We start from the raw sequence: 144,179 nt of genomic DNA on the forward strand, positions 1-144,179 counted from the left end.
GACGGTTTCTTCACTAAAGGTGGACACTGGGAGCTGGATCTTTGTTTGTCCTCCTTCTCATCCTCTTCCTTTTTTACCCCCTCCTCTTGATGTCGACTACTGTTCTCTTGTTCAGCCCCCTCACCCAGCTGACCTGATTTACTTCCTGCTTTCTCCTCTCCCCGCTCTCCTCCCTCCTCTCTCTCAGTTTTCTTTGCAGGATTTTGTCCCTTCTCTCTCTCCCTCCCCTCCCCTACCTCTCGGTCAGAGCTTTTCCTGGAGGGGGTGCGACGGAGAGGAGCAGGAGGCAGAGGGGGAGCGGCTCGGCTCTGCAGGGGGACAGGAGGCCTTGACGGAGGAGGTGATGTTGACATTGACTTCCTCTCTTCTCTCTCCCCTACTCCTCCCCTTCCTTCCTCTTTTCTCTCAGCCACGAGGGTTACAGAAGTGTGAAGCGATGAGGGAGAGGAGAAGAGGAGGCCCATCCCAGACCCCGAGCCCAGGCTGGGGGGTCGGGGTGGAGGGCGCTTGTATTTAATCTCCTGGTTGGGTGTGGTCTGACCTTTGACCTCTGGGCTAACCTGCTGTGGGGCTTCTCCATTCTGCAGGGAGGAGGTGACGTTTTGATTGGTGACGATATCAGGCTTCGGGATAGAGGTGTGGTTCAGGTCTTTGCTGGGCCTCTCCTCCACAGTAACTGGGTTGACGTACAAGTACAGCCCGCTGTGGTTCTCGTCCGAAACCAGGTCCTGGTTCTTTGCCTGCTGGTTCAGATCGGACGTCCAAAAATCTGCAACACATGCAGTCAGTGTTAAAAAAAAGCAGTTCTGTACTCGTTTATCTTATTTACTTCCCTTATTTTGATCATGTGGCGTATTTTTTTGTTTCCCTGTAATTGCCTGTCTCACATTATATGAAAACACTCTCTGACTTGGTTACTGTCCTTGGAAGGAGCTGCTCTTAGCACAATCCACTTAATGGATTTGTTTTCATGACAACTGCTTGTCTTCAGTCAGCTTCGCCTGAGAAAGGTATTTATCGATCTTGGCGAGGTTTTTTTTAAATTTTTTTTAATCTTAACTCTCGGCTTGATAAGATTTATCTCCAAAATGGCGGGCTGTTCCTTTGAGAAAGTTAAAATGTAATACAGCCTAAGCAGACATGCATATCAATACTTTCACAGTGCACCTAGGCACCTGTTTGCCTCCACGAGGTCCCGTAAATGTGATGTAACGCACACATTATACATCTTCCGTGCAGACTTCCATTGCTTGTCTCGACGCGTTTCATATTCCCAGTGTTCTTCAAAGTCTGTATGTTTTCATACATGGTGTCTTTTTAAATTCTATATTTTCAGTGAAGCACTTCTGCTAAGTAGTGTAGTTTCATGCACAGATGAAAGATGCATTCCTTTTATCTCCTGCCTTCCGTTGGTGCATCCCGCTCTTTGCCACAGCAACGACGCCACAAAACTTCAATGCACTAGCGATGTGGATTTTACCCACCTGCACCCATAGCAGAGATGACCTCCAGCTCCTCACTCTTAGTTGCAGTGGTAACGGCCTGGGGTAACCTCAGTGGGATGGCCAGGATGTCCCTGATTGGTGGATTCAATTACAAAAAAACAGCGTTCAGAGTGAGCAGGGAGACATAACGTGTGTGTGTGTGTGTGTGTGTATTTATTGTCAGTACATATATGCGTGGTTATGATTGTTTAGTTTATATGCATGACATATGTCTGCGCATGTGAATAGATGTACACAAATGATGCTTTTAATTAGTGCACACATGGTATAACATGATTTTGTGTGGACATGCATACTTTATGTATGTGCACATATATGTATACACTATGTGCATGTGTGTGTGTGTGTGTGCACGTGTTACCTGCTGGTACAGTAGAAGGAGATCAGTTTGAAGATGTCATCAAAGACCAGAGAGGAACCATCTAAGTGGACAACTGAGACAAAAAACAGTTTAAGAACGGATGACTGACTGCTCCGAACTGCGAATCTCCCCGTTTGTATTCTCACTATCTGAAGCTTTAGTAGTAGCTTCATGAAGCAGAGGCTGCACTTGTGTGTAACACGTACATGTCTTGTGTTGTCTGACCATCAGGTTGTGTACAAGCGGCACCCCCCGTTCACCGGGCAGGCACACTGAGAGTGTCATGCCCTTGTCCTCGGTGCTGCGGACCAGGAACGCCTGCAAAGTGTCAGCATGAGCGGTTACGACTTTGAGGTAAGACCGGAAAACGTGCACGGTCAAATTGCCAAATCTAGAAATACAGTATGTGCACACAAACCGCACAAATGCAAATCTATTATTTAGTTACAACAATTATATTGTATCAGATGTTCGTATACCACAGGTTGAGCAACAGCAAATACAACGCGCCAACTGTATTAAAGTTCAACCAATGTGGGAACGTTGAAGAGAGGAGGGCTAGCTTCCTGTATTTATGCTAAGCGAAGCTAAATATGTCCTTGCTCTACATGTGTTATTCCGGAAAACCTCCACAGACGTTATTAGGAAATAATGGTAGCATAAATATCTGGCAACACTTCATTTATCAGGTCACGTGGTTTCCTGTTAGTATTAGTATATTATTTACTGCTTATTTAGCGGTGTTGTTGGGTATATTTCTGAATGCTGAAGAGAGGAGGGCTAGCTTCCTGTATTTATGCTAAGCGAAGCTAAACGTGTCCTTGCTCTACGTGCGTTGTTCCGGAAAACCTCCACAGACGTGATTAGGAAATAATGGAAGCATAAATATCTGGCAACACTTCATTTATCAGGTCACATGGTTTCCTGTTAGTATTAGTATATTATTTACTGCTTATTTAGCGGTGTTGTTGGGTGTATTTCTGAACGTTGAAGAGAGGAGGGCTAGCTTCCTGTATTTATGCTAAGCGAAGCTAAACGTGTCCTTGCTCTACGTGTGTTATTCTGGAAAACCTCCACAGACGTTATGAGGAAATAATGGAAGCATAAATATCTGGCAACACTTCATTTATCAGGTCACATGGTTTCCTATTAGTATTAGTATATTATTTACTGTTTATTTAGCGGTGTTGTTGGGTGTATTTCTGAACGCTGAAGAGAGGAGGGCTAGCTTCCTGTATTTATGCTAAGCAAAGCTAAACGTGTCCTTGCTCTACGTGCGTTGTTCCGGAAAACCTCCACAGACGTTATTAGGAAATAATGGAAGCATAAATATCTGGCAACACTTCATTTATCAGGTCACATGGTTTCCTATTAGTATTAGTATATTATTTACTGTTTATTTAGCGGTGTTGTTGGGCGTATTTCTGAACGCTGAAGAGAGGAGGGCTAGCTTCCTGTATTTATGCTAAGCGAAGCTAAATATGTCCTTGCTCTACATGTGTTATTCCGGAAAACCTCCACAGACGTTATTAGGAAATAATGGAAGCATAAATATCTGGCAACACTTCATTTATCAGGTCACATGGTTTCCTGTTAGTATTAGTATATTATTTACTGCTTATTTAGCGGTGTTGTTGGGTATATTTCTGAACGTTGAAGAGAGGAGGGCTAGCTTCCTGTATTTATGCTAAGCGAAGCTAAACGTATCCTTGCTCTACGTGCGCTGTTCCGGAAAACCTCCACAGACGTTATTAGGAAATAATGGAAGCATAAATATCTGGCAACACTTCATTTATCAGGTCACATGGTTTCCTATTAGTATTAGTATATTATCTACTGCTTATTTAGCGGTGTTGTTGGGTATATTTCTGAACGTTGAAGAGAGGAGGGCTAGCTTCCTGTATTTATGCTAAGCGAAGCTAAACGTATCCTTGCTCTATGTGCGCTGTTCCGGAAAACCTCCACAGACGTTATTAGGAAATAATGTAATATAAAGTGTTACCCAATAAGTTTTATTTTGACAATTTTAACAAAAAGACCACAAATATTTGAAATACTCATTTCACATAAGTTGGCTGTGTCATTGTATAACAAAGCGTCATAGAAAGCTTTTAGAGCACTGTAGGACATGAAGTGTCTGCTACTGGTGTTATTGAGAGGCATTAAGTCTAAGTCTAGACTCACCCCAGCCGCCTCTTTCTCCATTATACTTGTGGTTTGGTCTTGGCTGAGTCCTTTGGGCTGCCATACCGAGGTGCTCCCAACCAGCCGATCTATTGAACTCAGCAGTGTAGGAGTTGGAGAGGATGGTGGGATGACAATGGGAGGTGGTGATGAGGACGAGGAGGGCACTGTTGGAGATAAAGGAGGAGGAAGAGGAGGAGGAGTAAAAGAGGGAGTAAGATCAGAGGAGACAGTTGGCTGGAGAGAAAGCAGGGGAGAGGGAGAAACCGGTGTAGGGGAGAGAGGAGGAGGAAGGGATCGGGGAGGAGGGTTGGAGGAGAGAGGGGGAGGGACAGATGTAGGAGGAAGAGGAGGAGGAGGGTTGGAGGAGAGAGGGGGAGGGGCAGATGTAGGAGGAAGAGGAGGAGGGAGGGACGGAGGATTGGACGGAGGCAGAGGAGGACAAGAGGGGAGCTGGGAGGACTTCGCCGCGGGAGGCGGCGGCTTGGGTCGGCACGGCCGGGCCGGAGGGTAGGAGGAGGGTGGGGAAGGTGGAGAGAGGGCAGGAGATGGAGGGATGGATGGGGTGTCAAGTGCTCCCGTCAGAGAGCTTGTGTGGCTGTAAAGAAGAGAAAGGCCAGAGGTCAGGGGTGGGAATAACATGCAGAGGATTTGTCTTTATCTTGTCTCTGTTTGGAGTTGCCTCCAGACACGAGCATCTGGTCACCGGGACGTGACTCATTTTCTGTGACTGCAGAAGCACCGGCTGGAGTTAAAGTTCACCCTGTGTGCTGCGTGTAACACACCATGTGTTTCAGGGGCCCATCGGGTTGCTTTAAGGAATCTGCCGGATTGTTTTGCACAGAAGATGCTTTATGGCGCAAAACAGAAAAGACGCTCAGCTGTTGCAGTGAAAAGTCTAAAGGCTAAAGCTGGCGTTATGCCCCTACCCTGTCTGTGGCACACAGCCCCTTGCCCACTGCTTAAGACAGAACTATTTAAAGCTGCATTAAAAAATGGCGAGCATGTTAGCAAAAAGTTGCCTATTTACACATCCACAGAGCAACATTATCATTTATTTGGAGTCGCAGACTCTGGCTCCAAATGACGTCACCAGTGCAAGATGGCAGCGTCCGTATCCGGGATATTTTGGCTTCATTTTTGCACAGTGGGGACGCGTCGGCCATCTTTATATAAATGTCTATGGTGGAGACACATGTTAATACAATGTGTGAACAGGGCAATTTAGATAAAAATGACTTGCTTTAAAATTGGGTCACAATTATATCATCTCATTTTTAGAAAAGGCTACGTAATTCCTACAACAGCTGAGCGCTGTAGTGTTAGCTAACATTAGTCAAATGCAGAAATAGTGCGTTTGTTGGGGACTGCGGAGTGTCCTTATTCTTATCCTTTAACCGGTCACAATGCATATTAGCTGCTAGCTAATATCGCTAGCCGCTAAGCTAGCTGGGCTAGTGGCTGTTTTTTTTGTCTCTTCTCCTAATTTCTTTTTTATTTTTATTTTTTTTGCTCTTTCAACGCCAGGAAGGGAGAAGAGACTCAAGTGCAGCACTGTCATTATAAGAGGAAGCAGTGTGGTTATGTGAATATGATAACACGTTGAGGTTTAAAGTGCTCCATGTTAACCGGCCAACATGCTAGGTTGCAGCATTTCCCACCTTTTGCTGCGGTGTGTGGCCACAATTCAGTCCAATTTTAGATTTAACGCAGCGGCTTCCAGCGGTGTTCAGACTGCTTGCTTCCCCCTTTGTAAGCTCAGGTTAGCTGGCTAGCACGAATCACAGTAGATTCTCCTGTAAGTTGTTTGCAATCTTGTGTTCGAGCAGCAGAAAGAAGGTCACTCCCTTATTGCGTCATTCCCGCGATTCATCTCGGGCTCTAACAACCAGCAGCGAATCACTTGCATGAAAGTAGTGAAGTAAATATGCAGCAAATGTTGGCTTCATAGCATCATAGGTCTTTTAGATGTATTACATGAGACAGTTCGCTCCCCCCCCCCCAAAAAAAACAATAGACAACAACAGGAAAAACACTTTCATGTGTCTTTAGTAGTCTGGCCATGCAGAAAATGTTGTTTTTTATGGCCCCAGTTTTGATATATCCATCTCTTAGATTTCTGCCTCCAATCCAATACCCCCAGTTTTCCTTGGAACTACTTTCTCGCAGGCCCTTTAAAAAACTGAGGTCTGTAGAGTACTCATATCAACATGGGCACTGTTTCTTGAAAGGGTAGCTTCAACAATTTTCTTAAAATTGTAATTTTCCAATCCGGTGAGCAGTAAAAACAGATATACTACTGAATCTCTTTTTAAGCCACTCAGAGCCCATTTGTTTGGGGGGAGGTCACTCCTCTCCACGAGTTTAAAGGGAGTACCCTGCAAACCTGAGGAAATCACATGACTGCAGAACACACACACACACACACACACACACGTCATGCTCGCTTGAACTATAATTCAAAGAGAAATAGTATCCTTGTCACTCCACTCCATTTATTTAGTTGTTAGTTACTTTAGAGATTAAGGTTAAAACACAGGGTGAGTTTATAAAATATGATGCCTTGTTATAGATTAATCTATACCAACAGTATATAAAAAAGCTACAATTACGCATTGATGGGTCATTCCTAATAAAAGTATAACACTCATAGGGGCCATCTTCCTGCTTTACTTTTACTTTTGATACTTTAAGTACATTTTGCTGATAATACTTCAGTACTTTTACTTAAGTGGCCTTTTCAATGCAGGACTTACACTTGAAATAGAGTTGTGTCTTCTTTTATATTGCAGTATTGATATTTTTACTTCAGTAAAGGATCTGAATACTCCAGCCACCCCTGAGCCTGCTTGTCCTAACGCAACCCTCAGGATGATCACGTCCTCACGAAAGTATAAGAAAAAAAAAAGAAAAAAGGGAAAAGCAACATATTCCTGGCACTGCGGCTCCTCCACAGAATAAACGGACAGAGCAAACAGTTCGTGACCACCCCGTCGCACTGTAGACTCAGTGTCCAGCCTCGACACGGTGACTGACACAAAGTTCAGCAAAGTCCAGCAAGCACGGCTCTGAGTTGAAAAAAAGAAAGAAAAAAAAAAGGATCCTGAGTCGCGTTCGGGCCTCTGCAGGCATCATCACCAAAAGCGTGGTTTAAAGTTGAGCTGGTGGCTTTCAAACTCTCGGCTGTGTGCATTTCAGATCAGACATGCTTGCAAATCCCCACACTGCCTTGCAACGGTCTGATCTGCCTTTTTTTTTTTTGACTCAGACCAGTGGGAGACAGACACACGTCCAAATGTCAGCTTTTCTACAACAGCAAAAAGTTTGCCGCACTCTTGGTGCAGTTCATGTGTCATAAATATGATTTGGTGTGGGGCAGCATGAATTCAGGATCTGGCTTTTGAAAAACTCTATTGAGAAGCTATTGACCTATTTATTAGTCAGTGAGTCATCACCTCTGTTTTTCCTGCTCTGGCTGCCTGACTTTCGACCCCGACTCCTCCTCCCCATACCGTAAGAGTTCCAACATCTCCCTGCTCCGACAGAGTACAGTTCCCCCTGGGCACTGCATTTACACCCAGCTGCATTATCAGAGACCCCCCCCCCCCCCCCCCCCCTTCCCTCAAACTCACCATGTGTCCTTGGAAACGACGCTGGCCTCCATCATATTTCCACAGATTGGGTGTTCGGCTGCTCTCTGTCACTGCTCTCTGTCACTCTGTCTTTCTCTCAGCTCCATCCAAAACTCCGCCTCCTGTCTGCCCCCCCCCCCTCACCCACCCACCCACCCACCCCCTCCCTCCTCTTTTGTCTTCCTCCTGTTGAGCACTGAATAAGGAAAAACTGAAAGGCAAAGGGAAAATATGTTTCTCGGTGTCAGCCCTCCCCTCCCGTTTCGGCCTCAACTTCCTGAGCTGATCGTCAGGCAGGAAGAGGCTGAGCCCTTTGGTCAGACTTCCCCTGCTCTCCCTTCTGTCAATGCCATACTGTTTTACAACTTCTGTCTCGTGCTTTCTTTTTCTCTCCTGTTGGTGGCCCCCGTCTAGTGTCTTTTCTTTTCTTTTTTTAAGTTAACAAATCACCCAAAGGATGCTCTCTCTTTTTTCTTTTTTTTTTTTTTGCACATTCAAGCTCCTTTTCAATCTCAAAAAAAGAAAACTCTTACAGGAAATTCGACCCCGCCCACATTCCGTGTATGTGGCATGAATATTCAACAAGATGCTCTTTTAGCCTCCTCCTCTCCTTCCTTCTTCCCTCCCCTCTCCTTTAAAGATTTCCAGATGCTGCCCCCGTTTCAAACTGTGGAATGTACAACTTCATGTTTCCCACAAGCCCCCCCCCCTTCCTTTCCCCCCCCTTTTCTCTCTCTGCCTCCTCACACCTCCCCCCTTTTTACGTTCACAATTAAAACTCACTGCTTCCCACCTCCCATCTTTTTTTTCTTTTTTAACCTTCTTGCTGTTTTTTTGTTTTTTCTGCTGACATTGGACTGATTTACTGGAGCGCCGCTTTTCAGTGTAAAGCCTTAGTGTCCATGCACGCTGAGGGTTGTTTTCTACACTGAGAAGAATTAAAACCAGGAGGAAATGGTTGTCAGTTTGGGGGCATGAAATTACTCAAAAGACAGAATCTGAATATTGGCACAAAATGTTGCATGGTCTAAAGGTCAGTGTCTCCCTTTGGTTCATTTACATCCCTGTGTCATCAGTTCACCACATATTTTATTTTTTTTGCATTTTATTTTGAAACTAAAGCTCACAAGCCAAATATAGAATGAAATATAATGCTGCTCAGATCTATAGGTCCCAGAGCTCTCAGGCCACATTTACTGTCACACCTACAGGTGCTAAGGTGCATGGACATGCATATGTGGTCAAAGACACACACACACACACACACACACACACACACACACACACACGCTGTCACAGGGCAGCCAAGCATGCTGACTGTGCAGCTGCTTCCTGTGCAAACATAGGTGGCCTGCACGCGTCTTCATTCTGCCGCCCCTCTGCTCAGCTGAACGTGACGAGACGGTTGTCATCTGCGGCGAGCAAACCACCGGAGGGAGCTGTGGTACAGAGCATCACACACCACAGTGACAGAAGTAGTAGTAGCCATGGTGACGGACCATCATTATTATTATTATTGTGGATCAGCAAAGCCCATCACACAAGGCTCTGCTTCGTCGTTGACTAACAGCGTGTCCCCGTGGTCACTACTGTGCACAGACACGCTCACCTAGACTGCCTTGTCATACCATGGTGGGTTATAACGGTGCAGCCGAAACAGATCTGACCGACCAAAGCCACTAGGGCTGTCAGTGCCGCCTTTAAAGCTGCATCCATTTATTTGGCCAACTGGGGGCAGCAGAACAACGTGTAAACACGACAGTGTGGTGTGGCAATATTGAAATGTTATCACATTATTCATTTTTATTAGGTTTTTCTGGCGAACATGCTAGCAAGCACTTTCCAATTTACACATCCAGCAGACACAGAAGCAACATCACAATGCTACACATTCATTATAAGTCCAGTATTCACTCCTTGTTTGGTCTCCGCCAACTCCTTTTCAGGACACGTCTGGCTCTTTAGCTTCTAAATGCTAGAGTGAGTGAGCATTTATCCGCGGCATTGCTTGTCGCGTTGCATTTCCTTGCGTTGATGCGGCTGTCAGCCGTCGTGCACGCTAGCCTGTGGCCCTCGGCTCACCGGACCCAGACTGAAATCTATCATCATGTCAAGTCATGTCAAGTTCAAAGCATGTTCACACATTTATTACCTGTTGTCGAAATACTACTGGGACGCCTGTGCACGTATTACTGCAACGGGAGGAAGTACTCAGCATGTCGACCGTCTCTCAGCTTTTTTTTTATTTCACACTGGGGAGGATTCGGCCCTCAGCTGTGTCCTGGCCGACACACCGGGGTGAACCTAGCGGCAAACGCTGAACCAGCGCCCGGACTGGGCATATTCTCATTAGCTCCACGGCAACAGCGCAGCTTTAAAGATCCACTACATAGAACGACATGACCATGTTTTATTATCCAGGTCAGCAGGTGTGTTGATCCATACCAGTCACTAACAAGATTTATTATCGTTCCCGTGTGGCCAAGTAGTCTATATGTCACTAGACTACTTCTGCCGGACCTCTGCCCTCCTTGGCGAGCTCACTGCACCCACTGTGAAAAGGCGGTATGTGTGTCCGTTACAGGCCACCAGGCGCCCAGTGCGCTGCGTCTGAGTGCATTTCTAACCACTACTCTGTCTTTCATCATGCTTTGCGAACACAGCCACTCCGCCTTTCCGATGTAGCTGAAAGGGGACACTGAGCATTTGGTTTCGGTGATTCATTTGTTTACCAGCGGCTGGCTGCGGGATTTGACTGTCTTTCAAAATTCCTCACCGATGACAATAAAGGAGGAGCAGTGACTGAGCGGAGCAGCTGTCGGTTCATACAGCACAGAGTTTTTGTTGGGTTTTTTTTTTCCGGGTGGAGATAGACACGACTGAAGCTGAGGCCATATACATATATATATATATACATATACGTACACTTACACACTGAAATGTTTAACACTCAAAACACAACTGAAACACAAACACAGAGAAATGAATCTCATATGCACTAATGAGATGCTCAGGTTACAATTTATACAGAGAGAGGAAAAATACATTTCATAAATCTTTTTTTGTCCCGGTTGTCCCCTTCCCCTCCGTCCCTCCATTCAGTCCCCTCTCTCTTTCCCCATGGCGATGCGTTCCATTGCCGTTCTCCTTCCATCCACCAGATGCCCTCAGACTTGTCATCTTTCATTCCAGTTCCTGCCACTCCCACCTCCCCTTGCAGCCCCCCCCTGCCCCCCCGCCCCACCTGCACCGCGACTACCTCTGCTTCAAAACTTGCTCTCGACTGCGCGTTCACAAACATCGCTACATCCGAGATCAGGGGTCAAGATTATTGTAACATGGAGTTAGGGGGAGTTGGTTATATAAAAATGTCGGTATTCGATTAAGATCTTCTAAGATGTTACTTCCTTTGCATTTATTATCCTCAGATGGACCAAAAATAAACGGGAAGGAAAGGGTGGGGGAGTTGCTCAGTGTGGGAGGAGTCAAACGCTTGACTCCCTGAGTTGCACACCGCAGTAAGGGGCGCTTGGGCTAACGCTCTGGCAGCCATGTTGCTAACCTGCCAAAAAACTCGGGTTCTTGGTTACAGGCGGAGGGGGGCATACATCGCATACATTTAGTCTCGTCTGGGTTTTTTTGTACTTTTTTTGGCCTGGCTTAGTAGTTTGTGAACAGTACAGCAATGCAGTATAATAAAGAAGTACGTGGTCATGGGTCACGGTTAGCATTACTGTACCTCGGTATGAGTGAAAAAAGGTTGCATCGACCTCGATTTATCACTGGCTGAATGCACCGATTCGATAAGTTACCCAAATCGAGCACACCCGCGGCTAACGCGGCAAATGCTGAAATGCTCACGGCGGAGGCCTCCAGCCGTGACCTCTTGAGTTCACCGAGGAAGAGAGGCCGGGCTGACTGGCTATATTATGCTTTGACACAGGTGAGTACAGCAACGAACTCCCTGTGATGGATGTAACTCTCTCTCTCTCTCTCTCTCTCTCTCTCCGGAGGAGGAGGAGAACCTCAACGTTGCCAGGCAACGTAGTGTTGTGTGCACTACATGTAACTGTGCAGCACTCTTTTTGCTTTGATATGTTGGTTTGTGGCTGCAGCCGCTGTGGAGTGGATTCTGCCGATAGCTCCGTAAGACGAGGCAGGCCATTTCATTTCTGTGGCCTAATAAAAGCTTGTTGCTCCCGTCGCGCTGTCCCCAGCTCTTTTTATTTGAGCTTTGTCCTCTTTTCGGGTTCATTCCAGTTAGGCTATATTCACGAAGGCGGTTGTGTAATTGATAATCGGTTGTGTGCACAGGCTGCAAAGCGCCGCCTACAGAAAAGGAATATATTGTTGGTTTGGACATGGGGGCTCCGTGGTGTCATGTGTATAGGTTGGCATGTTAAAGCGCTTCATCGTCATAGATCGCCATGTCTCTCTTAAGAAAGTAGTGGCTAAAGCTGTCAAATACATTTATTGGAGTAAATAGTACATTATTTCCTTCTTCCATTATGAAGTAAAGGTCAAATTGGAAATACTCCAGTGAAGGGCAAGTACCTCAAGTTTGCGCTGCAGAGCTTGGGGCCTTACGTTGAGGTTTTACCCTCAGTGGCCAGCAAGACCTCAGGGAACAGGAGGAGACATAAATATGAGCTTCAACTCAATTACTGTCAGGCTTCAGGTTCTCACAGCTGTCGGCCTCATCAGACGCAACGTGCTCAACTGCCCAGTGTGGATGGACGCACCAGGCTGTGCAGTCTGAGGAGAGAAAAAAAAAGCCACGGATTTTTAGGTTTTTGCTTTTTTTTTCCCCAGACAATGTATTTTTTTTTTTTTTCACTCTGTTGACTGAGATCTTTCTCCCTGTCTGATTGCCTCTCTATCTCCTGTCTGCCTTTCTCTCCAACACACACACACACACACACACACACACACTCACTCACAGAGTCAACACCACTTGAGCTCACGTAGCGAACAAGCATAATAAAGGGGAGTGTGAGTCAGTCTTTGTCTCTGTCAATCTCACAAAACATCATGGAAACGACCGGCCCAGTTCGAACAAGACTGAGGTGAATGGTGCAGCTTGCAGTTTTCATACACTTTTCATGACATTTCCCTGTATATGTATATACATATGACATACAACTGCCTTGGCATGGAGTGAACCAGGGATGTTTGATTCGACAGGACGCTCTGTTCCACTGATGAATAAAAGTCAAAACGTCCTTCGCATAGCATCCCGATTGGCCCTGAAAAAGGAGGATTCCCTTGTGCACAAGTGATAGCGTTGAGCCCGGGTGTTCGGCTGTGTGTCACATCATCATCATCATCCACCATCATCATCATCATCCATCAAGGACTGCTTAAAAAAAAGTTGTGTTTGTACCGTAGTAGCCCAAGCAGGAAGGGATTCGTTTAGATAATGTGGCCGTCATGAGGCCACGTGGAAACAAACTCCACGCCCATTTCCACCGATCGAACAAACTTTTTGCAAAAGCCACTCCACCTATGAATTTCTTCCAGTCTACACCTAATTTTTTTTTTTTTTTTTTAAATGACATATGGATTCCCCATCAGGATGATCCTGAGGGGGGGGAAAACAAAACATGGTTTCCACTTTCTCATGGCCTCTTTGAAATCACCTGCTGTAACTCTAACCCGCATTTAGAATACGCCTACACATATCCTGCAAATAAATGAATGAACAAATAATCGAAAACGCTGAATGTAAATATGTCGTAAACCAGTGTGATGCCGACCAAACTCACTCTCACAAGGCCTGTTCCTATTGCTGCATAGGATTTTGACGTGATCAAAAGTCACGGCCACCATCAGCCAACAGATATGGTTGTTTGCTTGTCACAGATATATATCGGTGTCAGGGTATATGTCAGCCGATACGCAACAACAACAACAACAAATTGCAGTAAAGAAATGCCACCAAGTAGCTGTTCTGGAGCTCATAGCACACCATTGTGCTCAGCAGATGGACAACCTCCCAGCTGCCATGGAAATGTGGATGGGACTGAAATGATGATGATTTCAATCTCAACAACATTTTGAGGGAACTTCGAAACAGTGCGTCCATGACATAGTTTGTCCGCCAGAGGGCACTGACAAGTTTGTTTTCTCAGCTGCAAAATGTCCCACTCATGGCCACACTGAAGAGATCCTTGTCACATCATTGATGCTGTGTGTTTATGTGGAGGAAAGAGATCTCATCACAACCTCATTTTAAGCCTCATTAATTCAGTTTCCGGCTGGGCTCCAATTTTTTGACGTTCACTCCGGATTCCGGTGCAGATTGTAACTATTATCGAAATGAACACGTGTGCAGGATATTGCAGCCTCTGCAGAGGTATACGATCTCCTGTGCAGTGTTTGCTGCTTTGCGTTTCACTGGATCCCCAAGAGATCAATCTCTCGATGTGTCAATCACACAATGTGGGCAGCATGGTGACATCTTCTTCCTTTTTTTTTTTTTTTTTTTTTTTGATTTGGATGAAGTTTGTGTTTCTGTAGGTGGCACTGGTTTTTTTTTTTTTCTTCTTTTTTCTTTGCCCAAACATGGTGGCTGCTGCTTCTTCCTTTTCCCTTTACTCCACACAATAAACCGACATCACTGTCTGCGCACCAGAGGATCTCCTTTTAGGAGCGTTTGGTACAGCAAATGCAAAAGCTAGCTGTGGCATCATTCGGACGGGGGAAGGAGCGATCCTACCGATGATTACATTAACATCTCTCGATGATAAAAAAACAAATAGATCCCGTTATGCCACGCAGCTGCTAATGGTCAAATGATGTTGCTGATGACGGCGCTTGTAAATGGCACTGTACAGTATGTGAGTATCCATTGTTGCTCTTTCTTTTCCTGTCTCTCTCTCACTCTCTCTGCCGCCTCCACAGTGATGCGTGTTGCATTAACGCTGAGGTGAAGAGTGGGAGGTAGAGGGCAAACTGAGAGGGCTACAAGAGGGATGGAGAGAGAGAGAGAGAGCCAGAGAAGAAAAGAGTGTGTGGGAGACTGAAACATAGATATGTGGGATAGATAGATGGATGGATAGATCTATCCTTCCTTCATTACCTCATTTCTAAAATGTCTGACGGTGATGATTTCCCAAGGGTAACCCACTCAGGTCAAACTAAATCTAGGAGGGAATGAGAGGGAGAAAGATAGCGATGCAGAGTGAGATGAAAAGTGAGAGATGAGGAGGAGAGAGAGAGAGAGAGAGAGAGACACACAGAGAGATGAGATGGAGAAAGAGAGAAGCAGCTGGAAAGGAGAAGTTGGTGTCTTTGCAGCTCCAAAGCTCTTAAAGCCCCGAAGCTGTGTGGAGTGTAAATGGGAGGGAGAGAGAGAGAAAGAGAGGGAGGGAGAGGGGAGAGAAGGACAGATCGAGAGGTAAAGGGAGGCTGAATTGTGGAGAAGAGAAGCCAGGAGGGAGAGAGAGAGAGAGAGAGAGAGGAGGAGGAGGAGGAGGAGGAGGAGGAGGGTTTGCGTTGGTGTGTTGGTTGGCAGAGAGAGTGCTTGTCAAAAAAACCTTCCTCTGACAGAAGGCATGATTCACAGCAGAGAGAGAGAGAGATGGGGGGGGAGAAGAGAGAGAGAGGAAGACAAGCAACAGAAAAAGAGAAAAACGGCAGAGATAAAGAGAGAGAGAGAGAGAGAGAGAGAGAGAGAGAGAAACGACAGGGGCAGAGATGCCGGTAAGAAACACAAATGAGGACGCTGATTTGAGGCAGAATGACAAGACTTCACCGGGATGGGATTGAGATCGACGGACCGGATTGATTGAAGCCTTTTAATGGCTGTGACCATGTTGATAAGGTTCTGGCTTTTCTATTGATTGGGGGGGGGGGGGGGGGGGGGGGGGGGTAGAGCAGATGGCAGCAGCAGTGTTGAAAGATAGAGAGAGGGAGAGAAGATGCTAAAGAACGAAGGCACAGAGGAAGAGATGGAGAGACGATGGGAATGATTCTGAACTATCAATAGGCTCCATTGATGGAGCTGAACGAATTTGTGAGGAAGGCATCACTAACACGTGCAAATGATGACAGTTCTGACTCCTTAATATGACATTTGAGACGGATATTAGTGTTGATAGTACTGTGGGAAGCTTTCTGAAGACGATTTTTTTTTTTGTTGATGCGTGAATGTCAAGAAGAAGTCTAAATGGAGTTTTCAAAAGTAGATGATTGTTAATTCTCCTTTTAACTTTTTTCTTCCCCCCCCCCCCTCCCCCTCCCCTGACTGAACTGGTCCCAAGTGCAGCGAGATGAGTCGGTGTCGTCCCGAGGCTGCCTGCATCTCTCAGTATGTGCGGCGGACGCGGTCAAGATTTGTGTTGAATGCCTTTTTTTTTTTTTTTTTTTTTCTTTCTCCGTTTGATGTTGGTGACTTCCTGTAAGCTAACGTTTTAGAGCTAATCCTCATTCCAAGCACTGTTGTTGGTCTCCCACAAAACTGGGGTCAGCGGGCTCGCTGCTGTAGATGAGCCGGTTTGGTACACTCAGCGCGGGAGCGTCAACGTCAAACTAAATTTCCATAATGTCATACCACGGCATGTTGAAAAATTCAGCTTCTGGTTTCCCGTATTGGTGGAGGGAACAGCTTTGATGGAATATTGACGTCATCTTATTTTTTGGCACCAAATTTGCACGGGGCTTTGAGGCTGCTCGGCTGGTCTGCGAACAGTTTTCCACACTATATTCCAGAACTGTTGGTATGTTATATGTTCTAAGATACAACTTCAGCAAAACTGAAAAAAGACATTAGCCAACTAGGGCTCGAGAATTGACCTTCGTGTTTAGCCCGTCCTTGGTAGAAAAACATAAAGTTCTACGTCAAGAGCAATGGCTGTTTTTCACCCTTTAGGTTGGTAAGACTGTTAGTGTATGTCCTACTATATAACGTATACTGTATATATAACCAAAGGGGTTATTCCAATGAGGGATTCAGCTTAATGTTTAGCCCATTCTAGGGAGAAAAACATGACCTGCAAAAAAGTACATTTTAAGGTTTTCATCTTTTGTTGACTTGCCTCCCTTTAAGCTATGAAGACTGTTGGTATATATTCCAAGATTTCATGAAATTAGCCAACTATGGCTACAGTTCCTAGCTCAGCCTGTCCTTGGAAGAGAAACACAAAGGGTTTTGTACAATACATTTGTACTAACATGGTTTTCAAGTGTTGGCTTAACTTACAATTTACCAAAAAGTGAATACCTTTTGAAAACCCAGCGTCAAAGAAGGTTTAAAACCAATCATTTTGAAATCCACCTGGTTCTGCCCTAATCCCAGCACAGGGCTTCTCCCCTCAGCATTGCTGGTAACCCGCTGATGGATGGAGGTCATTGGGTTGGCGCTGTTTGACCTAAGTGATTCATTTAACATAAGTGATTCTAATATTGGAATCAATAGGCTGAGGAAATGGTTTGCTATGTTTTAGACAGCTGTGGGCTACTTTTCCTCTCAATAGTTTGTAAAGTGCTCTGCAGGCACTGTTGGATTGAAAGTGAAGAGGCACTCCAGCAATTTAGCATTGCACTTTTATTGTGGGACTCACAGATGTGGGCCAGTTTAAAAAAAAAAAATCAATGATCAGAATAAAAGCAGCAGAGGCCGAGATACCCTGACTTTTACTCCCTAGCATGGGTCGAGCTCTAAACAACGCTGGATCCTGCAATTCCCATAATGCAACTTAGTAGCATCTTTCTTTAGACAATCCCTGCTTGGGTTGAGTTTTCAACCAGCAATAATCGCAGAACTGCAGAACTTCATAGACTATGAAATTGCCTCTGCAAAAGGATCCCTGCTTGGTCCAACCCTACATTTCAAGTTTGTAACACAGGCTTTCTGTAAAAATCCAAGATCACTCTGGTGACATCATCAGGGTTATTTTTCTCAGATTTCAGAAAGGTCCATTCAGAGCCACAGAGGACATTAAACGACCGTTTTCACCTGTTGAGTAGTACTTCTTGTGACAAGTAAACTGAGCATCGTGTTCAAAATTGATGCCACTTTAGTTGGCCGAGCATATCAGTGTTTATCAACTAATATCTTAATACTGAAAATGCTTTGATATTGAAACGTTGATATTTGTGAAGAGACTTTTTCAAGCTGTCTTCATTTCAAACCTTGTGTCGTTTGCTCTGTTTTCCACAGACCAGATGACGGTAATCAACAAACGCAGCCAGAATGTGAGGCGAAGCTTTGACTGGATTCAAACCTCCATCCGCTGCGCTCGGTCTTTCTGTCGCTCTTTGTCTGACTGACTAAGGCTCCACTGGATAAAGACTTAATTGGCTGTGAACAGACAGCCAGAACAATAAACAACCAGAATAAATACAAATGCAGTCATGCTGGGAAGAGAGTGGGAGAGAAGATGAGCTAAGAACAGGAACCCTGTGGACATAAAAACTGGACATATTTTGTCTTGTATTTTCATGTTTTTCTTCAAAATCTGGTTGGAATATTTCTTGAAGTAGGATCCCATCTCCAAATTTCATTTGGACATTATTTTATTTACATTGTTTTTATGTCATAGAGCTTTTGCCAAGCAGATTCCTCTCAGCAAAGCCACACTTTGATCAAAACATTGTCCTGACTTCTCATTAAAACAGAAGGAATATGCTTCAGTACCAGAAAAGAAAAAGCAAAAATGTTGAATTTTACATTTCTCCAGTTCTTTTATTTTGCCATGGCCCCCTCAAAGCCAGCTGCCATGCATCTTGCACATTCTGAAATTTATTTTGCAAACAAGATTTTTCAGAATTAGTAAAATTAACAAATTCACAATTCACTCTTCAAACTTCACACGTGCCTCCCACCAACCCCTCCCACCGTCAGCCATCCAACCAATCATGGGCAAGCCTCTTAGCCGTCCTGGGTGTTTCAGGAAGAGCTCCTGCTGCCTGGAGAAACATGGAGCTGGGGATGGGGGAGTGGGAGGGCGAGCTAGGGCAATGGAAGGGGGATACGGAGACGGCTACGTACCCCAACGGTCCATCTATGATACCATGTGCATCAATCAACAGATTGACAGCCATCCCCATCACCCTGGAGGGTCCATAAGGCGAGACTGTGGAGGTGAGGGGAGTTTTAGCTACTCTGCCAGCGGCTCTCTGAGGGTTAGCAGGTCTCCAGCTGACATGTTCGATTCACAGCCCCGCTCTTTAACTCCCAACCCCTCGTTTGTGCGGCGGCTGGACGAAAGAGCCATCTATGATTCATTGAAGCTTGGGGTTCAGGATGTTGATGGTAGCGGCTGCCATTCACCAGGACGTTTCACCCGATCAGTTTCTCCCTCTGTGTCCTCGTTCTCAGCGCCAGGAGTGTCCTCCTCATCTAAGAAGCACCACCATCACCACCACCATCACCATGGAGATAGCGCAAAGAGCAGAGATGGCAGACATTCCTGGAAGGTCTTGACACCTCCGAAACACCTGGAGTGTCTGGAGCTTACTACAACCGAAATGATGGACAGAGGAGGGGGGTATCTGAACCCAGGGCACTACCCTCCCCCTGGGGGCCAGTCCTCCTCTCTTACCTCCCCCCTCATTTCCCCCTTCTCTGGCTCACCTCTCTCTTCGGGTTACCATACTCCGGTCTTTTTCTCCCCTGCCAAACCTCGCCCCAGTCAGACTCAGAGTTTGCGCTGTTCCCCTCCCCAGGTCATCCAGCCAAGGCATTACTCCCAAACCCAGAGCCTCAGGCTGTCACCACCCCATGAGCTGAGACGATCCCCCTATCGTTCCCCGCTGGTCCAACTGTCTGCTCATGACCTCGAGCAGGACCTGAGGGAGCGAGGAGGAGGATGGGGCCGGAGTGAGCGAGAAAGGGAGTGGGAGAGAGAGAGAGAAAGGGAAATGGAGAGAGGGTGGGCCCAGCGCGAGTGGGAAAGAGAGAGGGAGAGGGGGAGACTGGAGAGGGAGAGGGCGAGGGAGAGGGAGAGGAGGGAAACGTCTACTTTTGGGACCTTCGGGTATGGTCGACCAGTTCCTCTGCGTTCAGACAGAGACTCTGTGTTTTTAGAGCCTGACCAGGTTCTAGACACTACACCCCTGTTGCTCCCCCAGCCCTCACCTTCACCCTCCCCCAGTGCTGCCCCCAGAATGGGCACTGGCGCTGTGGGTAGAAATAGAGCTGGGTCAAAGGTTGGCCCTGAAAATGTAGGTGGGGGTATGGTTTCCAAGTTTGACAATGGGAGTATAGGTTTGGTGTTAGTTGACAGCAAATCTGGGTGTGGGCCAAGGTTAGTAAGTGAAGTTGGGGCTGTAAACATGTCACAGGTTGAAATTAGGGCTGGAATACAAGAACACCATAGAGCTGAAAGTTGGAACAAGTATGACAACGGATCCAGGGCTTGCATTAAAAATGGGTCTGAAACAAGAATGGGCTCTCAGGTGAAAACAAGACCAGGGGCACGGGACTTGGAAGGAAAAGTGCAATCTGGGGTGGAGATAGAAAATATGGCTCCAGCTGTAAATAAGGAGGGACACAAGGGAGGTACAAGGAGTGTAGAAAAAACGGGAAGGGGTGTGGCTAAACCAGATCCTATTGCTGAGGCTATACCTTCAATTGTGACTGACATTGAGAACAGGGTTGTGCCTGGAGATAAAGTTGAGATTGGGGCTGGATCTGGTCCGGGGACGAAGGACGAAGAGATTGAGGCAAAAGTTAGTTCAAGGCAGGTGGAGACTAGGACTGGAATAGAAGCTGGAGGTGTTGCTAAAGTTAGCAATGAGGTTATTTCAGAGTCCAGAGTAGAAGCTAAAACTGAAACAGAAGTTAAGATTGCTCCTACATCTGAGCCTGAGGCAGTACTAGAAGGTGGGGTTAGTGATGAGACAGGGACTAAGAGTAACACTGAGACTGGGGTTGTCAGAGAAACCCAGTACAGCAACAAGACTACAGATAAAGCTCAGATAAGTGTTGTGGCTGTGGATAAAACTGATACTGCCCCTGCAGGTCAGGCTGAGAAAAAGCCTTTGGACATCAATAAAATTGAATCTAGCCATGTAGAGAAAGGTTCCAGATCCCAGAAGTCCAAATCATCCAAGTCCAGCTCCAGGACTCGACCTGGCACAGCCACAGGACTCCGACCAGGTGTGGTCAGTCCACGATTAAGCAGAGGGCTTGGAGACCTTGAGTCAACAGGCCCCGCTGAGGGCATCGAGTCCACTTGGCCTCGCCGAATCATTGTCAGAAAGAGGACTGTTCGGCAGGGTGGGGCACTCCACAACCTCCCTATTCTCCCCCCACTCCCCTCTGTCCTCTCAGCATTGGAGAAGAGGCGCCCGCATTCCCAACTCCACCCCCGTCCAGGCCACTTGTCAGAGAACCCACTAACAAACGTAATGAATATTACAAGTATCGTGGGACGATGCTCACTTAAAGAGCCCTCCCATCCAGAACCAGGACAGGGAGCCAATTTGGTGGGTAGGGCTTCCCTGAAGGAGCAGAACTTAGAGCACTGGAGGGTATGCAGAGAGCAAGAAGAACCCAGGACATCCAGGAGCAAGGAGAAACAAGGAGAACAGAGTAAGGAGAAGACAGATAGGGAGGAGAAGAAGGGGAAAGAAGAGAAGAGAGACAAGGAGAGGAGAGAAGAGAAAGTGGGTAAGGAGAAAGAAAGGGATACTGTCAGTGAGGGACTGGTGGAGGAAACCAAACAAGAAAAGTCAGAGAGAAGGGTTGAAGGGAAAGTGCAAGAGGATGGAAACATAAAGGAAGATGTGGAAAAGGTTGTAGAAATAAACTGTGAAAAGGTGGAGGATAGAGGAATAAAGATTATGGATGGAATACAAGAGTGGCAAGGACAAGAGTTGGAGGAGGTGGTGGCTAAATTAAAGAAAGAAGAAGGTTTGGTGGAGGGAGGAGAAAGAGGGACATTTGGAGAGGAAGGGGGGATGGAGAGTTGGGACACTGTCCTTGAGATGGTCACCACATTGTGGGATGACGGCTGGGAGAAAGGGGGAGCGGGAGGAGGCGGTGATACCGATTCCTTCTCGGGCTCCCTGCAACGCTGGCCTCTTCTCCGCCCCCCAGTTGGCTTCGGGGGCTCCCACCCCCCCTCCTCTGCAGCCTCGGAGCTCAGCCTGACAGAGTTAGAAAGGAGAGCCAGGGAGCTGGACTCTGACCTAGAGCACCTAGACCTGTCTCAGCCCCATAGGGACACCCAGGATTTATACCAAACCCTGCTGGAGCCACAGAGGGAACGAGCTGACATGTACCAAACACACCCCGGGCCGCAGAGAGAGAAAGCTGCACTCTTGACCGGTAGGTATTAGCTGGTTTGTTTTCGTTCATGTGCTGCAATAACATACCGGATTTGGGAGTTCAATAAACAATTTATTTTGTTTAAGACTACAAGGACTAAGACTAAGACTAGGACTATTACTAACTGCATGAGTGTAGCTTTGGAAGAGAGATTTGTCGTGTTTGGAAAAAAAAAGCCCCCTGATTATGTCCTAGTGATGTCATCAGGGTTATCTCGGCTTGGGCTTGGAGACTTCAGATTTATAACAGAAAGCTTGCCTTTTTAAAATGGATATGCCATTTTGCAGTGAAACCCATTAATTCACATTTTGGAGCTCATTGTTTGTTTATTACATAATGTGACCAGTCACAGCTATATTATTATTACACTGCGTACACTGAGCACTTTCGTGATGTCAGCAGCCGCGCTGTATTGTTTGTGTCTGTCTGAGAGTTTGGCTGGGATATTCACTGTGAATTATTTCATTTCTACATGAACCAAAATAACAGGTGGTGAGTTAGTGCCAGCACAGTGGAACGGTCCATTGTTCTGAACTGATGTATTCATCAGTTGCCAGGCATAGACATAGTTTTCCAGCATTTTTTTCCTCATTAATATCAGGACAGTGCTTTAATGACCTAAGAAAGGAATGATGAGGAAGGTAACGGAGAACCTCTGACAGAATCACAGGAACCTGAATCTCTGAAACTTGCTAAATATAGTGTTCTATTACTGTTTCGTCCATTTAAAAAAAAAAAAAAAAAAAGATTTAGTGCGAACAAGTCACTCTCCAGGTGAGCTTAACTTTGGAACATGTCAATCCAGTTTGTGTTTTGTCTCGCCTTTTCTGGTTCTTTCTAACTATAATTTTATATTTCAGAGTTCCCACCTCCCAGGACGCACAGCTTATCTCACTATGCACATCATTTTATGCAGTGATAAGGGAAAATGTACGTCTAATAAAGACACAATACCCTTGATATATAAATTACATAATATCAAATGGGTATATGAAAATGCATTTCAGTAAGACATTGGCTTTCTCATATAGTTCATAGATCATCTCAGCCGTAAGATACGTTCAAAAATAAGGCCCAGGACAACAATGAGACCAGTTTGCCAAAATAGGCAATAATGCTTATGGCTCAAATACTACAAATAGATCTGTCTGTGAGAAAAAGTAAAAAGTACAAAGCACCAAGGTTAAATCGCTTGAATTGTTTGTAGTGAGGTTGCAAAAAAAAGGTACCAAACGGTGGAGTGGATTGTTATGTGAACACTGAATGTTGATGTTTGGCATCCAGGCTCCGACAATAACTTGCTCCCTAGGGGAAGGTAGACTCAGAGCCTATAGATGGATGTGTGGGTGAAGGTTGGGATTTTGAAATGCTTGTGAACAATAGCAGCAGCAGCAGCAGCAGCAGCAGGACCATTGGTTATATATCCTGTTCCTCTTGCTTAAATGGGTTGAATCTGTGCTCTATTTCCCAGGATCAGGGAGCAGATCCCAGGTCAGTTTGGAGCTCAGCGCTATGGCCTCACCAGCTACAGACACAGACAGACCTCCTGTTGACTGGTCAACCAAATCTGCTGGGACTTCCACCGCTGGCACAAGGTAATTGCTCGAAAATGGTTCTTGTCTGGACTGACTCTGAAGCATTCTCCACCAGATGTTGACGTACGTCCTGGGTGACTGGGAGTTCTCTGTACAGGCTTTTACTGGCAGGGCACATAATGCAGCATATGTGGATTTAATAAGTTTAATATCATTTGACATAATTATCTCTATCTAATTCTCTCATTAAAATGTAGCTTTGTATGTTCCTTCTTCTTTTTACAGTATTTAACAACCTGGTGGTCCTGAGGGTCAAAACACAACACTTCACAAAATACATTTCACAAAGTCAATGGAGCCAGTCAATTTCCTGCTCCCGCTTCTTCTCTGCAGTGTGTGGTTCAGTGCTGTATGGGAAGCCGATAAGGGGGGTGAAAACACTGAAATATGCGTACATGCACATTGACAACATGAATTAACTTTTGCTCCTCACCTTCGTTTATTTCATGCTCTTAATCTCTTTGTCGGCTTATTCACATGAAACCTACTATACTCTACAGTGTGCAGTGATTTGCTGACTGATTTCAGTGCGTGTGGGCAATGTTTTCCCCCTATTCGGCCTCCCATACAGTGACACCAAACCACACACACTGCAGAGAAGAAGCAGGAGCAGGAAATTGACTTGTCAAGGCGTAGCTTTTTCAATAAAGCCGAAGGCCTAAACAATTGGCCAGTAAACCATCTAAGGGACGTCCGTGTAGCTGACCATTCTAGTTAACTTTAGCACATGTCCAGTGCGCCATCAGTTACCTGACAGTGAAACAACCAATCCAATCTGGCACCAACCAATATTAACACATCCGCTGAAAAAAACTCTGAATTGCCTTGCTTCTGTCCAATCACAAAAAAAGAAGTGTTGTCCCACCCTTTCCGTAATCAGAAATGTCGCGGTGTTTTGTGAAATGTTGTTGTGTTTTGACCCTCAGGGCCACCTTACATTTGTGGTCTGGACCATTCTAAAACTCTATAATAATAAAAAACTATTCAAAAGTGAACAGAGGTGTCAGGTGCACATTAGACAGCACATCACACATGTCAGAGAGAACTGTAGAAGTTAAGTTTCTTTGATTTGCATTTAATGAATTAGATGTGAAAGCAACCAAAGTGAAGGTTTACTGAATCTGGCTTCTGCAGATCAATCAACTCTCCAAGAATGTGTGTTCTCGGCAAAGAAATGAAGACATTAACCAAACCATACCATGGCCTCGGCCAAATTTGCGAGCAAATATATTCGTAATGACGTGTCCATCACCCGAGACATCTGTGCAAGCATTCAGATCATAGCCACAAAGAATGTGCTCTCCGGGGCTGAGAGACAAAAAACAAATCAATGGCCTTGATCTGAAAAAGTGGGTTATGACAACTTTAATGGCATCTGTGGTTACCAGTGGTAGAGAGAGCATTAGAAGTCACAGGAGCTTAGCAGACACACAGGGGTGTAGCAGTCATTTGACTGCCTTGTCCTTTTTCTAGCTCCACTAAGGAGGACAGCTCTCCAGACTCCAACGTTACGCTGGAGTCCGACTCCAGTGGCGTCTTCCTCTCCTTATCCAATCAGAGCCAGGAGGAGGCCGGCTCTGACAGCGACCAGCCAATCAGTGGCTCCGACCTAGGCAGCAGCAGCACATCACTGGAGAAAGACGGGGACGATGTAGGGTTAAAGGAATGGGGGAGGGAGGAGAGTACAGAGCTACAGTGGTGCTACCCATCACTCCTCAACACTTCCTTGCATGGAGACACAGAGGGAGATGGCGACAGAGAGGAAGCAGGGTGTGGAAAGATGGGGGGAGACGAAGAGAGCATTGATAAGATAGGACTGGTTTCAATTAAGACCCCACTCGACCATACAGACATTGAGGGCTCCACGCAAAGTGAAGAAATACCACACAGGAAAACAGTGACCCTCATGGAAAGTCCCCCTCTTCCTCTATCTCCCTCAAAACAACAAATCAAACACCTTCTAGATCCTAATCAGAAGCCAATCAGAAGCTCAGGACTGGACTGTGGTGACTTAGATCCCTTTGTCCAATCGGACAGCTTTGTTTACCTTGCCGTGTCTGCAAGACCTGTCTCCCGGGGTGAAGTTCCCACCCATGACACAAAACAAGACAGTGTATGGCAACATTCAGGTAGCATGAAAACACACTTGGACCAGTCAAGTACAGAACGGGACGCCAAGCTGACTCACCTTGCCCCACAAAAACCAGAGGAAGGAGACTTTCTGTGCACTGACAGCTTTGTCTATCTGGCTGCTCCAGCCTGCCTCCTACTGGGCCCTGCAGGATCCACACCCTACAGTGGCAGGTATGTGCATTTTTTGTGTTCACTGTAACCCTAGTGAATTTCATTGTTTGAAATTCAGCGTGGGGTCCCCAACAATAACTAAAATCAGCATTCCAAAGCAATTTGGTTAATTTAGCTATAGATCCATCCATCCATCCATTTTCTGCTCCGCTTATCTCGGTCTGGGTAGCAGTGGCAGTCGACCAAATAAAATATCCCAGACATCTTTCTCCCTAGCCATGTCTTCCATCTTTGTCTGAAGGATATCCAGAAGGTTCCAACCCAGATGGGGAATGTGATCCATCCAGTGTGTTTTGAGTCTTCCACAGGGTGTGCTTGGAATACCTTCACAGGGAGGCCTCCAGGAGGCATCCTGATCAGATGCCCAAACCACCTCAATTGGCTCCTTTCGCAGCCATGAAGCAGCAGTTCTTACTTGTCTTGCCTCCTCACCCCGTGCTACCCTTTGGCAGTCTGATCATTTGCTTTGTTTGGTCATTACCCAAAGCTCATGACCACAGGTGAGGGTTGCAATGTAGATCGACCAGTAGATTGAGTGTCGCCTTCATGCTCAGCTCCCTCTTCAACATGGCAGTCCGGTACAGCGTCCATATTACTGCTGATGCAATCCATCTCTCGATCTATCATTCCATTTTCTATTCCGGGAAAGTCTGGTTGAGGCCCCGCAATGACTGCAACTCCCACCTCCAGAGGAGTTTTTCCCCAGATCCCATGGAAAGTTAAGCATGTTCAAAGCCTCCATTACGGAGGTAGAGTTGTGGTCGGAAAATTATTTCCAATGATACACAGATTTCATGTGTCAGAGTTCAGTTTTCTGCTGCATATTTAAAAGTAGTGCATTAGCAGTAATGAAGATACTTCAGAAACATTTGGAATTGTTTAATAACGATTGGTGATGTGTTGCAGATGCCAGTGATTACTTTGGTCAAAGCAATTCAATATTACTGTAGTACAATATTTTACTCGGATTCTTTCTGTTGTGTTTTTCCAGGGAGTCAGACTCGGAGAGTTCAGGATCTGGCCCCGTTGATCTGTCGGTACTGGGTTGTGGCTCAGTGGCAGGGGACAGCGACTGGGACTCGGACCTGTCCGATTCTGATCCCAGTCGCTCCTCCAGAACCTCTGGTGCCGGTAACAAATCTGCCGGCGTAGCGCGGCCAAAGCGGCTGCCTGCCGAACCGGGCTGGGACTTGTTCGGAGACACCACTGAACCCGAAGTGCTGAGTGAGCTTTTCACTGAACAGGACAAAAACACCAACGGCAAAGCAAGGAAGGTCACCGGGGTCACCACCAGCATGGCAACGACACCAGCCATTCCCATGGCAACTCAGCCTGTCACTGCGCCAATGAGGCAGGCGACAACGGTGGAGCAGTCGTCAACGACGAAGAAGGTGACGTGGCAGTTCAAACCCGCCCAGAGGTCAGTCTGCACAGGAAGCAGAAAGGAGAAAGAGAAGGAGGTGACATCATCATCATCATCATCATCATTGGTAAGGTTCATGGAACTGGGAGCGGGCGAGAGCCACAGACCCTCCCCTTCATCTTCGTCGTCTTCATCATCGTCACCGTCGTCATCCTCCTCTGGTTGATTTGTGAAGAGGATTCCTCTTTGTTTGAACATTTAGAAGGAGCTTTCATTGCCTGAAGCTGAATCGGTTGCAGAGAGGTAGAAAAGATCTTTCAACTCGTTCTGTAGAAACCGGTGGCTGCAACAACTACAGCTTTTTTTGCCTGTAAAATTTTGAATTCTGCATCTAGCTGCTGCCTTTGCCTTCTTGTGACCTTATAAAGGCTGCAAAAAAAAAAAAAAAAAAAGACCAGTTAATTGTTGCATTTTCTTAGATTAGCTTACATAATATCGTATATAGTCAATTTAAGTTTGAGACAGCGTGAGACTCAGGCTAAACAGAAACCTTCAGGTTGAGGCGACGGGGAAACACGGCCACTGATGGAATACTTAAGTCACTCCTAATGGGTTTTATCAACCGTCAAATTTTGAAACACGGGGTTGATTTATTAGGTTCACAGTCGCATTATTCTCTATTGAAGTAATAAATATGAATAGTTCTGTGGCTTTTTTTTTTTTTTTTTATTCTATTGAATGTACTGTACAGGATATACTCCACTACAAGGAAAATCCATCCTAAAACAAAATTGACATCTCCTCAGTGATTTGGCCTGGTCGCCTGTATTTAAACATTATTACAATGCTATAACACATAAATATGATAACAGCTGGAGGAAAATATCCAACAGTGTGTTACTGGTTCATAAAGATCTAACGGTGTTAATGTGTCTCAGGCCTCATATGAAATTACACTTCCTTCCCCAACTGACGCCTGCTCTTACTACTTCATGTACTTTAAAAGCTGACTTTTAAAAGCCGACCGAGGTTGAATTTTACAGTGTACAATGTATTTTATAGTCACATCCAACTTTACAGTGTATTTAATAGTGTGTCAATAATATATTTTGAACATTGAGATAATTATAGAGTGAAATATATATATATATATATATATATATATATGTGATGAATGTGCAAACATGAACAAATAATGGAAGGATTTAGTAATAACATTGGATTTAAATGTTTTATTTATCAATTAGATTTTAAATTGTGAATGTAATAATTGAGCAATATGCTTACCTATTCACGCTATATTCCTATGTTTCATATGTGGAAAGTGTTGCCTGAGTGATGTGTGTAACAATGGCTGAGTTTCATTTTTATTTATACAGCCAAATGCTAATTGTAAATGCAGTCTTACCGTCGCTTAGAGGTTCTACGTGTAACATTTCTAATCATCGATTTATCATCAGGTAGCTTGGTGTGATCGCCATAAGCAACAAGGCCGTGGCCGGGATGACTTGATAGCCCCCGTCTCACACCGGTGGTATTTTTAGTGCTCGTCCCGAGACTTCGTCTCCCATAAGCCCCTTTGGCTCCGTGGCATTTTTGGCTTTGCTGAGGAGGGCAAACACGATTCCACCATTTGTCACTGTTTGCGCTGAAAGTAAAGCGAGAGCTCCCTCCAAATCCAAGTCGGCGGCGCACACAATGTGAAACGCAGTGTGGAGGCTGGTAGAGCTGCCAATCATCCCAGCAGCGGTCTTGTTGCTGACTAATTACACTAATGTCTCAAGAGGAACGTGGTAATCATTTACTGATGTTAAAAAAATGATACGCGTAGCGACCTTTAAAAGGAGGGCACAGTGCTATCTGATTTGTTCTGCTGCAACGGGAAAAGTGGCAGGTTAACAAAGTACTGTCAGTTACACAATGGTGATGCTTGTTACAACATGACGTGGTTATGAAAGGCTGTGTGGGAAGTCATGGCCTGACAGGCAAATTGCTTCCCTAAGCAGGTTTAGTTGTGCTATTTCCAATTTGTGCTTGGAATTTCAAATTGGCCAGTGAGAGGTAAACGTTTGAATTTTGACAGCTTCCAAGTCAGCTGAATGTGTCTTCGTGTTGAGAGTGAAGGTGATGGCGCTAGGATTTGAAAGGGGGGGGGGATCTGTTGTGGGCATGCCGTAGCCATATTTCTTGATTGAGACTGATGGCGTAAGATGGGTGATTTGTTTTCTTCTTTTTTAATTTTTTAAAAATTTTTTTTTTTTACGCAAAATGAAAACGATTGCCCTGTGCAGCTTTAACTGCCTTTATGAACACTGAAATGCTCCCGCCAGCCCTTATTCTTGATGGCGGTCCTCGGTGTAAACCAACAGGATCTGGTCAGGTTCAGTGATTGATTTATTTCCAGTGCTTTTGAGCGCACACACAGGTGGCGTGAAGTGCTTCGTTTGCTGCATTTCTTTTAAAAGCTGTCTTGAATGTTGATCGGGACTGAACTGATGGCTGGCAAGGGTTTAAAATGGCCGCAGCCTCTGGCTACTTGTGAAGCGTGTAAAAATGCATTTAATGTACATTCTTTGATAGTGTTATAAAATCCAATGGCACCCCAAGTCCCTGCCGAAAGTCAGCAGCTTCAAAGCGTGAAAAGTGGGGTGTGAGGACATTTTGGCACGGCCCGGATCAGCCTGTTATGGTGGCCCCCCCCCCCCCCCCGGGCACAAATTTGCTGTTGGGCGCCTGTTGACCTGGAATAATACTGCTTGGCCCCAGGTTTTTTTTTCGTGTGTGCCAGTTTATGGTAATTTGATTACACGCAGATTTATGTAGGAATATGTACCATAAAAAAACACAATAGGGCGCGTTAGCCTCCGCGAACTCATTGAAAAAGTAACTACATTACTAATTACTTTACTTTCACTTTTAATGTCACTACTTTTACTTAACGTCCGCACAGCTCCGTCAAAGGCGCCTTTGAAACGATTCCTCCGCCATTCAGGTGTCGCGCCCTCGGTATCTAACGCGTGCAGGGATTTAAAAGAAGACATTGTGGTTCACCAAGAAGGCAGGCCTACAACTTAGAGGGATTTACTGACCATCCAGCAACTAGCTTAGCCTTGGTGACCGCACGTCCATAAAGTCCTGACCTCAGCAGTTCATAATAACTGACACTACATGTGATCAAATTAAAAATACATGTTCATTAGTTTACATAATTCAATTTTGACCTTGCTTTTTTTTTTTTGGGGGGGGGGGGGGGGGGGTTTGTTTGAAATATCATGAAATATAGTCCCAGTACATGCCATTCGTGTTGCTAGGCAACGTCTAGTTAAACAAGGCGGACCGCGCTTCACAAGATCACAAGCTTTGAAATTCGGAGTCAGTCTTAAACACACTCAACCTACAAGAATATGTGACGTAGCTCTCTCTCCCTCTCCCTCACACAGGCTGCCCCCCCCCCCCCTCTGTCACACACACACATACATTGCATTGCATGCATTTGCTCCCTATCATTGCCTCGTACCCTCTCCACATCTCTTCATTTAAAAAAAAAAAAACTCCCTCAGACGCCTGCACAGGCCCCCGGCTCCACCAAAAGTCCTCTCCTCCCTCCACCTTCAGTACTCGGCATTCCAGACTCACATTTAAGCACATTTAAGATTCCATTTTCATGGGTTATTTAGCTATTTTATGTTTTGGTTACACAAATGACACTAACTCCAAGCTCTCCAGCGAAGCCTCACTGTTGTGGTCTGTTTCTACCTAGACTAGACAATAAAGGTGCTTTATTCTAGGCTTTTTTTTTTTTTTTCTAGGTTTAAACTAGATTTGGGTTCATAAAGCAGGACCGACCTTATTTGATATTCTACTTTAGCGGTGCCGACAAATCTGCCGTCAATCAAATTACCAAGAAACCTCTGACACACAGTGAGCCCGGAACTTTTGGGGCCTGTGCGAGCTTCGCTAGTGATCCAGCTTTTGCATCTTTGGGTTATCCGTGAGTGCAATATTAAAAAATCAGGGAGCGCACCTTTTCGAAACATGACAGGATTGGGCTCTTATCTAGACGTGGGCCAAGCTTACATTGTGATATTCCGCGGAGTTCGGACACATCCCGCCCACATTTCACATATGAGCAATATAAAGACACGGAGCGGGCGTACGTGTTGTGAGAGCCATAATCTTTTGCTAATGCAATCTCACATCTTCCTCCTGTCTTCTTCTGTATGAAAGATTGCATCAGAACATGGCCGTAGATCAAGTTTAGCCGAGCCAGTCCCCCCCCCCCCCCCCCTGCAGCTCCACAGCTCCTTGGCTCCAGGCGGTTCCTTGGTGACTCTCTGCCAGCTCTTGGCACCTCGACGTGATCGTGCGCGGAGAGAGCCGTGCGGTTTATTTGAATCGGACTGTTTCTTGTCGCGGAAGTGGGGCAGGGCCTTGGCATTTATGCCAACTACCTGGATAAACTGTCCGGTGGTCCGCGCTGCCTGTTCCACCCACCGACCTTACGTTCTGGCTGGGGTCTCATTTTTTATAAAAGGCTGTTCATGTGACACTGTTCATTTAATGTAACCCGTGTGGGAGTTTCTCTAATATATTAAACAATTGGCACGATGAGGTGTAGCACTTGGAAACCTGCTTTCTGTCGGAATAATGAGATATTTTCTAACCCCTGCTGCTTTACATGTCTGCTGGAAGGATTTTTTTTTTTTTGTCAGAGTAACTTAACTTTAAAGCTCACTAATTGGACCAAATGAGAGGATGAGCAAGATAGTTGTACATACTATTTTTTATCAATGAAATAATCTTTTGGTTTTCTCTCGCGTTAAGAGTGTGGCAAGACATCTAGTTTCACTGTGACATATTAAGGATAAATTACTTTTACTCATCCTTTCACTGACTTTTTGTACAAAATCCAGTAATATCGGGCCATGCGCGTAATACTTTGCTGTTCATGTAAACGCTGATCACTGTTACAGCTTAAGAACTTAAGACCTGAGAGGAATTCTTAGGGGCAAAAGACGATTCATGTGAAATCTTATTGTGTGCCGTATTCCCAAGCCTTGTTGAACTGCATTAATGTGCAAATAAAGCCTAAACTTGATGGTGGAACGGTGCTCACTTTGGCCTGTTTGGTGTGTGTGTGTGTGTGTGTGTGTGTGTGTGTGTGTGTCTCGGCCCTGTACGTCCCTGAGTAACATGCCCACTATCATAGGCTGACCCTATGCCATAACACAGTTTCTGCCGAGTGTGTGTAAACGAGGCAACTATGTTCTAACATGTCAGCAATAACAACTTCATGAGATAATAATAATAATAATAATAATAATAATAATAATGTTTCATTACGACTCGGGCTCCTGCTGGTAATAAAAAGTAGTAAGATTACTATCTGCATCCATCAGTTTACAGATCGACTTCGCGGTTTAACTTGTGACCTCGAGCTCGCAAGGCTTTCCGTGCAATGACAGGTGATCAGGGGCATTTGGGTTTGACCTCCGTGGACAAAGTGGTCCCGACCATCAGGCTGAACTGTTGCCTGGTCCACAACCTGCCTGACCGCCCCCCCGCCCTGTTGGAGTTTTTGCTCCCGGATCTCCGCAATTTATCGGGATAGACGATAGAACGTCGTGGCAAAAGTGCAAATGTAACAGACTGGAATTGTCTATCGAACTATCAAAGCCGAACGGGCAAGGAATCCAAAACCTGCTTGTCACTTGGAAAATTAAACTCCAATTACATTGTTTGCTAATGACTTTAAAGGTACTGGGGTTTCCCTGATGTTGAAGCCAAATGGTCACTCATAACTGGGAAATTACAATAATTGTAAGTATTACTACAACTTCTCCATAATGCCTTTGTATGTATGTATTTTCATGACACACACACACACACACCAGTACATACAGCCCGCGGTGTCTGTGTATTTAATATTACATGGTGTACGAGGAGCTGTGTCAGTAATGTAGGTCTGTCCATCTATTTAAGGCTGATTAATTAGAGCACTTTGAATAAGGCCAGAGAGGAGGAAGACAGAGAGAAGGGTGGGGGGGGGGGGGGGGGGGAGGGGGAGGGAGGGAGAGACTACCATTATGAATAGTTAATCTATGTGCCAGTTCCGCGGCTTTATTGGGCCAGATGACACAGTCTGTTTGTCACACAGTCTGTAAAAATATGTGACCAGATTTACTATAATTCTCGAACCAATTTGAGCAAACTTTTCAGGATCAGAGCGCTCTGAGGGGGACGGGAGCCTGGTTTTAAAGAACTTTTCTGGTTCAATATCAATGTGCGGGCTGTTAGGTTTGTCACTCTCCTCACACTGGGGCAGCGACGAGTCTATATCCCAAAGCAGGGGCCTGACGTGGAGGTCATTATCTTTAAGGTGGCACGATGCGTGTCCCCATGGAAACGCGGTCAACGCGCTGTTTTGAGCGGGTGCCCGCGAGGAGCCACTACAGTTATACATCTTGACGTCTATGTCACTCACCTTTCTAAGAACGCGTTTAGCCAGTTGGGTTCCTCGGCTCCTTGTTTCTCAGCGTCATGACATAAAGAACAGTGCGGACCGGATCCAGAAGCGAAAGGCCTCCTTCGACAGCAGACTTACAGTCGCTACAAGTGAGTGGGACATCTCGAATAAAAAGGAACTGAAGTGACCATGCTCTGCCATGCTGCTTCGGTCCCCGCACAACCTCTGTCTGACGTAGGAACATAACCTGAAGAACCAAACGGAGCCACCGAGAGAGGTTGCGGTCATTTCTGCAGACTTAAAGTTCAAGGTGTCCCCCAGTGGTTTAGCTGTAGGACGCACAAGAAAGAGGTTTGAAAAAGGGATGGTTGAAACCGTCGCGGAGGCGGAGATACCCTTGCCCTTCCTTTTATTGTGTAATTTCCACCCCCGGGGAATCAATAAAGCATTATCTCCACTGTGGGTCAAGCTCCAAAGATGCCAGATTCTACACTTCCCGGCTTGACAGCCTCTCTTCATTAGACCCCCCCCCCCCCGCCCTTGCCTGGTTAAATGTCCATGTCTTCCAAACTGACATCCCTACAATCTGTAATTCAGATTTTCTGACCTTGATGAATAAAATTGGTTTAGTCGATATGATCCACTAACATCAACAAGTTCTCACACCTTCGCAAAATACATCACTTTTGTCATTTTGTTCCAAACTGACCCATTCGAGCCTTTTCTGACCCGGGCACTGCTACCTGCAAGGCGGCTTGCCCAAACTCGTTCCTCAGTACCCAAGTGGTGGAAGAGGTTGTGCGTCAGTTAAACTCACGAAACTAAAACTACTTGGTCGAGTTGAGCTTGAGGCTTCATTCCTGACCTCGGAAACAGCAGTTTGGCAAAAAGCCCGTCAACACGAGGTTCAACTTACTTCTACTGTTCGGCCGCATCTCGTGGCCCTCCTCAGCGGACGGAGTTGCTCGGTTCTAACGGGGACGGTCGAAGCCCAAGTCTTAATTTCTGCTGTCGTGTGACTGAAATCCCATACTTAGGTCACATGATGGCAACTGGGGCTTGTGGAGCTTATTGTCGTCCGGCACCTGCAAAACAACTATGGCAGATGTGAATAAAAATGTGCGCGTGCCTCTCGATGATCTCCGAAAGCTGGTCTCCGTGACAACTGAGCCAACTGGATCCACCGAGGACGGTCTCGAGATTGCAGCTCAAAGCTTCGGAAAAACTGGACCTTGTGTTGAGAAATCTGTCGAACCCGAGGGCATAGCTTTGGTTTCAGAGGTGGCACGTACGTATAACTCGTGTGTGTGTGTGTGTGTGTGTGTGTGTGTGTGTGTAGCTGGTGAGATCTGTCCATGTTCTGCTCAACAAACTAGAACAGAACCGCTCTCAGCTTCACACCAGGTGCTTCTGGACTTGGTCTGAGCAGGTGGGTGGCTGCGCTACGCTTCCTGATTATTATTATTATTATCATTATTATGTTTGTTTTGTTCATATGTAGTCATATTCATGGTGATTCGTCTAAAGACCAAGTGGGGACAGATGAGAGTGAACGCACGTGCCAAATGATAATGCCACAGCACACTGTGCAGCGTCATAAAAACTCTGCTCTTTATCTTCCCACGTCTTTCGGTATGGGCAGCGGTCGCTAACGCGGTGCCCACGTTTAAACTTGCCCACTGCGGGGCGCTTTGGGGTGACTTCAGCCCAGCGCTCGGCTCTTTCAACTGCAGCCTCGTGCCTTCATCCCTCCGGTGATCGCCGTACGTGCAGCATCTCTCTCTCTCTCTCTGTCTGTTAGGTGTCTATCCTTCACATCGTTGTGTGCTTGACTGTGCGTGGGCGTGTGTGTGTGTGTGTGTGTGTGTGTGTGTGTGTGTGGGTGGGTGGCTGCTGGCTTCTTTGTTGTCTGTGTGTGCGTGCGTGTGTGTGTGTGTGTGTGTGTGTGTTCTGTGTGGGTGCTGGTTGTTTGTATGCACTGCATGTGTGAAGAGAGGAGGACGAAAGGAGCTGCTGAATCTCAGCAGACATTCACACACACACACACACACACACACACAAGAATGCAAGAATATAAAGTGGAAGGCATCAGGATGCAAGGTTTTGTCTCAGGCTGTACTTACTGTAGAGCCGCACACACTGTCCGCTTATACTCTTGGCTAATAATCACGATCAACATTACATTCATTCAGCTGACTTCAGCGGGGTTTACCTGGAAATGTGTCGTGCTGAGACGAAAAGAGCAAATGCAACATGCCAGTGTGCAAGATGCTCCTCTGGTTGGCCTGCAGTTGCCAGGAGGAGAAGACGGGAATGAGAAAATGGAACCAAACTGATACATTTTGGTCACGGATGCCGGATTGATGCTAGCTGATCACCGTAAAAAGTGTCTCTCGACCTTTTCCGAAAGCTAACAGCAGAAAGCTGACAGCATTTTAACTTCTGACCCCCCCCCTCCCCGCCTGCTTCCTGCCTGAATCAACAATGCTTGAGTCTTGATAGCATAGCACCTCGCTAGCACCAGAGCGCCCTTGTTCCCAGATGAATCGGACTCACGCAGTCCCAGGTGATGCATCTCCATAATGTTGTTAATATTATTATTATTATTATTATTAGCACCAAATGTCCAAAGTGAAAAAGGTTTATTCAACTGCTCAAATTGCTCATGGCTCATGAACGACGGCTTCATCCCATTTAGCTGCTTCAGGTATCGTCCATGCGTGGTCGCCGTCATGGCTTACTGGGACACTTAAATAGAACAGAGCCGCTGTTAAGGGGTACTGTACTGTGGCCAAAATACAGCAGGGCAAAGCAAACTGGGATGGATGTTTCCAGTGGACGGTTTGGGACATAACTGAGGCTAACCTGGTCTGATAGCCCGACTGCTGCGTGTTTCTTGCCCCAACGGGGGGAAGACTCAAAGCTAAGACACATCAGCAGCTGGCAGGGGATGAAGGTGAAGTGGAATGAACGGGCTCTTTGGTACATGTAGGATGAATGAAATCCAGGACCACCATCGTCCTTAACATTTTCGTTCCTCAGTTTACCACATGGCAAAAGCTGAAAATAGGAGGACTTCAGTGTTTGCCAGTCTGTCTGGGCCGGAGCAGACCGGCTACCTTTGCCATGAAAATCACTCTGACACTGTTTCCTCCGTCGAAGCTGCTGAAACGCGGGGAGGGAGGGAGCGGGAGGCACACGATACGAGGCTAGGCAGAACGGGACACAAGCACTAGGATGAAGAGGAAGAGAAGATCAGGAGGTGCCGATTATGTAAGACCATCACAAATATCATGGTAAAGACCTGAGAGGGAGCAGAGCTATTTTAAACCTGGGCTAGAGCTCAGAGAAAGAAGCGGTGTGGGCTGATATGTTGGCCATCACGGCAAACTGTGCGTGTGTGTGTGTGTGTGTGTTCCCCTCCCTGCAGAAACCTGGCAGATAAGCGGACTGGGACTTTAAAAGGCATGTTACATAACGCAGACTGGGCTTTTATCACGGTGAAGCACCTCCAAATGTGTGTCCTGGTCATCCAATCATTCCAAAAAAAAAAACAACAAAAAAAAAACCCCCCACCTGACTGTTGTTTCAGGATTTTGCAGAAAATGGACTGTGGCGAACAAAATCCAGACTGGACCGCGCAGGTTCACAGAGACACGTGTACGTTGTCGTGGGTGGATGTATGTGAAGTTGGTGTGTTGTTGGATGTTGGATCTTGCGTGTTGAGTCATTTGCTTTAGTGCGGCTCAGTGGCCAGATGTCATTGGCCTGTTTTCAGTGCTGTTCTATTCTAATACCGCGTGTGAAATGGGTGACTTAAAGAGATGAAACTAAATAACTATACAATATACAATAAATGCTCATAACGTGACGGGGTCCAGAGGCGATATTCTGCTAGTAAACCTAAACTGGAAAGCAGTAGGGGAAACAAATTCCCCCAGACGAACAGAGGAAGATCCTCTGGTATGTTTGAACCCAGTGCCCTCTCGAGAGCTGAAGACGTCCTGTCGCTTTTCATGAAAAAACATTTTTGGAACGTTACTTTACGGGCTTTCTGCACGCCATCAAAGATTAGCTTGCCGGGTGAAGCGCACCGGGGCCCGTCGCAGATGTTGCGACGGGTAAGCCAAAGTGAAGAATTATGTTCTAAATTTTCAAAGTTTTGAGGGTGCTTAGGGACACCGCAAGAACAGGAAAAAGTATGTTTTTAGATTTACCCCAGAGGATATAGTGATAATCTAATCTGTGACGCGCCTGGGGACCCGGCTCTCTTTCCATCGGCTCACGGAGCAGGGGTTGGGGCTCTGCTCTTGGGACCTCCTCGTAGACTTGGGTCCTAAGGTGGTCTGCAGTAGGGCCCTCCTGGCTGTCGCTTTCTGTTTGACCGCTTCCACCCCGTCTTTCTGGCCAATTAGGGATTCATGTTTTCGTTATAACGCTGTCACATTATGAATATTCCACTTGAATGAAAGCTGATGCACAAGTTGCTCTAATGTAGCGGTGAAAACCCCTTGAATTACTGCACACGTTCTTTACATATTTCTAATTTAGGGTGAAAAATGATCACGGGAACACTGGCTGACGTCATTCAGCATGTGCTTCATGGCAAAAAAAAAAAGAACCAAATAAATCCCTCCAGCCCTGTGAGTTAAATGGGCTTACATGTACTCTTCTGGGCTGTTCTCTGGTCTGTTCAAGCCTGCAAACCAGTAAGCGGTGCCAGCTGATATGACACATCCTCGTGACGCCTTACCGTTTTGCATCGAAACAAAGGACGGGGAGCCTCCTTGGGTTATTTAAGACATGTACAACAACACATTCCTGCACTTGATGTTCAACCTTTGTGTGGTTTATTCGATATGAGTCAGTGTCAGAGTGTCCGAATCCTGCTTGATTGAAAACACCCTCCAGGTGAAGCCAAGTGGAGCACAGTCTGTCTCTTGGTAAAGTGTGGCGCCCTCTGGTGGTTTTCAACCGCCACAATTCTGCGTTCATATGCAGCCTGAAAACTGAAAATAAAATAGTCTCTCAACATAATAACCTCCCAAATATATTAAATATGAGTAAAACTTCAGAAATGCTCAGAACAAACATGATGTTCACCCGCTCCTGCTGACTTATTATGTTGCTTGCCTTGATTGCATTATTCTCCTCAGTTAATCTTCAATTAATTATCATAACAACAACAACAACAACAACAACAACAACAACAACAACAACACAAGACTGCCGTTACACAAACTATATATTAACAGCGCCGTCCCGATGTTGGACACATGTCGGCGCTGTGGAGCGCGTTGAGCCACGGACGAGGTGGCCGAGTGGTTAAGGCGATGGACTGCTAATCCATTGTGCTCTGCACGCGTGGGTTCGAATCCCATCCTCGTCGACATCGTAGTTTTCATGCCAGCGGCCGCGTCCGAAAAAATGAATTACATTACAGGGACACGGTGACAACTCTCGGAAGAACGCAAACCAAACGGAAAAAGCTTTTCAACTTATTTGTCCAATGCACAACACACACACACACATACATATATATATAAATATATATATATATATATATATATATATATGACATTTCTTTTACTTTTATTTTTCACTTAAATAATGTAAAACATAAGTAGAAATAATCACCATAGATACTGCACTGTTGTTTGCATAGTACTGACACTTGTGATAAATAATAATCATGTGATGAGTAATGTATTAAACGTGTTATTATTTGCACGAGTCCCACTGAAATAGGGATGAGTTGTAGTTCCTCACTGTGAACACTGGAGAGCAGTATTCACCCGTGACTGTGAGCGCACACATCACTGCAGTCAACGCCACCCAGTGTAAACGTCAGAACTGCAATAGCACCTGAGACTTCCGGTGGCAACTTTCAAAGTAAAACCAAAAAAACAGAAAAAACACTATACAAATAGAACAGTAACAAAAGAGCCAAGGGCGTATCACACCTGACCATTATAAAACACAGATATTAAGTGTCTTGATAGCCTTTTTGTCCGTCGAATTAGACAGTAGTTTCAAACATTGTTCAACATCCTTCAGGAAAATGGCTAAGTTTACATTTCTTTTTATTGCTAAATTTACATTTATGAATGGGAAAAAAAGCATCATCATTATCAGATATATTTTATTTAAACCGAACACCACATTTTCCCATAATAATGACTTCGGCGTTTCTTTTCACGCTCAAATTGGTGTGAAAATAATCACTTTTAAGATTAAAATAATTGTCAAGTTTTGAAAATCAAAAAAATATTGACATTTATGCACGTATTGCACAGAAATACACTTGCAGAAACGTTGTTTCAGTGAAATACGGCCACTAGAGGGCGAAAACATTAGCCAAAAGGAAGAGAGAGAAGGAAGGAAGACAAGAAGAAGAAGAAAAACAGCCAATCGTAACAGACTCTGCCGGAGGGGCCGCAGGCGGAGGCGGAGGCCGGACCGTCCTCACCGGAGCCAGCTGACTTGCGGCTCGCGTCGGGCACAAGTGGTCCATCCGCGGGTGAGCTCCAGCATGGGTCTCGACGCTTGGTACATGGACGGCTCCGGCGAAGACCAGAGGAAGCCGCACAGACTGAGCCCAAATCAGCCCGTCTCCCCGGACGAGTTGAAGAAGCTCGGGGTGTTTCACTGGAAGGTAAACTTAGAGCCGCGCCAGCCGCCGTCACCGTGCGCACAGCAGCCTAAGCTAGCTAGCTAGCTGTGTGATAGAAGCACGGTGAGCATCGGGGTTGCACTCCGAGCAGCTAAAGTCCAAGGTTTGGGATTTATGTGACGTTATATGTGTTTTCATGAACGGCAAAGCTTCTGGAAACACTAATTCGGTCTCGACAACCTCTGGGACCCTAAATAACTTCACAATTCTAGCAAATACGTCGACATTTTTTGTTGTTGCTCTTATATAAGCGTATAAACTGTTGAAAAAAACAATGTTACGGATAATAACCGGTGGACAAACATTAGGTCTTGTGGAAATAAACACACATTTAAATGGAGTTAAAATTGTCTTTAAAGTTCTGGCAGTGACTATTGGCTACCATGTGTGTAATCATTACATAACAAACACACAGACTAGGCTAGTTGCTAGCATGGGTTTTTTTCTGTTGTGATGTGGAACACGTTCATTACATGAACTAAGTGGTTCCATTACTGATTAGAGTTGTTGTCCTTTGGTTGCAGCTGAATGCTGATATCTATGAGACGGACCCAGAGCTGGAGCAGATCCGCAAAGACCAGGGCTACTCCTACATGGACATCATCACCATTCACAAGGACAAACTCCCGAACTATGAGGAAAAGGTAACCGAAGCACTTCACTCTGCAAAAGCTGTACATTTTAAGATCAGATGGTGTGTTTTTATTGGGAGAAGCTGTCACTCTCGGCTGTCAGTCAGTAGTACCACTGTGGACTGTCCACCATCATTCGGTCCCTTCTTTGTCTTTTTCGTGTCTGGCCCCCTCAGCTGAAGACGTTCTTCGAGGAGCACCTGCACTTGGATGATGAGATCCGCTACATCCTGGACGGCCAGGCCTACTTCGACGTCCGGGACAAGGAGGAGCGGTGGATCCGCATCGCCATGAGCAAGGGGGACCTGATCACCCTGCCGGCCGGCATCTACCACCGCTTCACTCTGGACGAGACCGTACGTAAGCAAACGTGAAAGTCACAGATACAGAGCCACGTTCCTTTGAAAGAAAACATGGCCGTAGGTGGCTGTCTTGGTAAGTGTAGATGTCCAGAGCTGACGGCGTTAGCAATACACCTCAGTAGACGGGGTTAGATGGGATGACGCCTGAGGAGAAACTGGGTCGTTGCTGGAGGAAAGAATAATATTTGACTTGAGCCAATATTGAGAGCACAACCCAACTGGTGTTCCTGTACAGCAGAATACAAACAAAACAAAGAATATGCAGGTGTGCTTTGGAATTTCAGTTACAACATTACTATTTGCGCAAAGTGTGATGTGCTGCTACTGTTAGCGTTGTCGTAACTGTTGCCACCGGCATGTGAAGCTTCGTTTGTTTTTGCACTTATGCAACTTATATGTTTACTTACGGTGGCCTGAAGTCCTTTTCTCTCATTCAAACTGCTTAACAGCAGCTAAGTTAGTAGCTTCCGACGAGCTAAACAACTTGGTTTCTGCAAGGAGAGCTGACTGGCTGTTTTTACGAATTCTTTTTTTTTTTTTTTTTTGGAAACACTGCAGAACTACACCAAAGCCATGAGGCTGTTTGTCGGGGAGCCGGTGTGGAAAGCCTACAACCGGCCCGCGGATGACTTTGACGTCCGCTTGAAGTATGTGGTCTCCCTGCAGGGATCCTGAGCACGCGCTGCTACGTTTCACAGGAGGATACCGAACGTTTCACTTTCACTACATTTGACAGCCGTTGTTGCCAGTTAAGATTTTCGATTCTACATACAAAAACATATGATCAGAGAGCAAAATGCTCTGCATTTTCATAAACCACCCAACGGAATATGAAGTGGTTAGAATTAGCTTCACGCCAAACAGCTATCGGTAAAATGTTGCTTATAGGTTAATGCTTCATTTTTAAAAGAGTACTTTTACTTTTGATACTTAAGCGTACTTCATGTGTACTTAAGTAAAAGTGTGAATGCTGGAGTTTGAATCGTAATGGAGCATCACTTACTTTAGTTTAGGGTCTGAATACGTCTTTCACCACTGAATATTCTGTAGTGCCTTATTCTCCAGCCAGACGTGCCCTCAGCAGCGGGGTATAAAAAATGTATGTAATGATCTAATTTCATATTCAAATCAAATCTGCTGTTTTCACTCTGTGCTCTCCCCCCCCCCCCCCCCCTCCTTCTTATCTCTCCATTAAACCGGACAAGTTGATCGAAAAGAACAGCTTTATTTAGGATCAAACAAAATGTGTGTGTGTTTTTTTCTGTTTTGTTTTGAATACACATAAATATGATCAACATAATATGTCAACATTGATGATTAAAGATTAAACGTTTATTTTTACAGAAGATCCACCAGGACAAATCAATAAAAGGTTTAACGAGACAATTATTTATCATATAATCATTTAAACAGAAAAAAAAAAAAAAATCAGCTTCTTTGATATGTACAATTTTGGATATCTAATATTTTACATTTTTTTTTGTGTAGTGGGCAGGAGACAGTGCAATCTGAAGGGCTTATTTATTTTCACTGCATGAGTTAATAGACCTGGCAGCTGACGTTGAGTGGCCTTGGACTGTTAGTCCAGTATTACAGGTGTCTGCTGAGGGGGGAAGCTTTGCACCTCCGCGGTAGTCCATTAGTCTTTAAGCACACCGAGGCCCAGGATAATGCCCGCGTCAAGTCTCACATTATGAGCCTGCGACTCCCTTAAAGCCCGCTACCAGCAGCACACATCCGTGTTCTGAGATATCTCTTTTGTTCCAATGTCAACGATGCTTCATTTGAGGATTCCTCTGTAGTGGTGTGGCTGGAATTTCTTTGATTAAAAGAAAAAATAATATAAGTATTTAGAGGTGTAGTTTGACATTTTTGGGAGGACTTTATTCACTTTGCAGGGGTGTAGGTGAGAAGATCAATACCACTCTCATGCCTGCGCACCAAAGGTTTCCTGTTTATTTTTGACAAAGCAGTTCTTTATCACTGTGAGAGAAAGACTTAGGCCAACCAGATAATAAAGAGGAAATAGCTCAATGTAGCAGAGAGACAAAAACACTAGATACTGTATAGATTGTAACATTAAAAAAAAACACAGCCAGTGTGCTATTTAAGATAACATTGTAGTAACAGCTGGCAGTAAACATGCTAGCAGATTAGCTCATAGTGATGTACCCCCGTCGGTCATGTGACCCTCGCCATGAGACCTTCTAGAGTAGGTGAATATATATATATATATATATATATATTTTTTTTTTAATCTTTGGACAGAGCCAGGCTAGCCGTTTCCCCATTTCCAGTCTTTATGCCATGCTAAGCCAACTGCCTGCTAGCTCTAGCTTAATATTCACGGTACAGACGTGACAGTGGTATCGATTCTCTCATCTGACACACGGCAAGAGAGCAAATGAGTGAATTCCCCAAAATGTCAAACTATGTCTTTAATCTGGAAAATGGGCCATTTCCCTTCCAGAATGTCCCTCCGCCAGCATGTGTGAGCTGGCCACTGTTTCTGTTGCTGTAAGTGAACGTGTGGATCTTTACGTGGGTCGCCCTTCAGAAGGATAAGAACGCCGTGCCCCCCCCCCCCCCCCCCCCCGTGGGCTGACACAAAGTAAAATGAGTACCTGGGCTTGGCTTCCCGCATGCGTTTTGCCAGAACAGAACCAGCTCTGACAGATCTCGTATCAGCTTGCTTTTGGGAAACCAAACCAAGCGCTAAACAGTCACTTTTCTGTCACCTCACCCTCGTAGGAGTGAGAGCTTTGTACTCCTCTGCAGATTCTACTCTCGGGGGTTTAACCCCCTGCCACACTGGAGGAGAACGCAGCTGTGCGTGTCCTCTCCCAGCTCGCGCTCTCGCCCCTAGACCAGTTTGAGGCACTGCGTGTTGAAGCTGTCCCCCTCCCGGCAGGCCACAGCCTCCAGCAGAGCCTGCTTCTTCTGGGTGCTGCGAGACGACTCCAGCTCATACATAGTGGTCAGGTTGAAGAGGACGCTCTCGTGGAGATAGAGTGCGGGGTCCTGCTGCACCAGGCCCTCCAGCTGGCCCAGGGACTCCTTCAGGCGGCCGAGATAGAGCAGGCACACCGCTGCATTGTTGTTGGCCTGGCAACGTACAGAGGGAAGGAATGGGTGAGGACGCGAGAGTCCAAAGGACAAGCGGATTATAAAGCTGTTGTGGACTAAAAGACACGTGCGTCTTACAGTGGATGTGGTAACACTTACAACAGGGTTTTTCGGGTCAATTTTCAAGACCTGAATGAAGGATGCATGGGCTTCAGCGTAGTTGTTCTGGCTGAGGTAGACAAAGGCCCTGGAAAACAAACACAGTCATTACATCCACAAACTGACAACAGTTACTGACAACATTACTCCATGAAAGGAAAGTTGTGGTGACTTTCAATCATGCCCGTCCTGGCCTATGTTCAGGTCACACCAGAAGCCGTATTGGACACACAACAGAGAGGCAAAGTCCCACCTATGGGGGACCTTATTTCAGGAAAAAACATGTACGGTAGATTAATCATTTCTCAATCCCATTTGAACTGTGCCACGAAGATGTCATTTCAAAACCATGGGCATTATATAACAACCTCCACTCTTCTGGTAGAAACCATGGATGGAGGGATTTACTCCCATTCAGTCTTAAGAGCATTAATGAGCTCCAACACTGATGTTGGGAAGGCCGGGCTCGCAGTTGGCATTCCAGTTCATCCCAAAAGGTGTTCGGAATGGGGTTGAGGTCAAGGTTCTGTGGAGGCCAGTCCAGTTCTTCCGCGCCGAACTGGGAGAACCATTTCTTGATGGAGCTGGCTTTGTCATGTTGAAACACCAAAGGGACAAACGCAAAATTGGACAACAACACTACTAGACCAAAACCAAATGGTGAAAAACTGTCCCAGACGAACAGCAGAGAGACACGGACCGTGGTGATGACGCCACCCGGAGACACATGGTGGAGCTGCTGCATAGACAGGAAAGATAAGACGAGCCTTTATTGATCCTCAGAGGGGCAATCCGGTAGCGAGTGATGCAACGGATCCCAGGGTGCTATGAAAGCAGCCACGCTAGTTTCGGTGGGATGTGGGTGCATTTTATGATCCAAAGAAACCAAGCTCATTTGGTTGGAGTGCCTTAAACATCCGAGTCTACAGTTTGGACAGACCTTCCCATTCACTTCAATGAGAGAGCACACATTTACACATCCAGCAGACGTGCTCATTCGGGACAAACTGCCTCCTGATGAGAGCGTCGAGTGCGGAGCAAAGTAATAGTGAACAGGATGCTGCGATTTCCCAGTTTCCTTGCAGACTTTTTTTTTGGTTTCTGAGGACAGGATTGCGTGTTTTTTTTCTCCAATAAAAAGAACCTGCCTAAGTGCTCTTATTCCGAGTATAACGAAAAACAACAAAAGAATGCTGCACAACAACATGGCTGCACGGTGATATCAATCCCCTGCCTCTGCGAAGTGAGCATCAGTGCAGCCTGTGCGAGTGAGGCGGGCCGTCACCGGAGCTTTGCCTCGTTCTCCCACGTCTCCTCGGGCCAGAGCGGGCACAGGTGTGACCTCCTGTGCTAAATCACGCGCCAGGAGGAGGCACGAACCTGCAAGCAAAAAGCCCCGAAGGAAGCGGCGCTGCCGTGGAGCGAAAATGATACCGAGCAGCATAAAGCGCACACCGTGCCGTACGGAGGTGCTAAATGCACCACACACACACACACACACACACACACACACACACACCTGTTCATCAGCATGCACGTGGTGTGACTGGGCTGGCTCCCTTTCATCTGGCAGGTTTTCTCCACATCCTGGAAGTACCTCTCTGCCGTTTTAACGTCTCCGATCTGGCCAAGAAGGAAAGGAGCAGCAACACATTAGCTGCTGATCCGCGTGTGTGTATATTGTAAAACGGGGCAAGCACAAATAAATTAGACGAGATTTCATAACCCCACCCCACCCCCCCCATCACCCCCAGGGAAAGCTGGCTCATTGCATCAGCAACGAATACATAAACTGAACACCACAAGAGAGATACAATAATGATGACAAAACAAACATCTCTTATTATTCCATCCCAAAAAGTCCGGTTCATTTTCTGCATAGGCAATATTATTAAGTGGCCGGCAGTTGGAGTGCGTCAGGGCGTGGTTAGCCTAGCTTAGCATGGAGGCTGAAAGTAGAGGGAAATAGCCGGCCCTGTGGATATCGCAACGCATCAGACGATTCTTCCTTCTATTTCAGGAACACGATTGTGTGTCCGTATTATGATTTTCTGCTCATTTCACTATCATACACACGTTTTGATAGTCCAAGCAGCCTGGTGTTGTAATAAATAAATAAAAATATTCTAAAATAACCCTTACATTTAGTTGTCTTCTTCACAGAAATGAATTAAATGCATATAAGAGCTTTGGCGACCCCTGATGGGGGTCGGGATGCTACACGGACGTTCTGGCGGATAGACATAGTCTGTTATTTGTAAAGAAATAGCTGGAGCTCATAGCCTCCCCATGCTTACGTCTCTATCTATGTACAGATTAAACTAACAAGGCGCAAAGGAGGAGCTGGGGAATGCGTTTTTGAACAAGCCGCTTCACCCTCTGCCTCCAGCTTTTATGCTAAGCTAGGCTAATTGAGCTCTGATACTTAAAAACACACAGACTTGGGAGCAGTATTGATCTTCTCATCTCACAAAAAATAAGGCAAAATGTTTATTTTCCAAAATGCTGTATTCCTTTAATATTGAGCATGTGTCCATATTGAGTCTGATTATATGATGACAATCTTACGATATATATATATATATATATATATATATATACCCGGAGGAGAGTCAGACATTTTGGCATACTGGTTCTTCTGTAAGTATCTCTCCCCATAAAATCTCTGCTGGTGTTGGACCATTGCAAACCACTGAGCAGGACTGGACTCAATATTTATATAGATTTTTGCATCAATTTGATGAAGTACCTTGACGTATCAGGTATTTGATCTGCTGGATTAGCCAAACTGGGGGGGGGGGTTACTAGGAGATGGTGCTGCGGGAATAAGTGTCTAATCTATCCATGGTGTGGAGGTGTGTGTGTGTGTGTTAACCTGCAAGAAGATGCGTCCTATGCCACTGAGCAGCTGCACTCTCTGCTGGGGTTCATACTGGATGATGGAGTGATAGGTCTCCACAGCCAGAACATAGTCCTGAGAGAGAGAGAGAGAGAGAGAGAGAGCAGTAAATGGAAGTAAAGGAGGAAGTTAGAAGCGAGTAAGGTAAAACGAGGTTAACAGCAGGCGGTGGAGGCAGGTGGAGGGCAAGCGAGGTAAGGGAGGAGCAGAGTTGAGGCGCGGGGGGGAGAGAGAGAGAGAGAGAGGGAGAGGGCATTAATCAAACGTGGAGTATTAGCGGGGCGATGTGACCCTCCTCCCACCTCCATGCTGCACTGCTCCACATCGCTCACATGATGACTGGACTGCTGAGCGTGGTGATGGAGAGGTCAGTGAGGTGTGTGTGTGTGTATATGTGTGTTTTTATGATCGCTGTGGCTCAACTTTCACAAGTTTACACAACTCTTAACAAAACTAGACTTCAAATCTCATGCAGCATAAAAAAAAAACCCCACAATACAATGAACTGACTCAATCCCACATACACCGTCCTGCACCAAATGTGGGTTAGTCCGCTGCAGAAAATAGTCCTCAACAAACATATTACTTCCTACTTTGCTAAAAACTACAGTGCTCAAGAAATTACTGTGTTTTTAAAAAAATTCTATCAAACGAAACAGACAAACATTGTTGGTTTTCGGTATTTTAAAAGGGACTAGAACAACACACGGCGTAAAAAAAATAAATGAGCGGACTCTTGAGACTCGCCTGAGTTGTGTTCCATCCCGCTGAGCATCTGCCTGAGTTCCAATACAGTGATGTGAAAAGTGCGCGCGACGTTTCCCCCCGTAGGTGATAAAACTGTGGGGTTTTAACATTCACAGTGGCGGACTACACAACCCGAGCACGTTCCGGAGGAATCAGCCATGTCATTTTCATACCATAGAGTAATGAATAGAAAATGAATGGTATCTATATAAAAAAATCTGAGAAGCTTGAGCATGGCTTTCGAAACAGTCAATAGTGATAAAAAGTATTTAAGATTTGTAGTAAATGTGCTACAACATGTAAAATCACTGGTACGGTCCTTTAAATGTGAGGCTATTGAAACTGAAATTAAGCCAGAGCGATTGAAAAAACACTGTAATCTCAAGTCTCACCAATAGATGGCACTGTGGTTCTCTCTAGAGTCTGATCCAGATCTACACCCCAACCCCTCTCCCCCCCCTCTCTCGCTCCCTCTCTCTCTCACTGACCAAGAATCCAATTAGTGGTCAGTCTGGGGGGATTTCACTGTGAATCCTCCACCAGCCTGGCATCAGAGATCTCTGAGTCTCACACACACACACACACACACACACACACACACACTCTTGCAGACACGCAGTCAGGCAGATTCAAGACACGCATATACAGGGACACATTCACTCCAACACACCGTGACACACAAACCTGAGCAGGCATACACACACACACACACACACACACACACACACACACACACAGACATACCTTCATCAGCAGCAGACAGTTGGCCATGGAGTACATGACCCGGCTGAGGCGAGACCTCCACAGCTTCAGAGACACTAAAAACAGGGAGAGAAGAAGAAGAAGACAGACAGAGGGTTTATTTCCTAAAGGGTGACTTCCTATTTTCATTCCACCTGCTTTTTCTTTTTGGACCCACACACACACCCCCACACCCAACTCTTCCATCCTTATTCCTCCATCCCTCTCATTACATTACACCTCCCCTCTCACCCCACCCCCCACACCACACCAGGGTTTATTTTAAGGCGAGGTGGTGAGGAAGAGACTGCGGCACACTCCGCTTTCCTCTTCTCCCTCCGACAGGGAAAGAGCTTGTGTGCAGGCCCATTAGTATTCATCGCTGCACACGTGTGTGTGTGTGTGTGTGTGTGTGTGTGTGTGCGTGTGCGTGTGTGTGTTGGAGAGAGAGCTAATCACTCAGTAGGGGTCTGATGTGTGAAGGCAAGGCCCTGCGTTATTGACTTGACTGTCGACTGTCTGCGTGGGCAGAGAGAGGAGAGACAGAGGGCACAGCTATTACACTGCTTTTAGAGAGAGAGGGGGGGTGGGGGGGGCTGGCAGAAGCGGCGCAGCCTCACACATACATTCGTCCACGCGTCACCCTGCCAATTTTCCCAATTATAAGCAAGTGTCGTGGTTCATTTAGCTCAACTTCACCAAGTGGCTTGTTGTTGTTCATCGCCCTGAATTAGCTGATTAAAATGGCTTCTAGTCGCTTTTAACAACAAAAAAATAAAAAAATAAATAAAAAAGCCTGACAGCCTTCGGAAAAGTTGCTAAATTAGTGGACTTGCCAACATAGGACTAGGACTGTATAGCTGTGCTGAGAAAGTCTGAGGAAGAAGAGAGGACTCGGCGCCAGGTTGTGTGGCGGTGCACAGCCTTCAGGCTGGTGAAGGCACTTGTGTATTTCCCCGGCACACCTGTGCAGATGTGAGTGGATTGGATAGGATTGATCTGTATTGATCCGCTTGGCGTGAAGGGCTGGAGAGACCATTTGATATTCAGCGCGAGTACCGAGGCAGCGAGGTGCTAAACACTTTGAGAGCACTGCATTGGTGTGTTTGTGTGGTTGAACGCGCTTGTGTGTGTGTGTGTGGCCGAGGTATGCTGCAGTCCTGCACCAGGTGTGCCTCTGCCTCAGTGGTTGTGTGTGTGTGTGTGTGTGTGTGTGTGTGTGTGTGTGTGTTACCCACTGGGGCCCATGACCACACTCTCCTCCCACAGTGTGATGCAGTCTGGTACTGGGGCCAGGTCTGTAGCCAAACATGTGTGTGTGTGTGTGTCTGTGTGTGTGTGTGTGTGTGTGTGTGTGTGTGTGTGTGTGTGTGTGTGTGTGTGTGTGTGTGTGTGTGCTTACCTTGCCTGTTGTCCTGTGTTAGGGTGATCATGCTGCCATCCTCAGCCAAGCCTTTCTCCAAGTTCTCCAGGATCTGTGAACAGATGACAGAGGGGGAAGTTGCATCACTGCCAGAGCTGAAGGCTCTTTACGTGTGTGTGTGTGTGTGTGTGTGTATTAGAATCTGCATATTCACTCTAAAATCCAACCATATTTGGCTGTTTACACAGGTGGGCTTAAGGATTTGTGTGGCTAATGTGCTTTTCTGTGGGTGTGTAGTTTTATTGTGTGAATTCTACCGAGTATGCATATCTTTATGTTCATCCAGAGGCTGTGTGTGTGTGTGTGTGTGTGTGTGTGTGTGTGTGTGTGTGTTACTAACAGCGAGGCAGACAGTTTTGAGATTGTGCAGGCGGTCCAGAGCCTCCTGGGGCTTGGCCAGGTACTGGGGAAGCTCGGCATGCAGCAGCCGCATGGAGAACGGCACCATGGAGCCTGGACAGGAGGGAAGGGGAGCGAGGACAAGAAGAAAAGCGGGAGAAAATGAGGGAGAGGGGGGTGGGGGGGGTGGGGGTGGGGGTAAGAAACAGGGTGGGATGAGGACATAGCAGGAGAGAGCAAGAGAGAAAAGGAAAACAGAGAGGGAAGGCGGAGTGAGACAGAAAGACACAGAGTGCGAGATGAGAATATAAACCCATCCGCCCACACACAGACTGCACACAGCCCTGGAGGCAGGAACCTACAGATGGCATTGAGCTACGTATGGCTGCTTATTAAACCCTCTCATCTCTCTCTCACTGTGTGTGTGTGTGTGCTGCACAGCTCCATCACTCATCTCTCTCTGCCTCATCCCTCTGTGTCTCTGCCTCTACATCGTTCACACCGTCTCGCACACACACACACACACACACACACACATATCCCCGAGGAAGAGCCTATATTCAGGTGAGTCCCCGGGCTTTGATCAGGGTCTCTTTGATATTGTCATCAGATCTGAAGCTCAGCTAGCTGGTCCATCTTCGGCTGCCGCTTGCGTCTATGTATCTCAGTTTCTATCTCTCATCTGTCCGCGTGTGCTTTCTATCTAACCCATCTACAGTACAAAATACACCCCCCCCCCCCCCCCCCATTTACCCCAGTGTCTCCATTACTGCCCCCCCCCCCCCACTACATTGTTTTAATCTTCACGCTGACTGGATGGCGCTCTCTCTTGGGTTGATGCTTTGGTTTTAAAATCACTTAATTGGATCCCAGTCCATCTCGGAATAGATTTTAAAATTTGAATGATCACCTTTAAGGCTCGTAGGGGTGTTAGCTCCAGAATATACAGCTGACCTCCTGACCCCCTTACGAGCCTAAAGGCAACCTGAGATCCTCTGGTCTCGTCTGTTCGGGCCCCTCAGTTGCCGCCACATTGTCTTCTTTGAAGGCACTTTTAAAAACTCGTGTCACTATTTTTCATTGTATTTTATCATAATATCTTTTTTACTGTTCTGCTTGTCTTTTTTTTAACTGTATATAAAGTTGAACAGTTTTAACTCATAAATACAATTTTAGTGTTCTAAGAAAAGAGTCTTTGTCCGGTTTGGTTGGTGGCTGATCAAATATGTCTTGAGTGGGTGGGGTTCTGCTGGGGGAATCTGGACATATGAACTCAGGATTTCCAAAATCCTGGCTCAACGTCACCAAGCTTCCCGCCACACTTTTTTTTTTTTTTTTTGTCGCATGTAGATGTGTGAAACTTGCTGTGTCACTTTCCGGTCCGACCAGAAACTCACGCCATTGAAACGTCAGTTGGTGGCAGATGGGCGCCACGAAAAAAAAAAAAAAAAAAAAAAAAACGTAGCAAAGTGCCAACAAAAGGAGGGAAGAAGAGGGCTGCTAGCTCGCAATAGCAAATGTAACAATGCTGGTTCCAAAATATCTGTTATGGGCCCGGAAACGCTTCCTGCACATTTGGTAGACCTTAAGGACACACATATTTCGGTGAGAAACGCTGAATGTAAACAGAAACTTAAGTTTCAATTTCAAACACTTCAAACACTCTCAGGACTTGCACTAACCGCCTGCCTCAGGATATTAATACATTTCCCCGGTCTCGCCTGCATGTCCGTCTTTTAAACCAGCTAGAAACTGACTTTCGAGTGCAGGGGGCCGACACTCTTTCGACCTGGCCGACAAATAAAAGACGCCGGGGAGGTTAGCTTTTGACCACCAAGTTCATTTCATTCAACCTGTGAGAGGCCCGGCGCGTCTCTCCCTTACTTTATTGACTGAAACGTGAACGGCGCGGAGACTGGAAGCATAATGGACATGAACGAATGCTGCTTGTCAAGACGCGTGGCGTTCAAGGTCTTAACCGGCTGAATAACTGACAAGCACTCGCTCTCTAGCGCTCAAGTCGATCCTAATCCTTCGGAGAGCGATGCACGGGCAGCCGCCTCTGTAAGGCGTTCAGAGAGCGTGATCATGGGTAATAGATAGTCGATTCAAGCGCTGGGCCGGTGAAATGTTCAACTTCTGATGCCAGGCTACACAACTCGTGCCAGTTTGTTTGCGAGCACCTAGCAGGGCACAAAGTGTTTAAATTGAGCAATGGAAAGTCAATCGGTGCTCTCTGTAGAAGGCTGTGCGGTGTAGCCTCAAGTGTGCTTTTTTTTCCTTTTGTACGAGTGTGTGTGTGTGTGTGTGTGTGTGTGTGTGTGTGTGTGTGTGTGTGTGTGTGTGTGTGTGTGTGTGTGTGTGTGCGCGCGCAGCTGTGTCTCTGCTACTGCCTTCACCGTGGTAGCCCGAGGGGCGAAGCAGATCCAAAGTAATGGGAATACATTAGAGAGCAATTCATGCAGTGTAAAAAGAGGAAAAACAAAACCAAAGAACTGCTGGAGACAAGTCGAGTTGTTGGAGCTTCTCGACGATACAGTCTGATATCAAGCTCCTGGCAGAAACTTTCCTTTGAATATTTAATAGGACAGTGGTGGTATGCTTGTGTATCCCAAAAAAACGTGGGTAAAATGCAAAATCCTTTTGGAGAGCGGGGCTAATAACGCGTTCCAAAAAAAAAAAAAACCTCACAGATAAAGAGTTCTCAGAGCAGCTTTTCAGCACTATCATGAATGCTACTATTCAACCTGCCTTCAGCTTTCAGAGAGAATTCGTAGAGCCGCTTTTGGACACACGGAATATGAAAAGAAATATTAAATGATGCAAGATTTTACAATGCACGAGTCTCCACATGAAAGTGTCTGTGATCAATACCGAAAGTGCTCCTCTTACACAAAATGTGAATAGGATTGGCCTCAGAGGACAGAGGATGGTACGGTTTTATACAAGCTGTGTGTGTGTGTGTGTGTGTGTGTGTGTGCGTGTGTGTGTGTGCATATACCTCTCCTCCCAGGGTAAACAGTGGGGTAGTACTCATAGTAGAGGTCCGGTTGATCCAAGTTGCCAAATGGCTCAATCTCCAGCTCAGCGTTTTGGAAGAGGTTCAGCTTGGTCAGGAGGGCCAGCCGCACAAACCAGAGCTGGAACGGACACACACACACACACACACACACACACACACACCTCCCTCTGTTTGTTGAATGTATAAAACCTTAATCAAATACTTCAAGCTCAGACGAAACATAAAAAGGACTCGGTGTCAATGTGGTTTCGTGTGTCTACGTCTTTTGACTCAAACGACCTTATTTAGTCCCGTAAATATATATATATATACGGTACGATATATATCAATACGTCATTATACGATTGGCTTTCACATTGGAGCAGTATTCATTAAATAATCTGTGGTTATTACATTATTCAAGACGTTACGGGGGTTGCAATCCTGATCGAGCCAAATCTAACTGACTGGTGGTTGGATTTCTGAGGCCAATTACTGATACTATTGATCTTAAAGAGTGTTCAATAATCCTTTTTTTTTTACCATAAAGAATCGGTCATTAAAGAATTGCGACCAAGACTTGTACGGAGCGGCACGTTTTACAGCTCAATTGTTAAAATGAATGCAATAGTCAGATATAACAATGCGCCGTTGAGCTTCTTCGGCTTCGGTTGTATAATCCACCGTGCGTGCCATCTAGTTTTGTTTTATTTATTTTTTTTTTATGACCATAAACGCAAAAAGACTAAAAAGAGTCGAGTCTATCTGTGCATGTATTACGTGTTCATATTTGTGCAGCTCTCTACAGCACCGGCAGCCTGTGAGAGTGCAGCGCTAATGTCCTGTGGGTGGAACAGTGGGCGGCAAAAGGTTAACAGAGTTGCAGTCATCGTCTTGTTATGATGCATATTGCTTTGATACTTTTGTTGACCTTCTGGCTACAGTTTGGGCAAGCCAGTTGAGGGGGAAAAAAGAATAGCCATTAATTATATGAAGAGGAACAAAAAAAAAAAAAACCTCGACTTTAAAACTGTGCCCGGATGTTTAAGAAAGCAAGACAAACGTAATGCGTGGCAAAAGGAAGCGACGTGGTGGATTCATTTTAGGTCCCCTGCCTTCTTAATGAGCTCACGCAGCCATCCGTCTTCCGGACAGAGGCCCACAAACACAGGCAGAAGAATGTGCTCGCAGCACCAAAAAGGACCGCTGCGAACAAGGAAAAAGGATCTTGGACTGTCCTCTCTTACAGACGTCCGTGTTAGCGGTCACGTCCAGCATGATGGAGCAAACTGTCCCACTGAAGTGAAAGTCAACATAGTATCGCTCACAATGCAAGTACATTATTGGTGCTTTTTTGGAAACGATTGCATTGCGTAGAAGGAGACGTGTGTTTTCGGCTACTCCCCGTCTCCATCCGCCCACAAACACACAGACACTGGCGTCTTACCTGCAGTGAGTCGGCGGTGTGGGAGGCTGGCTGGCCGGCCTTTCCGTATCCCTGACCATGCGCCGTCAGCAGCCGGCCCGTCAGATCCACCGCGGCCCGCCAGTTCTTACTGCTCTGCAGGGCGGAAAAGTCACAACACATTGGATCTGAGACACGCGCCATGGCTGACTGACTGACTGACTGGCCGACTGACGGAAGCTCCAAAGCCGCCCCGGGGCTAAAACACATCAATGTGGCTCCGGTTACCATGATCACAAAGCATACTCAAGAGGACACATCGCTAACAAGGTGTCACTCGGGTGTCAACCACCTTGTTTTCAAACGTATTGAACCGCCAACGTTTGTCGAGGTGCTCGTCTCCAGCGTTCTCACACTGCTCTGGGGATCGTGGCAATGCCGGTTAGAAATGCGAAAATTACAGTTGTGAGACACTACAGCCGTCAGCGACGGCGCAAAATGATGACGATTCACGAGTGAAATCTCAACGTACGGCTCACCGGAGAGCGCTCAGAATGGCGGGAAGTTCCCCCGACAACTGAGATGCGGTCGAAGGCCCCCGGAACAAGCGAGTTAGCCTACAACCCGTTTGCAACCGGTCAGACCATCTTCATTAAACTTCATCGGGCCGCTTGAACCGCGTTATGAGGTAAACCCAAACGTGGAAGCTGTGTGCACGGCTGCTGTGTGATGCTGTGTGAACTGCGGCACATTGCAGTTGGTCAAAGTTGAACCTGACGGGTGGAACTGTTGGTCCTGATGGTTGATGGAGGTTTACAACGGGGCAGTGTGGGTAATATTTTTACTGTTTGCCCTTGTTCTCTCTGACCTTGGACTGCTCATGCAGAGCTGCAACTAGCAATTATTTCCATTATAATCCATTCTTTTTGATCGATGCGATTCATTTTGAATGATGATGTTGTCCAAAACCGCAAGATTTGTTTTTCAATGATATGAAACAGAGACGAGCAGAAAAAAATCCTCACATTTTAGAAGCTATATCCAAAGAATGTTTGTTATTTTTGCTTGATAAATGACCGACCATCATACCAATTAATCGTCTAATTGTTTCAACTGGTTTTTTTTTTGGGGGGGGGGAGGTGGGTTTGCGACGTTGCAGCTTTCCTGGATCTCAGCAAATACTTGGTGAGTACAATGTCATTATTACAGACAGGATCGCTGGCCAAACCTATAAAAATAAGACCCAAATTGTTAGAAACCCAGGTTGAAAGAGATTTGTCAGACATTTTTAAAGACAAACAAAATCAAATTTCAAACCACAAATCCCCAATGGGAAAAACAACAACACAGAACGTATTTGAAAGAAGCAGGACTTCAGAAACAGAACAGAAAATCAAAGGCAAGCACCTTTTTAAGGCCTTGAATTTACTGGAGGCAACGTTCAGGACAGCTTAGGGGGTCTTACTAATCATCTTATATGATGGTGTCATCTCCAAACTGACAATGTGACATCCAGTGCTGCAAAACAAAAGTCACTACACAGGAAATGAGGCTTGTGTGTGTGTGTGTGTGTGTGTGTGTGTGTGTGTGTGTGTGTGTGTGTGTGTGTACACTGATGTGTAGAACTGCCAGCCATTGAGGCTGGAGGACAAAGCCCACCCACACACACACAAAAACACACACACAGATATTAGCAGCATCTGCTTCCACAGGAGGTGGTACAATAGGTAAGGGGGAGGGGGGGGGTGTAGAGTCACCCCACCCCATCAACACACATGACAAGGTCGGCTCGCCGATTGGTCCTAAGTGCTGTGCCATTCATCACAGCTGGGGAGCTAATTAGGAGAGAGAGGAGGAGAGACGGCCACTCGCTTTCTAGTCGTCTTCACCACAACACTCGTCACCCTCTCCCCACTCGTTCCTCTGCCGTCCTCTCTCCTTCCCTTCTTCTTCCTCCTCTCCTCCTGCTTTTCCCTCTTGCCTGCCTTGCTGCCTCTCTCCTCCTCCTCCTCCTCAGGATTCTCCACTACTTTCTCCTCCCTCAATCTTGACGCTTCCTCGTCTCCCCCCCCCTCCATCTCCTCCCTCTGACTCTTGGTCCTGTCTCCCTTCTCCCTGTCCGCTGGCATTTCTTCCTCCTCTATTGCTCCTTCCTCATCCCTCCCTCCCTCCTTCCTTCCCTTCCATCTCCTCTCCTGCCCTGTGCCAGCAGCTGCGCTGCCTCTGAATCTTCATTAGGGGGGGAAATGAAGCTGAAAACGAGGAGGCAGCCTGGACGGCCAAAAGCAGCTGCAGTCACTCTCACACACACACACACACACACACACACACATCCCACAGTACACTGCTGCCCTGCCACAGGGCATAAGAAGACAGGTGTGCGAGCCAGTGTTTCTAGATGTCTGCTTGAGATTGGGATATGGCGTGAGTAGGGGAAAAGAGAAATGCAATGTACAGTAGCTGCCCCCCCCCACATACACACACACACACACACACACAGAGTTGAGACAAGGTATGGGTGGAAGAAATCTGGCCCACATGTGGTGAAAAAAAAAATCTAAGTTGACCATAGTGGATGGGAAAAAAACCCCAGAGAAGCAAGAACTCCGGGCCAAAAGAGTTGGAAGACGGAAAAAAGGAGCAGCGGGTAGCAGAGTGAAGAGCAGGAGATGAGGAGAGGAGAGCTGAGGGAGCTGCAGAGAGGCAAAGTGGAAAAAAAACAAAACACCACAAAGCTGGAAAAGTGAACTTGAGCTGCTACGCATAGTTTTATGGTATGATATTATCTTACACCAGCCTATAATTTTAGGTCCAAACATTAGAGGTCATCGGTGATACAGGAGCTGTGATTAGACGGCAGGCTTTGTGTCTTCAGAGGCCATCTTCTGCGACCTTCCGGTCGCAGGTTCAGTCTCCACTAAGGATAGCATGCGATTGCGAGCGCCCTTGAGCGAGATAATGACGGACGTCTCTGCTCCGCTGTCATCTCAAATGGTGAAGCATGAGCTCTGACCCCACTGATGAAAAGAGACCAATCACGAGCTGGACTGCGTTAAACACGCTAATCTAACATTTAGAAGTCTCGTCTCCGGCCGAAATTCACGCTCTGCCTTTTCAGGTTCGCTGGCTCAACTTTATGTCTCACTGCATTTTTCCAAAGACCTGGTGTAGCCCGTCCTAGCCACACTGCGCCGTGCCGATCTGTGATCACATGCATTTCCACAACAGTGCGTTTCCTATTGTTGTCTTGCTTGGTAGCAGGGCTGACCAACCCGTGACAATCTCCTCCCTTCAGACCAACAGTGTCTTGGACATGGTTTCACTCCTATGTTTGCAATTTCATCTAACAGATATCAGCCTCATCGTTTACTGGTTGGGTTGTTTTCTTTCAGCCGTATTGGAGCTGTATGCAAACATTTCCTCATGTGCTGCTGCTTCACGTTAAAAAGCTTTCCATCAGCAAATCATAGGGAGTTTTTTTAAAGTCTTTTTTAAGATTCATTTTTGGGCACGTTTGGCGTTAATTGATAGAATATGGTGGACAGACAGACAGGAAGTATGGGGAGAGAGGGGAGAGCACAAGGGGGATGACATGCAATAAGGGTCCCTGACCAAATTCGAATCGTGGACGTAGCAATGTTAGCATTGTAGCAGTCCTAGATCCTAGGCCACAATGACACCACACACTGTGAAGAACCTATTGGACATGCATTGTTTGGCCCGCCGAGATTAGCTTTGTTTTGTTAGCAGTGTCACTGTTCAATAGAAACATCCACAGTGAGCTGGCTAGATAAAGAACTGCATAAAGGGCTAGGTCACCTCCAAAAGACATAGCCTTTAACCATGCCCCACTGTCTTATTGAAAACATTCACGGCTTGCTAGCACAGCTCGAATGGTTGCGCACAGCTTGGCTCGGCAAAACTATCCCCACCCCTATAAGAAACGCCATAAATTTGTGATTGGACTAAGGAGACACTGCTGGTTTCGTTTCCATTTCAATTGTCGGGGTTCAGAAATATTTTTTTATTCTGAGCTTTACATTGCGGCAAACTCCAGCATGCTAACATGCTGACAATGACAATAATAACATGCTGATGTTAAGGAGGTAATGTTTACTATGTTCACCATCTTAGTATAGCCTGTTAGCATGCTAACATTTGCTAATTAGCACTAAACACAAGCTGAGGATGATGGGAATGCCATTAGTTTTGCACCTGTGATGACCTGTGGTGTACCCCAAGGCTCCATCCTTGGCCCCTTGTTGTCCTACTACCACTGGGTGGTAAAAATCCAATACCATTGTTATGCAGATGACACACACATATATGTCCCATTAAAAACCACAGAAGAAGGCAATTTTAGTCATCCTTTTTTTTGTTTGTCAGAAATGAAGTGCTGGATGACCCAAAACCGTCTCCAGCTAAATGAAAACAAATTGGAAATAATCATCGTCGGTCCACCAAAGTCCATCCCTATTTTACAGAAACATCCCTGTCTTCAAATATCAAACATGCGGCCAGTGTGATGTTTGACCTTTCATTTGAAAAAGAAATCACAAACGTTTTTCAATCATGTGTTTATCAATCACAGAGCATCTCAGAGACCAGGTCTTTTCTCTCTCGGGCCTGATCTCGAGAAGGTCATCCATGCTTTTATTTCATCTCGGTGAGATTATTGTAATTCATTGTATCCCGGGTTGAGCCAAAATAGTCTAATAGCTGGTACAAAATGCAGCTGCTCTGCTTTTAACAAATACTTGAAGACAAGATCATATCAGTTCTGTTTGAGCTTCTCTTCACTGGTTATCAGTCAGTTACAGAATTGATTTTAAGATTTTACTGATCACCTTTAAAGCACTTCATGGTTCAGCTCCCAGCTACATTGCTGAATTGAGGTGAATTGAGGTGACCTTTCATTAATTCTAGCACGCCGTTTTCGTACCAACATGTTTCATCTGTAAAATTTTTAGTATTTCGCTTTATTGTTGGGGGTTTTATTCCGTTTTATTTGAATTGCCTGATTTTATTTGCCTCAGTCCTGAAATGTTTTAATCCTGGTTCAACCTCGTGAGGCACTTTGCCATTGTTTTGAAACGTTCTGTATTGATAAAGTTTATTACTATTATGTCATTAAAAGCATACACAGTGCTTTATGATAGTTTGCCATGAATGCCATCATGCATACAAAACCATGCTGTCGCTCCGCAGGTTTGAATGATTTCAATTAACACAGAGAGGGCGCTGGGAGGACATAAAAATAGAAAAACAATGGGCTGATGGTGATTAATAATTTAGCTCAGCTCAAATGACTCCGCATAAGACATAATCAGATTCCCCCCAAATCAAATGAGGGGGCATTACCATGGTGATTTACTGCCAGTGATATTAAATGAGGAATTGACTACAGAGGCTTGGAGAAAGAAGTGTGTGTTGAGAATAGGGGAGGAGAGAAGGAACCGGGAAGAAGCCAGATATGACTCCAGAGTGGCAGTGCGGTACTCAAGACGACGCACACCCCCACTTTGACAAATGAGCGAGATGTGACCCATCATGCGTATTCACCTATGAGCATCTTAAATTCAAAGACAGCACGCGCCTAAAGCACAGACAACGACTTGATTGATTGTAAATAAGTCTGAGGTCTTCTATCTCTCTCATACACACAAGCTCATGTGCATAATTTGTCTCGTTGCAGGTTTAAAAAGGGTGAGGCCTCTAAAATGTGTTGAAGATCGTAAGTCCCCCCCCCCCCCCCACTGCATAACAAAGCTTGATGAACAAACAAACGCCCACTTGTTCTCTCACAAGAGCTGAAGCCTCTAGGCGAATCCGACTTTAAAAGGCTTCCTCACACCAGCTTTGGTTGACACAGGGAGCTCCCGTGCTACTTCAATTAAGCCCCGGCATTTTTGGGGGGGGGGGGGGGGGGGGCACGCTAGTCATTGCAATGGCGGCTAACTTTACTTTTTTTGATGTCTCTGTAGCTGGTCTACAGACACTTGAACCAAGAGACAGAACGCTGCCCTCGAGCTTGAGGACGGCCTGCTTGGTTCCCGTACTGGTGTGGACTTCACACAGCAGCCATTTTGTCTCCCACAGGCAATCGCTGGACTCTTCAAACAGTGGCACTGAGAGACGTCGAGACACAAACTGGCACGATACATTATGTGAAGACACCGCACTAGCTCATGGCTTGTAAGAGAACTCCACATAACACTCCCTAAGATGGTTCAACGCAGCTTCCAAGTGATGCTCCTCTGGGTAATCAGTGGTTGGATTGACTAGTGGGCTACTGGATAGCTTTTGATGGTTTGGTTGTCAACAATAACAGCATGGCCCACTTCCCTTTTCCCTCTGAGAGAGCTGCCGAAGACTGGCGTTCAAGATAAGTTCTGTCTCAGGCTCGATTCATACCCAACGACTCCCAAAGTAGAAGCGCACACACAGTAAGTTTCCCCAACACTGCAAGACCTGAAGTTGACGCTGACGGATTTGTTAAGGTTACTGGTTGGCCACCATTTCCATCAGTTTTGCTAACACTGTGCTTACAAAAGTAAGCTGCTGTCAAGTCGGCGTGCTTGTCGGATTGTTGGTTTTCGGAAAGAGAATTCGTAAAGAAAGTGGTGGACCAGACCGACAGCGTGGCTCAGTAGCACCTACCAGCTTAACACGGTAAGTGAAGTGGCACCTGTCGAACAGGAGTTGGCATACTAACCGACGGCACTGGCAGCAGTGGCGTGTTTCAGTAAGAATTATGCCATGGGGAGTGCTTATGTGCCTGTTTATAGGTGCCATACCAGTAACCAGCAACAGCGGCATATCGCTAAGAATCGGCGTAGAGGCATACAATCAGCCACTTCTAGATCCTTCAGCATTGTTATGATTACCAATAGGAATGATGGCAAAAAAAAAGAACAAATAAGTTGTGATAAACCGGAATGATTCTTTGTGCCGGCAGACCAACAGGTTAAACTCCACCTGCGCTTTTACAATCGGTCTGAGCATACGGCTGAAGCCAACAGAAACGGAGCGAGGTGAAAACAAACTACCACTGAAGGTTTAAGCGCGCCCTTCAGCGCTACAAACGCTGACGGGGCATTACCCAGGCCCTGGCTTGCAAGTGGAACCGGTGGCAGAAATGACAGCTATGTAAAAAGGTTAGGATAATGACAAGTAAAGGTTACAGGGATGATATCAAAGTGCGATGCAGCAGCTGGGTCGTTGCGGTGATTATGGGGGTGTGTCTGTCTGACCCAGCCAAGGTGGGTCTCTCTCTCTCTCTCTCTCTCTCTCGCACACACACACACACACACACACATATATGCTGGCCCGTGGCCCAGACGGCATCACACTGTGGGAGGAAGGAGAGGTTAGAGTCTCTGGTGGATAGTACAGAGGGAGGGAGAAAGAGACAGAGATGAAGGAGAAGGAGGCAAAGAGGAGGAGGAGGGGGGGGGGGGGGGGGGGGCGGCATCGCTAATGAGAGAGACAGATGAGGCCAGCCTGGGGTGATGCTGAGCCAGAGACTGGCCCGCTGCTGACCACACCACGGAGGTCACTGAGAAGACAAAGGGAGAAGTAGAGGGGAGGCCAGGACAGCCAACCAAACTCAGTTCATATGACATCCAACCTCAATAACCAACACTGTCCAAAATGAATAGTCCACTCACAGTGCAGAGGAAAGAAAATAAACATACAATTCAGATTCAGATTCTGGTTTATTACCACTTATTTTTGTAGGACATGTTTGACTTGTTTATGGTAACGTCATTCTCTCGTTATGTGGTTTTTTTTTTTGTTTTGTTGCCTCTTTTGAACCCAAAAGCTGCATTTTGGACTCATCCATCCACAGATCATTCTTTCAATAGCCTTCTGGTTCATCTACGTGGCCGTTAGCAAACTTTAGACTGGCAGCAGAGTTCTTCTCGAAGAGTAGTGGCTTTCTCCTTTGCTATCCTGCCATGCACACCATTCTCGTCTCCGTGTTCAGGCCCGACGGTGGGCTCACGAACGCTGACATTAGCCAACGCAGGAGGGGCCTGTAGATCCTTAGATGTCACCCCTGGGGTAATTTGTGACCTCCTGGAGTATTTCACGCCTGACAGTGCGCAGAAATCAGGCTTGGGATCAGGAAAGACGAGGATTGGAAGTCGATGCGAGTAGATTTTAATAGGGATGTTAGGCTAGTGAGCATAAACCTCTCGATGCTGCTCGAGGAAGAACGCCAGACCTGACGCGCGTTGATTAAGTCGACCGAAAATGTGTAACGATTATGATATTAATCATTTATCAAGCAACCCTGTCTGGTTCCAGCGAGGGGTTTTATTCTGCTCTTCTCTATTCTATGTCATTTTAAATCAAATATATCTCATATACCTAAGACCAAAGTCTGATGGACATTTTTAAACAATTCATCTCAAACAATAACTAAAGGACAGACAATGGAAATAATGAATTCGAATGTTTTAAATGTATAATGCCTCACACAGTCTGAAAGTGAAAGCAGAAGTCACAGAGCTCCACAGTGGTCAAAGTATTTTTTCCCAAAAAGAAATATTGAGGATATTTCTGCAGATCCCTCTCAGCAGCATATTGCAGTGCTGCAGCGTGCCTGGCAAAAGCGTGCAAGGTCTTCCTCTACATGAAGAAAGAAGCACCGGGCGTGTGTGTGTGTGTGTGTGTGTTCTATGTGTGTGATGGCAGCTCTCCTGCAGGGACTGAGTGATGTCCACGTTCGCCCGATGAGGCGCGAGAGAGAGAGAGAGGAAATGCAGAGTCTTCATCTTGAGTCTCTTGCGTGTTGCGAGTGGATCCAGTGTGCATTTGTGTGCTCGGTGCACAATGTGTGTATGCATGTATGAACGGAGGGCGTGTGGCAGTGGCAGTGGGTGCAGTCACACTCTGGCTCTGCAGCATGACTCATTCTGCCAGCTCATAGCAGAGCTCCACAACACACACACACACACACACACACACACTGATGCCACACAGCTCTATGAATTGACTACGAGCGTCATCCAAGCAAAAGGCCGTACACAAAAAGGACGATCACAGCTGGCAACAGATATAGAACAGCATAAAATGTGTTTAAACACATACATGCACAGTTGCACAGCTGCCCAAGATCCTATATGATTGATCAGATGACAAACATCAGGCCACGCCTTTAACGGCCACATGCTCGCTGACATTCCCACTTCCCCACGCGTGTGTGTGTGTGTGTGTGTACGCTCTGCATGAAATGTTCTCAGTTTCAACCTTCCCCTCCCAGCTTAGCGAGCTACATCACCTACGACAGCTTTGATCTGAGAGTTTGTTTGATCTTGAGAAGTTTGGAAATTTCATAATTTATTGGTGAGTAAATCATCTGAATGCGAGTAGATGCTAGTAGATGGAGAAGGCAGATGGTGTCTGATCCATTCATCAGTGGGAGTGACTCAGTCAATGATTATCATGTCGGCAAAGCCAGCAACACACGGGGGGGGGCTGCTCTGATGGAGACCAGACCAGCTCCTTGTTAGGGAGCAGGGTTTGGTGGCTCCAGTAATGCAGTGAGTGGAGATGTTGTCCTTCAGCTGGCGGCCTCGGGTTCAAGACTCTGGACCGGCAATCATCAGCCTTATTGAAGTGCTGCGGAACAGAACGCTGAAGCTCAAGCAGCAGCAAGAGAGTTGCTCTGCGACTGAAAAAGAGAATTTCCCTTCAAGGATCGGGATTTTGGGGTTTGCTAGTTTCAAAAATAAATCTTTGGCGATGCCTCTGTGGTCAGGGCCTGATGAAACTGTGTGCTAATTTGCGATACAAAGGCATGAAGTGGAACGTGTCACGGCGGCTAAACACTCATCAAGGCAAACTCTAAGCCTTTTAAGACATCTGCGATGCTATTAAGAATGAAGCCAGACCACGGAGACCACGGGCATCACTGATGCGACTGTGAAAATAGGCAAAAAAGAAAGAAAACTTTTGTCCCGTGTATCTACATGGCATGACTTTTGACAACATAACATTGAAATGTTGGTACATTTAGCCACAATCAGGAACTTCTGAGGACTTGGGCATAGGTAAATAAGACTAAGAGGCTGTGCTGTCCTACATTTTGAGCTAAACGCTAAAGTCGGCATGCTAGCAACGACAATGCTAACATGCTGATTTTAAGCAGGGACTGTTGACACGCCATCTTAGTTTAGTGTGTTGGCTAAATAGCAGTAGACACAAGGTAAAGCTGGAGGCTGAAGGAGCGTTTTGCAGGTATTTGGTCATAAACCAAAGTAATGGATGCATTCAAATGTTGATGGCGCTAGATTCAAAAGATAAAGGATCACCAGACTTATTACGATTAATCCCGTCGGGACCAAATTTCACGGCAATCCATCCGATAGTTGTTGAGACACTTCACAGCAGACCTACATGGTATACAAGCTGTGTCAAACTAGTATATGAGAAGCACAACCACGCCGAAGCAAAAAAAACACACAGCACATCTCCTCCACCTGGAGCTGGAGGAGAAACAGCTGCTTGTTGTTGCAGAGAACCTTTGAGCCAATGTCGCAAGATGTCCCCCCCCCCCCCCCCCCCCCACCAGCGTGGAAAAAGGTAACGCAACTCATGTCACAAGTTCAGTGAAAGTTTGATCAGTCGGTCATTCATTTTGTATTATGATCCCTTACTAAATGTCTGAACAAACGATGGTAACAATAATAATAAGTTACAAAGAAATGACTCTTTATTTTATTGGATTTTAATATTAACACGAACGCTTTTTGTGTTGTCTAGTGATGCAGAAGACGCTGACTTCATTCGCTACGCATCAAGAAATCAATTCAGAAGGGGGTCTAGAGATTCAACCCCACAGTAGCTCTCCACATTTCAAGGTAAAACTTGAGTGTGAATGTGTGTGTGTGTGTGTGTGTGTGTGTGCTCAGGGCTATGTGAAGCCCTCTCCTGCCTCCACAGACCTCACACACAACATTGCTCTCTCTTTCTTCCTTTGCTCGCCATTCCCTGACATCGCCCCTGTAGGCCGAGGCTACCTCTCTGGCTCACCGTCTCTCTCCTTTCCCTTTGCCTCCTGCTCCAGGGAGCCACCCACACCAATTGGCAGACAGCGTATGATCCTCTTACACATGCTCACCTACACTATATAGTGCAGTTGACTGCGAGCTGAAAGTACCATCTTGTGTCCAGAAGGCCCTTGAAATATGCACAGCAGTCCCATGCATAATACATGGGCACAGCAGGAGAAAAAGAACTTGTGAGCCGAGTGGATCTCCACCTCTCCATCTCTCCGCTCCACCCCTCCTCCTCTCCTCTTTTCCACTCTCTCCATCTAACTGTCTGCTGCTGCTGCTGCTGCTGCTGCGCATATGTTTTAAATAACAACTGTCTCTCAGGGTCATCTGTGGGTCAGAAACGATGACGGAGGGAGCGCACGAGGGCCGGGGAGGCGGATGAATAGATGGCAGCGGGAAAGGAATGAGCCGAGGCCGCACGGTCACCGAGAAGGACGCGCGCTTTAATGCTCGGCAGAAGGGGCGCAGCAGAGGGCCGTAATGTGAAGAGAGAGAGGAGACGAGTGATTCGCTGTTTTCAGTCAGCTGAGGCCTGACCACCCAGCACTATCAGGGTGGGAATCGCTGTCAAAAGGCCCGGCAAGCTGCATAAAAACCACAGGATCACACGCTGTGGTAAACTACCACACCGGCGGCTCTGTCATTTACCTCCAGGAAGTGGGGCAATGTTGCCCGAAAGCACCTGCTGCACTGCACATGGACATAACCAAAAGTCATTGAGTCTAATTTTGACATGCATTTTATTGCCGGTTTGTATCTTTTAAAATAAATGTTGTTTTTTTTTCTCCTCATTGCTTTATGTAAATTACACCAACTTGTATGTCTTATAATCTCCTGTTAACATAAGACTGGACTTAAACCTGCTGGGAAGCTGCTGACAAAACAATGTCCTCTCAAGGTTTTCAACCATTTTACACAGTCTTCACCGGGAGATTAAGATCAGTTGTCGTGGAATTGGAGGATGTTGAGAGCAACATGACCACTGAGCAAAAACGGATGAAGACCGTGTGATGAAGATCACAGCTCAGGCACGAGTGTGCGTAAGGGGACCTTGAGGGGAGATTCAAGAACGGTAACGAACAAAATGAATGAGCGAAAAGAGCTGAAATAACTCCACTCCCAACAGTAAAAGGTGCTGATTTTTATATATGTCAGACTGGCGCTGGACATGAACATACAAATTAACACAAATTAGTCACGTGCAAAATCGACTTACGATGAGCTGTTTGAGGCCTGCGAAGGACTGTTCCACAGAGTTGGCGGTGAGGACCTGGCGCTTCATCGCTGCCTGCTCTCCCAGGAAACGAAGCATTAGGTCTTTCACGGCGTCGCCCTGCAGCAAAAACGGCACACGCAGAAAGTCAGAAAAAGAACAGAGGTGTACAAGCGAGAGACCTGAGAGCTGCCACGCCGGTATTCACGCTCGGAACCTGTGTACTAACTGCAGGATTTAAATATATCAGGTCAGGACGCGCTATTGGTATTTACTCTACATTAAATGAAGTGGATTGGGGGCAAAAAAAAAAACTTGATCTGGACAGAATTACAACCAATAAAACAAAATCCAGCCCAAAAAGGAACTGAACAAAAAGAACAAAGAAGATTATAGACAAGTGACAAACAAAAGGACATTGTAGTATGTTCTAATTTGTACATTTGATATAATATCTTGCCATAATGGTCAGCCACACATGTGAAGTATTACTGCAACATTATTTAAAACAGTGCACCGATCCTTTCTGTGTTTTCTATAAGCTGTCCTACCTGCAGGTTGTCAAACTTGAGGCCAGGCATGGTGAGTCTGCTGGTCTCTACGTAGGCTGGGCTGTACTGCTGGGTGGCCACGGAGATCAACACCTTCCTGGTCTCCTCAGACGGCAGCCAGGCGTCATGGCGCCTGTCCACCTCACTCAGGCTGAGCGCCGTCGCAAACGGGTCATCGCTGCCCAAGAACGCAGCCTGGAGCTGGTTGAAGGGCTGCGGCTGGGTGGGGGCGGGGGCTTGAGTTGGAGCTTGGGGCGGAGGAGGTTGGGGCTTTGCTGCGGTGGGTTCGGTGGGGACAGGGCCAAACGCGGAGATAGGGGTGGGAGCACCAGAGTCCAGAGGTCCACCGGGGGTGGAGATGGAGGAGGAGGTGGAAGAGAGCTGGCGTTCGGGAGTGGGGGCTATGGGCGCTGGGCTGGGTCCAGGAGGGACCTCAGCATTTGGGTTGGAGACAGAGATGAAGGAGGAGGGGGCGGTAAAGGAATCGAAGAAGTCGGAGGCTGGATTGGCCTGGCCATTGTCAGTGAAGAACTTGCTGAGGCTGGGGCTGGGCTGGCACACAAAGGGGGCCGTCAGCTTGCTGGGGGTCACTGCCTCGGTGCTTCCCCCGCCGCTCCCCATGCTAAAGCTGGGGGACTTGATGAGGGTGGGCTGGAAGCCGTCAGGCACCAGAGACTTCGGCTGGGTGCCCTGGCTGAATATGGTGCACACGGGCACAAGCTCGTCTCTTGGGGCCGTCCCCTTAGCTTCTAGTGGCGCTGGTTCCTCACTTTCAAGATCAGACGGGCTCTGCACGTCACCCTGGGGTGAAACACAGGCCGTGACTTGCTCTTGCGTGTCCGTTTGCTTCCGTGCGTCCTCCTCTACGTTCTCCTCGGAACCACCTTTCTCCTGCTCCTCCGCTGAAACTTTAATCTCAGTGGTATTCTGTCCAATTTCAGTTTGTCCTTTGTCGCCTGAAGTCTCTCGGGCGTCCTCTTCCTCCTCTTCCTCCTCCTCCTCCTCCTCCTCCTCTCCTCCTCCATCCAGAAAGGAGTCAATGGGAGCTACATCGTCCTCCTCACTGTTATTAGGCGAGTCAGAAATCATGACGCTCTCCATCATCTGGTCGTTGAGCTTGTCCATCAGACTCTCTGAAGGTGTGGCGCTGCTATCCTCCTGGGGGGTGGCAAACTCCCCGCCCAGGTCGATGCTGTCTTCCTGGGGAACGATGTTGTCTCTGGGAGGGGTCTTGCCGGTGGTTGGCTCCGGAGGGTCTGGGGCTGGGGCATCCTTGGTTACGTCCAAGGTGACTGGCCGCTGAGCAGGAGCCTCCCCACTATCCATCATGCTGCTCTTGCCAATTTAACACAGCAACAGATGACATTAACCTCCCAGTGTAACATCAACAGGGACAATATGCTTTAAGTCGCACAACACTGTAACGTTACACCATCTTTCTTATCACTTCCTGTCATTGTTAGCAAACGCTATATTCTAAAAGCTCTCATCGTCAGCTTTCAACTGCAGCTGCAGAGAACGAGTCCGCTTCTGGTGCTGCAGTCACACTTAAAAGTCCTGCCACGAAAGAGCCGTAACACGAGATGTCGGGAGGATTGTTGTTGTCTGTTTGGTACTGGCTACCTTGCTAATGCTACATTAGCCGATTGGCTATCGTGAGCTAACTTAGCTGAGCGGCCGGTTGCAAATGTCACATACACACACACACATGCTTCACTAAAAGCACAGAACATACTACCACATCCATCTGACTACGCAATGACAGACAACACATAAAAAAAAAAAAACACGATCACGATTGTGTTTTCTTACCTTCCTGCAGACTGACAGCTAGAACTCTGACGCGCATGCGTATAATGTAAGTATTCAAATGTACGGTATTCCAGAGCTGCCAAACTTCATGCCGCCGTGGTTTCTGGTATTCTCGCCTTCTTCTACGTACTTTTAAAAGCCCACACAACGTTGCACGGCTGTCGTTACGTATTTTAGGCACGCTTAATTCTTTTCCAGTTTTTTTTTAAATCGCGGAAGTGCAGCTACGTCCGGCACACAGCACAGTTACAATATTTTGTGTTTTCATCCTGAGACGACGGTGGGGTTTTTTTTCCCCCCAAAAAAACAAACAAAAAAAAAAGATTTGAAAGCGTTAACTCTGGCAACAGAACAATGGAGGACGACGCTCCTGTCATTTACGGTCTCGAATTTCAGGTACACGTCGCAGCTGCCCCGTACACCATTCATTTGTTACATGTTTACACGAGTGAAAAGCTAACTCGACCCTCTTCTATTTGTCTTAGAGGAGCGCGTCACTGTGTCAGTCGTCCGTTTTCTTTAATTGCGTTCTGCTTCCTGAAAACGTGCGTCTGTGTGAATGGACAGTCACGCTCCTTCCTTCCTCTGTCTCTCCCTGAAAGGCGAGAGCACTGACGGCCCAGACAGCCGAGACCGACGCCATCCGCTTCCTGGTGGGCACACAGTCCCTGAAGTTTGACAACCAGGTGAGGAACGACAGGTGGATGGCAGACATCTAACACCAATTGAAAGCTGGATGGAAAGGAGGCAACAGGCAGCCCTTATTCTACTCATTTAGTTCATAATTTATGATCTAGATAATAATAATAATAATAATAATAATAATAGCTCCTTGAATTACAATAGGGCCTTTGCACCACTCTGTGCTGGGGCCCTGATTTAACTCACCATCTACTTACTAGCCTTCTCCGGAGCCACAGCTCACAGTCTTCCTCAGTGGACAGAGTTTGCTTGTTTTCATTTTAAGATTAAGATGGACTTTATTAATCTCAATGCCGTGAATTTACAAGTCACGGCAGCAAAGACAGAGAGGCGCAGAGACACACAGCAGACAAGCACCGTGTCAGTAAGCCGGTGTTTCCACGGTCATGAGCTCTGACGTTAAATTAGAAGCTGCATGCTTTCGTTTTCAAGGAAATCCTCACGCCATAGATCTAAGGTTCATGGAAAAATCAGCACGGGGCCTCAAGGACTCGGAATAGTTCCAAAGTAAGGGCCTTCTTTTTGTCACCTCAACATGATCAATATTGAAAGACAAAAGGCTGAAGACGTCTCGGTGGATTTGTATTGACCAGTAAATTTCAAATATTTCGATAAATGAGCCAATCTGACACAGTATTAAACAGAACAAACTACCAGAAAACCAAAGAACATAACTGACAAGTTTAATATTCACAAATAGACATTGGTTTGTGATCTTGCATTGGTTTGATTTGTTAGGTTTGAGATAGCCTCAGAATCAGAATCAGAATCAGAAATACTTTATTGATCCCCGGGGGGAAATTGTACAGTACCGGTGCTCCCATTCCAGAGTAGAAAAATAGTTTAACATTCACAAATAGACATTGGTTTGTGATCTTGCATTGGTTTGATTTGTTAGGTTTGAGATAGCCTAAGGGTTTTTGTCCTGTTGTGGAGTGTGTGTGTGTGTGTGTGTGTGTGTGTGTGTGTGTGTGTGTGTGCGCACGCGCGCTTTGGATTCAAGGTTTGGCAATTGATTTAGATATTTTGATTATTGATTGAAACTGAAACAAACAAACAAAAAAAGCTAGATATTTGCTGCTGCCAGTCTGTAAAATGTAGGGATTTTCCTGCTTTTGCTGTTGTATAGTATATTCACCATATTCACGCAGCGGCCATTTTCCTCTGATGTCACACTCGGGGTGGGAGGCTGAAATGCTGAAGTGGTTGAATGCTAACGTTAGCTAACGGGTCATCAAATATGTTGTTTTACCTTGAAATACGGCCCGAAATATGTCCCTCTGGAATCTCCACCACCCATTGACTTTTCGGTCGCTGATCGATCGGGAAAGCGGTGAAGTGATAACGGTTTGTCAGATTCCCTACAGTCATGACAGTGACTTGGCAACCTGGAACACAGCAGCACGACATGATAACAGGCTTCCCACCCTGAGCGTGACGTCAGAGGAAAATGACCGCCACGTGAAGACGGCAAATTACATTTTACAGACAAAAAAAAATGAATACGAAAAGAGAACCAACTGAATAACTGATGATGAAAATGATTGTTTATTACTAAATGTCAGAATATATAGTGCAAAATGCCCATCACAACAATCTCCCATAGCCCAAGTTTGCATCCTCAGTTTGTTTAATTCGTCCAAAACCCAAATAAATCCAGAGCATGTTTGGCATGTTTGCTTGATAAATGACTCTTAATGGTGATCAGAACACCAGAACAAAGAGATTCAGTTTGCTAGAATGGAAGACAAGTAAAGCAGTAAATGGAGTGAATCTATTATCAACATTCTTGTGAATGGCCCGAGATGTGTTTCAGCGTGATTTGGGACCAGCGGCAAAGCTCGGGAGAAACCGCCTCAGTCTGGCCCCTATATATCCACCTGCGCTTGAGCTGGTGCCATCCCTAAATAACAGGCAGAATTGTTACATGTGCCTCCATGTTTTGTGTATATCTGCAGGTTTCTCTGCAAAAGTCTGTGTGTGTGTGTGTGTGTGTGTGTGTGTGTGTGTGTCTGAGCGTTAGTGAGGGTTTTGTGCCGTGAGAGTGTTTGTTTGTCGGTGTGTGTGTGTGCGTGCATGCATTCACATCTTGCAGAGGTCATTAAAGAGACAGATGACAGAAACAGTTGGCTCTAAACGGGGGGAGAAATAATTAGCTCTCTGGGAGAGAGAGAGGGAGAGAGATTTCTGCCTTGAAACAACAAGCCTCTTTTCTGGCAGACTTCAGTGTGAAAACGGTCTGGCACTGAATGCAGACGTAGTTCAATCCAAGTCTTGTGTAGCGAGTCTAATACAGAGCTCGTTGGGAATGGTGACAATGCATCCCAGTCGATCTGTGTGATTTCTTATTACTCGCTGTCAGTAGCTTAATACAGTCCTCTTGACACTTTCCTCCGCTCTGTCTCGACCACAGAGCTGAAAGAGAAAAAAAACAACAAGGAAACCAGAGAGGCAAATTCTTCAATAGTGGTGTAAATCCAATCTCAGTACTGTTATTAGATTTATGTAGGAAGGAAGGTGCTTTATTCATTGGTCATACTAATTCCGATCCGCTTAATAAAGCCAGCGGCGCAATGACCAGTGCAGGCAGCGTATTTCCCCGGCCTTGAAAGTCACAGGTGGGAGGAGAGGCTCGAGCCGGTGGGAGGCTCATTCGCGTGGAAAAGCAAGTCGTTGGACGTTGAGCTGAGAATAGACGTCGCTCGGCTGCCAATTTTTTTTTATCAATCAGTCTGCTTGCAATAAATGCAAAAGATACAGGTGTTGTATTTAACAAGCGATCCTATAACCCTTTTGTTATTATTTGTTTCTATCATCATTGTACTAATTAACTGTAAAAAAAAACCAAAAAAAAAACCCCATACCATCTGCCTTTGACTGCAGATTTGTGGTTCTGTGTGTTCACATCTTGCTGCCCTGCGCCATCCACCGAACAACGTGACGACGCTTGATGCTGATGAGAAGCCGATTCTTCATTTGTCGAGCGATTGTCACCATGTGTCACTGTGATCGGCACAGCTGTTTTAAGAGCGATGAGAGCAGGTTGCACTTTTGCGCTTGCGCAGTTGAAATAGCTCTGATACCTATCTGGTCGATCGGATTGGTGCCTCCCTAGCCTGACTCACCGGATGTAGGCTGTTAGGATGAGTCTGCCATTGGCCTATTTCAGTCAGAATTCTCCTCCCCTTTTCCGCTATCTGCGTGTTGCCGTGTTGCAAGGGCACCGTCGCTGCACCCTGGGCTTACCGCTGCCCCCAAGGCGACTGCGATTGGTATAAAGAAATACAAACAAGCCAGAGCATTTTTCCCCATGCAAGACTAGTGCCAGTATACTCCATCAGAACTGCTTGACAGATGGTCTAAAAGCTAAAACCCCCCCCCCCCCCCCCCCCAACCTGTGGCCAACAATTTCTGTAACTTTACGAAACTAACAAGCAGTCAAGCCCGCTTCACGCCATGATTGGTCAGCTGTGCAGGGGTGAGAAAGGAGCCCTGGTTTCAACAGCTCCCTTTTTTTTTTCTTTTTCTTGACACAACAACTCTTTCTGTCAACACTATGCTTTCCGCTTTCGAGTGTGGCCATCCGGAACATCCTGAAACAAAGATGCCGGGCCGCATTTTGTACAAACTAGTTCATTTCGAGCATAATCGGCCACTAAACTGTTCGACTCGTCCACTGACTGCCAGTTTAGAGCTTTGGCAACACGAGCACAGCCTCAGCACAGCATCAGAATTCTATCAGCGTCGAGGCTTCAGTGTGCCTCAGACAAAACAGTCTGAAACGCCTGAAACCCCTTATCCGACTGCCATTTTTTTTGCGACGCTCCGAAACAGACGAATTGGACAACCTCCCCCCGTTTACGCGCTGATTTGCTAGGTGTGTTGAGGCGTGAAAGTAGGCATTGTTTGAACATCTCTCTCAAACTCTTTTTTTTTTTTATCTTATTTATCATGGAAGCAGTCGGAGGAGGTTTTCAGTGTGACCACTCGGGAATTCTAAGGTGTAAAGACTTTTCCTTTAGATACGGCTGAACTTGTTTTTGATTGGCTGCGTTTACGAAACGTGAGAATGGAAGTTTCTTGCATATTTCCTTCGTCCATTTACACAATAGCACTACCATTCACCAAACACTCATTGCACACACTCCCAACATCTCTCGAAGTGAATATCGCATTCACGTGATGTGAATCCTTATTCATCGTTTAGGTCATATTCTTTGAGATGACCCTACATTTGAAGTCTGTGCAGTCCTTTTTTTTAAAATTCTTTTTAATTCATGATGCTCATTGTCTTGTCCCACTCTGCATAAGTTTGCCCGGCCAGCGTCGGTTCGCTCAGTTCGTCCGAGTTTGAACTTCCGATGTGAAAAATGTTTTTCCGATTGGCATTTCAGCCCTGATGGCTTCTGCTGTATCCATAAGCCTGCTGGCCCTCTCCACCTCCCATTAAGCATAATGCAGGGTGGAAATGTCTCTCTTAACTCGCCGAGCACCTCTCAAATCCCTCAGAGACCAATAGCAGGAATGACAAATCGGAGGGCACGTCGGCATGGCATTTAAGGCTGCTAACGAGATAAAGCGCCCGAGCTTGGCACCTCTCACCCGCTCGCTACTCCTCCGCCCTGCTTACTGTCATCTGCACGGCTAAAGAGCTTTAGCGGAGAGGCCCCAGAAGTGCGGTCCGTGAGCCAGCTTGGCTTTATCCCTCCCTTAACCCCTCTTCCCAATCTTCCTCCTCCTCTCCTCCTCCTCCTCCCTGCCTCAATTCCTCCCACCGTCGGCACATAATTAAAAGTGCTGGGCCGGGTGCCCAAGTGGCTGAAGGCTATGAGTCACTCCCCAGGCCTGGAAGAACGAGGGATAAATCACCTGGAGGAGGAGGGCTGGAACTTCTCTCTCCCCTCACACCTGGGTTCATTCGGGGGGACCCTATTACCAGGCCCTCCAATTACCCTGTCCCGCCAGCCTGAATTTATTTGTACCGCTCCCCCACCACCATAAAATTATAACTTTGCGTAATAATTTTTTGCTCGATGCAGTCCAACCCAAGGTTAATAGCCGCCTAGCTGACTTTGAGGAGGCTGAAGGATGCTGCCGCTCCCATGCTCTTCTCCACCTCCCCCTCACACCCCCTCCTTTCATCCTCTTGTTTAGCCTGTAAAAGTAGTACAGGGAAGGGGGGTGGAAGTGCCTAGCAGGAGTTATTGTCCGGTGCAACCCCATTAACGGTCCCCCAAGGTGCTGTAAGTGTCTCTCTTATGGGAGAAACCGCCATTAATTGTCTGATCAAACCTTGAGACCCTCACTGTTTTACTGCATTGTAGGCCCTGAACTGCATTCAATCGGGGGGGCCCTCATAGAATAGATTTCCATCTAATGAAAAGAGCTCAGTAAGGAGGAACTTCTATTAACTTCTTATGGATAAAAGTTTAGCTTGTTTGTTGAACTTGTGTGCTCTAAAGTCGGGACAGGTGTTGATTGTGTTTTTCCAAGTGCCGCTGCGGCCCCAGCATTACACCAAGTCAAGGAAACCTGGAAGTCTTTCTGGTGCCCGATGGCATGTGGTGGTTTAGGTGTAACTGTTGTTCTGTGCGTCTGTTGCATCATTGATCACAAAGATTAAGACTAAACAAATGGAAACAAAGAGTAAGCCGGGACCAGGAAAAAACGGAGGCTGAAACCAGCCGTGACTAAGCCGAGGCGTGCCGAGCACGAGTTCGTCCTTGACCCTGGAAAGACTTTGAGCGTTCACTTTCCATCTTCATCCAGAACTTCCAAGCACATCTTGCGGTTCCCGGCAAGGCAAGTAAGTGGCCCTTCAGTGATGATTTAGTTTGTCAAGACGCTCGCGCTGATTCGATGCCTGAGTTTCAGTGCTGATGCCAAAACGACACTTTATTCAATACCTTACTTTGAGGAAAATAAACCTTTTTTTTTTTTTTATTTAACCCTTATCTGAACACTAGCATCTGTATGTAAGACCTTTAGACCTCCTAGTAAAATACAGTCTAAAATTATATTTTAAAAAACGATCAAGGAATAAGAAAAGCAGAGTATGAATTTCAGCAAACATTTGACACCCAACTTGACAGTTCGTGGACACATTTTGGTTGATACCAAAATAGTGTTGAGGTTGACAGCCAGACCAGAGAGTAGCTTCAGTGGCCCTTCTTTTTCTTGATATTTGCGCAAGTTGTCTACAGTATCATTGTTGGTTTTCCCACCTACAGCACATGTTAACACCACCGTGACGCCACCTTTTGGGTTTTTCAGTAAACATTTGTTTACTGCCATCACGGTCCATTCAGTTGTACACTACGGAGATCAGCCCCCTAACCCTTAGACATGTGAAATAAGAGTATGCATAGCTGAAGCCGTTAAAATGGATTTTCCTTTTCGTTGTACGTTTCCCTCCGACTCCTCCGGCATGTCATATGCAGAACTCCCGCGAATCCAGTGTGACTTCTAAAAGTGTCTTAATCGTCGCTTTAAAGGCCAAATCAAGATGAAAAGTCTTCAGCTGTATGAAGTTGACGGGGGGGAAAAAAAAAAAGAACCAAAGAGATGCCTGCCTTGAAATTACATTTACTGTCATATAAAAAAAAAAAAAGAATGAAAGAAAAAGAGGAACCTTCTTCTTTTTCAGGGGAATCAGAGGAGCGAGTGGAGCTTTGAACTGCGACTGTGTGTGTGTGTGTGTGTGTGTGTGTGTGTGTGTGTGTGTGTGTGTGTGTGTGTGTGTGTGTGTGTGTGTGTGTGTGTGTGTGTGTGTGTGTGTGTGTGTGTGTGTGTGTGTGTGTGGAGGGAGGTGCACGCTGCGTCTTAACACCGGCTTCATCCTCCACTCATTCTCCTCTCCGTCTCTGCGTTTTCTTTCAGATCCACATCATTGACTTTGATGATGAGAATAACATCATTAATAAGAATGTCCTTCTGCACCAAGCTGGGGAGATATGGCACATTGGCACCAGTCCCGCCGATAAGGCTGTGCTTACCACCTGCTACAACAAAAGTGAGTCCCACTGTTTCCTTCTGTCTCCGGCTCCATTCACTGCCTCTTTAGGCGTCACGTGTCTCTCTCTTTTTTTTTTTTTTTTTCTTTCTTTTTGTTTTTCTGTCTTCGTCTCTTTTTTTGTTTGTGTGTATGTGTGTGTGTGTGTGTGTGTGTACATGCGTACACTTCATCCTCCCATTCTTCCCCCACTCCGTTTGTCTCTTCCGTCTAACGCCCCCCCCCCCCCCATGCGGTTTAGTTGAGAATCGTAACACGTGGAATCGGTCTTTAACAGGTGATCAATAACAGCCGGTCTGTCCTCGCCGGGCCGACAGTAGCAGCCGTGTTAGAAGTCATGTTCAGACTCTGATAGAATCAATACTAATGTGTGGACATGATGACCCGCAGCAGGGATAGTGGCAGTGGCTGCAAAGTTGCCCTTTGAAGGTCACATGTACATCATCTGTGCCTTTATGTAAACATATTTTAGATCTTGACAGTGACATTTTCGCTGGTTTTTAGGGTAATGATTAAAATTAGGTTAAGGGTTGCGTCGTGTTCATGAGGGTTCTCACAAGCACGGGAGGTGCGTCAGTGTGTCTGAGGTTGCGTCACAGGAGCAGACAGCCATGTCAGACGAGGTATGGGGAGGTTGATGCAGAGTGCACTGTAGGCCTTTAGGGGCAGACCCCCCCCCCCCACCCCCCCTCACCCCCAACCTTGTCTCTCGCACTCTGTCAGCCGAAGTTCTACATGCTTGAGTTCACAGGATGGACCGGGCTGAAGCTCAGACAGCCCACCACGCACTGATGCTCACACCACACACACACACACACACACATAAATATAAACATATAGCGTTTCCATACCGCCTCCCACCGGCACTCTAATATGTGAGCAAGAAAAGGCTTTTGTTCAAGATGATTGCTTGCCCACTTACTCCAAGTGCAAGGTTGTCTAAAACCACTCAAGAGCCTGTGGACTCGCACCGCGTTGCTTTTTAATTTGACAAATAGGCCTAACGCCAGTGCTTCATAGCCCAACGCCTGCCCACACACTGTCAATATCTGCACCAAAAAGAAATTAGGCTCTTTTGCTCTCTCTGTTTTCTCTGCCTCTCTCGCTCTGCTCTCTCTCTCCCTGTGAATAGTTCTGCCCTCCAGCCTCAAACTTTTAGTCCAATTACTGTATCAATTCTACATTTACTCCGCTGGTTCCAATTAGCAACCCTGGCTCTGTTGTGGATGTGCCAAAATAACTCATTTGTGATGTGGATTTGGAGGAAAGTGTACCCACGTCACTGCAACAGACACACACACACACACACAGTACTCGAACGATCTGTGAATGACTCCGTGTGTGTGTGTGTGTGTGTGTGTGTGTGTGTGTGTTGTGCCCCTCCAGCCAGTGACAGCAGGGTGGTGTCCTGCGCGGCGGTATGGCGGATGCCCTCCGACTGGGAGACAGGAAGTCACGAGTCACCCGACGACTCCACCCACAACCCCCAAACCCTGGAGCTGCTCTGCCACCTTGATGACAGCGCCCACGGCAATGCCGCCTGGTAGGTGTTGCTGGGGTCGCACAGTCGCACTCACGGTACAAGTGATGCAATTATTCTTTTGAGCCGCAGCAGCAATTATCCACTCTCGTGACACAGTGATTCACATGAATATGGCTGAGCTGTCGTCACGGACATCATTTATGTGATCATTACTGATTGCTTCCAACACTTTGGCAGTGTATCTATATCATTTCGATACGGTGAACTAAGATTTTCGATTTGGCTATTGGAATATTGAGATGCATCTCAAATGTTGCCTTTCTCAAGTCCTCTGTCACAGTTGAGCGTAAATTACATTTTCAGATTTTGTTTTATTCATTATTGCTCGAACAGTGAATCATTGCGCTACAAATTATTTCAAAAGCTTGACAAAATAATGTTAACTCCAAGCGGCCTTTTCTGGACCTTTCAAAATGCATGTCATGGCCTTCATCGGTGGAACATGCAATAGTGACTTTCACACACACATTTGTGGTTATGTATTGGCGTTTGAGGTATTTCTTATGAAGAAGTATCACGGCATTTGACTTTACCCATGCAGTTAATGGTTTCCCAATGGAATTTCCCCGCAATCGCTATCATTGTGATTGAATAATCCCCAGTCAGTGATCATGGTAATGGTAAGTGGAACCCTCCCAACAAACCCGCCCCTTCCGCTCGTTTCTGGAAACTCCCGGTTTCAGGCGATAACCGGCTTCATGGCACTGGTTACCCAGGATCGCGGTATGGAGGTTGGCTGCTAGTTCTTCAAACGATTTATTAATTTATTTTCTCTGAAATAATGAACTTCAGTACAACTTGAACCTGTGTCGATGGATGAAGCCATGCTGATTCCGCCTTCTCAGCCGTGACTTCATCCACAGTTGTATTTTGTTTTGTTTTTTTTCGGTGCAAAAGATAGCACACACAACCAGCTGATGACGACGGTCCGCCTCCCCTGAGGTCACAGTTTGATCACGCGGGTTTCTGTGAGACCCCCCCCAAGTCTGTGGAATCGCCACTCTGAAATCCTGTTGGTGTAAGCGCCACGCGTCGGGTGTGGTCCTCCTTTTGGTTTCCCCAGGCGGCTTTTCCTCGCTGAGCTAAAGTGGAAGAACGGTGTACTGAAAAGACTGGAACTTTTGTAGATAAAATTTGTAATTAATACTTACAATTAATCATTTGTAACTCCGACTGCTGATCAAATTCTCTCCCCCATCGCTTACATTGAATTGCATTAGGAAGGGACTTCTTGATGACGGATTATAGGGACCAAACCGTGGGCGTGTGAGCGCTCAGTTTTAAGACAGACTTGTAAACCCATCCTTTTTAAAACCCTGAAGTTTGCTGAGTGTGACGCTCGGATTCCTATTTCATTCGGAGGCCCTGGCGCCGGCTCGCTTTGCCCGCCTCAAACAAAGAAACTAGCGACCCGCGGGCCTCTCTAGGCAGGATTTGTCTCATATCATGAGATCACAAGTCCTAAAACTATAAATGGGGAGCCATTTAGAAACTACAGTGAGCATTGAAAACACACACGGGGACAGATGGACATGTTGTCCTGCTGAAATTGGAATAGCCCGCGCTCTCCACACAAGCGCTCCCCTCTCCCTGAATCTCTCTCCCATATGAGGGTTTTTCTTTTCTCTCTCTGTTTTTTTTTTTTTTTTTTTTTCTGGCTCAGAATATTGACTGGCCCACATCTCGGATTGCGGTCCCGGCCCCCGAGCCTTTTGTCTTACAGTCGGAGCTCCCGCGCACAATGCCTCGCCGTGACTCACCGCCTATGAGAATGAAAATCAATGGTCATTCCTCTTTTTTTTAGTCGGCTGCTCATCGGCTGCCTCATGATTGCTATCATTTTTAGAGGCGCCAATCAGTTAGCGTGGTGCATACTGTAGCAGGTGTCTGCGAGGGAGAGATAAAGACGGAGAGAGATTGCGTTTGTGCAATTTGGTGTGTGTTTTGTGCTTGTGTGTGTGTGTGGAAAGAGGAGGGTTTTATATGTGCGGGGTGCGCCCATGTATGTGTACTGTATATATGTATGTGTGTGTGTGTGTGTGTGTGTGTGTGTGTGTGTGTGTGTGTGTGTCAGAGGGCAGGTCAAGCAAGGCTGCTGGGTAAAGATTGATGGCTCCGGGCTCCACCATCTTAACACCCCAAGAGCGGTAACCCTCACAAGGGCACCACAGTGTGTGTGTGTGCGTGTGTGTGTGTGCGTGTGTGTGTGTGCGTGTGTGTGTGTGTGTGTGTGCGTGTGTGTGGTGGGAGTGTGCATTCGGTGCTGTGAAGCCTGTAGCCTATGCTGTGCACTATTGACTCCCCTAGATGGATGGCTTTGGTCTGCTGCCCACCTCCTCCATCTCTCTGACACACACATGCACACACACACACACACACACTTATCCCCACTCACTCTGATAATACTGGCAGCTTGCACCAGTCTGTGTTTATGCATGTTTGTGTGTGTGTGTGTGTGTGTGTGTGTGTAAGCAGACAAAGAGTAAAGAGATTAGACTTCGTATTCTTATGAGGCTTTTGTCTGTTTAATGTGTGTGTGTGTGTGTGTGTTTGTTCACCTGCCCGTGTGTGTTTGCGTCCACTGTAGCGTGTCTGCCCGTGTGCAGCCTGCATCCTTCATGTGTGTGTTTTTCCGGTAGCCGGTGTCCCTCCACTCCCGCTAACAATAACACTTTCTCCTTCCTCCAAATCCCCTCATTGTTTGGGTGGGCAAACATTTGAGCCTCTGCCCTGTTGTGAAGCGTGCTCTGAATGGAAATATCGGCAAAGTACACCCCAAAAAAAAGGGGAGGGGGGGGGCTAAACAAAGCTAGGGAAAAACCATGTTTTTTGGTGATTATGTGTGCACCATGGCTGTGTGTTGTTGTTTTTTTTCTTCTTCTTCTCCTCCTCCTCCCCCTCCTCACACTCGGTTTCGATTGGGTTGAGCAAATCGATTCCCATGGAGCCATTTGAGCCAATCAGGGCCCTAGGAGGGAATGGTAAAGCGCAAAAGGCAACAAGTTTGATTTTCTAAAGCGGGGTGTGACAGGAGGGGGTAGGAGGTGTTTGTGGGTGTGATTGTGCGTATTTGTGGGCGCACGCGTGGTTGCAATCACGTGTATTATTGTGGGATCATTTCGAGTGAAGGACTCAAAGCCTTTCGCTCGAAATTCTGGCTGTACACACGTCAAGCCTCTCTTATCCCGTAGTGCCATTAGCGTCTCTCGCTTTGTCGTCGGCGTGTGTGTGTGCCTGGACGTGCACAAGTGTGTATGTGAGCGTGTGGGCCGATTCCTCGGTGCTCACTAAGCATGTCCCAATCAATTGGACCCCAGTAGTGGGCTCTCATGCAGACTATCAGCCTTGTGTGTGTGTGTGTGTGTGTGTGTGTGTGATGGGGGCTATCAGTCAATTATAGGGCCTTTTGTAATCCAACTTTTTCAACCACGTCTTAGATTAAACGCACACACGATGCAGGTGTTTCACTGCAGTTTGCAGGTCTGGTGGTTTTTACTCCGGGGCCAGCAGGCGCTGGAGTAAAAAAATCATTTTGGTGGAGTTTAGGCACGTGGCGGGTATTAAAGGATAATTCCAATTTATTACAACCTTGTTATTGCTTTCATAGTTTTGCCCATCATTTCTACCAGCAATAACACAGTTGGAGTGTAGGTTTGATAGCATTTTATCAAATCCCAAGCTGGTATTGAATCTCCTTCACTATCTAATCCAATTGGGTTCGGCTTGCAACACTTGCAAGTAACTTAAAGCTATAACGAACTAAAACGCAAAGATCTCCAATCACCCACTGTCAAATGAAAATATATCTCCAAATGTAGTGTTTTTGAATTTGATTGGATTCATTGTTCCTTCTATGGGTTTAGAATTCAGACACTTCTTAAAATGAATAAACCAGTAAAAAAAACAAAAAAACAAAAAACTTTTTGGATTATCGGAAAAATGCATTGCAACAAAGCTGAAAAACAACAATTTTGAGTGATTAACGTTCACAACCTGTAGCTTCAGGTCAGGCCCACTCGCTCCAAATACTGTCCTTTAACCCCAAACATCACCACTACAAGTCTAATGCCACTTTGCAAAGATGTCCTCCTCCTGAATAACTGAGAGTCAAGCTGGTTCTCGCAAACTGCAACGCACACACACACACACACACACACACACACACACACACACACACACACTGCCCTGCAAAAACCCTATCCAGAAGGAGGAACGACGCGCGCACACACTTTGTTTGCGCTAGCCGTCGGCTTTGCATATGAGGGACTGGCATTAAACTCACACGGACGCAAAGCTCAGCAAAGCAATCTGATGGGCCGAGAGACATGGAGAGAGGCAAAGCGAGAGGGAGAGAGAGAGAGAGAGGTGCATCCGCTTCCCAGACTTAGATATATGGGGCCGTAAAACCTCCCCGACAGTATTTACATACCGCCCCAGTAGCCGGTGTGCCAGCTTGTTGCAGAGCTCAAGGTCACATGCACACAACTTGTATTCTTTAATAAGAGAGGAAGGCAATATGAGATGCTGTACACCTTCCAGTCCCCGCCTCTCCCTCTTCCTCCCTCTACTGCTTGGATTAATTGATACTATAGGGAAGCAGTGTGTGAATCCCAAAGTGGTGAGTATATTTTAATTGGTCCTATGGTGTGCTGATTTATGTGTTTCGGAGTGTGTGTGTGTGTGTGTGTGCGTGAGAGAGAAAGAGAGGTGGTATCTGACATGCTGCAGTCTCCATCCATAAGTTCTGTGAGCTGCAGTGAGTTGCTCGTGTTAATGACATTGTGGGGACATAAATCTGATCACGGTCACATTATAGGGACTTGGGAACAAAAAGCTGGTTAGTAGTTAAACCATTAAATTTTAGGGTTAATAAGTGTTTTTTTTTTTTTGTTGTTGAGGTGAGGGTAAGCTTTTGGGGTCGGGCGTATATAAAGTCAGATTTGTTTCTGTCCTCATCTTAATACTTGCTTCATTCCTCCTCTCCATGCTGGCCTTGAAGCGATCCCTTCGTAGTGTGACTCCACTCTAAAGGTTCAGACCAAACAGAAGCAAACTTCCACCTTGCGCTACTCGCGTGAATGAGGCCTGCTTGACACAGCACCACGCAAGTGTTTCCCTCAAGTCAATTTGCATCGCGTGAGTATTCGCGTCTTTGCGTTGACTTTGTACGCACTCGCGCCGTCGGAAAGATTTGCTCCGCGTTTGGTCTGAACGCGCCTTCAGAGATCCACATTCTGAAGTTCAGCAAAAGCTAATATGAGCCCTCAGCTGAGTTCATTAAAATCAGGTCTCCCATCAGTCCACCAAACTCCAAGTCTTTGTATTTCCTCTCAATTTATGCCCTTGCCGAGCTGCATCTGAGGGATATAAACCAGCATGGGGCTGAGAAACGGTTGCTCTACTCTCCCGTACACGCTCTCAAATGCTCAACACTCGCTCGCACGTCAAGTTGACTTTGAGACTTTGGAGGCGGGGATGGAATAGACAGTGGCTGTACAGAAAGACCGGTACGCTACAGCTATTAAAATACCCACGCTAGCTGCGCAAGAACACAGTCAACGGGCTAATCTGCAAAATAAGCAGTACAACAACATAAATCATGGCAAAACCGTTTCAAGTTTGAAGCCGGTATCGATTCAACCTTGAGCTTCAGTTTCGAATTGAATCCTGCTTTGCACTGACCCTCGTCTAGAAAGAGTTTTCCAATTGTTAGCGATAGCGAGATAGATTCACCATGTATATCCGTGGAGCCGGAGGTGGTGCTACGTTACAACAAAGCCCCCCGCTCCTTTTTTGCCGCTCCACCTTACTGTGCAGTACTATGCATACTTGAAGCTTGGATCAAATCCATGAGCTAACTTTGTCTTCCCTCCCTTCCGCTGTCATTTCTTTTATCTCCCTCAAACACTCTCACCTTCTATAGCACACACACACACACACACACTCTCTCTCTCTGGCATTGTTGCTGCCGCTTCAAGTTGACAAATGAGTGCAAGAAAATGGAGTTGTCTCATTGATGAACTCCTTGAATAAATGGCATCGTTTCGTAAACCTCTAATGACAGCAGCTTTAGAGCTGTGACGGACTTGGATATCCAAATCTTCAACCAGACCGCGTCTTTACCTCCGTGACATTTTACATCCTTTAACCCGGATTCGACGCATATTTGTTTTCCGTGAGCTTAAAAGGCACACTAGATCAAAACCTTAACAAGCATATAGCAGCTTTTCCAGGCCAAGGTTATGTTGAGTTTATTGCCGGGTCTCTGACTGCACTGACGTATTGGTTTTCAGTCGACAGGACTCAGGAGTTAAAAGCAATGCTTTCTCACTTGGGTTGTGTCCTCTTTCTCATCCCGTGTAGCTGTGTCTCTGCCTACATTTAGCCGCTAAGCCCATCCAAACTGGGAAGAACAAACAACAAAAGCATACAAGTGATACAATCGACACCAAGGGAATCATAAAGCAACAGTTTGGGCTCCAGCGGGTCAGGTCTGGTTAGGTCCCTATGGCTTGCGCGCAGAATACATATTTTAAGTAGAGCGCAGGGGAGAATCACAATTCTAAGAAGCATGAAGTGAGGAATCAATACTCTGCAGAAAGTAGTATGCAGGGAGAAATCAAAGCTAAGTATGCAGTAAAAGCTACCACTTCTTTAACACCAGTGAGGCAACCCGGTATCCCACTGCTGCGTTTGAACATTAGATTGACAGAATCGGGCTGCTGGATTTGCCAATAAGTGCTCTGTGCTAACCGTGCAGAACTCAGTTTTATTCTATTATCGCTTTCTCGGGCGATTAATGATTATCGGCTGCATCCTTACTTGTGCAGGTTAAACCTGCTTGAGGCAGACTGTTTTATGCAGACATCAATCAACATAACAAACAAAACTGAACGACCTCTTCTTGCTTATGCTAGTGACATGGACACCCGAGTGTAGGTTACAGAGGCTCCCGTAAATGTGAAAGGATTGTATCGTAACCGAGGACATGTATGTGTAATCATACAAAATGAGAGATTCAGAAGAACTGGGGAAAAGTGTGGGAATATCTTGTTTTTAACTTCAGTGATCTTAAACGAATAATTTTGGTAAATGCATTTGCTTTCTTTCCGAGAGTGAGGTGAGGAGATATCAATGTCAAAAGCCCATCTGGGTGCAGCGCGTCAGGGTATAGTGCAGCATGGCCAGATGCAGTCAGTGAGAACAGGTCTTGGTTTTGGTTGCCGTGCCGACATGATGATACCAGACTCTGACAACAAGACTTCGGGAAGCTGCACACTGTCACAGTAGTTAAGTTAAGTTAACTGAGAAATAGTTCCATAGCTCGTAACTGTCTGTGAAACTGTTTCTGTACAGAACAAACAAGTACAAACAAGTACAAAGAAGGACAGAGCCAGGCTAGCTGTGCTAATAGGATAAATTGTAAAAAAAAAACCAAAAAACTGATGACACTCCCATCAACCCATCAGCTGTAGCAAATGCTAAAAGGCTTAGCTAATTGTGAACACTGTAAACATACCTGCATAGCATGCTAGCATTGTCACAGAGCCGCTAGTCTGTGGCTGTAGAATCTCGTGTGATGATTGTCAGCAAATCCCATAAAAAGGACCAAAACCAAGAATTAATTGATCCCACCAAGTATTGTGTTTGTTTGTTTTGATCTTTTTTTAATGGAATTTGATGACAAAAGGAAAATATATCAGAACGCCAACCTTGTATAATGTGAAACATTTCATGATTGTTGTAAATTCCACGCTGTGCGTCCAGACATGATCTGGGAATGCATGCAGATGTTGAAAATCAGTTTAGTTGTGGTATCATATGAGGTGCTATACTTAGCAGTGGTGTGTAATCCGACCAACAAGCTCCGTTCCCTCATGTCTGCAGCATGTGTGGATGAACCTGAACGCTTGTTTGACCAACATCTGTATTCTAATTGACTGTGACTTTGTGGTTCTGTGTGTGTGTGTGTGTTTGTGTGTGTGTGCCTGTGTGTACTTACAGCGTGCTGTGGGAGCCCATGGGGGACGGCAAGCGTGTGATTTCATTGGCTGATAACCATGCACTACTCTGGGACCTGCAGGAGAGCTCCACACGGGCCACGGTAAGACACACACACACACACACACACACACACACACACACACACACACACACACACACACTGTAAACCACAATACATACATAAACACACACACCATATCACACAATAGCTAACTCATTATTTGATAACCACCATATCATCTTGGTGTTATCAGACGCACACATCCTCTCTCTGCGACAACAACAGAGTGTCCAACTATTCATTCTGTCTCACACACACACACACACACACACACTGTATCTGGGCAGGCTTCTAAGCTGTGGCCACTTTAATATTATTCTGGTCAAGTCTCTCCAATAGTGATAGTAATAGTCTTGTTTAATGAGTAAGAGAAAAGTCATTTACTGAATCTGTTTTCACAGTTTTCACTGAAGTAGTGCTGCCAGTGTGTTTCACATGAAATGCACAGAAACAGCACTACATGGCCAAATGTATGTGTGGACACCGGAACATTATACCCATATATGATAGTTGAACATCTCATTCCAAAACTGTGGACGTTAATATGCTGCTATTAGTGCTTTTCCACCGCAAGAACCTTCCCAGGGGACCAGGAACCTTTTTAGGAGCTCGGGAACTTAAAGTCCCCCTCCACTCAAAAATATGTATGTCCTCCCATTCCTGCAGTTGGATGTTTTAGCTTCACCGCGCAGAACGATGCATGTGGAGAGTTTGACGCAAGAAGGCTGTTCCCACATTCTCTGCGCTCACTGACGGTCTGCTTGTAAGGGGCGGGGCCTACAAGCATGATTTGTGACATCACAAACAGTTTGAATGCCATTCCTGGTCCGATTTGCAACTTATTCAAGTTTGATGTAGAAACTTGAAACCGCCAGAGCACAAACACAAAGCGGAGATTACAGCGAAGTGGGAAACATCTCGTGTGCAGCAGACAAACTTTCGAAATGAACAGGATTTGCATATTCATAGATTCTGGAATTTTTTTTTTGTTAAGGATTTTAATGTGGAAATTATACACACATTATTGTTCCAAGCAGCCCATTTGTTTGTATGTTTTTAATACATGTCTGGGGGGGATCTTTAACCTGCGTTTCAACCAGAAGAAGCAGGGACTGAATTTCGTTCCGGCTACCACAACTTCTGCACAGCTTCAAAATACAAGGAAGTATCGGGCACCACTGGTGTCAACATCAGGTCGAGGGACAGACACTGCTTGTTCTTTATATTAATGTTTGCAACAAAGCTATACTGTCGGCTTCCCGACTAGTTTAAAGGAAGGGTGCAATAAAGGGAGAGACAGAAACCCAACCAGGAGTGCACAAAAGGAACTTTTTAGTTAAGTTAAGTTAAGTTGAGTTCAGTTCCTGTGGTTCCATAGTTCCTGGAGCAGTTTGGTCTGAAAGGGCGACAGCACTCCACTCTTCTAGGAAGGATTTCCACAAGATTTTCTCCCATTCAGCAGCGGTGTTAAGAAGTGAAGTAAAGTAGAAATACCATCGTCTAAAAATACTCCATTGTAAGTAAATGCCCTGAATTAAAAATGTTACTCGATATAGAAGTAGAGGAGTGTTATCAGAAATGTGTACTCAAAGTATCAAAAGTAAAATCACTCATCATGCAGAATGGCTTATTTCAGTGCTATTTTTCATATATTATATTATTATTATTATTATTATTATCACTAATGAATACATATACGCAGCATTTTAATGTTGTAATTCATCAATGTGGAGCCAATCTTAGATACTTTATGTACTACTGGGTAGATTTATGGCAAAGCACTGTATCATTTTTCACAAGCCTATCATCTTAATTTGATAAGTAACCGGTGACCCTAAGCGTCAAATCAATGTGTTGGAGTAAAGAGGGCAAAACGTCCCTCTGAAAAATAGTGGAGTAGAAGTATAAAGTAGTATGAAATCACAATACTCAAGTAAAGCACAAGGAAGTCAAATTTGACTGAAGTACAGTACTTGAGTAAATGTATGTAGTTTACCTTCCACCAACAACATTAGTGAGGGCGGCGTCCTGTCGTGCAAAAATACACATTAAGCTTTTGTTAAAGGCTAGAAATGAAGGGAGCACCATGTAACCGATCAGTACAGTGTCAGTACTTTTGGTCCGCTGGCTCGTAGTTGTGTCCTTCCTAACACAAGGTGAAGAGGCTCTTCACTGTAAATTCCCTGTCTCCAACCCGCCGGCTTTGCAATTAAAATGCCCATTATGTATTTAAAGACTCAAGATAATGGTGTGTGTCATGTGTGCATATGTGTGAGGGAGAAGTATTAGAGTAGTGGTGTGTGTGCATGTGTGTGTGTGTGTGTGTGTGTGTGTTGTCCCATTAGTAGCCATGAGCGAGGGAGAATATAGATGGGTCATTGGTAATTCATGCGCTCGTTGAGGGATCCACATAAAGGGCAGCCAGGTCACACAGCCTTGCGTGCGAGTGCATGTATGTGTGTTCATTTGATCTCCGCTGGCAGTTTGGATTAATGCATGCACACACTTGCCCCCCCCCCCCACCTCTCTCTCTCACTTGCTATGTCACCACTGTGTGTCTGCTGGGGATGTTCCCAGTTGTTTGATTATTGATTATTCGTCCACATTGGCGGCGACGATGAGTTTTTGTTTTGGCTCGTTTCAGCATCGGCCCTGCTTTGCAGAAAGTGCAGTGATTTCAGTTGCTCACCAGGAGGAGCTGTGTGTATTACCGCCAGGCAGCTGGAGAATGTTATGCGGTGTAAATATTGAATTGTGGAGAGAGGTTCGCCGTGTTCCAGGGCCATTTTCAACTTTTGTTTCCTTCAGAACATGGCCTTAGACCCACATTTGGGTCTACTACTCCTGGTGCATGCGGATATTGTCTTCAAGCTAGCGCCGTTCCATCTGTGTTGTGTGTTGACGGTTTCCGGCTTTGTTGGCAAGTTGGAAAAAAGTTTTGCCACTGAAATGTGTTTAATTTCTCACTGAAATGTGTTCAGTGTCTTACTGCATGCACACAGAGCTTTCCCTTTGGGCTACACATATATTATATGCTGTGCATCCCTGAGACTCCCTGATAGCGCATACACATACATTGATGAATTTTATTTAAACATACAAACATATTTCGGATGTCTGGAGTCAAGTGTTGCCTCTACACTGGAATTAACCTTAACGATATAGACATATGTATGTTTACTGGACGTACGTTTGTAATTATGTTATGACTGACTAATCTATGTCTCCAACATAGATCATTTCCATAGCACAGCGATGTCATACTTAACCATCTGAAGCTTCGAGTCCTGTTGTTTTGGGTTTAATGTGAAACATCTGTGCAGGAAGTGTTGGGTCTCAGTGAAGGTTACTGTAAGCTTACCGTAACAGCATGCAAAAGATGGCGAAACCGATAAATGTAAATTTCGCACACAGTTCGATTTTCATCAATCGGCAACATAAATGAATCGACATTAGACGTTAAAGTCCAAAGTAGAGAGAAATGGCTGCCTGAGGCCACATTCTGATCCCAAGCTAATATTCACCTCAGGTTTAACTGGTGGACTGGTGTGTGTGTATGTGTGTGTTTATTCACCACAGCCCGCCAATGCATGAACCTTACAGACGCTGACTGCGCGAGTCCAGAACGTGCCTTTTGCTGGGATTTTGTAAAGAAAAAACAAAACAAAAAACCTTTTTGGAAAAGTGCAAAGTTTTTCGCCCACGTTGAAAGATTTTGCGTATTGTCACCTCGAAGGCGCAAAATTTCAGAACAAAACATCGCGTTCGACGAGCTAAACATGGTGGTGCTGCTACATACAAAGCTAACCTCATGAGGACAAATAGCTCCACCTGGTGGACAATTTCAACCACAACGTGCATGTAAATGACAAACACATTAACGCCTGCCTGCACTTTCTTTACTTTAGTTTTCTACATGCATTTGTTCTGCTTGTAATCACGTCTGTTAGTGTGTGTGTGTGTGTGTGTGTGTGTGTGTGTGTGTGTGTGTGTGTGTGTGTGTGTGTGTGTGTGTGTGTGTGTGTGTGTGTGTGTGTGTGTGTGTGTGTGTGTGTGTGTGTGTGTGTGTGTGTGTGTGTGTGTCCCCTGCGCCGTGACCCCATGGAGGCCGGGGAGGGAGGAGGAGTGACACCGACACTGGACAACACAGCCATTGAATCCCGTATCAGGGGAGGAGGAGGAGAGAGAGAGGTGGAAAGTAATGGTGGGAACGTAGCATAACGAGGAAGGGGGGATGGAGAAAGAGGGAGCGACGGAGGGACTCGGCTGATTGGAAAGATGGAGATTAGTGGGGAGAAAGGGGGAGACGATGTGGATAAGGAAAGAGAGTGGGGCCTTGATGAGAAGAAAGGGAATGGAAAAAGAGGAGAAAGAGCTTGGCAGCCAAGACAAATTCCTCCAGTGCTGATGAGAATGCTAATCTCCTTCCCTCCCTCCCTCTTCCCTCCTTTCATCCCACTCTCCTCTCTCCCGTTCCCTCTATCTGTCAGAGGGTGATGTGTTCATCTCAAGCCGTGTCCAGCTGCAGTGTGGATGTGTCTCTCTCTCTCTCTCTCTCTCTCTCAAGGGCCTGGCCTAGATTAGTGTGTGTGTATGTGTGTGTTGGGGGGGGTGTTTGTGCGAGTGTGTGTATGCATATATAAGAGAGGATCATGTGCATAAGCTTCCCAGTCTGCATTGTTTGAAGGGATATTTGTGTGTTTATGTGTGTGTGTGTGTGTGTGTGTGTGTGTGTGTGTGTGTGCGTGGCTCATCAATTAGACTCGCTGGTGGAATTGAGTGAGAGCATCTCTGCCCGGCTCACAGCACACCCACACACACACCTTGTCCTGCACATCTGCTCACACACAGACACACACACACACACACTCTCTCTCTCTCTCCTTTCTGGAGTCTGGAGAAAGCATGAATGCAAGGCGGTCCGACAGATAGCTTTGCAGTAGTGCTGCTTGTGTCCTAAATGAACGCATCCCCCTTGTGTTGCGTGCGCTGCCCTGTCAGGGCCCCCTAATTTAGTTAGTGCACTAACAAAGCTGGGAACCTGGACCCGTGTCCCTGCGTACATTATTCTGGTATCTCTTGATATATGTCAACAAAACAGTATCGACATATTTTCACAATTTTTGTGTTCCTGTCCAAGATACTTTCGATGACTCGTCCTGCGCTCACGGCCGTACGCATGCATCGAACCCCGCCCGTGATGTAAAGCCCCACTTGACCCCGCCGGCGCGTGGGCCGCGGTAGCTGCCGATGCAGCTTTGCGTCGCTGTGGCCCTGCAGAGAGTCCATGCTCACCAAGTCATGCCTTCACTCAGCCCTGAATAGCCTGTTTTAATCCTCTCAGAATTATACCCCACCCGAACTTACTTTTCTGCCTCCACACAACAGGCCCAGGTTTACGGAGGCACTCTGATTTAATCGTGAAAATTCATGGAGAAGTCATGGAATCTTACACCGATCTGCCCTCCTTGTCTTCGTCGTCCCTCTGTCCTCCTTCCTTTTGTCCTGTCTGCTTCTCTCTCTCGCTCGCTCGCTCTTCCTCCCTCCCTCCCTCCCACCTTGCTGCTCTGCCTCTGTCCTCTCTAGCTGAAATAATGAGAGTGTACCAGGGAGCTGTGCAGTGACGGGGCGATCGATGATCCCTGCTCCAACAGGCAGAGGTGGGAGGGAGGGAGGGAGGGAAAGGGGAGAAGGAGAAAGATGAGTATAACAACCTGCAGATAGTCAGAGAGCAGAGAGAAATGGAGCAGTGCGATGCCGCTTTTTAGAATGTGTTCGACGCATCGCAGTTTAAGGGAACGATAACCCTCTCTAAAGCCGGCCTGCCGAATTAATTGGATTTCATTTTTAAAGTAGCCTGATGAGGTGATATGCTTTATAATTCAAAATGTTTTGACTTAGATTCATTCCACCATTTTTATTGTTGCCCTGTGAAATATTCGCAGCAGGTCTGATGAATATCCAATGACAAGCATGTCGTCTTGCTTGAGAAGCCTTTAATGTTGCAGTCTAACCTGAGAGCTGACACTGCTTTAAGTTTTGGATCCAGTGACATTTTATCAGTAAAATGTTTTGGGTCCCCCCCCCCCCCCCCCCCCCGTTGAAATTCGACTGATTTTCCACCAGCCCAAACGGGCCAGTTTGATTCGGCTTTCAGGACGCGTCAGTCTTAAATCCTCCAAGAGCTCACCTGGGACTCGACAGTCGATCCATAAGTAACTCTGAGCAATCTAGTGTATAGATCCCCACCACGGGACCAAGGAGAGCCAGGGGTCAGTGGATCTGCTGACTGAGCAAGCGGGTCACAGAGGAGACAGGCGCATGCTGTTGCTGGTTCCGGCTGTTTGGGTCCCGCTGTGCCGTGCTGTGCCGTGCTCGGCACGGAGCATACTGATCCATATGTTGGGGCGCGCTGCAGGCACTTATGAAGAGGGATGCATTCATTGTCACAACGTGCAGTATTTATGAAATGCTACAGGTGCAGCGCAGATTCTGGGAAAATTTATATCACCACTGGTGATGGTGGTATGCTTGCATTTCTGAAAAAAAAAAAAATGTACAATAATATCATCACTGCATACTTTCTATCTTAAAGGTCCCATATTATGCTCATTTCCAGCTCTGTATCTTTATTGTGGGACTCCACTAGAGTAGCTTTGCGTGATTCACAGTAAAAAAAAAAAAGAAGTCTTTGTTTATCTTCTCCTGGCCCTTCATGCAGCCCCCCAGTTGTGACATCACAACCTTACGGAAGTCCCAACGGCTTGTTTAAAGGCACAGTGTCTGAATACGGGCTGTGCGTTCTGATGCTTTCACAGTATTTATACAGCACCTAGAGCTGCTTTATAATCAAACCCGACATGGAAATCTCACTTTCTACAATATGGGACCTTTTAACAGGTCATTTAAAGCTGTATTAATTGATATTTTGTGGGAAGCATAACAAGCTGAAAACTGCAATAAGAATCCGATTCAGCGTGGCGTAAATCTGCGGGCAGCTGGTGTGCCAGTAATGCCCAAAATATTTCTACAGAGTCGCACTGAACGATTGTAGTCTCAAGTGCAGCCCGCAGAGAAAATTGCTTTTAATAAGGCCTTAATATGCTGAGTGAGTGCTCTGCGCCGGCTGAACCTGTCACAGATATTTGGATGACATTTACGTCCCCGGCTCGGAGAGATGGTAATGAAGGTGTTGCCGTCCTCTGCAGGTGTCCAGCACTGCCACCCTGGAGGGCAAAGGTCAGCTGAGGTTCACCTCGGGCAAGTGGAGCCCCCACCACAACTGCAGCCAGCTCGCCACAGCGAACGACACGGCCGTACGGGGCTGGGACCTCCGCACCATGAGGTGGGCTACGTACAGTTTTTAACCCTTTTTTTTTTTTCATTTCAAATCCGAGCCCTTTCTGCAAGCCCCTGACACTGATCCTTTAAATGGCCATTATTTAAGGCTCCTCCTCTTCCGCGGTATTGATCATTTTTCTGAAAATCTGAAGAAGTTGAGATACTTGATTTGATGAAACCACGTGTGCGCAGTAATACTACGGCTGCCAGTAAGCCAGCGCCAAAGAAGCAGCATTTTTAAAGGCGGTGCTTGGGCCGCATTTGGGGATTGAACACATGAGGCGTGTTTTCTGTAAGCTTTGCCACTCAGTATTAAGGCAAATTTCCCACATGCACCTGACTTTAAAGCAGCCGGGTGTTTTTCCTCCAGCCCGCATTTAAATCTGACACAAGTGAGTCACGCCAGCGCCATGTGAGTTAACCTCTCGGAGCTTAACTATCTCGCCGCGTGTTTACATGTCATTACAGCATATTTCAGTGCGGTACGCAGAGACGCATTTAATTTGACTCGTCATGCTGAGTGAAAATATTACACGTGAGTTTTGCCACAACTCTCCCCCTAATCCACAGCAGTACTGCACATGTGTTGCATATGTTTAAAAAAAAAACAAAGCTCTGTCATTTATATATTTGCAATTTCAATATTGTGTTATCTAATGGAATCATATTTTTTCATATTATGACTACAGCTGATGTTTTAGTACTTTTTTGGTGCTGACCAAATATTTTAGTTTTTTAGGCTAATGAATAATTTAAAAAAAAATTATATATGGGGCGGGTTTAAGCGCCATTGAGGCATTTTTGTAAACCACCGGCGTAACGTTCTCTGTGGTGTGAAGTTCCTCCCTTCATGACATGTTTTGTTTGCAGTCCCGTGGTTGTCCACGAATCTAATGAAGTGCGAGCTTCTCCTCGGCACATGATGAAGTGCGAGGGCGGTGGCGGCGGCGGCGCAGCACAAATGTTCCTGCTTTGACATGGAGCATGTGTACTACCACACATTAACCTTGTAACTGCAGGTTATCAGCTACCCACCTTACAACCTCTAGTGTGTGTGTGTGTGTGTGTGTATTGTGTGTATTGTGTGTATTGTGTGTGTTCCCCGTGCTTCTGAGGTATGTGATGAGTGAGGTCAGCATGTGCGTACGTGTGGGCTCTGCTAGAGGAATAATAATCGCCTCGCTGTCCATCGCCATGATAACGGCAACGTGCCGAGGAGATTGAGAGGGGTGCCGAGTGAAGGAGAGAGAAACCGGGGGAGGGGGGGGGGGGGGGGGTATATTTACAAGATGTGTATCACAGGCCCAGATAAGATAGTTGAATCATTGATATCACTCCCGTCAGCCCCATAACAAATTATAGAGTTCCTGCACGCTCCGTTTTTGGCCGTTCTTCTCCTGCTGTGCTATTTTGAAAGATGCAACTGTGCTGATTTGGCCGTCGGCACAAAGGGAAGGGGGGGGGGGGGGGCAGCAGCACAGGGCTTGTTAGCAGAGACCACAGTCTCATCTCTGATATCACAGTGCACTGAAAGATATCTCGTGCTTTGTATTTTATACACATTCCCCTAAAACTGAGCTGCTGTCTCCGGAAACTGAAGAGGTCGCCGCTAAAATGTAAAAATACAGTTCTAGTGAGCTTTGAACATTTTTTTTTGATCTGCATAGCCGGAGTTTGTAATGACTGGTCGAGCAATGGCACGCTGCTGTTGGGGGGGGGGGGGGGGGGGGGGTACATTAAGAGTAAGAGTACATTTACGTTCAAGGAATAACTGAATGTTTAAGTGGTGGTTGTGTATTTGTATTTACAGTAACTCTAATACTGGGGAATGTGAGGAAATAATAACTTTCTATATAACTTTATAACTGCTTTACAGATATATATATATATATATATATATACATAAACAGAAAAAAAAGATAAAGACAAGCAGATAATGCTGACAGTCGTCAGTAGTATAGTTTACGAAAGTAAATATATAGAGCTGAAACAGTTCGACTATGAATCCAATAATCAGCCTCCATTTTGATTAATTGATTAATAATGATCAATTAGGCCGAAATGACCACCATTTTCTGCCTCCAGCTTCTCAACGTGACCATTGGTCACTTCTCTTAGTTTTCTCTGATAGTAAAGTGACCCTCTTTTGGGGTTTCGGGTTGTTGGTCACACAAAACAAGCCATTTGAATATGTCATCTTGCGTTCTGGGAAATTATGATTTTCTTCTGGTTTTTACCATTTTCTGACAACCATTAATCGATCCATTGAGGAAAATACTCGGCAGGTGAATCAACAACGGATATAATCGTTAAGTTTCCCTAAAAGCCTTAAAACAAACCAAAAAAAAGCTTGACATGTGACAAGTAAAATGTAATGAGACAAACCAAACCTTTGAATAGCCTCAGGTGAGATAAACCATATGATGTATGACAATAGGTCTGCGGGGTTTGGAGTTGGAGTGATGAACTGAATGAATCCCTGTAGCCTTCTTTAGTCCTCCGATCCACAGTTTCAGACAGACAGACAACAACCAAGGACATGGTGTGTGTGTGTGTGTGTGTGTGTGTGTGTGTGTGTGTGTGTGTGTGTGTGTGTGTGTGTGTGTGTGTGTGTGTGTGTGTGTGTGTGTGTGTGTGTGTGTGTGTGTGTGTGTGTGTGTGTGTGTGTGTGTGTGTGTGTGTGTTCATGCGTGCGCATCCGTGCGCAAGTGTGAAGTGGTTGTTAGTGGAGAGCTTGCAAGTGTGAATGAGCGGTGAGTCACGTTTGTGTGTGTGTGTGTGTGTGTGTGTGTGTGTGTGTGTGTGTGTGTGTGTGTGTGTGTCTGTTTGAGTAAGTGACTTGCATGTGGACAAGTGACTGTGTGCTCGCCTGTGTTTGCTCTTTGCTATGTGTACCTTTCTGCTTTTGTGTGAGTGGTGTTGCGTGCTCATGCCGCTACACAAACGCAGCCTGCTTGTAGGTTTGTGTGTGTGTGTTTGTGTGTGTGTGTGTGTGATTTTGTGTGTCCAGTTGGCGTGGCAGCTGTGTGATGGCAGCCTCTCAGCACGCTCCACTGCCTCCTCAAATGACCTCTGAGGTGTCCCCCTCACATCCACACACACACACACACACACACACACACACACACAAAGGCACACACAAAGACACACATGAAAGTACCCAAACACAGCAGACACACTCTCTCTCTCTTCTTCTTCTTCTTCTTCTTCTCCTCTTCTCTTCTTCTTCTCTTCTCTTCCCAACACACACACACACACACACACACACACACACACACACACACACACACACACACACACACACACACACAGAGTCCCGGGGCTTGTCACCCACGCTGCCAGGCCAATCACGGCCGCCCTGCTCTGAAATAAGGACAGGGAGAACAGCCCAGCAGTAGCAGCCGCCTCTAGTTAGTTATCTAACACCCTGGAGAGGAGCACGGTATCTACAGCACCCCGTCTCCCAGACACACAGTGCTGTAAAAAAAAAAAAAAAAACCCAAAAAAAAGCCCCACAATGATAACACTGCTCATAAAACATATATGGATCCTGTTCTAGTTTGTACTGATGTAATATGCAGCATTATGTAAATTATGGAATACTCCCCTCCGATATTGGAGACAGAAAGCAGTGTTTAATGGAAAATTCTTACACATTTTCACTCAGCCTGTCTTTTTCATTGTACCTTCTTTTTTTTGGGGGGGGGCTCTGAATACATTATTCAGAGCCTAGTTCCTGTTAGACAGTGCAGGGCTGCTGTTGTGATTTTTTTTTGTTTTTTTTAGGCGAGGTCTTTTCCATGAATGCATGTTTTAAAGGTCAAATTTCACGTGCGCCATAGGTCATCAGGAGGATTCTGAAGAGTCTCCTTGATGAGAAATGTGTGCCAACAATTTTTTTTTTGTGGGGGGGGGGGCGTTTAAGGAATATGGTGGCTGTGGCAAATACACGGATTTGATAGTGACTAAATATACAGCAGTTCAATGTGATTGTAGCTCATGGTGGCTAATTCTAGATAATGTCAGCAAAGATACAGCCGCATACTTGATATTACGGACTCCTTTATATAATGTTCAACGTTGTCGGAAATGTGTAAATTCAAATTGTGTGTGTGTGCTTTGGATAAAAGCACTATATAAATGCAGCCATTTTTCATTTAGAGCATTTTTTCTTTTAATTGCATGTGGTTATACAGGTGTACCTAATAAAGTGGTCACTGAGTGTATGTTCTTATGAATAGATATTCAGGTGCAAATTGGCAGCCTATAGGCAGTGCAGTTTGACCATTTTCGTGATTTATAAACTTGGACAGATTTGGTCTGCCACAGACATATTTATGGCTATAGATAATAAGCAGGCCAAGTCTAAGTAGCCTTCACAAGTAAATCTACTTGCCACAATTGACCAGGCTGCTATCAGAGTGGCTCTTCCTACATGCAGGGCTTTCGCCTCTCGTCCTTTCGTGGAACAAAGCGTTATTGTCTTAAATTCACGTGGCAACATTTTCTTGAGAAAATGCGGTTTGTTTAGTCCTCTTTTAAAAATGTGTCATTTCATCTTCGCTGCAGTTGCAGAAATGATCTTCAGCTGTGGAGTGGTGTAGTTTTGTCTGCCTACAAAAAACATTTGAGCCCGTCAAGAAATTGAGGACAGGAATAAGTTTGAAGTCAGGAAATGGTCAATTCTAGTTCAGGCTGTCTATGCAAGCATGGACACCTACGTGTATATTTGTACTCTACAAATGTCTTTGTAGGGAAGTGCTAAAAAAAAACAGTGTTGTGTTAGTTTGTGGAGAACCAACTGTGTGGCATTCCTGGCACACTGGGGTGCTTTGAGCCTTTGAATAATATTAGGCTAGCTAACAGGCATGTAGTACTAGCCACTGGGCATACAGCTGTGTGCGTGTGTGTGTGTGTGTGTGTGAGCGAGAGAGAGAGAAAAGGGTGGGGGGGTGGGGGGGCATGCCTGTCACTGGAGATGCTCTTACACTGCATCTCCCCTGAATTCCCTCTTGGACCGACAGTCCACAGCGAGGGGCAACACACACACACACACACACACACACACACACACACACACACACATTGTGCTGTGCAATAGCTGTCAAGCCTGCGGCCATACCATGCACTGCAGGGTGCATACTGAAAAGCAGTGCAGCGCTGCAGTGAAGCATGGACTCTCTACACCTCCCTTGTGGTGTGTATTTGTGTGTGTGTGTGTGTGTGTGAGTGTGTGAGTGTGAGCTAGAGAGAGAGAGAGGGAGCGCAATGAGCAGATATGGAAAGAGAGAGAGAGTGTAAAAGAAGGTGAAATGATTGATAGCGCTGCTATTTGCTCCCTCACAGTCCAGGTTAAAAGCCCAGCCGTCTGTCGGCGCAAAGACAACACCAGAACTCCTCATCCAGACAGGCAACACAAGCACCTGTTAAGCGCCGCGCGCCTCCTGACCAATAACAGCCTTTTTCATTCCACCCATTCAACAGATTTGGCAGAGCTCCGACGTGCCATAATGATAGGGTACCCAAGGTAAACCGTTACTCAAAAGCCTTTTCCATCATATTTTTATTCACATATTCAAATATAGCAGCGTTATGCAAAGAGCGTCGCCTATTAGGAGCATCGTATTTCACACTCTAACACGAGCCATTATGCAAAAGACGTCGGCTGGTTTTTGAAATAGTGGTATCCCATATGCCGCTGTTGATTTGAGGGTGACCTTTTGAACCCGCCCACTGTCAAATCGATCATCTGTAACCTTTTCATGTGCTCCAAGTACCCCCCCACACACACAGTGTACATGAAGCAGACATCGTACTTGAACTCTCATAATGGTGTATTCATGACCTTATGCAGACCTTGAAATTTAAGAATAAAAATGAACCAAAATGCCTTTTTGGTTTGTGACACCAGCCCCGCCACCCCTCTTAGTTACTGTTGCTACGCCTGTCAAGCTTCTCCGCTCTCGGCTCACGGCTCACACGCAGGTTTACCACTAAATAGTCCTTGGTTTCAGACAAAGGGACACAAAAGCAGGCTTCTCATTTCTCAGTTTAGTCCATTTTTGCCTGCTGAGAGCTAAGCTAAGCTAACATTAGCTCCATTGAAAACGCAGTCTCCGGCGGATTTCTTTTAAATGCTTCCAGCCGCCTCATGTAAAAGGGGGTCTTGTATATATATATATATATATATATATGTATTTGGTGGCAGCATGCATAATATTGTGCTGAAATACTGTGGTTAAAACAAACAATGAAAGACTTAGAAGCAGCATTGTTGTTATGTTGCGGTGTAGAGCTAGTTAACCCTAGCATTAGCAAGTCAGTTATTTCCTTCCAACATAACCCTGTTCCAACATTTTTCCGATGAAGATGGATACATTGTGACTCGTGATGGTGTGATTACTACAGTATTATTGACAAGTGAGCACTTCATGCTAACCATCAAGATCTCCCCAATCATTTAGCTTGATGTAAAGACCCCTTACTTTTATGCATGGGCAGAACCCCCCCCCCCCCCCCCCCCCTTCTTCTTCTCCCCCTCCCTCTACCTGCCTGCCCACCCGCCTCTCTTTCTCCCATCTTTCTTTCTCTGCCAGCTCCATCTCAAAGCCAGGCTTTAATTTTGATCAGCGATGAAATGATTGCTCTCCTCTTTCGATTTTTCTTTTCTCCCCCCCTCCCTCCCCACAGCAGTTGTCATAGAAACAGAGACGTGTGTGTGTGTGTGTGTGTGTGTGTGAGTGTGTGACTGTGAGTTCCAGTCGATCCCCTCAGCAGAGAGATTTATCACCCAGACTAAGCCAGGAGGGTGTGTGTAAGAGTGTGTGTGTGTGTGTGTGTGTGTGTGTGATGGCCAAATGTGTGCTTGTCTGTCTACCTTTTGTAGCTCCCCTCTTACCTTCTTCTGTATTTACACACATAACAGTATTTGAGGGAGTGTGTTTTCCCAGTTTTATGTTTTTATCTGTGAGCGCCTAACAGTGTGTGTAATAGGTCCCCTGTCCCCTCATCAACCCCCCCCCCCCCCCATCACACGCACTCACACACTCTCAGGCTAGCTGGCTGGATGACTCGAGATTGAGTGTGTTTGGTGGCTTAGGCCGGCCACAACTATAATCCTCCGCACTCGTACAAATACAAACACACACTCGCACACATACAAAGAGTCCCAGGTCCCCTCCGCTATTAGCCAGGGCCGAGGGAGTTTATGCGCGAGTATGTGTGTCCGCGTGTGTGTGTGCGTGCGTGCGTGCGTGGAGGGGGGATTGCTCAGAGACACCAGAGAGGGAACGAACGAAACTAACCTAATTTCCTGCTCCATTTCCTTTTTCACGCGGCGGGCGCGTCCCATTCCATGGCGGGCCGGGTTTAACACCAGCCACCCTACGGCCCCCGGGGTCACGCCTTCTACCTCGGAGCCACACACAGGAGAGGGGCGGGGGTGGGGGCACTGTAAATAAATCATGTGCTCCAGCTCAAACTTACACATTAAAATTGCTATTCTGGGTGAAATTGAAGTTCACCAAAAGTTCCAAGTCGACTCGGATTAGAAACTCTGGTGGTTGATAAGTGCCTCTTTCAAATATTTAGATATATTAGTATATATAAGTATTCATTCTTATCGGTGACCTATCTTCCTTAAGATCATGCTCCATGAATGAATAAGAGCTCCATACAGCATGTTAATGCGTAGGAAGGTGCGACTGAACTGCTCAGCTGTCAACCGAATGCACGTTGAGAGATGTGGGTAAAATCCTTTATCATGGTTCATGGAGCTTTTTGTATGGCATTGCTAATTTCAAAATAAGAGTTAGGAGAGGCGGCGCTTTTGTTAGTTAGTGTTTTGTCAATATGGAACCGGATCCAAAAGCTATCAAAAAGCCAAAACATTTCTATTTGTGCTTTAGTGAAACCACGGTCAAAGCAAACCTCTGACGGCAGACAAATGTGTATCTCCTCGCAGTGTACGCCGTCACGTCGCCCAGCCCTTAATACAGCTAAGACGAACTTGCATTTGGAAACCCTGCTTGTGGAACACACTCGAGCTCTCACTAAACCTTGATAGAAAACGGTCCGACGTCAATCAAATAATGACTTTGGTACACTAACGCCATATTGAAATCAAGAGAACTCCCCAAATGCGCAATATTCCTGAGCATCACTGACCTCAGATTATATCTGTGTTTTTTTTTTTTTTTTTTTTTGTCAGCTGTGCACAGCTCCTGCTCATGTGTGCGAATATCCAGATGACAAAACCAACGCCTTATAACCAGGGTGGGAGGGATTTTTTTTCGACAGGGATCAAAGTTTATGCAGATACATGCTAATGAGTGCAAACCAGATATCAATTCACGTACACTCATTTGTACACACAAAACATTTACATGCGCGCTCAATCTATGCTCCGCGAAGAATGTGTGTTTCCAGTGGAAGCCCTTACTTGTTATTTTCTGTCAGGCTCCATATGCTAACGCCGGCGCCGCAGTCCAGTGGCAGCGACAGCACATACAAATACACACACACACACACACACACACACACACACACACACACACACACACACACACACACACACACACACCGCCGAGTCACACACAGTCCCTGAGTTGTCTCGGCCAAATTGAAGCCCAGCGGTCCGCCCCAGGTCATTCTCATCGTTACCGCCCTTATTTTAATGGGATTTTTAATTAGCATGTTAATTGCCTAACTCGATCAGCAGGGTGACTAGCTAGCTGGCTAGCTGCGGCTGGCATCCAGCTGGGCCGCAACACGGAGGCTCTCCACTCCGCTGAGCAAAAGCGTGCCAAGCCGAGCCTTGCTAGGCTAGCCTGGAGAGGAAATGGTGCCGGAGAAAACGAGTAGACATTTTCCACAGTCTCATCTCGCAGTAATGGTGGAGGCAGAGCTCTAGCTCCAATTAATTACCAGTTTATTCGAATGGGTTTCCATTCTCTGACCCCCACTTCATTTACTGCTTTCTTCTATTTAGAAAACAGTATCAGGAGCTTACGAAGACGGCTTACTACAGAACATTAATATATACCTATACCAAAAAAAAAAAGGTAAAATTCACATTCACTTTCATTTGTCTCCTTGAAATCCTCGTGTTTCTGATGGTGTGCCTGGTCTGCATTTTTTTGCTGGCCAAAAGGTCGCAGTTTTATTGAATTCATGCATTGCGTCTGATCAATGCAGTTTTACATCCATTAAAAAAAAATATATATATACAGACCTCCTAACTGTCGTCGGGGGCAAGTATCTGTGCATTTCAGTGAAAATGCGTTCTGTCTGTCTGTCTGTATCTCTGCCACCACAATAATGGCAACCCGCACGTCAGCCGTAATATTGGCCCATACAAACAGTTGGGAAAAAAAGTTGCCTGTTCACTCGTCCAATATTAGATTCTAACACATAATTCAAATTGTTTTCATGTTAATGACAAAAACATACCATTTGTCTCTATCTTGCCAGATGTTCAGATTTCTGTACCAGTTGGTCAGTACTTTTGTCTGTTTATTGTAGGTGGTGTGCTGCTGTTTTATCTGAGTTGTTTTTTTGTTTTTTTTTCTCCTGATAACGAGGCTAATGAGATCAGAGTTTGTGTGCCAGAAAAACAAAACAAAAAGCGCTGAAAGAGGTTAAAGCGCTCTGTAGAAGCTGAGGCAAACTGCATTTGGGTGATAATTCTCTGTGGGTTTGTCACTGTGAGCGACACCTTTTCGCATTACCCGTAGTCATTCAAGCCATTGCTAGGATAAAAAGTATTACAAGCGCCGTGAGGGAGAAGTTGATTTGTTGACGGTGACCGTTACTATAGCTGAATTTGGAGCCTTGAAGCCATGGCAACATGTAAAGAAAAGTCATAAGGTCAGGAGAGTAAGCAAATAAAAGAGGAAGCAATAGTGTATATATATATATATATATATATATATATATATATATATATATTTAAGGAGGGACGATGAGGTGAGCCGAGGGAATCGTACAGGGGCCAGAAAGATGGAGAGAGACACAAGGCGTAGGGCCCCTCTCTTCCTCTGCCATGTCACTCTGTTAACTTCACTCCAGGAGGAACTCAAGGCTGTGCGGTTATGAGGCTCGCCTTTTATAATTTACCACCGCCGGTGTCGGCTTCTTTTATTGAGCCTGGCCTTCGCTGACAGACACAGACACAGAGGAGGCTTTGATTTAGCCTGAGAATGTTCTGGCTTGTGTGTGGACCCTGTGAATCATTCTCACTCTCTCTCATATCTCCTTTTGTTGTTCTGTCATATCCTCTCTCTCTCTCTCTCTCTCTCTCTCTCTCTCTCTCTCTCTCTCTCTCTCTCTCTCTCTCTCTCTCTCTCTCTCCCATACCTCTCTCTCTCTCTCCCATACCTCTCTCTTATCATTCCTCTCCCCGGCTGCTTCCTCTCATTCTTATCCCTCCATCCTAATTCTTTTCCATCTGCCTCTCCTCTCATCTGTCTTCCCCTGCTCCTGTTTTCTCCCTTCCTTCTAATCACCTCTCTCCCTGCCCCCATCTCTCCCCCACCCCCCCCCAGTCAGATCTACTGTATCGAGAATGCCCATGGCCAGCTGGTGCGTGACCTGGACTTCAACCCCAACCGCCAGTACTACCTGGCCAGCTGCGGAGACGACTGCAAGGTCAAGTTCTGGGACGTCCGTAATGTCCAGGAGCCCGTCAAGACCCTGGAGGAGCACTCACACTGGTGGGTGGATTGGTCGGGGTGGGGGGGTGGGGGGGGGCTACTGTCCTTGAACCAGAGGGCCCCGAGTTCAACTTCCCATGTTAGAAAGCATCCGTCCCGCTCAAGTGACTCTTCAGGCCACAGTAAATCAGAACCTGCTCTCAGCCCCCCATGTTTGGGCGGCAAACAGACAATTTTAGTACATGGATTTATGAAGTATGACATTGTTGAATCGAGCCAATTAGTCTGTGGGCAGCACATGTTTTTGAAGGCCGATGTCAGTGAACATTCTGATTCTCAGTTCACCCACCACTGCAGCATTAGTTCACCCTTTGAAGATGTTACTGCTTTCCAAGAAGTAACAGAGTTCCAGGTTCCGAATCGTCCTTTTTTTGGGGTCTTACAAACTAAAATGTAATATTGTACTACTATTGTCATACAGTTTTTGAAGTTTTTGTTGCACCTCTCTTTAAATGCACCCATAGAGCTGTAAAAAATTAACATTTTTTTACAGCTCTATCTATGAATTAGAAGATCTGACTTATCTCCAGCTCACCATATGCAATGCAGTTTACTGTATTTGCTGCCTTCCATAAATTTTCAATGAAACATTTCAAGATTATGGGACCCCCCCCCCCCCCCCCCCCCATCACATTTCCCTCCATTCAGAGAAATCTCAGATACCTCCAAATAAAACACACAAAAGAGAGATAAAACTTGTTGTAATTTGGGTGTACCAAGTGGGACATGAGGTAGTAAATGCCTCGTTTTGATTATAGAAGGATTTTTAGAGTTTGCCATATAAATCTACCAGGACTATCAACATTCATGGAATAGTTTCTTCTTTAAAGAGACACTCCCCCCCCCCTTTTTTCCCCCCACAGCTCACTGAACTTGAAGAGAAAATGACCAGAATAGGTGAAAAAGTAATCTATCATTTCATGTCATTTCAGGGGGTATTTGGCATAATTATACTTTTACGCAGCTTCAGAGTGTAATTCAGGCACGTTCAGGAAAACTCACAAACAATAATGATGAACATGATGATAACTCCTTCGCTCCACTGTTGATTTGTTTCTGGTTTTATTAATGGCTTTATCTCCAAACTAATGAAATGCCCTAACTACTGCCGGTGCAATAAAAGGCAGTAATACACTAATTACTAATTAAATAGGCAGCTACTCGTTTTGTCAGTAAGGACTGAATCGCTGTGGGTCCAATGGCGCCCAGTCCTGCTCTAGGTTGTCTTCTGTGAAGCTTCAGGCGGTGCCAAGAGCTGAACATAGTGTACTGCAGAAGTGCGTGTGCGTGTGCGTGTGCGTGTGTGTGTGTGTGTGTGTGTGTGTGTGTGTGTGTGTGTGTGTGTGTGTGTGTGTGTGTGTGTGTGTGTGTGTGTGTGTGTGTGTGCATAGGAGACACTCTCTCCTGTGTGAGCTGAATAGATGATCAGTGCGTCTGCAAGCCAAACTGGGCTACTGCTGCAGCACACCAATCCTCACCTGATAAAGGCAGAGAGACACACACACACACACACACACACATAGAGGCACATAGAGGCACATACACAAGCATATGCACACGTGTATGCCTTTGTGCACGTGCATACACGCGCGCTAGAGCGGGCGTTATCTCCAAAAGAAAGATAGACTCTGCAAACATATCTATAACTACAGATAGCTGCAGATGGGATCTCTTTAGATATTAGATGTGTGTGTGTGTGTGTGTGTGTGTGTGTGTGTGTGTGTGTGTGTGTGCGTGTGTGCGTGCGCCATCTAATCTGTGTTTTTGCAAGGGCTCTCTTTTTATCTCTGTGTGCGGCTACATGCATTCCTATAATGCGTATGCACATATCTGCGTGTTTGTCCTGTGTGTGCACTCATCTTCAGTGTGACGCATCTATGTGTGGGTGTTTGCCTGAGTTTGTGTGTGTGTGTGTGTGTGTGTTTTTTTGTCGCGCGCGCTCCTTTTTTCTCGCAGCGCTGCCAGGATGCTAATACCCCCAGCAGCCTCAGGGGGTATTAGGGACTATTTTTTAGAAGGGAAGCGGATTAGGGGAGCGCGGGGGAACAGCGTGGCCGAGGCTGATTTCCTGTCAACAGCCTCGGTTATCCCTCAATCCCTCCCTGTGAGGGAACCGGGACCGCACTCTGAGCTGTGCCCCGGGCTCAGAGAGAGAGAGAGAGAGAGAGAGAGAGAGAGAGACACAAAGAGAGAAAGAGGATGAAAAAGAGCAAGAGAGGGAGAGACAGTGTTGACAGTCTGAGACACAGAGAGAGAGAGAGAGAGAGAGAGAGAGGAAAGGTTGAACTGGAAAACTAGTGAAACTGAGCGACAAATAAAAATCAGGATCAGGGAGTTTATGATTAATAATCATCAACCCATGTGGACTAAGCGGAAATAGAGACCGCAAGGTACCAAATCCCCGTTATTGGCACCTGAATGCACATCCAGACAGGCACGTTTTGCTGTGGAATCCCTCTGCGAGAACACTGCATTTTCTGCATGATTTGTGTGGGCATGAGCGTGTGAAAAAGAGATAGACAGACAGGTTCTCTGCACGACTCTGTGTGTGTGTGTGTGTGTGTGTGTGTGTGTGTGTGTGTGTGTGTGTGTGTGTGTGTGTGTGTGTGTGTGTGTGTGCGTGCGTGCGTTTCAGCATGTGTGGTCTGCCCGTACATACAGACTCAACATATATATGCGAGTGGTTTTACACACACACACACACACACACACGCCACACTGCCAGTTTCCTCACCCACATGGAGCTTCGCGTGGTGCAACGCAAAAATTCGCTGCATCTTCCGTTCCACGTTGCTGCACTGTCAAATGCCGAACGCACGTCTGGTTGGTAACGCGCACGTTTTTGTTTTGTTTTTTTGTCCCAGGGTGTGGAGCGTCCGCTACAACCACAGCCACGACCAGCTGGTGTTGACGGCCAGCAGCGACAGCCGCCTCATCCTCTCCAATATGGTGTCCATCTCCTCGGAGCCGTTCGGCCACTTGGTGGACGACGAGGAGCTCAGCGAGGGGGAGGACAACCACCAGGAGGACAAGTAAGAGCACCTCGGGCTAGTGGGAGAAGGAAGAGCCTCCAGTAATCTAAAAGTCCTCTATCAGTTACGGCCAGAGCTACAAAAATGCTACCAAAGTTTCTTTAAGTAAAGTTGACACATTAACTAGTTGGATATTCATAGGACTTTACCGGCAGTGCTGCTATAAATGCAGTGTCGCGTTTTCTTGAGGACAATGCTGGATAAAAGGTCACGGGGGGGGGGGTCGTCAAAATTCCTCCCCTTAGAGTGCATTCCGTCTATTAGATCATGAGAATTCTTTAGAGCTGTTAATAGCTATCGATCAGTCTGTCTGATTGTTATTTAAGTAATTCCTTTATTTATTTATTTTAGTCTATAAAATGTTAAAAGCTAGATCCGGAACACGTCTGCGAAGCCTCTCCTTCATCCAGGCCGCGGTGTGTCCGCTCGACCCAGCACTTAATTATATAATAAATAATGATACAGTATTGAAATAATTCGTTGATGATTAAAATTGCTGTCAGTTCATTTTCTTTCCTTTCACAGCGCTAGTTATCTCAATTGAAATTCCTGATAGGGAGCTAGCCGAAAGCTAACGTTAGGGTGACCAAACTCATAGTGAGATAATAAACGTAATAATAATGGTCGTACGTTTCCTGGCAGCGGCCCCCGGTCGAAAGCAGGGATCAGCGGGAACGGTTGGAGGTTTGTGTCCCGCGGCTGTTAAGGACTGTGACTGCTGTCAAAACTCTTCTGGAGTCTTCCTCTATAGGATTTCAGAATTGCAAGGGTATCGCCTGTGATGGTTATTCTTCAGTGCTTTTTCAAATCTGCCACTGTCCTCCATCCATTATGGTCCCACCCCCCCCCCACCCCCCCCTCTCATCCGTAACAACCAGCTCTCCCCCTCAACGGCTGTCTCTCATCCACAATTATCAACTCTTCTCCCTAATCACCAGCACTCGGCTTTAGTTTGAACCCTTCCACTATACTTATTGACCCCCCCCCTCATGTACAGTACGTGTCCACTCCACAGTACCTGGACACTACGTGCAGAACTCCTCCAGTTGGTCGGACTATTTCACGGCCGCTTTTAAAATTCAACAAGTTCTATGGAGTATTGCAGATTTGATTTGATTTCCGAGATAACCAAGCAGTGGAGGCCAGCATTCCTGCTCTTAGATATCTTTTATTTCAGTGCCCCTTGTCAGAGATTCTCCTGGGCTGTGGTACTCCATAAGAGCTGTGAACACCATTCGTCCCGAATATATTCCCTCATTTGATGTCCTGGGGATGGGTTTTGTCGCTCCGAAATCTCCCGTAGGTGTTCAACTGGGTGGAGAGCTGGTGGTGACTATGGAGGCCACACGATAATATGTGGGGATGTTTTAGTCGTATTTGTGGAAACAGCTTCTAAGGAAGTGGTTGTCTGATGTCTGAGGGCCATTGATACAAGACACCCCCCCCCCCCTTTCAACAAAGCTAGCATGCTAGGCTAATTCGCATCCGCCTGGGACGGCAAGCGCGAGTTACTAGCTAGTTAACCGTGGTTCTGGGCAGTCCCGTAACCTCAACATTACACCTTTGAATCACAATATTGTGTAAGTTGCAGCTACTTCCTGTGTTTGGCCATTGGAATTGAAGTGATATAACAAACTACTTTTAGCCCCCCCCCCCCCGGAAAATTCTAATTCCAATTTTGACCAATTATTGTCATTCATTTCAGTTTTTACAGTTCCTCCACTCGATTTTTCTCAGGGTCTCTCAGCATACTCTGATGCTAAGTGACTGCAGGACAGATTTTTCCATTAAAAAAAAAAAAAAGCCTGTATCTTCAAACGTTATGAAATATTATCTGCTAATCATTAAACATATTGCCCCCTTTACTTCATATGGAACAGGGAAAGCTTTTCCTTTAACTCAGATTACACTGCGAAAATGAGCCATGAGTAATATTTTCTTAAAACATCGATACCCAGTCTAATACAACCATTCTGCAACAAATCCCACCTTGATTGAGTTTTAAAAAGTTGTTGGTTGGACTTCACGGCCATTTTGGAGCTTGTAGTTTGTGCTGCTGTTGAATTAGGTGGCAGTATACTGATATACTTGATGTAAATGGGCTGGACAGAATATCAGAACACCTCTCAGTATAATGCAACACCTCTCTAAAACAGTTTGAACAGCAGCCGAGCGTCATAACCTTCATTAAGGTGGAATTTAGTGCGGGGACCATTTTAGACCACATTATCTTTAGCCAGGTGGACCCGATAAAGCAAAGAAACAGCTGAGGCTATTAAGGCTGCTATACATGTTACCCCTAATTCTTTAGGCTAACGGCGAAGTCCAGCATTTTGAAGCAATCAGTCAAGTGCTCTCACATACACCCTCTTGTGCTTTTCTTCCCGAATGAATCTATACGAGCGGAGCACTCGGAGTGTCTTTATTTTGGGCTGCAGCCCCGAGGGAGCAGCTACTGTCTGTGTAAAACCGTTAATGTGTAAAATAAATCCAAATATGTATGTCACTGTTTTCCCTTAAGGTGTACTTACAGCAGTATGTCTGGGAGAAATTTGGGATGGCAATAACGCTAGATCATAATTCAGAAATGCGTATTTATTGTCACATTGTCGTAGCAGTGGGGGCCACTGTCTCAGCACTGGGTCGCTGTGTGTGTGTGTGTGTGTGTGTGTACTGAAGACAGGGAGAAAATAGCGAATAAACAAAGCAAATATTCTCCAGTCCTCAGCAGGTAGTGGTGTGTGTGTGTGTGAAAGGGCGAGACGGCATGTTCTGAGTGAAGATCCACAGACTATCTAAATATATCTCCATAGCTAAACTGTTAAAGGCACCATGTGGAGTTGTTGACCGCTGGTAGCGCTGGTAGAGCAAAGTTTTTACAGCGCATTCACACACGCATGTAAGCATGCCGCCGTCCGGTGGACCTCAAGGAGAAAACGTTACTTCCAGTTTGTTTTGTATTCGTTTTCACAAAAACTAGGCTCATTTGTATGAATTCCAAGTATTTAATATCAGCTCGATGCAGTTTGGGTCATACTGTGTTTTCACATTCAAGGTGGGCTGTGGAGTAAAAACAATAAGGACGAAGCGACCGTGTCATTAAAGTTGTGTCATCAACATTAGTTAATTAGCCGATTTTTAGTCTTTCCAGTTCCTCCATACCTGCATGAAGTCTGCAAGACGTGACGCATTCCTCCTCTGGTTCCCATAGCTCACCTCTTTATGTTATGTGTGTGTGTGTGTGTGTGTGTGTGATTCAGGGGTAAGGAGCCCCTAAAGGACAGCGTGGTGTCCACCTACGAGGAGCACGAAGACAGCGTGTATGCGGCGGAGTGGTCGTCGGCCGACCCCTGGCTCTTCGCCTCGCTCAGCTACGACGGACGCCTCGTCATCAACAGGGTCCCCCGCGCCCTCAAGTACCGCATCCTGCTCTGAGAGGGTGCGGAGGGACAGGTGATCTTAATGTGTGTGAGTGTGTGTGTGTGTGTGTGTGAGTGTGTGTGTGTGTGTGTGTGTGTGTACAGTAAGAGTGCGAAAGAAGAAAGAGACAGTAACACATCTGTACACATCCTTTGCTATTAAAAAGCTGCTAATAGACATTCCTTTATATCTTGGCGCAGTAAGCATGCTCTAGTAAATACATGTGTGATGTAAATATTCTAGAGTTCATATGTTCCACTGACCACTGTAAACAAACATGGAAACTGTGCTGGCTATCCCGATTAAAGAAAAAAAACCCAACAAAAACAAAAAAAAAAGACTCCTGGATAAACATTTGATGTGCTTGTTAAATGAATTCGGCAGCAAGGAGCTCATACACAAGAAACAAAGTCTACTGTGTCGTGTCATTCCGGCGAATCTTATTTGTGCTCATTTATTAATTTTCACTAATGTTGTTAATTTTGCTACTGTTGAACTATAGGCTTTTTTTTTTCTCCTTTTTTTTTTTTAGTTCTAAAATGCTGGCGACAGAATATTTGAGAAGAATGAAAAGTTTAAAGAAATCAATAATTGTAACTTCAGTGGCTCGCACTTTTGATAGCGCTCAAGGATAATTCTGGTCGTTTTTTAACGTCGTTGCAAGTTTTCCTGTCAATGCGATTGTTTTTTTACGGGTTACCGCTAACTATTGTCATCCTTGAATCCTGATTATTATTTCAGATTTCTGGTCAAATGATTCAGCGTTAAACCTGCAATGTTGTTTTGGTGCCACTTGGGGGCAGCAGAGCAAGCTGTTGACACAACGTTGACGGACCACCACCTGAGGAGACCGATATGGCAGACGTGTCAGCAAAGCAGTCGCTTATTTGCGCATCGAGCAAAACTGTTTTTTTGTTTTGTTTTTGTTTTCTCAACTGACTCCTGAGAAAAAAATATCTGGCTCTTTGGCCGCTGCTTATTAGCTGAGTCGCCGCTATTTTCACCAGCTGGTGGATAAAATTCAGAAAATTGTAAAGGAAAAAAAACCAACAAAAAAACGGGCCCGCCACAGTTTCTCAGGGCTTAAGGTGACGGTCGATAAGCCAAACGTATTCGAAGTTAGTTACGCAAGTAGAAAATCCTACGTCAAGAAGCCTGAGCCAGTGAATGTTTGGTGCTTTTGCCCCTTAAATAAACGATTAATCGATTATCAAAATTGTTAGGTACACTTTCTGTTCATCAAGCAACTGCCTCATCGACCGGTTGTGTCAGCGATTCCACCGGAAAGTGCTGCTCTCGATACATCGCCTTAAAAAGGGCAAAGCCAGGTCCGACTGTTCGAACCACGGAACAATTCAAACGTGCCAATGCACATCGGACCACACCTCAGCAGGTGACGTGTGCAGAACGCAGAGTGCAGAACGCAGAGTGCAGCACGCGTCTGCCGTCATGGTGGTGGTGGTTTTTGTACCCTTTGTGCTTCGGTTTGGTAACGCGGCCCTGATTGGAGCTGCAGATCTACAGTATGTTGACCAGGTGGAATAACAAACTACCTACCTGCTGTGGATTCTCTCTTCTTCTCTTCTTCCTCGCCGTTCGTCATTGTCCTCTCTCTCCCTGTCTGCCCCAGCACACACACACACACACACACACACACACACACACACACACACACACACACACACACACACTGCGTACAGTGTATGTGTTGAGGATGGTCGATAGTGACAGTCCGAGCCTCTGTTATGGCAGACAGCATTGACAGGCCTTTTAATTGCAGCTTGACTCTATGCACCACACACACACACACACACACACACACACACACACACACACACACACACACACACACACACTCTCCCTCTCTCGCATGCACACACACTAGTGCCAAGGGAGGGGCGCGGGCACTTCATTAGCTATGCCAGTCGGGGGAGGCAGTGCCATGGCTGAATACAGAGTACATTCAGCTATCTAATCAGAGAAGCAGCTCACAGACACACACACACGCACAAAGCGCCACACACACACACACACACACACACACACACATCGAGCCCTTGTTACCCTGCAGTCAATTATTGAGAGGAGGGATCAGGGTGGAGATACAGAGGGATGGTGAGTGCTGAAAAGGTAATCGCTGAATCTCGCCCATCTGGAGACTTGTGATGCTTGTCGCAGACACACACACACACACACACACACACACACACACGCAGCACCCATTGTCACGCCTCCACCGTCTTCTGGGCACCCAGCGTATGACGAGATTTGAGGGAGACAAGCGCGCGTGCCCGGGCCTTTATGTGTTGACAGAGTGTGTGTGTGTGTGTGTGTCGCGGCGTATGCGTCTACATATGTGCTATAGAAAGAAACCATATTAAAATAAAATACCCCCCCCCCCCTCTGCGGCTCCGTGACCAATCAGTCAATCAACGTGCTAATAACAGCTGAGCATTTACATGTGAATCGATGAAGGCACCTCTTTAGTATTCCTGAAAGGCTCGCCCAGGACAAATCGCACCAAGTATGATGCATCGACAGCCAACGCGGAGATTTTTGAGACGTTTTTATTGCTGACACAGAAAATACCCAGAATTTCATGTCTGTATTTTTAAGCATAGCTGCAACACAAGATGGCGGCCGGCGGGCGAATCGGAAAAACAAAATCGAGGTCTTTCGATCACCTCCAAACGCGGAATCAATGACTCATTTGACTTTCGCGTCATTTACATGTCACTCACATTACAGTGCAGCTGCATCTGCCTCGGGCGAATTTGAATTCTGTATGTGATGAATCCCCAAAAGATCTCCCAACAGATGGATTTCAATAAATACGTACAGGCAGCCTCACATGAATACAAACCGCGGTAAACAGACATGACCAACACATCGGCAGAACCCAGCCTCCACACACAGTATGCACCAGTTAATAACACATTCAGCTCATAAATGACTAATACATGCTCTATAATTTCTTTTTTCATACCGTACCAAGCCTTGGAAATCATTTTTAAGAACGCAAGGACACGCCTTAATCCGTCACGTTCTATTCCGCCGATCGTTATCTAAAGGACAGCAGAGAATGAGTGAGCGCGTGGATTTCATTTTCCACCTCATTACGCTCAAAATATCTACAGGTCCTCTTTCGTTTTCATCAACACCCCGTATTTCCTGTTTTCAATATGTATTAACGTTTCTGTTCTTTAATCTTAAACAATAGGTCCTCACCTCTGACTTTCGCCAAATCTCTCAAGCCCATTCCTGCATGCCATTTGAACACCTCCACGAGAGAACGCTCTTTTCTGCACCCAGTGCTCCTGCAGGAATGGATGGCCTCATAATGAGCGTGTGCGGAGGAATGAGCCGAGGAAACGACACCGACATACCGTCAACTTGTAAAGTTGGGTTAGTGTTACCGTGCTGTGGTGACGTTAAATTCGCGGAACGCGTCTGGCTTTTTGAACGACCCTTAAAGAGGGGCGAGTCACTCCAAAAGCCCCTTAAGAGTCGTCAGCCGGCTCGCTAGTGGCGAGCTAACGGAGCGAACCGGGTTTGCATAAAAGAACCGGCCTTCTCGTCACTATTTAGCTGCTCAATTCTCTCCTTCTACCGCTAGCTGGTGGCTAACATGGTCTTGCCGCTTGGTGCTGGGCAGGTCGTGTCCAACAAGCTAAGAGGCCAAAAGGCTCTGTAGAGCTATTCCGTCCCTTGCTGATATAAAAACATGAATCGATGCACTTTTAAACAGATTCTTATAAAAAGAGCATGTAAAAATGATGTAAATGTATCGTTGCAGAGACCAGTGGGCATATTTTCTTTATTTTCCGTTGTCTCTCTGCAAATGCCATCGATGCTGCCAGCTGTTTCATATATTACTTCTTCGTATTAGACATATGTCTGGCACAGGAAACGCAGCACGTGTTTGTGCAACATCTTGAATGGCGGTAATTGTACCTGAGGTTCACCTGGGTGTCGTCCTCAAAGGGAGGGGGGTGGGGGGGGGGGGGGCGGAATTGGATTCAGCGGCGGTGGAAATGAAATAAAAAAAGAATTAGATTTCATTTAATTATTTATTCATGTTGGCGATGCAATATGGAGCCACCTGGGGTGTTTGTGGGTGTGGGTGTGTGTGTGTGTGGGGGGGGTTTTCAGGTGATTATTACCTCGGAGAGTTTCACTCATTTGCATGGAGGAGAATTTATATGAAAATTATGCACAAACACGTCGCTCTCTGCAGGAACAGGAGAGAGAAAGACAAAGAAAAAGAGTGACTGATAGCAGGGGAGAGAATGGTATGACCAAGAGGGGTATGTTGAGTATCGTGTGTGTGTGTGTGTGTGTGTGTGTGTGTGGGTGGGGTTGATGGTGAGCGTTTACGTCCCCGCTCTTTAAGGCACGCCTCTTCAGAACACCACCTTCTTCACTATACGACTCCTGAGCCGGTGGAGGGACTCCAGAGTTGCTCAAGAACACTGGTGAGGCAGAAAGTTGCCAACATGGGCCAGGAGACTGCCGTTCCACCCACGGCGCTCGGGAATACTCATCGAGAGGTGAGATTCACGGCGCGAAACACCCCCCCCCCGGCGGAGCCAAACCAACTGAAGTGTGCTGGGATGAGCTGCGCGAGGGAACGGGCCTGGCAAAGCAGAAATGTGCTAAATGTTAACCTATTTGCAGCCGCGGCGTGCTCTCTTTGTTGGCGAATCGCCCCCCCCCCACCCCACCCCCCCAGCTCCAGTGAAATGCGGCTCCGTCGCGTTTGACGTTGGCTCGGAGCGTGCGAGGATAGCTGCTTAACACTGACGACCGCCCTGTAGTCGGAGAAAAGCTCTTGTGTGCCGTAAGCTACTTAGTTGCTGTCCTATCGCTCCTGCAGAAGATAAACTGCTTTGGGAAGGGGCGAAGAGAGACTATTAAGCCATCGGTGAAATTACAGGAGGGGGTCCGTATTTAGGGTACGGTCTCACGGTCCAATGTGCCCCCCCCCCCCCCAAAAAAAACCTCTGATTGATTTGCATATGTCCTCTGCGTGCCTCGACTATCCCGATGCTTTAAATCTCTCAGGACCTGAGTAGTACATGTATTAGCGCTCACAGATTTCCACACCTTATCTAATGTCTTTACAAAAGCCACACCAAAAGGCCGACAACCCCCCCCCCCCCCCCCCCCCCCCAATTCCTCCCCGCTGTTTAAAACTCCACCGTGCTATTAGAGACACTCAAGAGTTGTGGCCTCGGCCGCTTGATATCATTCAGCTTTGTCTGGCTGACTGACCTTCCTTTCTTCTGGGTTGAAAGGGGGCCACAATGGACAAAAGTGCTATCGCGGTGCGGCACGCGCCCGGCTCCCTTCTCCCACCTCATTGTTCCTCAATTACCGGACAAGCACGCGGGGCGGATCCAGCGTTATTTATGGGCCCTCTGCCACCGCAACGCACATATAATTACCTCTCAAAAGCTGTAATTGTGCTCATTTCTCATGTCGGACGGTACGGACATCCACTCCCATGTCCTCGCGGCGTCTCCATGGAGATTGAGAGCCAAATGCCGTTGAAGGACACCGCAGGTTAGTAGCCCTAGGTAGGTGTTTGATTACGTGCGTTGGGCAGCAGAATGCGGATGGAGCTGCTTCGACATGCCTCTCAATTTCTTTTTTCTTTTTTGAAATGTGACGTGTAAAACATTTGTTGAAGTGAAATTACACAATCCGAGGACTGTTATTTCTGACTCTTCCGGATGTGTGCAACAGCACCCACCACCCCCCCCCCCCCCCCCGCCCCCTTGCTTTAGCCTGTGACTCCAGCTTTTGGACGCGAGGCCGATTGACGAATGATTGAAGTCACTGGTGAGTCCGTCACCGGCGTCCTGGCAATGCAGAGTGACAGTCTGTGTGTGTTTGATCAATGGCGCATTGCTCGGGGGACAGAGCGAGAGCAGGGGGCCGTGGCAACTCTCAAACCTCTTTGTCAATCAAAACGGCCCTCACGAACGGCACCCCATGAAATCCATTAAAACCAATTTAGCCACAGCCATACAGCTCGGAGCTCCATGAACCATCAACCCATGGTGAATTAATGATGGATTTTCAAAACTTTGGTGGTTTGAGTTGATTGCAGAGCATTATTTCTAGGACCTGGTGTGCCATTCATTATTATGTGGCGAAAAGGGCTCTCAGTGAGGGATCATTAAGCGCCAATTCTATGTAAGTCACTGTATTTTTGAAAGGCCTTTTCTTTTTCTATTCTCTCAGCTCTTAGAAAATGATCCTGTTTTTGTTGCTAGTCGGCGAGGGACCTGGCGGATTGATGGGTTGCTGAAAGGAGTGATTTTCCTTGCGACTCCCTGCGGTTCTTCTTCGGTCTCAAAAAGAATCAATATATCGCTGCATTCGGACCGTACCGGCACCTTGATTAATGGATTCATTTGATTAGTTAAGACGCTTTTATTTACCTATCCAACAAAGGGCAAACAAGTTTTACTTCACTCGGACGTCTATGTGAGACTGAGATTTTGAATATGTAGACAAGGGGGAGCTGACGATGACTGTAGCTGCCCCGCGTTTGTATCTCAACACTGCTTTTACTCAGTCAGTCCAGGCCCCCGTCCCTGGTCTCATTCTCGTTTTTTTAGAAATCTGTCAAAAACTTGTTTCAAACTAAAAATTGTGTTGTTATTTATTAACTAAATAGTCCTTATTCACATGTATTAACCACAAATCTTAATATTCTGTACGACCCCCTTTGGCCCTGATTACAGCTTGCATTCTTTGCAACCACTAAAACAAATGTTTCTGTTCAGGAATGCAAGTAAATAACTGTCATTTGGCATCTCAATCAAAGAAATAATAATGTGCTTTACTGTTTTTTCCTGCTTTTTTGTAAAACAGTCAATTTGAGAATTCATGGATAACAACAATAATTCTATTTTAGCATTAAAGAGATCATTTTGATTAAAGAGCTCGGCTTGCACATACTGGTGGATTAACCATCACAGAGACATCAGCAATACTGTTCATTTAGGGCAGCGGGGGCAAACACCTTACACTGGGTGGGGGGTCTAATACATTTGTTAAGCACCGTATATCAATTTAAATGTGGGCATTTGGCGACTCTGGCGAGTACAGGCTGGACACCACGTGGCGGGACCCATGGCTATGTTGAACAGAATAGTTCGTTTTGAACCCAAATCGAGGGGAGCCAACATGTTAGCTGCGCCGCCACTGCCCCCGGTTTAACCTTCCGCCTGCTCGGAACTAACGAGAGGAAATGCCAATAGGTTCTTTCCTCTTTGTGTCCGCCGTGCCACAAAAGCGAACAGAACTAGTCCCCCGCACCACTTACCTTCTACCTTTTCTGACATGACTGGGCACGAATAGCTTTTACTTTCAAGTGCTGACATGAGCACACGTGTCCATTCGGTGCACACCATACATTCTGTGCGTTAGTCTATTTACACGTCTCCACCACGTAGCCACTTTCATGAGTGTCACGGCGTTGATGCACTGGTGCATGCGGATTAGCGACAAGGCTACAGCGATGTGTGTGTGTGTGTGTGTGTGTGTGTGTGATCATGCGATGGCTCTGTCCTCCACTGACCCCTGGCTGTTCCACTGTCTGGCTGCACGCTCCCTCTCCCCACTCTTCCTCCCTCTCCTCCTTGCTCACTCGCTCACATCAGACATGCCATCCGCCGCGGAGCGCTCGGACACACTCATGGGAACTGCCTGACCCAGATCTGTCTTCTCCTCTGCCCAGTTGACCAAACACACACACACACACACACACACACACACACACACACACACACTCACACTCACTCACGCACAGATGCACTTGACATTTGGGTCACTGACAAGACATCAGGTGAGGACAGAGGAACGCAGGTGACAAGGAGATGCAGTGAACCTTTGCGGTGATATTGCCCCCTGTGAGCCCGAGAACACACACACACACACACACACACACACACACACACACACACACACACACACACACACACACGCTAGCCTCCACGCTGTCGTTGCCTGTCAAGCGAGCAGGAAATAGCGGCGCTCGTTTCTCCACTCTGAAAGCCAGCGAAGGCCTCGCTATTCAGCCAGTGGCCTGCCAGAGCTCTCGTCACAACGCTCAGTTCAAAGCTGCATTATTTCCCGTCGTTTCATCGCTTTGGCAGTCATTCCGATCAACTGTGATAATGTCCCCATCCGAGATCCGGGAGCATGGCTACAGCATCGCTGCGGCAACAGCAGCCGTCAGGTGATCAAAGCCATTTGGAATAATAAATGCCCGGTAATAAATGCTCATGTTTTGATCTGTGGGTGTACGGTGGATTGCGCCACCCCTCACCCCATTATCCCCATGCACAACATACATCTAATTTGGAAGTAAAGAGCTGCCCTTTTCACCCACGGGAACCACAGAAGAAGAACTGGCTTGCTGAAGAGAGCTTGAAATCTTAGTTCACCTGTTCATTTCGCGGGCTTCGTGCTCCTCTGGCCCAATTCTTTGGGCCCTTCAGAACGGAGCCGCAAGGGGTAGGGGTGGAAACCTTTACCTAGGAAATGGGACGCCACTCGTTACGTCACCAGCGGCGAGGCTGTAGGCAGTCCAATTCCGGACGGCGGTTTCCGCAATGCAGGCGCCAAGTTGTCGTTTACACAAAGTTTTATTGACATTGTGAATTGAATTGATTTTTTTGTTTTTTCCTGAAATGCTTGTTATAACGATCCAATTACATAGTCCTACATTCAACTAACATATTCCAACTGGTTTTGACATGCCTGCATGAACATCTGTGAAGATATGGGCTTCTTTCCCCGCACCTGGAGCCATGTTCCATGCTGCAGTGCCTCAGTTCGTAAAGCATTCTGGGAAGTTTCAGTGCATCTGAAAACGCTCCGTTTGGAGGGCTAGATGACCGCCAACCCTCGATCGGGACACTCTACGCAACAGCGCTCAAAAGGTAGGGATAGGGCCAAATGGAGGACCTGGGATTGGTCCTTTTTATAGCGGTGCGTGCACGATTTGCTAGCTGCTAAGTGTTTCAACGATGCTCGTCCATTTCCTGCCCCTCCACAAAGCTAGCGTGTTCATCCTTAGAGCTTCTCCAATCAATATTTTTATATTAATAATGGATGAAATGATTATGTACAATATGAATGGGGTCCCTTGTAGTGACAAACCCACAGAGACCAAACCAGCGACTAAACTGGTGACCATGGTGAGGCGTTTACCAGCTAAAAAGGAAAAGATTTCTCTCAGCGGTTGTTGGAGACCTGCTGGCATCTGACATTAACGCCGGTCCTTAAGGTACCCAGGAACTCGGTCTCATAGGCTTCTCAGCGCAAACCTGTTTTTGTGATCTCACGGGTTGTTTCCTGTCCGCCTGGCGGAGTGAGGCCGTGTGTTGTAGTACTGCTGCTTGTCCACAGTCTGATTGCGTTCCATTAATTAAGGTCACAAGTGGGGCCAGTGGAGGCCAAAACAGAGCTCAAAGGAGAGTGAATGTTGGACTGACAAGTCATCAAGAGAACCGACGCGAGACTCTAAATGATGACATGTCACTGACCAACAACTGCCCAGGCTTAAAAGTCTGAAAGAAATCGGTCCGGTCAAACCAAATACGTTTGGAGGTTCGTTTTAAGCCACAGCTGCTGGAACCTGCTTTGGCTGCGCTCAACTTTTTGAGCACAATGTTATCAGATCTGATCCGAAAATAATGGTCACGATTGCAATAAACCTCGATTAACGTTGTAATTATTTCAGCCTCCAGTGTGCATTTACCCCCAGCACTTGCTTTCCTTTTTGCTCTCTGTTCTGCATCTGATTGTGTGTAATGAATATTTGATGGAGTGTATGAACCAAATGGAAATGTGTGTGTCAATTTCCATGCATACTGTATGCCATATGTTCAGTGCAGGAGGGGGGGGGGGGGGGGTGCTCACGTGATGAAATGGTGGGCATCTGATCAATTCCCTGTGATCTGTGATGCTGGCCTTCATGCCGACACACATGAAACACTGACTCCCTCCCTTCTCACCAATGAATTAGTATTACCTTCTAGCAAAAGCCACTCCGAGCTTCATTCATAGCTGTGACAATCTACTCTCTGAGGTGTACGCTGCTTTATCTGCTAGGACCTCTGTGTTTCTGTGTTTCTGTGTGTGTGTGTGTGTGTGTGTGTGTGCCTGCCTGCTATAATAAGCCTCACTCTCTGTCTCCCTCCCTCCCGCCTTCCAGTCCCACTTCTGAGCGATGCGGGTGGAGGAGGAAGTGACCTATATAGGCTGCATCTCTCTCTCTCTCTCTCTAGTCTGCTCCAGCTTCCTGCATTTCAACGGTGTGTGTGTGTGTGTGTGTGTGTGTGTGTGTGTGTGAGAGAGAGAGAGAGAGAGAGTGTGCAGTGGAAGGCGCATATGAATAATTCAGCGGATGCCTCAACACGACCGCCTTCAATAAAACCATCCCCCTTAATGAGTCTTAATGACAGCCACAGCGTGGAGACAATCAAAGAGTGTGTGTGTGTGTGTGTGTGTGCGTGCGTGCATGCATGCAGTCACCGCGTGGGTGGTTAGGAAGAGGGAGCATCGTGCTGGGTTGGCGGTGTGCACGTGTTGCAGTGAGCGTACCTGCCGCTGCACGCTCTCCCTTGTGTGTGTGTGTGTGTGTGTGTGTGTGTGTTATGCGCAGGTACGGAGCCGAGCGCTGCCTTTTGCCCCGGGCCCTGTCAAGGTTGCCCAGGGTAATACTACCTGAGACTTTGAAAAGAACATGAAAGCTGACTTCTCAGCGGGGGGAGGTGAGAGGAGAAGCGTTGCCGGGGGTGGAGCAGCCGAGGAGAGGAGCGGCGGCGGCGGCGGCGGCGAAGGCGGCGGCGGCATCCTTCCTTCCCTCCCATCGGCTCTCCCGGCTTGTTTGTGGGTTTGAACTGCAAAATGACTTCATCCTCCCTCCTCCTCGCAGTGTTTACAGCATCTCTTTATATGTTTCTTTCTGACCGCTTCATCACGCTGACTCCAGAATCCTCCTTCATTTGTTGTTTGCCTTTTCGGTTTCGGAATTCGCGGTTTGACATCCGCCGAGGCTTCTTCGAGTTGTGTTCACACGAGCGTTTGAGATGTGACGGTTGAACCTGGACGAGTGGAAAGTGGGGGAAAAAAAAAAAAAAAGAAAAATGTATATGCAGTATATACGTATGTTGATTACTAACATGTAACGTTTCCCTTTTTGCGAACGTGGTTTGATGCGACTTGACAAGCGTCAGCACCCTCTTTCAAAAGATCACTTCAGTTTGACTTGACAGCAAGGATGAACGCGCATCTTTTGTCTGTGGTGCTTCACGGTGCAGCACAAGTCATTTCCCATTCGCCACGTGCATGTGACGCTCCCGTTGGCTTCTGAGAAACTCCTTGAACGTGTCACTTAGAAGGTGTTTCGTACGGGTGGCTCTTGCGTGACGCCCAATTGGTTTTGACATTAAATCCCCCATCTGTGCTTTGTTCGCTTTGATGTGTGCGTCATGAAGAATCCGAGGCAATGAAAAGGTTCCTCGCGTCCGTGTTTTCAGTATCATCCGTTAAGCGAAACCGGGTAAGCCGCCCCTTCATTGACGGGAACGTCGGCTCGCCCCGCAGCACGAGGCAGTAAGACTTCCTGCAGAGCGAAACTTTCAAGATATGAAATCAACTTCAAACTCATTTCCACCCAAAATATCACTTCCAGCCCCCGCCTGACCCCGCGTTCCGTGCCTCTCAGTCCGCCTCCGCTCGCCGTCGTGTTCCACAAAGCCACAGATGACCCTGTCAACACCCGCCCGGCAGCAGATGTAGGGGCCACGGCTGGCACGCCGGAGTCACTGCCCAAACAGCTGCGCCACCAGAGGTGGGGTAGTCTGCCCAGCAATGATGGATGACTCGGACAAGTTTTGCCACCCTCGCCAGCCCACACAACTTCTGGGCTCTGGAGTTTCACAGCGAGGCCAGCGCATATAGAGCGGTGACAAACGGCAGCTTCCACTCAAAAAGGGTTGACGTAAATCACTTCCTTTTTCTAGGCTTTTGCCATCAAGAAACGTGACACTTTCAAAGAAAGGCACTTTCACATCTTCCCAGTGCTCCGACACTACAGGTTCATAGTTTTGCCCCCCGATCTCAACCCCAAATTCCACAACATTGCCACAAATGTCATATATTTTATTCCTTTCAGCTTAAGAGCATGATATCTCCGCTCTCTCAGCTCACTCAATCAAACCAAACCGACTCCGTTGTCGGGGATTCAGTTCTTGCGGTTGGAAGATTTAGGTGTGAGTAGTGGGAGGATATTCTTCATCGAGTCCACTCATCTTCTGTTTGTGCTGAACATGGAGTCCAATGTAAAATCCTCCACTGAATCTACTGGACCAAAGTCAGACTCCATAAATAGACGCCAACAAGAGTTCCTGCCTCTTGAATCACTGAAAAATTCAGTATCAGAATTTCCACAGTGAACACGCGACGAGCATTTTCTGAACTTCGAACCACTCGTCCAGACATTAGACGTTCAAGCCGTCGCCAACTGAGTTCACACAATGCTGATTAACCCTATCGCCATGGGGTAAATCTCTCTGTTCCTCAGTACACAGAGCTTTTAAATCTGGTGTCTGTGGCGACGGTAGTGATGATTGGTTCCTTGCGTCAAGGAAGTCAGGAAATGCTGGATCGTCGCGCGATCCACGAAGACTTCAGAGAGTTCCAGGAAGTTCTTGGTGGGTCATTAGAATGCGTAAATGCAACACATCCACGGTAAATACAGAGAGACGGAGCTGCGATTTTTTTTTGGTAATTGAGATTAGAGGAGATGGAGATTGGAGTTGACCCGACTCCCTTTCCCTTTCCACATGGCTCAGGGTTACGGAGAAACCTGCAGCCAAACACCTGAAGGGGGAGACAAAAGCTCCGCACTGCATCCACCGCCATGCACATTAGCAGTAATTTGTGTCTGAGCATTTAAATCTGAAAGAAGGTAAGAAGTTTGAATCTTAGTCATTATATATTTAATAATTATTATGAGTCTCTTTTTTTTCTGTATTTGTTTCACTTCCACCTAATGTCTGATGCCTCAATGGGTTCTAATGTTAGAGATATGTTATAAAAATTATTTCAGTCACCATGGTACATTTTCTGACAGCCTGCATACATGCACGTACGGATCACTTAGCCACAAGCTCTCTGAGGTTCCGCTAGTATTGGGTGCAGCACGTAGCCTACGATATAGCATGAAATAGGAGCACTCATGCTCGTCAGTTTCAGCTTCCAAACCACAGATAGAAGTCTCCATTCGTGCCTTATGATTGGAATACATTCAAATATATATATATTTGAATGTATCCCACTGTTTCTGTGTGAAACGTGTCGACGAGATGCTAATGGGCCCAAAAAGACTGCAGGTCAGATGTACCTTTGTGGAGCTGCAGTGTACACGCGTCAGTCTCTTCTCCGGCGGTGGGTGCAGCCACTAAGGGGACCAATTTGAATAAAATGCCATTCAGCCATTTGCCGTCTCTCCTGTGCAAATTGCGTCGTCATGCCGGCGCCGCAGCAATTAGGCAGCGGGTGGCGATGGTCGCGTTTCTCACGGCTTATTGCGCGCGGCTTCTGCTCCCAAGCCATGCGTCTCCCACAGCCTTGTGGGTAAGAGGCGACACGGAAGGGAAGGGAAAGGAAGGGAAGGGAAATCTCCTCTTTATCTGTGGCTGAATATTTTGTGCGCGCAGCTTCTCAAAAGCCTGCGCCCCCCTTCAGAAGCCTATCTAAAGCAGCTTGCTGCTAAGGAGATAAGCACTAATGCTTCCTGGTCCCCTTCAGGAACCGAGCCTGTGATCAGCACTTGGCTACCTGAAGTGGTGCTGCAGTTAGCACACTCCGGCGAACAGGGCTTTGTCGTTGTATGGCTGAAGAGTTCCGTTTCTGGCAACCTGATGCGCACCGTGTTCTCTGGACGTGCCTGTTCTCACCAACACTTAAACAGCGAGGCAGCAGATCCCCCACAGAGCTGGACACCATTTGAAAATGTTCCAACACCTGATTTTTGGTTCTGATTCTCCTCTCAGTTGATTTGATGTGTGTCAAGACGCGCAGTCCGTTTTAAATTTTTTTATTTCAAATCTATAATCTTAAGAAAAGTAAGTTATACCTTACTTTGAGGAATCTAAATATAATTTTCTTTCATTTGAGAAAAGAAGGCCAACTTCTCATATGTACATTTTTGTCCGATCGTAAGCAGCCAGTCAACAGTTTGGGCCGTTTCCAATGAATTGTCCGACTGTACCGAAAAAGTATTGGGGTTCAATACTCTACTCTCCCCATGTGTGATTACTCCCTCTTAGGTATGCCGAGTCCTCCACCTGTGCCGCTCCAGACCAGCGATAAATCTTTTAATTCCATCAACTCGGTGTTTATTCCCCTCCTGATAATACCGCTCGGCTGTGAGGGAAGCTTTTTATCCGTGAGGCCGTTTTTTTTTTTTTTTGCTCGTAACCTCCATCCTCAACACTGTCAGAAAGTTGTAACCGACTCCAAACGTGAAGTGATTTAGTGCAGAACTTGTATACAGGAAAAGCCATCGATCCGCTGCGCCGTCCAAAGTCCTCTTTAAAAAATTCACAGGGCGCAATAAACCTCACCTGGCAAACCTTTTGTTAACAACACACGCAAAGCAGCTAATGGCTAATGATTTAGTGAATCCCGCGGTTATTTACGACTCTGCGCTTCGCTTATTAAAAGCCGGACTTGGTGAAGTGGAAGCCGCTCATAAATTAACTGTCCGAGAGGAAGTGCGCGCGGCGCTGTAAACGGCACTGAAATTTATCTTTATGCCAATGAGTGTGTTCCATACCTTGGCAACCTGGGCGTTCCCTGGATTTTAGAGCAAGTGACGGCCGTGTCAAGCCTTCCAGTGGGCTGTGCCTGAGCTATTGGCAATCTCATCTGTGTCAACCCTCGGCTGGAAATAAGTCTCGTCTTCCGCTTGCGAGGGAATAAATAGAAATATCAGAATTCACCGCAGCGCACGGCTCTTCCCACTGCACGAGATGATATCTCCTTCTATGCGCTGTATCCCCGTTGCTGTAAAATCCATTAGGCTGCTAAAATGACTTGTCCTCCCCGTCTATTTGCAGATTCTATCATCGACCGGGCGCTAACCTCCGCTTCTTCTCCAAGCACACACTCCCTCAGACGCGCACACTCGTGCTCCGGCCCAACTGGGGCCGTAATGATGTGCTGTGTGTTGGGATGTTACAGGAGTGTCTTCAGATGACCAGATGGCTGTGGAGGAGCAGCCTAATGGTCCCAACACCCCTGGTGTCCATTAAACACATAGGAACCATCTCAGTAATGACCTATAGATGCTGCTGCTACTCCTGTTGCCGTCTGCAACTGGACTCCCGGCGAGCTGACGCACACATTCATGGTCGGGAACGCCAATCAATCTCACACACACACACACACACACACACACACACACACACTGGGACACGCTACAGGTCACCACCATCCCTCCTCGTCTTGATGAATCGTGCGTCGGCCTAAACAATGGTCACTGCGGGGGCTCTCTTGCATGTGCTGACCTCAGCCGCGAACTACACATTGTCAATATGCCACTCATTACGAGCGGGGAGACAGTCGAAAGCCCCCCCCCCCTCCTCATGACTTTGACAAAGCGTTCGAGAGGGTAATTGTGCGCCTATAAACAACGTTGCCTAAAGGGTATGTGCAGTATCCTGGAGATAGCATCATCGCTGCGCAGCTTATGGGATCATATGCAGCACGTTAAAGGGATTAACCTTTTTTCCTCTGTGACGACATATCATTGTGTATCACCGTGTCTCCTCCTTTGGCACCCCCCCCCCCCCCCCCCGACAGTCTCCTGTTCTCTCCCTCTCTATATACCTCATCTCTCATCTCTCTCTCCCTTTACCACCTCACACCGTGGAAATAAGATAAGATGGAACAGCAGTTGCAGTACAGCGTAGGAGAGTGCAAATAAAAACAAAATACAAACAGTGAAGATTATCCATAAGGTGCAAAAACCGAATGTACACAATGTCAGAAATCTAATGGGGTAACGGTAGGGGCGGCAGACGTGTAGAGAGAAGTGTATGTGCGATATATCAAATCTGTGTCCGTGATTATTGCACATTATGACCCGTGGTGTCCCCCTGAGTCACAGAGTTGTAATGGTTGTAGAGCTGAAATGGAGGCTGGGACCACCTCCAGCTCCCCGCGTCTCTTCTGTCCATCGTCGCGTGAGGTCGTTGTAAATGAAGGGTTTCCTGTGCAGCGTCCATCGTGCTAGTTTTGCCACTGAAGAGGTATAATTATCAGAATCAGAATCAGAAATACTTTATTGATCCCCAGGGGGGAAATGTTACAGTACACCGGTGCTCCCATTCAAGAGTAGAAAGCAGCATACATTTAGAAATAAAAGTATGTACAAAATATACAAAATATATATATATATATATATATAAGTAATAGTTAGGTAGTATATGTCTCTTTCTTCTGAGACTCAGAGGGGGGAGTCGAACAGTCTGATGGCCACAGGCAGGAATGATTTCCTGTGGTGCTCTGTTGTACGTTTGGGAGGAATGAGTCTCCCACTGAAGCTGCTCTTGTGTCCGACCAGTACGTCATGGAGAGGATGTGAGACATTGTCCAAGACGCCCCGCAGCTTGGACAGCGTCCTCCCTCTCTGACACCACCGTCAGAGAGTCCAGCTCCACCCCCACAACGTCACTGGCCCCTTGCGGATCAGTTTGTTGAGTCTGTTGGAGTCCGCCACCCTCAGCCTGCTGCCCCCAGCATGCAACAGCATAGAGGATAGCACTGGCCACCACAGACTCATAGAACATCCTCAGCATAGTCCGGCAGATGTTGAAGGACCTCAGCCGCCTCAGAAAATAGAGACGGCTCTGGCCCTTCCTGTAGAGGGCATTAGTGTTCTTTACCCAGTCCAGTTTATTGTCAATGTGGACTCCCAGGTACTTGTAATCCTATACAGTGTCCACACTGACCCCCCTGGATGGAAACAGGGGTCATCGGCACCTTGGTCCTCCTCAGATCCACAGTCAGTCAGATCAACTCACTGATACATCACAACTACTGCTGAGTCGTCAGAAACCTTCTGAAGATGGCAGGTCTCAGTGCAGTAGCTGAAGTCCGTGGTGTAGACGGTGAAGAGGGAGGGGGAGAGGACAGTCCCACTCTGTCTGACACACAGTGATGTAAGCGCACATACTGTGGTCTGCCAGTCAGGTAGTTGACAATCCAGGACACGAGGGGGGGGGGGGGCATCCACCTGCATCTCCGTCAGCTTCTCACCCAGTAGAGCCGGGCGGATGGTGTCGAACGCACCGGAGAAGTCAAAAAACATGACTCTCGCAGCGCTCGCCGGCTTATCCAGGCGGGCGTAGACGCGGTCGAGCAGGTAGATGATGGCATCTTCAACTCCAAGTCGGGGCTGGTAGGCGAACCGAAGGGGGTCCCAAGTGTGGCTTGACCAAGGGGCCAGAACTGCTCCAGGACGAGTCTCTCCAGGGTCTTGTCATGATGTGGGAGGTCAGTGCCACGGGTCTGTGCAAATCTGTTGAAAAACAGATTCAGTTCGTTGGCCCGGTCCACACTGCCTTCAACTACAGCACAGCTAAGAAGTATATGCTACGAAGCATTCAGGGCTTCGGGATTTCTGTACTTTAAAAACATGGACTTAGACTCTCAGAAGCAAAATTATAGCCATTTCCAGATTTTGCTGATTTAATTAGCTCATTATGCCAATTACTCATATTGCCCAGCATGCAACTCTGAGCATCCAAGCTTCATCTCGTCTGCTGAGCCTATAGATGACATTTGAATCATAATCATAAAAGTTCATCGGAAACAGCATTGCTGGGTCTCATATGGGCCTACAGGGGTTTCCAGTAGACCAAACGGGGAGCTCACCAGGACAGCAAGCAGACGTGATTTTGTTAAGCGGTAGTGAGGCGCTAGCAAGCTGATTGGCCGTAGCAAAGCAGAGCGGACGGGCTGGGGTGGCACTTCCTGGATGGGCCACAGAGGTCGGATGGCACACGCAGGCACACCAGCCAGGAGCGAGTGGTGGTATTCTCGGCGCTAGATGACAAGAGCCTGGACCAGAACATACTCAGCCCCCTGGGTGAGGAGCGGACGCACACTCCCCATGTTGCGGAGGGTGAATCTGCAGGAGCGGGTTGTTGCAGCGATGTTGAACAGCTGGTCATCCAGCGTCGCATCCCAGGTTCCTTGCAGTCTGAGCCACAGAGAGAATGGTAACGGAGAGGTCATGGGACGGGACACTTGCAGAAGACTCCTTTGTCTCTGTTTGTCTGAGTCTTCGCACGGAACCACGCACAATTAGACTTAAGGATTTGTTAACCTGAAGAAATGCCCCCAGAAGTCCGAATTCACACTCACAACCGCCCAGACTCGCTACCACCTCCCTACCGCACGTCGAGCCGAGGACGAAGGACACCAACTCCCTTATGTGGAGCAATTTGACGCGGTCTGGAGACTTTAAAAAGCATTGATTTATTTAACCTGCAAGTTGCTCTCTAACATTTCAGATGGGACCGATGGCAAAGTGACGCGCAGTGTTTTGCTCGACCAGCGGGTTAGCGCGGCGAGGGGGGCGTTGAACTCTTGTCCGCGTGGCTGCAATCCCTGCGGGATCGCACTGTAGATGCGCGGCGCTCACCTGAATGTGAATGAAGCATGCTCTGGGGGGGGGTGGGGGGGGGTGGGGGGAGCTTCACACCGCGCCGATGACTCACGACTCGTAATGAGGCCGATGGAGAAGAAAGCCAAGGGCGGAGAATGCCGCCGCACGCGAGCACGCGATAGCTGGTGTGGATTGGATATGGCGTCATATACAGAAACACACACACACACATGAATCTGTCGCAGTCACTGTGGGCCACTGCGGTGGGGTAGGATTTCGGATTGAATTGTTTTATGGGAGAGTGACAGGTGTGGAAAAAGGTGGCCTCGACTCCACACACAAGTTCACACGCAGCCTCCCCTCCCCTCCTTCCCACACACACACACACACACACACACACACGATCCCTCCAGCATATAGCACACTGTGGTACTACTGAGTAAGACAGTCTATTACAGAGACTTGGGCGGGCCCTGAGGTACACATATGGGAGGAAGATAACACATAGTGGCAGCGGAGGGCTGTACAAACTGCCGGCAAGTGTACATGTGTGACGATGGGTGTTGATTCTCTATGCGTGTGTGTGTGCGCGTGCACTCGGAGGTGTTAATCCCGTGTTAATCAATGGCTGCGTGTGTTGTTGCTGAGGATACTGGCAGCGGCGCCGGATTCATGCCTCGTCTGCCTGTTTCTAACTCTCTCTCCCTGCCCACTCTGTGTAAAGCGGAGAGAGGAACAATAAGAGGAGTGTGGGAGTAGCAAGGTGAGACTCAGATATGGATTTAAGTATGTGTTATTACTACTGGGAAAGGACTCGGAGGCTGCAGGCCGCTGGCAGCCCGCGCTGACTATTTTGGCTCCAGATAAAATAAAATGCACCACTGTGCTGCTTAAATATTTGTGTAAGCGCGTTACGAAAAAGTTAAGAAAGAGCTCCGAAGTTCTGCTTCTGCGTGAGAAGAGAAAATACCTGTTTACACTCGACTATAAATAGATTTTAAATGTGTAGTTGGGTGACTACTGAATGACTTACACTGATCTTTAGTCATTCAGGAGGGTTTGGTGTTCCCCCCCCCCAGATGCACGTTCAGTTCAGCATGAGGCAGCCGATATGGGATCATTACCCAGCCCTCCTCGACAGCATCTTTCATTACAAACCTGACGGATGGAAAGAAAACTGACTGGAGATCAGGCAACAGATGAAAACCCTTTCGTTCCAAACGGAACACATCAGGCCACGCGCGACGCGCGCGCCTCGATCGATTATCACATAATGACGGCCATAATGAGCCTTAATCAACATTCTCTTAACATCCTCCAGCGCTAATGCACCCAGCCCCACCCACCATCGCTTGCAGTTGATCAATTACGGGACCATTACAGTGAACGTCTTGAACAGCCCCCCCTCAGCAGCTCCAAACATGCGATGCAGTGCGCTTGCCGGTCTCGACGGTGGCCGCAGCAAATGAACTTAGCGAACAATCTGAGGATCAATCCCATCACTTAGCCAATTAGACAATAGGGAGACAGATGCCCATTACCGTAAGAACCAATCGATAGCCGGAGCCAGGGGCCGAGGCGGGTTGTCTGGTCCCGCGGAGCCGCCAGGGGTTTGTGTGCAGCTAATGGAGGGGGGGGGGGGAATGGGGGCGGGGCTAGGCGGGTTTTTTGTTTTTTTTTGTTTTTTTTGATGGACAGCTTGGACAGGACGCTATTGGCGAGGCTGGGAGGATGTTGACATGACGGAGAGGCCGGCGTGGGGGCTGGACAGACGGTCACCGGGATCAGTGACGGGGAGCGTAGCCAGATGCCGCTTGACTTTCCCCCCTCAACACTTTGACAGTCCTCCTTTCACACTTCAGACACTTTAAGTGGCTAATTCGGAGTGGGTCGACACGTTGGCCAGAATTGCATCCCTGTTGTTCCCTCTGTTGAATATCCTTTAGAGGCTTTTGTTACTCAGTTTCTATCAGAAAAACACATTATCATGAGTGGCCCCATTAGTGTGAAACGTTGACAGATGCAGGAATAATAGGCCCAAAACTTTATTAATAAATAAACCTCAGACACAAAATGCTTCATAAACACTGTGTGTGTGTGTGTGTGTGTGTGAGAGAGTTACAGTGCTTGTAATTACATTCATTCAAAAGCGTTTGCCATGCAGATAAAGTTGCTGTATTTTTGCCTGATTGTATATGAATGGCATGTTATTTTCCATAGATGCCAACAATCCACAAGTGACAGCCTCATACAAAGTAGCGCTTGCATGCAGATTATAGCTAATTTGAGCCAATTATAAGTATGATTTGGTACGAGTCTGTTCCAGTCTGTGTGTGTATATGTATATATATATATATATGTATATATAATATATACTGACAGCCCTTTTTTCCAGGATGAAAACAAAACTGAAAATAAAAAGGAAGGGAAGGGATGAACATGCGAGTGAATTAATAATTATTCTTCAACAACCTCCTTCATCTGCGTAATCACTCATCATACGCTCCTGATTAGTCCAACTGTATTCCCCCATTGTGTTACTGCCATCCGACATTTCAGCTGTTCATCGTGTGTGTATGTGTGTGTGTGTGTGTGTGCGACGATTTAAGCAAGGCGAGCAAATGGTAAAAAGGTGCGGCGTGCTTGACAGTTATTTTATAACGCAGTTCGCCAGGTTTCAGAGCAGAGCCCCGCCACGCCCGAAATTCAAGTCCACCTCTCTGTTGTCAACTGCTGCCCTCACTGGCCACGTCTTTTTTCCAAATTCACCTTCCATCCATTGGCCTCTTCCCCCGTCAATTGCCGCATAAAAAAAAGTGAGCCTTTGTCCATTTCTGTTCTTGGTGTGGGAACGCGCAAGAATTTTGTGGGATCTCAGGGGTTGCCTAGCAACACCGCTCTAATCACGGCCTACCTGTCATTCTGCCGCAATCGGCGCGGCATTGACTCAGTCGCAAACAAAAAAAAAGAAGAAGAAAATCCGCGTACGGGATGTGTAGCCTTTGTGCGTTTCAATAATCTTGCGGTCTGCTCCGAGCTTTAGGCGGCAGATGTTGTGTTGAAGAGTGGAGCTGCTCGTCGGTGGTAACTCCACCGACGAGCAGCAGTGCGAGGGTCTCTCTCTCTCTCTCTCTCTCTCTCTCTCTGTGTCTAGCCGCAGGGCAGGATGCCCTCAGGGGCGAGATATCCTCTCGGGATTACTGTTGACATCCTCTTTCTCGCTCTCTATTTCTCTCCCTGCCACTGTGTGACACCTATTCCTCCCACTTTTATCCTTCACGCTCCCAACTTGCAATACACCCCGGAGAGTGATTGGCAAAATACTTTGTGAGGCTGTGTGTGTGTGTGTGTGTGTGTGTGTGTCTCTCTCTTCTGTCTCGATTATGATAATCGTGTTACTGCCTGGCCTCTCCTGTATCTTCTGGGCAGTCTTTACACACCACCGCTCACAACACCTGAGCCAGATCCTGCACTGACAGTCCAGTGGGCTCAGCGAACAATGGCAACTGTATAATACCCTCAATGATCGCTTTTGCCTGGAATACAAATATCGGAACGCTGTGTGTTGTTGAGTGGGAACGTATAGCGCGCACAAATGTAATATCGCACAATGCCAACAATAGCCCCATTGACACAACCCATCTCCCGTTGCTTAATGGCACAATTGTGACTTCCGAGAACTGTGTCCCTCAGTTGGTCTCATCAAGGTCAATGCGTCGGTTGCCTCTTATTAGTGGAAGAGTAAAAAGAAATAAGGTGTTGAATGCACAGAGGAACACAAAGGCTTTGCGCAGTCTGTGTCCCTTTGAACAGGATGGGTTATACCTGAGCCTCCTCGCGTCTTCACGGCCCTGAACGGTGAAACGTCGCCTTGTCGATATCATCTCGTATGGCCGACCTGTGGGAACATGCGCGTTGGTGTTGCTTCCAAAAGTAAATGTAACGTGAAATGGAAGTTCTGCGTTTAAAATTCACTTCGACGATTGACGTATGAGCAGTAGGGATGTCGATAATCAGCCGACAATAAGAATTTCGGCCGATTAAAACTATCAGTTAAGCAGTTAAAACAAAAACCAGACTAGCCCCGCAGCATGTCGACACGTTGCTATTTCATTTTAGGACTATCTGAGGTCAGAAAAATGCGACCTCAAGTTCCCATTTTGCTAACCTGTCAGCTGCTTTTGATCATTAATTAGCCTATTCCGAATAGCCTGGCTACTATTAGCCTGGCTACTATTAGCTGGGCTATTTATTTTAATAAGGGGATCCAGGCTGTTAAACCCACAAAATGTTCCATACGGCGGTCTCAGGGCTGGAGGATTCAGTGTGTGCGTTCCTCACGGTCCGTTTGTGCTGCTATTGCACATATATTAAAAAATGATAATTGTTTTTAATGGGTCGCAGACATTCATCCAATCTTAATAGTACATTTTAATATTGTCGGTTAACGCTTAAAAAAAAAAAAAAAAAGAATTCAAAATCAGCATCCCCCATGAGCAGTGAAATGTAGTTAAAGGTAAATGAAGTTTTAAGAGCAGCTGGGTATAACATCAGTAGTTCCTTTGTTCTGGTAATAATAACACTGTTCGCTAACTTTAAAAACTTTCAAATTGTTCTCCCTAACGTGAGTTTTGATCGAGCCGAACAATATCAAATGGCCACCCCCAGCTACTGTGAGTTATTTGCTCCAAAGGCAAAGGATCCGAACAAAATACCGTCATGAGCGCTCCACTGATTATGCATCGCACTCCTTTAAGACTTAAAAAAAATGAATTAATTAAAAAAAGGATCAAAATCGAGCGGAGATGTTGTCTTTTTTTACTCCATGCATCCTTCTGGCGCCTACATTACCCACAGTGCAAATCGCCTACTGACAGCTCAGTCAGTGTGTCACGCTCGTCGCAGCTAATGTAGCCTGTAGCCTCAAGCGGAGATCGGAGATGAGGAGGGGGGGGGGGGTACGGAGGTCTGGTAAGCTAACTCCACTTTCACTCAGCCCCCTCGGGAGCCACAAAAGGCTTTATAGAACTTTTTCACATATGCGGTAGTCCTGTGTGAAAAACTCATGGCGTACTGGCCGCACCCTGGGGTGAACCTCTACCTCACCTCAAGTTGACCCCCCACTGGAGGTCAGGAAAAAAAAAACAAACAAACAGGGTTTCAGCTGCTGATGAATCGCTCTTTAAAGCTCATAATGCTGCAGCCAATTACTTTTTCCACCACACCTGCTCCTGCTCCTCCCTTTTCTCATTTGGGCTGCAGAGGGGAGGCGCGCCGCAGCCCGGACGGAGGAAGGTGGGGAAACCGTCCATCAGAGGCCCGGGCCCCCGAGCCGGGACACGTCCCATAAGGAGCAGCACGAGGGCCCCCGCAAGTTATTACCCCTGCTGCCCTGGCCCGTTTTGTCTTCATCAATTCTTAAACTCATAAGACTCTCCTTTTCCAAATTGTGCCATCTATCAAGCCTGCCGCGGCCCTCCCTGCCTCTCCCGGGCCGCCTCCCTGCTCTCCTCTTGCTCGGTGCTTTTCTCGCTTTGTGGGTCTCGCTCTCGCGCAGTGCGGCGGCGGATCATCAAATTATCCCCAGGCATGAGAGGATGAGGGGTTTTTTCTTTTTTTTTTTTTACAGGTGGTACTGACTGCAGCACCCCCTCCACATACCTCCACATCTCTGCTGTCTTGCTTACCCTACTGTCCCCCGTTTCTGTCCCTTTATTCCCTCGTCCCCCCCCCCCCCCTTTCCCTAAAATCTCTCCTTCCCTCAATCCCCCTCTCCATCTTACTTTATCCTCCTCCCTCCGCTTTATCATCCCCCGAGCCCTCCTCCCCCTCTTCTCCCTCCCCAGCCTGTCTTTCTTTTATCTTTTCCGTCTCGCTGCCGGTTTCTCATTGTGGTGGACCGGCTGGTGTTCTCTCTTTCTCCCTCGTCCCCTCTCTTTCCCTCCATCTCTCTAATTACGCGCAGAGACAAAGGCGTCTGATTCTCCCTCCTCCCACTCAGAGCTGTCAGGCCTGGTGTAGGAGAGAGTTAATTTCACACTTACTGCATGCTTTAATTAAAAAGGGGTGGGGGGGGGGGGGGGGGGGTGGTTGGGTGGGGGGGTTGGGAGAGAAAAAAAACAAGGAGGGATACATGCGCTCAGTCTCACATCATACAAAGGGTGGACTGTGGGCGTATACGTGTGTGTGTGTGTGTGTGTGTGTGTGTGTGTGTGTGTGTGTGTTCACAGTTGTGGACATGGGTTATATCTGTGGCGTGTGTCTGCAGGTATGTGCGCACAGTGTGTGTGTGTGTGTGTGTGTGTGTGTGTGTGTGTTTTGATATTTTTAGCCGCGTAGCTGTGCATCCTCAACACATGCAGAGTTCACATCTTCGCTCCTCAGGTGGATGACACGCAGCCCCGTCTCCCTCTGCAACAGGCTGTATTTTTAGCCGGGGGCTTTAATGAGGAATCAATAGGATTGTAATGGTTTATTAGGGGTGGGGGGGGGGGGGGGGGTTACACTCCCACTCTTTCCGCACACACACACACATACACATTCACATTCACATTGGCATTGCTGCTTTTTATCCCCTGCATCGGCAGCCGGAGTGTGAGTCGCATGCACTCACACACACACACACACACACACACACACACACACACACATGCAAATACACACATTTCACAAACACACAAAAACACAAAAACAAACAACAAGCGTACACTTGTAAATACAGATATGAAAACACAAAAAACGCGCGCACACACACACACACACACACACACACACACACACACTGTACAGCACCACCCCCGCCCCCTCTACAATCACTCTCACCACAACAGCACATGATAACCCTTGTTAAGCTATTGAGATATGGATGATAGTGGTTCCACCCACCACTGTCAAATCGGGGTAATTCATCACCCTCATCCACCGCATGTAGCAGCGAGACAGTGATCCAAGCAAGACGTGCGCTGTCCCTCTCCGCTGGCCAGCCACTGGAGTCCTTTGGTGATGCGATGCACTGCATTGCAAACAACGCTGGTCACCCGGGTCGCTTTGTTTCTCAATTCAGCTTTGCATTATGCACCCCCACAGCGTCATGATTTTTGTGATGTGAAGGGAAATCTTGCGGCGTTGCCTGTGCATGCACAACGCGGACATCTGTGCGTTTGTCTGTGTGTGGTTCAGATATGTGCCAACCTGCAGACGTGTGTTGCATCGTGTGTTGAGCGGCCAGAGCCTGTGGCGTTCCCAGCTGTAAAGCTACATGCAGCAACTCTGCAATGTCCAGCGTCAGGGAAAAGTCACAATTTCTGCGTGAGGTATCAGTCAACGTTGTATATGTGTAGGAGAGTATATGACGTATGACTGCTTACACCCCTGTGCATGCATGCCGGGTGATTTGCACGCACATCCACGAACCTCGCACAAGTATGTATGTTATAGGATATGAGTGGGGGGGGGGGGGGTTGGCTGTGTGCGTGAGTTTAGAGAGAATACATTAGTCTTTGCGTTTGAAATGTTAACTGCTGCTGTGGAATTGTTGGAATTGGAGCATATGGCGGAGGAATGTATAATGTGGGTCTTCAGTAACAGGCAGGCGGAGGGGGATATATGCTGACGGTCCAGCTCGATCGAAATGAATTCAAATTCAAAAGGATCACATTGGATAGGCAATGCTCAGTGCCAACGTAAGATATTCCTATGATACGTGACGTTCTGCATCTTTCTCATAGTCAACAAATCCAATGAAAGGACCAAAAATGAAGTCCTGCCTGTGTAGCGAAAGCCGGATATAGCTAATTCCTCTGTGCCATCCAGTTCCATCGTTATCCCAAAAAAAAAAAGACTAGCGCACCAAACGTGTATTAATCTACAGCTAAAAGTAGTCCTCAACGATTTCGCTCCTGTTTGAGTAACGTCTCCTAAAAGCCACAGAGTGCGCTAGTATTTCCCACTGATCCACATCCAATATGTCCATATCTGGTCGATTAGATCTGTTTTTATTTAAGAATAGCACTGCTAATGAAGATCCACTAACTCCTATAATAATAATAATAATAATAATGAAAGCACCCCACCGGTTCTCCAGTGGAAAGCTTTTAATGTGAAGCAGCAACAGCTGGTTCGGTTTGCATCAGCGGTAATTTAACGCATGTCGTCGTGGCTTGGCGTGGCTCGGCATGCCGTGGCTAAGGCGGACCAGCCCGGGCTCGTGGGAAAACCCTATTTGACACAGGGAGACCTTGTGGCCAAGAAGGATTCCGAACCTTACGCGCCATCTGAGAAGCTGTCCTTGGAAACAGTTTGGAAACCTGCCAGTTCACTTGGCAGGTGATTGGATGATGACCATCTGTCTGTCACCATCTATCACCGGATAGCTTCAAACCAATCATATCGCGCCGAAGGGGAAACACAACAGCAGTCTGAGGAACTTTGGAAGCTAGCGAACAGCATGTCGGTAGACGATCCGTGCACCTAAAAGGCTTCTCGCTGTTATCACACCGAAACCACGCCTGCAGCTGCCAGATGTTCCTCGTAGGACGCTGATTGGTCCGGACCGCTGTGTTTTGGCCAGATGCGCGGAACTTGAAGCCCGGCAAGACGGATTCTCACGTGACCTTTTCGTAATCTCGTAATCTCGCAAATCCAGCGGCCTCGCATAGGAGCGCTCATTGGCATCTGGGGCTTGAGGCAAAATTCAACAAAGCTGCCATGTGTAGTCTGCTGTGAGAATTGTCCAAGATTGGTGCTTGAAGTTGAGAGAGTGCACAATGCACAGGGAGTAGGAGGAACTGGCCTCAGGGCTACGCAGCGGCTTCAATTGAACTGGGTTTGTCAGGGTTTTCACACTGGAACTACATTTCAATGAGCCACTGTGTGAACAGCTGCAGAGGATAACGCAGAGGTGTGTGATGTAGAGATGTAGGTGCCGAGGCACAAGTCAAATTCGTCACGTTATACAATTGGTAGACTCGGCTCTCCTTGTTATTTTCATGAGGGGCGTTCCCGGCACAAGGCATCATTAATAAATGCACCGCTGAAGAGATCTGCGTCACACATGGACAACAGCTGCAACAGCACACCCCCGTACCTTACCTATAGCACGAACCAGGCATCCGGCAGATATTAGAATAAGCTCAGGGAGAGGCGTGCTGATTCCAATTAGCAGTCTGTTGTTTCACACTGTGGGCGATGGAGCTTGTTATTCCTAGCATGGAGAGAGTCTGAGGAGCACTGCTCTGTGGCTCCCACAGTGCAATCAGCCTCTATGACTCTTTCGTACCCACCAAGCACTGATTGCCACATTCATCCGGCACTGTTCTCACTTTGTGAGGTGCTGCAGCGCTACGTTTGCTAAGGACCGTCTTGGACACCTGTGGAACAAGGTACAAAATGGCCCGGCTTAAGGGCTGATGTCATGCCGTCGCTGAGCGCCATAAGTAGCTATAATAAACCCGGCAGAGAAAGGGTTAGATCCTGGAAAAGGAAATAATCACAATTTCTCTGTGCAATCATAATTTAGGGTATGAGTACTAATGCTGTATTATAGGCAGTAATTATATGCCTTGATTAAAAACTAGGGGATTACAATGGAGGATTCAATTGCAGGCTCGCGACGCCAACTGTTTGTTTTGCTCTCTCCCTGCTCCATGCATCAAGGGATTCAGAGGAGAAATCCAGGTGCTGCATCTAAAACGGCTTGATTGTGTGCTTGTCAAATAATTGTGTTTGGGTTGTTCCTGATTGTTCCTCGGAGGGACTTATTTTTTTTTTTTTTACTGAACCCGGCTCCACAAGCGCGCCAGGCATCTCCGTCCGCGGATTGGCGCGCCCGTGCGACATGTTAATATTTGTCAGCGCTGCTTGTCGGATGGCGATGGGTGTCGGGCGAAGTTCCAAGAATCATCGGCACGTCAGGCAGTGGCGCTTAAGCTGCGATGAGAACGAAGACAAATAAGAAGAAGAAGGAGTCACACGCTCCCGCCATATCGTTTGTTTTATCTGTACACAAATAGAGAGGTAAAAATGACTGGAACCACTTCTTGAGGATTATCCAGCATCTCCACCAGATACGGTCGATGAGCACAAGTTTTGGTACAGGTCTCTGATCGGGCATGATGGAACCAAACTTGGCAGCTTCCCCCGCGACTGGCTGTTGTTCTTGAAGGATTAGTGGGTTTAGGATTACTCAATTCCTGCTGCTCATTGCAAAATGAACCACCAATTACTCGATAGCAAGAGTAATTATCACATTACTTATTATTTTGTTATTCCAGCCACGCTCCGTCAAAGCTGCCTTTTAAAGAACCACCGAAGCCTTCTCCATTCGCGCATTTCACACGTGTAGAAGAGAGTCGGCTCACTAGTGGCTACCGCAAGCAAGCCCGCTAAGGAGACGCAGCATATAAATACGAAACTGCGGAATCGCAATTAACCGACTGCCTCGTGTGCTTGAAGTATTTCCATTTCCTGCTTCACTATAATTCAGAGGAGAAGTATCGTGCTTTTTACTCCGCCGATTCAGATTCATGACACAAAAGGTCATCAGCAAATAAATTCAGATGTGGGATTATAGGTAAGATAAGCCTTTATTGATCTGGCAGTATATACAGTAATTAAAATGAGCCCCATTTTACCAGCTGCAACATTAAAGTGATAAACACATTAATGGATCATTCGTATCCAATAGCACAATATACATTATTCTGAAATGGGCCGTCCTGCGTAATGCATACTTTCCCCTTTTTTGCACTTCAAGTATATTTTGATGCTCATGCTTTTGTACTTTTACTTAAGTAAAATGTTGGATGCAGCACTTGAGTATTTCTACACTGTGGTATCACTACTTTTACTTACTTACTGCTTATGAGTTGGACTGAAACAATGAATCCCTCTGAAAAGTGTAACTATAATGTGTCAGGGGTTACTGCCTGATAATTAGGGAGCTTTAGAGCGTTTTGGTAGGCGTATTTTTTCCACTTTGTTTAATGTTTCCCAACATGTTGAACTATTCCTTTTAATCAATGGAAGAATCAGTTCTCAGACCTTAGGGTGAGGTGTAGACTGTGCCTGCCCCTCTCCCCCCCCGGGCTCGGGTGACTTTATCTTGGGGTCGTCGAGGGGTTTGGCTGGCATACCGCCGGTGGACAGAAATGACCTCTCAGGGAGCCGGGAAGAAAGTGACAAGGGGAAAGGATGGATGGGTAAAATGAGGGATGGACGGGGGATAGCATAGATGGATGGGGGGGGTTGAATAGACTGAGGAAAATAGGAAGGGAGGGATGAAATAATGGATGGGGGAGTGCGAAAGTGCTAAAGGCACGGAGGGAGGCATAAATGCACTGATGGATGGGGGAAGACAAGCGGATGGATGGGTGGCAGGAGAAATGGGGAAGGAGGAGGACGAGGTGATGGGATGGACAGGTGGTAGACGGGGGAGAGTGAAGTATTTAAGGGAGGGGAGACATGGATGCCTGGACGGCTCAGGGGGTAATGGAACAATAAGCTAAAGCATCAGGATTTTACAGTCTGCTGACAGTGGAGACGGACTAATATGTAAAAGTCAACATGACTAACTTCAATCTGGCCAACAGCTGTTTGGATTTGTGCCGTTTACAGATGCACAGAAGCAACGCCATTTTATAAGCAACGGAATACCTAATCTAGCCTTCGCTGAATACTCAGTGTTGATTACCACAGAATGTATAGGATTCAAATAGCTTACTTTGAAAAGCATCTATCTGTGTTCATGTGGTTTGAACTTTCTGAAATTTCCTGGATCTTTTTGTCAGATCACACGAGCTCATCAGCTTTAACGTCTTTATTAGCCAATCGCTGCCATCCATTGGCTCTATGGCACCGCGGGTTGGTCGCTCGGTCCACCACTCTGGTCCAGGCTAAAATATCTATTGGATGGACTGGCATGGACTTCTGTACCGACACTGATGGTCACCAGAGGATGAAGCTTCACCACAAGTAGCTCAAAGATTCTTAATTTGTATGTATATGTGTACAAATGTATAAACCAAGACAGCGACAAGTAGAATCAGTGAAGTGGGTGCTATGTATATCCTTACATACTTTTTGGATGTCATGCATTTTGAGTTATGACAAATGAGTTTGTAATCAATGTTTTTTTGTACTTTTGCGAATGAATGGATGCAGAGAGAAACGGGTGTCTAGGGGCAGAGGGAAAGACAGAGAGAGAGAGAGGTCTAGTTGGAGGGAATGTCCAGAGGCTTAATGCACCCTGAATGCTATGGCACATTACCGATGCAGGCGGGTCGCTCCAAATCACTCCCCTCGGGAGCGCGGGAGCGTTGCACCACTGGAGGACCCCGTGGCTCATTGAAAGGGGTCAGAGGCAAGGTGCTCTGCTCCATTTAGCAGCCTACTCATGATGGATGAATGGAGGGAGGGAGGGAGAGGAGGAGCAGTGCCCTGCTGAGCGCATTGGGGAACAGGGTGCCACCAGGGAGCTCCTCTTGGAAGCGTGAATGGTGGTAATGGGCGGTAATGGGTGGTAATGGGAACAGGCACAGGTGGAGTGAAAGGTGAACGCAGTGTTTTAGGTCGGCATTCCCGAACGCTCTTTGGCTCAGCAAAAGAGCTCTTCCAGAAGCGCCTCAGAAGTTCATTTCTGGGGAGAAAAATTCTGAATTGTGAAAAAGTGTTATTAGGGTTATTAAGGTTCACACAAATGAAAAGATATGCAGACAAATATGAGGATAATCTAACATGCAGGAATGACTGCATGTGTACCTGTTTTGATCTTAGACATTCCACGGAGACGTCATTTATTCCTGTAAAAATGTGTCCAAGAATATTATAACCATACCATAAGATGTGAACCACAGTAGGGTCACCAATCTTGCTAAGCTAACTATATAAACATAACTCTGTTATAGTAATTTTATGCTACGACTTCAAGGAGGAATATTACAGGATAAGAACATTGTAATCACAAGGTCCACTTACTTGGTTTTCTGGGGCTTTCAGTCTCATGGCCTTCATCAGCGTCCCGGGGACTTGTTATTCCGACTGCACCGGGTCACCAGATGGTCCATCTCCCACCTGTAGGTAGACTCCATGAACTTCAGGAGCTTGACGGACTGGTGACTGGAGGTGCAGCTGTCGGCTGTTGAATATCCCCATAACGTGGAAGCGACGCTGCCAACAATATTTTGATCTGCTGAAAGAGAAACTGTTCGAAGCACCGAAACTCCCCGTCAGACTGTACATTGATGCGCACCATATAGGCCTAAGTGCAGGAAGGGAAGGAACGGGTTATAGCCTGTGCAAATAGAAGCTTATCTCCCACAGAGCATGGTGACAAACTACAGCTTATTCACACTGGAACTGCTGGCCCTGAAGTGACTAAGAAATTCAAAGACTGTGGGGCCAAATTAAGAACAGTAGAGCAACGCTGGGCAACTTTTGATATTATCACCCAGGCCAAGAAAATGTTAATGCTGATGGGCTCTCCAGGATCCGCCGACGGGGGCAGTCCCTCCAAGGGCGGCAAAACTCCCACAGTCGACATCTGCACCGACGGATGTGAGGGCCGCGCAGATCGAGTGGGACTCCAGATAATGGAAACAATGCCAGGAAGAAGAGTTTACCTTTCAAAAGCTGGCAGAGTACGTGCCTTGATGAAAGAATTATCCCAGTACTATAGCTGTTGGAAAACAAGGACAATTCAGAATCAGAAATACTTCATTGATCCCCGGGGGGGAAATTGTACACGACGTTTGAATGAAAGTAATTCCAGGGTGAAAAAAAGTACCAGAACTCTCTCCACCAGCATGTTTGGAGAGGGCGCAACTTCAAAAGTCAGTGTTTTAAAAGTTGCATATCAACCACAAGGCA

General features: G+C 46.6%; 4 protein-coding genes and 1 non-coding gene across 8 annotated transcripts in view; 3 read left to right on the forward strand and 2 right to left on the reverse strand.

Annotated features, from left to right (window-relative positions):
- The window catches only part of rin3 (Ras and Rab interactor 3), a 13,279-nt gene extending 5,483 nt beyond the window's left edge, over positions 1-7,796 (reverse strand). For both annotated transcript variants that reach the window (XM_070920574.1, XM_070920573.1), the window contains exons 1-6: positions 7,683-7,796; positions 4,051-4,648; positions 2,073-2,184; positions 1,867-1,939; positions 1,485-1,576; positions 1-769 (exon numbers count right to left, since the gene is read on the reverse strand). The exon at positions 1-769 is cut by the window's left edge and continues 252 nt beyond it. In XM_070920574.1, the coding sequence (XP_070776675.1) occupies positions 1-769; positions 1,485-1,576; positions 1,867-1,939; positions 2,073-2,184; positions 4,051-4,648; positions 7,683-7,717 (1,679 nt within the window). In that variant the 5' untranslated portion in view covers positions 7,718-7,796. The remainder of the gene's footprint in view (positions 770-1,484; positions 1,577-1,866; positions 1,940-2,072; positions 2,185-4,050; positions 4,649-7,682) is intronic.
- Positions 7,797-38,995: 31,199 nt separating this feature from the next.
- On the forward strand, positions 38,996-39,077 carry trnas-gcu (transfer RNA serine (anticodon GCU)). Its single transcript has one exon. It is a non-coding gene; the product is annotated as a tRNA-Ser (tRNA).
- Positions 39,078-40,130: 1,053 nt separating this feature from the next.
- adi1 (acireductone dioxygenase 1) lies at positions 40,131-42,716 on the forward strand. Of its 2 annotated transcripts, none has more exons than XM_070920441.1 (4): positions 40,131-40,343; positions 40,886-41,005; positions 41,170-41,353; positions 41,914-42,716. In XM_070920441.1, the coding sequence occupies exons 1-4, from the start codon at positions 40,221-40,223 to the stop codon at positions 41,982-41,984; spliced, it is 498 nt and encodes a 165-aa protein (XP_070776542.1). In that variant the 5' UTR covers positions 40,131-40,220; the 3' UTR covers positions 41,985-42,716. The 2 variants fall into 2 exon arrangements, with proteins under 2 accessions (XP_070776542.1, XP_070776541.1); XM_070920440.1 differs by having other exon boundaries at positions 41,170-41,349; positions 41,914-42,713.
- A 1,349-nt stretch (positions 42,717-44,065) lies between these two features.
- Positions 44,066-69,896, reverse strand: trappc12 (trafficking protein particle complex subunit 12). Its single transcript, XM_070920439.1, has 12 exons — positions 69,781-69,896; positions 67,969-69,298; positions 67,421-67,537; positions 55,178-55,291; positions 53,731-53,869; positions 50,731-50,843; positions 50,370-50,442; positions 48,971-49,044; positions 47,456-47,554; positions 46,100-46,203; positions 44,581-44,668; positions 44,066-44,460 (listed from the first exon to the last, which is right to left on the reverse strand). The coding sequence occupies exons 2-12, from the start codon at positions 69,295-69,297 to the stop codon at positions 44,218-44,220; spliced, it is 2,493 nt and encodes an 830-aa protein (XP_070776540.1). The 5' UTR covers position 69,298; positions 69,781-69,896; the 3' UTR covers positions 44,066-44,217.
- A 126-nt stretch (positions 69,897-70,022) lies between these two features.
- Positions 70,023-111,984, forward strand: eipr1 (EARP complex and GARP complex interacting protein 1). Of its 2 annotated transcripts, none has more exons than XM_070920447.1 (9): positions 70,023-70,176; positions 70,383-70,466; positions 77,362-77,590; positions 78,881-79,037; positions 87,042-87,141; positions 94,311-94,447; positions 104,988-105,155; positions 108,020-108,187; positions 111,448-111,984. In XM_070920447.1, the coding sequence occupies exons 1-9, from the start codon at positions 70,135-70,137 to the stop codon at positions 111,620-111,622; spliced, it is 1,260 nt and encodes a 419-aa protein (XP_070776548.1). In that variant the 5' UTR covers positions 70,023-70,134; the 3' UTR covers positions 111,623-111,984. The 2 variants fall into 2 exon arrangements, with proteins under 2 accessions (XP_070776548.1, XP_070776549.1); XM_070920448.1 differs by having other exon boundaries at positions 77,362-77,494.
- Positions 111,985-144,179: the final 32,195 nt, after the last annotated feature.

Source organism: Enoplosus armatus, chromosome 15 (genome assembly GCF_043641665.1).
Source record: "Enoplosus armatus isolate fEnoArm2 chromosome 15, fEnoArm2.hap1, whole genome shotgun sequence".
Classification (NCBI taxonomy): Eukaryota; Metazoa; Chordata; class Actinopteri; order Centrarchiformes; family Enoplosidae; genus Enoplosus; species Enoplosus armatus.

Coding starts and splice junctions, on each gene's coding strand:
- trappc12 (XM_070920439.1), bottom strand. CDS start 69,297: ATGATGGATAGTGGGGAGGCTCCTGCTCAGCGGCCAGTCACCTTGGAC. Junction 53,870..55,177: donor ACACCGCCGACTCACTGCAG/GTAAGACGCCAG, acceptor TGTCCGTTCCAG/CTCTGGTTTGTGCGGCTGGC. Junction 44,461..44,580: donor TTGACCCGAAAAACCCTGTT/GTAAGTGTTACC, acceptor GTACGTTGCCAG/GCCAACAACAATGCAGCGGT.
- adi1 (XM_070920440.1), top strand. CDS start 40,221: ATGGGTCTCGACGCTTGGTACATGGACGGCTCCGGCGAAGACCAGAGG. Junction 40,344..40,885: donor TCGGGGTGTTTCACTGGAAG/GTAAACTTAGAG, acceptor CTTTGGTTGCAG/CTGAATGCTGATATCTATGA. Junction 41,350..41,913: donor GCTTCACTCTGGACGAGACC/GTACGTAAGCAA, acceptor GAAACACTGCAG/AACTACACCAAAGCCATGAG.
- eipr1 (XM_070920447.1), top strand. CDS start 70,135: ATGGAGGACGACGCTCCTGTCATTTACGGTCTCGAATTTCAG. Junction 70,467..77,361: donor CCCTGAAGTTTGACAACCAG/GTGAGGAACGAC, acceptor GTTTTCTTTCAG/ATCCACATCATTGACTTTGA. Junction 108,188..111,447: donor GACAACCACCAGGAGGACAA/GTAAGAGCACCT, acceptor TGTGTGATTCAG/GGGTAAGGAGCCCCTAAAGG.